The sequence below is a fragment of a genome, unplaced genomic scaffold (genome assembly GCF_019419815.1).
Source record: "Pyrus x bretschneideri cultivar Hongxiangsu unplaced genomic scaffold, Pyrus_bretschneideri_v1 Contig37, whole genome shotgun sequence".
Classification (NCBI taxonomy): domain Eukaryota; kingdom Viridiplantae; phylum Streptophyta; class Magnoliopsida; order Rosales; family Rosaceae; genus Pyrus; species Pyrus x bretschneideri.
Genome location: NW_025999690.1, coordinates 3353088 through 3477768, shown reverse-complemented (window position 1 = coordinate 3477768; position 124681 = coordinate 3353088). Strand labels below are relative to the sequence as shown.

The window sequence follows — 124681 nt, the reverse complement described above, 5'->3', positions numbered from 1 at the left end:
TGCTACAAGGTGATGCCCTTTGGTCTAAAGAACGCTGGAGCTACGTATCAACGTGCAATGCAGAAAATCTTCAATGACATGCTACACAAAAACGTAGAATGTTACGTAGATGATGTGGTGGTTAAGACGAAGAAAAGATCAGACCACTTGAAGGATCTGCGAATAGTGTTCGAAAGGTTGCGAAAATACAACCTCAAGATGAACCCGTTAAAATGTGCGTTTGGCGTCACCTCTGGAAAATTCCTCGGCTTCATCGTCAAGCACCGTGGTATTGAAGTTGACCAATCAAAGATCAAGGCCATTCAAAGCATGCCCGAGCCAAGAAACCTGCACGAGCTGAAAAGTCTACAAGGACGGCTAGCCTTCATCAGACGCTTCATCTCCAACCTCGCAGGGCGTTGTCAACCGTTTAGTCACCTTATGAAGAAAGATGTTCCATTCGTATGGGACAAAGCATGCCATAATGCTTTTGAAAGCATAAAGAAATATTTGTCAAGTCCACCTGTCCTGGGGGCACCTGTGCCCGGGAAACCACTCATATTGTATATTGCTGCTCAGGAAAGTTCAATCGGAGCACTCTTGGCGCAAAAGAATGAATCCCAAAAAGAAGGAGCACTTTACTACCTCAGTCGAACTCTCACCGGCGCTGAGTTGAACTATTCCCCAATAGAAAAGATGTGCCTCGCTTTGGTGTTTGCCATTCAGAAACTCAGACATTACATGCATGCTTACACCATCCACTTGGTTGCTAAAGCCGACCCTGTCAAATACGTTATGACTAAGCCAGTCTTGACAGGGCGACTCGCTAAATGGGCTTTGCTTCTGAATCAATATGAGATCATCTACGTCCCAGCTAAAGCCGTCAAGGGACAAGCGCTAGCAGACTTCCTTGCCGATCATCCAATCCCGGCTGATTGGAAAATCTCAGACGACTTGCCTGACGAGGAGGTGTTCTACATCGACATCTTCCCAACATGGACGATGTTCTTCGACGGATCCGCACGAGCAGACGGAGCGGGGGCAGGAGTAGTATTCATGTCGCCACAAAGGCAAATACTACCTTACTCCTTCCAACTGAATGAGCTATGCTCCAACAATGTTGCTGAGTACCAAGCATTGATCATCGGGCTCCAAATGGCGATCAACATGGAAATCACAGCTCTTGAGGTATATGGCGATTCCAAGCTCATAATCAATCAACTCTTAACTGAATATGAGGTGAGGAAAGATGATCTCGTCCCATACTTCCGGCTAGCGACCCAACTGCTACAAAAGTTCGAAGCTGTGACACTGGAACATGTGCCAAGAAAGGAAAATCAAATGGCAGACGCTCTCGCCAATCTAGCCTCGAGTATGACACTAGGAAAAGATGAAGTTGCAGACGTGCCAGTTTGCCAAAGATGGGTGATTCCGCTCGTTAATGAAATGTCACTAGATGATACAAATGTCATCTCAGTACTTCCAGTTGATGCTGAAGAGTGGAGACAGCCGCTGATCGACTACTTAGAGCACGGAAAGCTTCCTGATGATCTCAGACACCGTTCCGAAATACGTCGACGAGCACCTCGCTTCCTTTACTACAAAGGAACACTCTATCGACGCTCTTTTGAAGGAGTGCTCCTGAGATGCCTAGGTGAGGAAGAAGTTAATCTAGCCATGGAAGAAGCACATTCAGGTGTGTGTGGGGCACATCAGTCTGGACCAAAGCTACATTTCCGGCTTAAAAGAATGGGTTACTACTGGCCGAGCATGGTGAAGGACTGCCTGGAACACGCCAAAAGGTGCCAAGCCTGCCAATTCCACGCCAACTTCATACATCAACCGCCTGAACCATTACACCCTACAGTTGCTTCATGGCCGTTCGACGCATGGGGATTGGACGTTGTAGGACCAATTACGCCAAAGTCATCTGCAGGGGAAGCTTACATCCTAGCTGCAACAGATTACTTCTCCAAGTGGGCTGAAGCCATCCCTTTAAGGGAAGTAAAAAAGGAAACTGTTGTTCGTTTCATCAAGGAGCATATCATCCACCGATATGGGGTGCCTCGCTACATTATCACTGACAACGGAAAGCAGTTCTCCAACCGACTCGTGGACGAGCTTTGCGACAAATACAAGTTCAAGCAGCACAAGTCTTCCATGTATCATGCTCCGGCCAACAGCCTCGCGGAAGCATTCAACAAGACGCTGTGCAACCTCCTGAAAAAGGTAATCGGCCGAACAAAGAGAGATTGGCATGAAAGAATAAGTGAAGCACTTTGGGCATATAGGACTACACATAGGACTCCTACCCAAGCTACACCTTATTCTCTCGTATATGGCGTAGAAGCTGTTCTACCGCTCGAAAGTCAAATTCCCTCACTAAGGATGGCTATACAAGAAGGCTTGACTGATGAAGAAAATGCAAAGTTGCGCCTTCAGGAGTTGGAAGCGCTGGATGAGAGAAGGCTCGAAGCTCAACAACACTTGGAATGCTACCAAGCAAGGTTATCCAAGGCATTCAACAAGAAAGTCCGTCCAAGGTCTTTCCAAGCCGGAGATCTCGTGCTGGCATTGCGTATGCCTATCATTACAACTCATAAGACAAAAAGCAAGTTCACATCAAAGTGGGATGGACCCTACGTAATACAAGAGATCTACACCAATGGCGCCTACTTAATCATGGCAGAAGACGGGTTGAAGATCGGCCCCATCAACGGCAGATTTTTGAAGCGCTACTACCCCTAAAGCAAACGGCACCAAACGCTCCTGGCCCACAAGAGCATAAACTGTGTACGGCAAAATCATCAAAAAAAAAAAAAAAAAAAAAAAAAACCATCACTCATTTGAACTACGTCATGACTTGATCCCTCCTAACCAAGGGTACGTAGGCAACTTGAAACTTCAAAACTTCAAGTACAGTCACATCATCAAAATAAAAAATAAAAATAAAAAAGGAAAAAAAAACACATCTTGGTGATGTATATGTTTTATCTGTATTTAGCACAATACACTGAATAAAATAAAGCATGTACATTGATCTCCGAGAAATTACAAGTGTGTACAAAAAAAAAAAAAAAAAAAAAAAAAGAAAAAAAAAAAGATGAAGCTTTCACAAAGGATGTGTACGTGAAGCCCCACTACATGGCAATACTCTGGGAGCAGGAGGCATCGGAGCAGAAGGCATCGGAGCAAGAGGCATTGAAGATAGAGCATTCGAGGCCTCAATACTTGGCGAAACGCTGGATGACCCAGGAAAAAGGTGCCTCTGGAAGAAAGACGCAAGCCTTTGACGGTCACTTTGCATTCGACCTTGAGATTCTTGCATCTCATCAAGCTTCCTCTTCATGCCCGACGAATAGTTATTTGCAAGCACATGCAAACTTCTATTCTCGTACTTAAGCTGTTTAATCTCCTGCTTAAGATCTTCCACCTCTGCCATCAATGATTCCACTTGACGAGACCGAGCAAGCAGGCGTTGGCCCATGTTGGACACAGAGCTCGCACACTGAACACTGAGAGCGAGGGACTCTTGAACGGCCAACTCATCGGACCGTCCTGAAAGTAGCCTACTATCTGTTGGTGTGAGGAGGTTCCTAGCAACTATTGTAGCTGTTGTTGCATTCTGCATCACTGAGTCTTCACCTGTAAGAGGACCGTTAGAAGATAAGAAAGACGGGCACCATACATTACCTTGACACGGCGCAACCGGATCACTGCTGAGACTCAATTCTAAGCTAAGGTTCGATGGGTTAGCCATTTTTCAAAGGTGTTAAAAGAGATGGGTGGATAGAGTTAAAACTCAAAAGGCCAGAGATGATTTTCAGGAATGAGCAACCTTCAAAGTGTGCATGTTAGAGGTGATCAATACCTCTATAAAAAGGAAGAGGCGTTGGTTCAGAAATCGAAGGGCCGCTTATTCAAAAGTGAAGAGACATCGTTCTGCAAATCTCAAAAGCTGGGTTTTCCGGCGTAAGTTGGCGACGCTTTCTCAGCTTTTCAGAACACGGGTGCCACTTTGTCAAAAGATCACGTGGAGGTCATCATCGCAGCTACACATCTTTAGCCGACAAGCACAAAGTTCGGTGGCGCTTTCTCTGCTTTTCAGAAAACGCGTGCAGCTTTGTCAAAAGAGGCGCTCGTTCAGAAATCGAAGAGGCGTCGTTCAGAAATCAAAGAGGCGTATTCAAAGATCGAAGAGTCGTCACTATTTCAAAAAGCCGGATTTGCGGGATCAAAAACGTTTGTCGACAAGGGCAAAAGAACAGTACCACCACTTGCTATTGGGAAATCCCTATATATGTCGACCTTCATCTTTTATGGCAAGGCAGACCTGCAAACAAAAAAAAAATGCCCAACTCTTCCTCACCTCCGAGAGTACACTCCTAGCAAAGCATCTCAAAATGCTCAGTTTTCTTCCTCTCCGGGAATGCCCTTGCAAACAAATGACACCAAGGCAAAAGTATCTCATATCATCAAGGGCGAAAACAAAGGTATCTCATATCATGCTTTTCCCCTATCTTTTCCTTTGCCCTTGTTCTCACCTGCCAAGACAAGGACAGAGAAAGCAATATGTCGGAACCTCCACTCAAACTTGCGCTGCCACCAAGAAGTGATGGTCCATTCAAATGCAAGGTTTGCATTCAACTCCTGCATCAGGAACAAATACTACAAGAGAAGATGCTAAACCTGCATAAGGAAATACCACTTCTGCAAAGGGGAGCAAGTAAGGCAAGTGAAAATGATACATTGAAGCATGTGGAGACAAGCTGCAACTGCATATGCTGAGCTATCCTCTAACCCTCTTCAATACGAATTGGAGAGATTGAACAAAGAAACAGAAAAAAAGGAGTAAGCTCAGACCTTCGGAGGAGACCAAAAGAATCCTGCTGCCCAGTTTAAGAGTAGCACAAAGGAAAATCAACGAGTGGAGGAGACCAAAATAATCCTGCACCCAGTTCAAGAGAAAGCCTGCGAAAAATCAACGATTGGAGGAAACCAGAAAATCTTCCAGTCGAACTCAAGATCAAGCCTCAATGGCCCTTGAAGAAATTTCCAGCCCAATTCAAGATCAAGCCTCGACGGCCCTTGGGTTGACATCTACATTAAGGGACTTCAAAACGCATCTTCTACACGTGTCAAGCACATGTCTACGACGCGCCTTGAAGTGGGGGCATTTGTAGACATCGAAATTTCAGTAAAACAAATGTTCACCAATGCATTAAAGTTTTGACGTGTCAAGGCATACATGGCATACGCCACGTGTTGTACAAATTATACACGTGGCGTGTGACTCAACAAAATAGGGAGAAATACCCTTGAAGGATTAAACAAGTTTTTCTTCTCATTTTGGGCAATGACAAGGCAAGTACATTTCAATCCATTGAGGATCAAAACAAGTTTTTCTTCTCATGTTGGGCAATGACAAGGCAAGCATACTTCAATCCATTACGGATCAAAGCAAGTTTTTCTCATTTGGGCAATGACAAAGCATACACATTTCAAGTTTAAAATGGTGTTAAGTGGGAAATTAAGCCATAAGTTACACCACTTCAAGTTTAAAATGGTATTAAGTGGGAAATTAGGCCATAAGTTACACCACTTCAAGTTTAAAATGGTATTAAGTGGGAAATTAGGCCATAAATTACACCACTTCAAGTTTTAAATGGTATTAAGTGGGAAATTAGGCAATAAGTTACACCACTTCAATTTCAATATTGCATTAAGTGGGAAAATTAGGCAATGGTGCTTGGAAAAGAAAAAAATATTTTGTGGTGGTGATTCATTCTCAAAGCCTATAAATAGGCTTCTCCATCAAGGTATCAAGCATCAACCAATTCACAAATACATTTCTCCACACACCAAAACCTTGAAACCTTAGAGTTCTAAAGCTCTCAAGAAAATCCCGAAGGATCAAGAAAGCACTCTTTGTTCTTCATCAAATCCTCCTTCAAGATCAAGCCCCAACGACCCTTGAAGAACTTCCACCAACTCAAGATCAAGCCCCGACGGCCCTTGAAGAAAGTGTTCATCCGTTCATCCCAAGATCAAGCCCCAACGGCCCTTGAAGAACTTCCACCAACTCAAGATCAAGCCTCGACGGCCCTTGAAGAAAGTGTTCATCCGTTCATCCTAAGCTCAAGCCCCAACGGCCCTTTGGATCAACAACCTCAACAAATTCACACATCCAACCATTCTTCAAGATTAAGCCCAAAAGCCCTTGAAGATCCACTCATCCATCAACCTTCAAGATCAAGCCCAAAAGCCCTTGAAGAAATCCACACAACCATTATTCAAGATCAAGCCCCGACGGCCCTTGAAGAAAGTGTTCATCCGTTCATCAACTGTTCATCCTTAGATCAAGCCCCGACGGCCCTTTGGATCAACCACTCATCCACAAACCTACACCCTACGAAGATAGAATCAGAGGACCAAATTTGAGAGAGATCGTAATCCCAAAATCATCAAAATATTATTTTGTACACGTTATTCTTGTTTCTTGTTTCAAGGAACTTTCGTGTTCACAATGAGACTGGTGTTTTGTGATAGCAAAAATTAATTGATTTTACACCATTTACTCTACCTACCACTAATTTGGATTTCTTATGCAATTTGACTTGTAAAAAAAACTAACAACACAGATGAGCCCCAAGTATAAGACGGTTTATATATAATCACTTTTGGCTTTTAATAACTTGAAAACGATATTAAACAAATTTATGTGGAAATGCGGAGATGTTTAAATCCATGCACTAACTTATGACCCAAATTAGAGTAGCAAGTTTCGTGACTAATTAATTTATCAGGTATCGATGGGAAAAGTTTAATTTATAAACAAGCTCAATATCCTTTTTAAAAGAGTGGTACTATCCACACACTTATTTTTACCTTTCATATACTGTCTGTTAATTTCTGTCATTTTATCTTCAATTCATTCAATCTGACGGTCGAAAATTGAGACGAGTGTTTGCAAGGTAAAAAAAGGTGTCAACGAATTTATGTTAGAGTAGATGATGATCTGTCATAACACAAGTGAATTGTAACAACACATAGTGTTCTAGTCGTGTGATGGTTACACTGAAAACTTCTTGAATGAATTAGTTTCTTGGTTTTCTTACATGTATGTAGACCTAGTGATAGTTTCGTGTTTACTTTGTTCGTGTCATTTTCATGACATGCACGATATCTTAATGGAGTGTTGTGTCAAATCTATTAAAATAAACGTGTAATATGACTTGACCCGAACTTGATCCATTAAAGAAAATATTTTTCACTTCAATAAATTATCAAATGAAAAACATCATACTACATTAGTATCTACATACCACGTTGTCACTAAATTAATACCTACACTACCAAAACCCTAAAAATTCAAACGACGATGTAACCAAAGTCAAAGCAAGGAGGATGCAATCACGACTGTTGACATATTTTTTTTTTTTACATTTTTCACACTTGTAAATTAATTATTATGAATTGTTACAAATTTTCAACTCCACCTAAAAACATTGTTCACGAGGGTTGAGAGGGTTTTAAGAATCCAAATGACAGTGTACCCATCATCAAAGTGTAGAGGATGCGATCACGATGAATTTTTTAGGGTAAATTACATTTTATCCCCTCAGGTTTGGGGTCAATTTCAATTCTTTCCAATATCTTTTAAACATTTCAATTTCATATATCCGTTAGAAAATATGTTAAGTGATGACGTGGCAAATAAGGGGTCTCCATTTGTACTGATGTGGTTGCCACGCGACTAAATACTTAATAAAAAAATTTAAAATAATTAAAAAAAAGCAAAAAATAAAAAATAAAAAATTAAAAAAAAAATCCAAAACCCAGTTCGTCTTCCCCACCCGAGCACACCCCTAACCTAGAATCCCATTCCCCCACCCCTTCTCCCCACTCGAGTACACCCTCATCCAAGTTTTTCGGCTGTGCTGGCCTCATGTCCTTCATCTCCGCCGTCCCCGATTCCTAACGTCCTAGTTCATCTCTGCCAAGTTGCCGTTGAGACCGTCCTCTGCGATGGTACGCTCTGGCCGATTCCCAAGCTCTTCGGCGGAGCGTTCACTCACGACGAGGCCTCCGAGGCCAATGTCGACGGCGTCACTATATCTACGAATATGTGGGGGCCTCGAGATCCAAGTCACAACTCTGGTTCCTCATCCGGCTCGCCAGGGCTTCCTTGCCGAAACGCAAGCGATCTGCCGCGGCTAACGAGTCCTCCACCAAGTTACTTCAGCTCCAGCAACACGCGGATCTAGATCTTCGGTTGACCCCGACCTTGTCTTTCAAACCCAAGCCCAAACCGAAGACTCGACAACCGGGAACCCCATCCATGAACTCAGATGAGTCCGGCGTCACCATGTGCTTCGAGAGTGGGTTCGAAGATCAACACCCGTACTCTTACGTCGTTGGACTAGAGAGAAAGCTACTTAACTTGTTCCCCTGAGGAATTTTCCCTTTCGCCAATTTTTTGTTGATGAATCTGACGCGGTTATATGAAATTGAAATATGGGGTGTGCTCGGATGGGGAAGACGAACTGGGTTTTTTAGATGGGAGGGGAGGTGAAGATAGTGGAGGAGGGTGATGGAACGGGATTCTGGGTTGGGGGTGTGCTTAGGGGGGGAGAAGGGGTGGTGAAGACGAATTGGGTTTTGGCTTTTTTTTATTAATTAATTAATTTTTTATTTAAAATTTTTATTAAGAGTTTAGCCACGTGGCACAAATGTGACAACCATGTTAGCACAAAAGGGGACCCCTTATTTGCCACGTCATCGCTTAACGGTTGACTTAACATATTTTCTAACGGATGTATGAAATTGAAATAAAATGATAGTAAATGTATGAAATTAAAATGTTTTAAAGATATTGTAAGGAATTGAAATCGAACCCAAGCCTGAGAGGGTAAAATGTAATTTACCCAATTTTTTAATGTAATTTGATTTTCCCACAAAATACCAAAGCACATCAAAAATTTCATAATAACTAACTTTGCAAGTGTGAAAAGTGTGAAAAAATGTGCAAATGCTCGTGATCGCATGTTCTATGCTTTGACAATGGGTATGTTGTCATTTGAGTTTTTAAACCTCCAAACTCTCATGAACAATATTTTTAGAAAAGTTTAAAATAAATAAAAATACATGATAATTAATGTACAAGTGCGAAAGTAATAAAAATTCATACTAATTAATATACAAGTGTGAAAAATGTAAAATGTAAAAATTAAAAAATAATAATAATACAAACTTTCGTAACGACAAGCTCTACAACTTTCATGAAGGAGTTAACTCTTCACCATAATCCATAAATTATAGATTTATATTTAACCATCAATTGTTGTTTATGTTTATGCTTTATTCTTCTCACCAAATTTCCTTTTTTTTTCTTTTTTTTCCAGATTTTCATTTTTAGATACATGACCTTTTAACGGTTATCAAAAGATGAATGGTTCAGATCGTTAATATCATCTTTAGATTTTTACAAGTAACGCCCTCCGATCCAACCATTTAGCACATTCAGCAGATTGTGTCACTCTTGGCGCGAATAACCTAGATGCCCGAACTTCGAAGTATCCAAAACAACAAGATCAAAGAAACGGGTAACGCCATCCGATCCAACCATTTTTATCGTCGAATTTCTGGCCAGTAAACAAAGAAGAACATCGAAGAAAATCGAAGAGGGAGTTGGGAGTGTGATTATTTGGGAAGTGTAAAAACTAAAAATAAAATAATATCTTTGGAGTGTGATTATTTGGGAAGTGTAAAAACTAAAAATAAAATAATATCACAACCCAGAGTGAAAAGGCATGGCATATTGGCATTTACTGAAGATCAAGTAATAGGGGTGTGTAGAATATCAGAAAAGTATTAAAAAACTAAAAGGGTGTGTGGATAGTAATTTTGGCTGTGTGAATATCACTTCTTTAAAAATTATCAAACTAATTTTTTTTAACAAGTTAAAACAGGTTACTGGTGGGTATCTGTTAAGAACATGTTATTAACGGATAACCTGATTAGTTAACGTTTTGATCCAAAACTCATTATTTTCGTGTTGATTAACGGATTGTGTAAGAAATTGATAGGTGCACTCGTATGATCAACTTCCCTTGTAGGGTTTGACACTTTCATGACAGTAAAATGGCCTTTATATGGGGGCAGATCAATTCTGGCTGCAAGTTTCAGGATGAAAATTTCTGGGAGTAGGATCTCTTCCCTCCTAATCTCTCTACCCTTTCATCCCCTCCTATTCAAACGATTGCGATTACGCCATGTCTACATCTTGTTTTGAACTTTTTTTTTATATAAAGAATAAAATAAAAAGAAGAGTGTGAGAAGAAGAGATGGTAATAAGAGGAAGAGAATCCAACTTCCGATTTTTAAGCTTGGCCAGATAACTTTAACCCTTGAAAAACTGTGATAGTAGCACACCACAGATGCTTAACACAAAGTACTGATTAATATTAAATAAGGTTTTAATAAATTATAAATGATATACGTAATTTTTTTCTTTTTATAGTACGTACTACTAAGTATATTAAAAGATTAACGGTTAAATTTTGTATATTTGTATCTAATAAATTCTTGCAATGTTACATCTCACATCCTTCAAGGAAGTAGATCCCGTAAACCTTATATGCACATTCCCACCTCCAATTAGTACAAGGCCTTTTGGAAGCTCACTGGCTTCGGAATTTATCGAAACTCCGAAGTTAAGCGAGTTTGCACGAGAGTATTTCCAGGATGGATGACCTATTGGGAAGTTCTCGTGTGAGTTTCTAGAAACAAAACCGTGAGGGCGTAGTCAGGGCCCAAAGTGGACAATATCGTGCAATAATAGAGTAGAGCCGGAGATGTGATGGGAATCCGGATCAGGATGTGACATGCATCGATTAAATTATGCATATTGAGTGGTGCATAACATTATAGTCGGACTCTGTATGAGCTTAATCAAATAAAAACCACATATTTTAAGATAAATGTTGACCTGACATAGGGGACACACTGCCCTCACATGTTTGTCTAATTAAGAAGAAAAAGTTGTGGAACATCATAGGAGGGTTCACTGGTTCAGTGTTTGATTTTGAAGCACGTTTATGTGGGAGCACATGTTGTCTTTTTCACTCGGTAGTTCTGTAACCATGGATGAGGATCCTCTTCCAATTTTTTTTGTGAGGATTTTGATGATCATTTTATCGTGTCTATTTATCGTATATTGTATGATCATTTTTCGTCAGGTACTGTTTGTGTTTAAATTTAAATAAAAATATTCAAAATAATTTATTATCACACGATATACGATAAACGTATGCAATAAAGGAATCCCCGAGATCCTCACAAAAAAGAATTGAATAAAATCCTATTCCCTGTAACCATATCCTTATGTGGTCCTGTCTTGGGATCATTTCAAGAGTTCGGAGGTTCCATTTGATACATAAAATGATTTTCACATTGTTAAATCTTTGCTCCCTGGCACTCATTAAAAATAAAACATTAAACTATTGCGTAAAAATAAATTTGAATCATTAGTGTAAGCAAATAATCTTTTATATTAACCATAATTTTTAGTTCCCTTGAAAATGATCCACCAATGTATATATCATGCTTACTCCTTCCATTATCTGATATGAAAATATTAGTACTTTATGTTTATTTTATAATTAGGTTATTTTGATAATTTACATAACAAAAAATTTCTTACGTTTAGATCTCTATAAATATAGCTTGTAATTCAAAATGTAATTCTCAATTTGTGGTTGTCTCGACAATCTTATTTGTTTGTTTTTTTCATTGATAAAATAATATCCGTGAATTTCATAATTTGATTATTCTTTACACTCTGATTTCTAATTGAGGTAGATAGAGAGAGAGAAGAATCCGTACATCCTGCAACCAGAAAGAAGTGGGGATCGACAAACTCAAAACCTACTATGAAAGACTTATAACATCGTGTTAGAGCATTAGCCCAAAATTAAGCAGTTAAAGACAAAGCCAACAATGCTTTACCAAGCTTACACTAAAAACTGATTATTTCTAAAGAAAAAGAGGGCAAGTTCCTTAAAATGAAATCTTCAACTAAATCCTAAAAAAAAATCAATGTAGATGCTAGATTGATATGATATCACATTACAAAGGTTCAATATTTGACGGTAAGCCCTTGTGACATTTTGTGGTCCACCCCATATTAACTCAGCTAATTGGTAGTTGGTCCATTCAGTGGTATGACCACCATGATTGCTGCATAATTCAGATGTTTCTGCTTCAATTTCTCCTCCACCACAACCAGATCCTCTATATCCTCCACTGCCACAACAAGCAGATCTGCCATCCTTGAAACCTCACAATCCAATAGCCAAAAGTAAATTTAAAACCATGAAAGAAATCATAAAATTGTAAAAGGAATAAGCAAATATTGTAAGTAATAGTGATGTTTCTTGCCAGATTTATGTTATCAGACTATGAATCTTTGAACTACACATTTCAAAAAGGAGTTAAAACTAGTCCGTCATAGATATTCAGCCTTGGGGGGTGGGGAGGGGGGGGGGGTGGGTTGGTTTACATTTCTGTTTAATATAATGGTAAGAGCGTACCATATTTGGAAGGGTTATAGTCAAATATTAATTACTTTGACTCCTGGTAATTTGGTCTCTAAATTCTTTTGAGTAATAGACAGAGTTCTATTGTGTAGTCTGGCAAGTGTTGATTGTTCTTCAGCACGGTCACTACCCAGTTGGGCCAGTTCAGGATTTCCTGTTTTGATTTTAGGCTTGCAGCCCAAGGGTCCCACATTCCGAAATGCAATTTCCTTCCTCATAATTATATATTTCATATACAATAAAGTTCAGTTTATTTAGTTCAAACCAAAATATTAAATATGAACAATCAAAATCCAATTTATATTAGCCAAGTTTCTGATCACAGTTGCTACATTGCCTTTTGTGGGTCGGAGAAGCACCCAAATTATTGGGTGTTCTTGAGTACCCGGTATAATGGGTATTTTAACAGCTAGATCTTGATTGTTAAATTTAAACAAAAATCTAACGGTTAAAATACCTCAAATACTCGGTACTCCAGAGTATCCAAGAAAGTCCCTTAAGAAGCATTTGGGGTTTTAGGAAGAGAAGGTAAAGTATTCATTACTTACAATGTGAACAGGTAAACAGCTTTTAACAGCAACTTCTTGGATTTTTTCCTCACCCAGTTTATGAATGAGTGACTTCTCTACAGCCTTAGTATTGGTTTGGTACTAAGGTGTTTTATAAAAAGTTGGTATAAAAAAAAACTGAGTTCAAAAAGGCGTTTGGTAAACACTTAAAAATAGCTTATTTTCACAGTTTTGGATGAAAAAAGCTGAAAATGTGAAGCAACAAAAATAAGTTTATTCTCACAGCATAGCAGAAGTAGTGTTTTTTCAAAGCACAACAATACCAAACTTGGCTAAATTGAGTTGGAAGACTTATCAGGAAAATCAAAGCACCTTCAGCTAGGTATTAAAAAAAAAACCATATTGCACATAATTTGTAGTTGATTTCCTAATTGGACTAACTAGATGTTAGATCTCTAAGAGACGGTCTAGCGACTCACTACTAATCAATATCGATATAGTCCTCAACTTAATTGATTAACTTCAAAGCTCAGCAAGTGTAGAGTTTATCATAAAAGGATTAGGGAACACATAATAGAACCCTTCATAATACATTGTTTTTTATTTTGTCAATCTTCTGATATGACACACTAAAATATAAGCAAGATGTCTATTTTGACATGCCATATAGTTGAACGAAAAAAAGGGAGGGTGAAACAAAATAAAAAAGAAAATATTTCAATCACAAGGAACATTTTTTATGTGCACCAGGTTGCAGGTATGGTGGTGTTAAAGCAATTTTCACTCATTTTGGTGAATTTAGATCTAGGATTTGACTTATGAAAATAGTTGTGAATAGTAACTGACATTACACTTACTATTCATAATAATTCATTTTATTTTTATTTTTAATGCATAATTTAATAATTTAATATTAATACGTACCGCACCAAATTAACCAATATATTCTTTATGAATTTTTTTCCACATATTACCACACATCATCTCATTTTTTTTTTTTTATAATTGCACAATGCGTAAGGACAACCCAATGATCACAAAAGAAAACATCTTCGGCGGTCGACCATGCGATTCTGGCTTCGACTGGAGATACCATTTTTGTATGCCCACACAAAATAGGAATGCAGACAATGTAATAAGAATGTAGAAAATAGAAGATTGTGTGAAGTTTGGTGTGGAAAAAGAAACAAAATGATTTAGTATTCATAGAAAAATTATATGCAAATGTTGAAACAGAATATGTGGCGCCGCTCTCCTAGTTGGGTGCGTGTGGCGCATGGGCTGTCGCAAATTTTTTTGGTTTTGTTAAAGGAATGAGGTGACGTCAGCCCCAAGAATTTTGGGCTTGGACTCAGAATCAACATAGTGCCATCCATAGCTAACGAGCCTTGTCGACCCAAATACGTGTGGAGGTGTGTGTTTGGGTTGAATTTAAGATCTAGCCATGTCAATTTAATATAAGTAAAAGTGCTCTTAAAGGCAGCTAAGCAAACTGAAGCCTTTCTATCCACTGGCAGCTAAGGCCTGATTTAGTACTGAGGTGATTTTGAAAAAAGCTGATATCAAAAAAAGTTGAGAACTGTTTTTGTGTTTTGTAAACATTCAGATTCAGCTTTTTTTTATAGTTTTGGGTGAAAAAAAGCCAAAAACAAGAAGCTGCAAAACCCAGCTTTGAAAAACTGACCTTTTTTTTCACATATGTTTTATAGAAAAGTTTACTAAACACTATAATACTGTTTTTTTTTTTTTTTTTTTTTTTTTTTTTTTTCAAAAGCACTTTTACAAAAAAGTTTACCAAACACTCTGCTGTTTTATTTCACAGCTGCTTATTCTCACAGCACAACACAAGCAGCTTTTTTCAAAGTACAGCAATACCAAACCAACCCTAAGAAACATAACTAAAAAAAAATACAAATAGAAAATTTCTTGCACACATGTGAAACTGTCATCCAGAGGAAAATAGGAATGACTTCCACAATAGAACGAGCCAAGTAATACCCAATTATTTGTCATTTTACTTTTTCTCTAAGAAATGTAACGGTTGTTTGGAGGAGTTAACTCAAGGAACAGATGGAAACCAATTAGGCTTGTGACATGGTTTGGCACAGAAAATTGGGAATAGCATATCCGAACTCCTTATAATCAAATCAATAATCTTATTCTCTGCTCGAATTATTTTCGTAAGATTGAAATTATTATTAGAAAAACTAATGAAAATGACTTGAAAACTTTGAGTTTTAACGATAAAGACAAAATAAAGGATAAAGTGAATCGTACCAGGATTGACTTTTTAGTATAAAAATGTGGTTTTTCGTTAAAGTGAACAATACCAGGAGCTTTTCGTTAAAGTTTTCATTATTATTTCAAACTAATACAAAGCATTTGTCCGGATTAATGAAGATCTAGTCTGATCATTCAAATTCAGACAAACATTGTTACAACACGTGCTTATTTAGATTTATATATAAAGCTTATACTGTGCTTAATACTTAATTAGTTTCAAATAGAGTATTCAGTTTGTAACCCGCAGTGGAATTCGGAGTCCCAATCCAGAGTTGCTTGACAAGGTGCTCATATGTCCTTTCAGTTGGATGAAAAGGATCAAAGAAATATTCACTAACATGTTGACATGAAGAGTAACCTCCCTTCACTGTTCACTCCACAGCTCAAATGTCCTCGATATGGACCACGGCCGCAGCATGCTGCCTTTCCTTACACAAAACCTTTGCCAAGTACAATACCACAATTAATTAATTACTAATATGAAATTATGAATGAAATATCAGAGTAAACCGTGCATATATACACAAAATAGCACTTTGAAAAAGTCGTCATGCACTTCTTAAGAGCAATTTCTCCATGTGTATTATAAGGTAGCAGTGCACGATCGCCTTTCAAAGTTGCAATAACAACTTTGGCAAAAGATTATGAACATTGTCATATATACCATATTTGGAAGGGTGATCTATTCTTCGTTTCAGAAACTCATAAGCTTCAATGAGTGAGTATCGAAATCCCTTGAGTTCATTCTCTAGCTTTTGCAGGGTTTTGAGAAGTGCTTTATCGTGGAGTACCACATATGGTGTAATTTCCTCAAAGCAAGCACCATTTTTATTTTCAAGTGCTCTTCCGTATGGAATACAAGCAGCAGGCCACATGCCAAGAAACCCAAAATTTCTTCCTCCATTCCTGTATATTTCCTAACACATCAAAATTCTAAATTATTAATACTTTATAGGAAAAATATATCTTGTCAAATTAACTATATTTATTTATTTTTTCGGTATTAAAATTTACTTTGATCGCTGAAGTTATGTTGCCTATCACCAGTCCTACATATTTCTCAGGGGAGTAGGAACGTAGCACACTGGAATTTTCTCAAAAGGGACAATGTAATCGTTGCTTCCGAAGGCAAACAAGTAAACAGCTCTTGATAGCAGAGTTGTGGCTTCATCATGCCCTAGTTCCTGTCTCAATGACTTTCTAACGCTTTCTAAATTTGACAGTTGAGAAGGAAGGTCTATCACCTGAAAGGAGGTTACAGAACAATGAATTCCATCGTGAAGAGAAATATTTGATGTATGATATATGTAAAATAAATGTAATAATTCTCATGACCTATGGGATTTTATTTTTATGAATTGTGGTGCTTTAAGAATAATAAGCTATAAAGTAAATATTTTTAAGAGGGTTATCAGTGGGAGAAGGAATGTCGCATCGTCTAGTAAATTTTAATGTAAAGTTGTTGCAGCTGTATACAATGACTAAAATGGATGGGTTGTTCAAAATTTGATGTACTGGACATTTTAGCAAAAAAGAAGAGTTGCATTTATGGTGGTGGGTGGTGACGACGATGGTGGTTAGGAGTTGCGGTAATGGAAATAGTGGTGGAGGGTCAGTGGGGGGATGGTAGGGGTATTGGTGCGGGTGACGGTGGTGCTGGCGGCAGTGGTAGGCTGGTGGAGGTGTATAGGTAGCAATGGTGGTGGGAATGTTGGCTGTGGCGACTAAGTTCAAGCACTGGCAGAGGTGGTGAATGTGGTGGTGGCGGTGAGGGTTTTGTTGGCGCATTGGTGGTGGGAGTGGTGGCGGCAGTGGTGGGCTGGTGGAGGTTTATAGGTAGCAATGGTGGCGGGTATGTTGGCTGTGGCAACTAAGTTAAGGCACTGGCAGAGGTGGTGAAAATGGTGGTGGCGTTGGTGGTGGGAGTGGTGGCGGCGATGGTGGTCTGGGGTTGTTGGCAGTGGCGGCTAATCTAGGTGGGGGATGGTCGCGTTGCTCCCCAAGGGATAGTGTGGCAAAACGCGAAAGAAAGACAAGCAACTAGTACAAAAATTGAAATGATTCATTAAGGAACAGTGTTCAAGATACCAATGTGATTTTTGAAATATCTATGAAGGAAAGGGCATTAAGAAGAAAGCGCGGGGCTTCATTCTTGTAAACTCGAAGAAGGAAAAATTGGAACTTCAAGAAGAAGAAGATAGGAAGCAAGAGGGCTCAAAGTGGCATCGTCAGAACACAAAGAACAAGAAAAATAGAGAAGATATCTCTCTAATATCAATAAAAAAAGAAAAAGAAAAAGGAACTAATAGAGACCACCAATAGTTTACTTCAACCTGCCCGCTGACTACATCGGGGGCATCGATGCTTATGGAAGCAAGATCAGCAGTAATGTTTAGGGTACGGTGCTGTTTCTTGCCAAAGTCAGCCATAGACTTGGCCCTCAGCACATCATCCACTGTGCTCAGCCGTATGGGAATCGTTCCTCTCGGACATCTCGTCCTGTTTCCATGCCACATTTGCTGCAGTGCAACATTAATCACATTCATCTTCTTCGTTGCTACTGCTCTTGGCCATTCCGGTGCCTTCCTCTGCAGTTATATACGTACATAAATGTGATTAACTCAACAAATTAATACTAATATATCAGCACCAAACCCTAGCTAGGTCATGATTAACACAACATTTCAATTCTATGATACCATTTAACTTACTGATAGGAGCATATTTAGGCGACTTACTTAGCTTGTTTTCGTGCATCTATGTTGGTAATTCATAGTTATTTTAGTCCTTTATACTTCTTTTGTGTGTTTTCAGGTGCTAAGGGCTTAGGGAGCAAGAAAGTGCATTTTGAGGCTATTTGGGGCACTTTTGGGCATGGATTGGATAGCTTAATCATGGAGCAAAGAGGATGGACGAAATTGAAGCCTTGTATGCTCTTTGGGGACATCAAACAAAGGGCCTAGCCCAATCAAACAAATCCTTTGAGCCATGGAAAACCTCTAGCCCAATCAAACATATTATGCCATGCAAACCAACATATTTTAGGCCCATTCTATGTACTTAAACCCTAGCCCTTTAAACTAGTCCATTTATCACTTATCACTTCCATTCACTTATCACTCACCACATATCATTCATTTATCACCACATATCATTCATTTATCACTTATCAAACCTTTCACTTATCACTTATCATTTCCATTCACTTATCACTCACTACATATCATTCATTTATCACTTATCATACTCATAATCATCTACACATTTCAAACATATGCATTTCATCTCACATGCACACCCACCTCTTTCCAAACTAATTCACATGCATACCTATTCTTTAAATCAACACATGCATTCACACACATGCACATCATTCACTCACATTTCCACCATTCATTCTTTATTCCACAAACATCTCACATGCATTTCCACCTTCCTACTTCATCATTTCACCACATTCTCCCTCTTTAACTCATTTCATTATTCATTCACTTTGCATTCATTCAATTCCACCCCACATGCACCCTTTATTCTTCATCATTGCAACCATGGCACATTTACACCAACAAAACAACTCCCATGCCATGGCCTACTCATATTCCCATTTCCTTTCCAACATCTCACATGCATTTCCACCTTCCTACTTCATCATTTCACCACATTTTCCCTTTTATTTCCACATGCAATTCTTCATCATTGCAACCACAAACACCTTAAACAAATAGTCATATACATCTCCACTCCTCCTATAAATACCCTTGCATTCATTCATTCAAAAATCATCTCATTCACAACACAACAACACACCACAAACACATTCCTTTCTCCCTTAGAATCCAAAAACCATCTTCCATTTCCACCAATCCTCATCCATTTCCATAATTCCCCAACACTTCCATCCCCCCAACCAACCTATCCTTAAACCTTGTGCTACAACAACGAGGAAGAAAAGAGTGCCTAAACGTTCATACAATTCAAGTTTTGAGTTGTTGGAATGTTTAGGTGTTTCTTTGATTTCAAAGTTTCATTTTAATTCTCTTTGTTTTGTACGTATGAGAAATGGAAGAAAAGAGTGCTTAAACGTTCATACAATTCAAAGTTTTGAGTTGTTGGAATGTTTAGGTGTTTCTTTGATTTCAAAGTTATGAGGAACTAAACCCCCTTTAGCTAGGGGGTAATTCGAAACTATGTTTATGTTTGTAATATGATTTGATTACTTTTAATTACGTTTCATAAGTTGTGAATTCAATTTGTTTAACTGTTTGATTGATAACCTATTTATGTATGTTTATTAAGAATGAACGCTTAATTTTCATGCATGAATTTGACGCTAGAATATAAGTGAGTTTCACGTAATAGTTATGAACTTATATTCACAAGTAGTGGAGGTTGCTTATAAACAATCGTGTTAAACATATTCTTGGCATAAGTTTCATGCAATCATAGTAACGAATGTCTCGTCAACACTTATAGTTTTCATGATGCTTAATGATTCTTGCTTGTATCTCTATTATGCAATTCATGTAGGGAACTTGTGAGGAATGCTTTGGATTGTCGTATGCAATCATCCAATTCATTAACTTAAGGAAAATTTGACGGTTAATTTAAGCGGAACTAATTAACCCGGGGCGTTGAGAATTCATGGTTTATTGAAAAGCAATTAGACATCGTTTTGTATGCAAGTATAACATATGTGGAGATGAACCCCTTAGCTAGGTTCCCATCCATTCATTTCCGTCAAATCCATATTTACAATTTGTTTTGTTTCCAAGTTTCCATTTTTAGTTTAAAGTCGTCCAAATCCAATCCCCCTTTACTTTATTGTTCAATTTAGTTAGAAATCAATTTAGTTTGTGTTTTTAAAGCATTTTGAGTCTTTTGGTTTGTCTAAGTGTTTTAACATTTAGTTTCACATTCTTTGAGTCTAGTTTAGTGTTTTATCTTGTTTTTACGTTTTTGAGTCAGTTTCCAAGGTTTTAGCAATCCCTCCTATTCCCCGGTCCAGAACGATCCCTACTTATACTTATACTACAATTGTCAAAAAGAGGGTTTAATTTGTGTGCGTATAAATCTCGCATCACTTACATAACAAACTGTTTTTCTTTTGATACAAGCGATTTTTACACAAATTCATCTAAACTACAAGGAATGCAGATTTGTTTTACACTAAATCCACTAAATTACAGAAGAACAATTCGAACTTGAGTACAAAACGAAATCATAACTACTCTAGCTAATTACTTTTACCTCAATACATAAATTAAAAGTTCCTTAACGAACTTGATGCTAAAGTAAAATGAACTTACATCACATCTTGTAATGGTGTCGAGGGGAAAAACTGGGGATAATGGATAAATAGAAAATGGCGTATCGAAGAAAGCAAGGAAAGTTGAAAGCCAATGCACAGTTACAAATAAGTTTTCCTTGAGAACAAAAAACAAACACCTGGTGTGCAAGTTTGAAAGTTGAAAACCAAGCTCTGATGCTTCACTTGATGATTAAACCTTGATGGTGGTGAGCGCAGATATTAGAGAGGCGCACTGCGTTACCTGTTTCTCTTATAAGTAGAATCGAAGAAAGCAAGACAGTAATTCATTAAAAATCATCTTACTAGTTGCAACATAGTGATGATTTGCAGACAAATATGGGAGGACTTGCCTGCCATTGGACAATTATAACTAAACCGAACCTATCATAATGAAATTGTCTATCCCTCCTAAACACTAAACCCTCTATGCTAACAAACAAATAGACTTCAAATGCAGAATCTCTACATTCCATTTTGAGCACTCAAAATCATGACCCATACGACTCCACCTTATCACCTCCGTAAGCATAAACACCGTAGCCATACCCGCATCAGGACCAGCATCATACCGCTTCCCAAATGGATCCAACGTTAGGAGAATCTTGACATTACGATACCATGATGGGAAATTGTGCCCCTCTAGGCAATGTTTGTCGAGTATTTTCGCGAATGTGCTTCCAACCATATTTAAATACATAAACAATAAAATAAATTAGTTTGATTGTTGATTAAGTCACACGATTCGGGTCTTTAAACCGAATGACACCACCCACCATTTTTGGCAAATTCCATATCCCTCAAGATGGAATCCGGGAGATTTCAAAGAAAGCTCCTAGCAGGTTATAGGAGGCTCACTATTACCAAGCCCACCTCACGATGATACGATGTTGGCTAGCAACAATAATAATGAGAGGGTACAATTACCCATTTACAACTTTTGTAATTACCCATCTAGTTTGGCCTCTAGAGAATGTGGCCTCACGATGATACGATATCGGCACCATTGCACTTAGTTAAGTTATTCCCACCATGCTTAGTTCATGTAGGGGTTCAAGAATAACCTCACGATGATACGATGTTGGCTATCCTCGTTGCCTACACTTACCTCATCATATGTTCATGGACTCCTCCTGAGTGTAAGCATGCACTTTGTACTCCCCCATGATAGGGTGAAGCCGGTGTACAAGTCACAAACTATTGGAGCCCACCACGGTGGAAGGCCTACGAAGAAATGTTCAAAAACATCTCTCGTTTATCAACTTAATATTCGTTTGTTGAGGGATTTTAAGGTCTCATCAATTTTATTTATTTAAACATATTCAAATAAATTGTCCTATTACAACTACTAGTCCAAAGTTAATGAAATTAGTAGCATATGATATCCCCACTATTCGTTTTCATAAAACAAATCAATATCAAAACATTTTTCAAAATATTGGAGATATATATAACTACTAATTGAAATCATTATAGTTTAGTAGCGTATGATACTCCCACTATTTGTTTTGAGAAAAACAAATCAATATCAAAAACGAATTTTTCAAATATTGGAAGTAACTACTACTACTACGGGTTTTGCAATCCTTTGAAATTGGACTTTATAGTTATCTTAGGCTCTTGGATGACCATGGACTTATTGGGTTATTGCAACAACGAGCCAACATTGTTGAATAAGATCTCGGGGAGGTTGTGTCATTTTAATTACGTGCTTTTCAATCCAATTAAAACATTTTCATTGAGCCATTAGAAATGAAAGACAATCATTCATTGCTTATTAGGGCGTTGGACCCATTTAATCTTGAATCTCATGTCAAAACCCTCTTTTAGTTATGTCTCCTTACCAATAGTTAAAGAAACTCTAGTCTAGCACTAGAGGGAATCAACTAACTAAAAGAGATTAAGAAGTAATAAGAATTACAAACCGATTTGTACAAATTCCTACAAATTACATATACTAAGAGGGAGAGATAGATTAATGTCGAAACGTGACAAGGTCCAATTGAAACAGTAATTAAAACACATTCCCAAGGTTCAAACAATTTGATTTTAGCGCCTTATCTCATAGCTCAATTATCGTTTAAGGCATAAGTCCATAGTCACCCATTTTCTAACTACTTAATCATATTAAATAATCAAATGGAATGCAACATATAATCAATTAGATTTAGTGCATATGGGCATAATTCAATGATGAGTTTAAACATTAAACAAAATTAAAATCAAACATTTCAATTTTTAAATAGTAGGGGTCTAAATGCAAATATGAAAAAGTTAGGGGTCAAACCATAAATACTAAAAGTAATACCAAACTTTTCTATAAATTACAAAAACCCCACAAGTGGGAAATCCACTAGGGATGGCCGGCCAAATTAAGGGGAAGTGGGTAGGTCTCACCCATCTTGCATTATTTCAACATAAAGAAGAAAAATATATCTTGTTTGCCACTTAGTTTTGTTTTAAGGACTTTAAGAAAAAGAATGATTGAAATATATATCTAGACAATTCTAGGTATTAATTTAAATTTTGGTGTAGGCTATGGATGGTATGTACATCATCCATAACCACAAAACAATGCATGTAAAACCATTTTCACCAAAAACAAACCATGAACACCAAGAACAAAACCATGAACATATTTTCAAGATTTGTATGTTCTTGGTGATTTTTCAAACCCAAAAAAACAAAAGTGACAAGATCACTACTTTCTAGCTTCAAAGTGTGTGTGTGAGGTTCAAAACAAAACACAAACACTAACAAAAAATCCCCATTTAGCCGAACCCCCTTTGAAGAACAAAACCCCAAAATTTTTGTTTCTAAACCCTCTTTTCATTCATGCATCCAAAACATTTTTGCATACATATCTTTCTCAACTATTGATACACCTTTTCAACATTTGATAAGACAAAAGATAAACATATTTTGAATGAAAAACAATTTAAACTCAAACTTCATTCATGCATCAAAAACACTTTTCTTGCATATCCTTTTTCAACTTTTGATTTACAATTTTTCAACACTTTGAAAAAGCAAAAGATAAACATATTTTGAATGAAGCAATAATATGACATACATAAAATTAAAACCCATATGCATAAAATCTAAAAGGACACATCATACATAAACCTTTGGCTCTGATACCACTTGAAGGGAAAATATGAGATTTATGTGGGATTTCTAGTGACTAGCATGGATATACAATTCAAAATTTATATACGAAAGCAACGGAAGCATGTCATACATTTTATCAAAGCTATAGTCATGCAAATCCCCTTCAAGATGCATAGGTTTATATAAGATGCATCAAAAACAATTTATTGAAGAACAAAGTTTAGGAGTAGTTTTATACCTCTTGATCTAGATCTAAGACCAAGGATTGACCACCTCCAAGCTCTTTGCTCCTTGAACTCCTTGAGCCTAGCCTCCCTCCTTGCCTCCTCCACTTTGTTGAGAATGAGTGCTCCTAGGTCCTCTTCAAGTTTCCAAAGATATTCCTTTTATTACATAAAGAAACAAGTCAACAATTGACTTTCTCTCTCCCTTCTCATTTGGCCGGCCTTTGGTGTTTGGTTTGGGCTTTGGGCTTTTAATTATTTCAAGTCATCCAATGCTTGAATAAAAGCCCAATGGGTTTTGGCCCAATGGGCCCAATTAAACCCGAACGTTTCTTTAAGCCCAAAACGATCTTTATCGCTTTTATGATTTCTTTAGACTTTCTAAATTAATCAAAACACTTAATTAATCCAATTAATTATTTCCTTCATCCATTAGTTACTCACTACAAGAGTGTATCGGTGAACAATCTTTTAGGTTCTAATTAGCAAGGCAGTGAGGTGATTGGCACCAATCCAATTGATTATCCAATCACTTAGTGAATTAAAACTTACTTTTAATTCACCTTCCTTTTAATGACTACATTTAATCATCTAGAAGAACTCACAAGCCATGAGTGACATCTAACCATATATCATGGCTACCCAAGCTAATGTAGAAGTTATTCGGAGAACCTATTCAATTGGAATTACAATGTAATTCGATCCTTCTCTAAAACAATACTCTCAATCACATTACTAGGGTATGGATTTATAATGTCAAACCCCTAATGTGATTATTCCTTCTTATACGATTCATTTGAGACGTATAGGAACGCTTTCCTTTATTACGCTCGATACTTCGGCCGAAGATTCCCGAATCATATCTTAGAGTATTCATCCTCTCTTATCGAGGATTAGAGATTCCTTGTTGCGCATTCACTTGCCTTCATGGCTAAGTGGCTTAACCCCAACGATGCCTTGGACACTCTCGAATGGAATGACTTTAACATAATCAAAGATTAAGTACTTAACCACAAGACAACGAGATGCCTCAGGTCAAAGGATTACTTACATTATTCCAACCATTAGAGTTACTTGCTTGACATGTGAGTAGACCTCCATGCAAGTACTCTCGTTCGATTGTGTTCAGTGAACTCATTCCCTTAATGAGCACCTACATGCTTGTCTTAGTGTCGCTACACGAATGGGATGAGACTTTCCATCCTTCCAATTGAAGCGGACATAGTATGTACCAGTCTATGGATTGTCAGTATCCCTCCGACAATCCTTATGACCAGGAACCTTTTTGGACATGATGGTTATGAGAAGAAGGTCTCTGTAACCTAACATCATTAGGTTACTTCTTCCATCGATCCATTGTCCATGGATTCACTATTTAGGACATATTTCGTTCATTGAGATAGTCCCAATTAGTATCTTTGCCTTCCGATGTATAAGAGTCATATATACATCAATTCATTGTCCTGAAAGGTTTCTTCCAAAGATTGACTTTCAGGGCATATTTCCAACAATCTCCCACTTGCACTAAAGTCAATCACTAGTGTATCTTATACATCTAACAATCTCCCTCTCTTATGCTCGTAGGTTAACTTGGTTATGTATTTAATCACCTTTTAATTTAAAAGGGATTTACTTATCAAATGTTTCTAAAACATTTTGATGATGTCTCTTTCTTGTGTTCGAATACTTTGATGAGACCTTGATTCCATGGCTTGAGCTATCGCCCCATTACGTCGTAGTATCCTACTAACGACCTTATGGTTTGGATTCAATCATTGGTTCTAAAAGAACCCCTTCCATTCAAAACACCTTTTGAAGCAATTTCTAAAACAATATATCGATATATATATTTCGTTTGTATACTTTATACAAACTTTGCTCCAACCTTGAGACCATTGTAGTACGATACTAACAATACATTCATATGATTAGTACTTCATCCATTATGAAGTTCCATTTGTTAAAATGGGTTATTTTCACTTTGGTTCGTAACCTAAGTGAATGCACGCTTCCAAAGTCCCACTTTGATGTTCCTTTCTTAAAGGCAATAATACTCTATCAGTTGCTTTGGTTCTGATCCTGGGATATAGTAATATCTTAAAGTGATAACCCATGGTCTTTCACTTTTGGATATCTACTCACAAGTCCATACATGTGTCCCTTTTGTGATTTTATGACACATATGAAAAAGATTTTCTATCATATAAGGAAATTTTATGATTTGAACCATGAGGTGACGAATTTGAATTGTCTTGTTGTTAAACTATATGTTGTGACTCATTTTGAAACTATTCCCTTTTGTTTCATCAACTTGTCCATATGCTTTGTTATTAGCTTGTTCTCGTAAAAGAGAATGATGGACAACTTCCAACATATAACCATTTTATGCTAGGTTGACGAAACCAACATTCAAAGACTATTCTTTAGAATGTTACACAACATAGATTTTTAACGTTTTGAAGAGCTTGAGTCTTTTAACAATTAAAATTTCAAACTCTTAATAATAGTCAAATACTATTATTATTTAGACAACTATAAACCAATCATATTCAAGTTTATATCCATTTTAACACCTCCCACTATTTCTTATGACTTTAATGAGAAATGATTTCATACATTCAAAAATGTATAAACGTGGAATGTACGAGTAGAGGACATTGTGTAGTAGCTTTAAAACCTTTCAAGCTCATCTGTTTCAACCTTCATTAAGTTGATGCCTTGTTATTAAGTGATTAAAATCTTTAAACCTTTTATAGATTTAGACACTTCTTTCTTGGTTTTAATCACTAACACACTTAACATTTTAAAACAATTTTAAGAATGCCCAATTAGTTGTTCAAAACTACTAATTGAATCAAGAGTGACTTTGATTATTGTGTTTTAAGTGATAACCCTAGAAAACGTTTTTCTTATTACTTATATCATTATAATGTGATATAAATCTTGTATCTCAACTAGGATACAACAAGACAATATTCAATTCATAACACTACTTTAAGGAAATAATATATTAGAAGGCATTCATCACATTACATTAATATGATAACACAAACATTCACAATGTTTAACTTAAAAGGAATTAGCTCTAAACATTTAGAGACTTATTTAAGTACCTTCAAACATTTAGGCATTAATAGTGGTCTTCCATCATATGAAGCCACATAATAAGTTCTTAACATAATAAGAAAGTTTAAAGACAATCTTTAAATGCCTAAACAAACTTCCCAAGTAGTAAGCAAAATCATGGTGACCGAACCCTTCTTCACTCTTTTATTTGCTTGTTCCTCTTCTACTTAGTTCCTCCACCTATATACAATTATACAAGTGATTAGCTCTTTATATCAAATATAAATATTTAGAAGATCTAACAATTAGAATTGAAGATGAGAACATAAACCATACCTTGTGGCTTGTCCTTAAGAGTTGCAAGGTAAAACCTGCAATTCCTCCTCCAATGCCCTTCCTTTCCACAGTGGTGGCAAGTCCCCTTGGGCTCCATTTCCTTTTTCTTTTTCTTCACTCCTCCTTTTGGCTTAGGAGTGGGAGACTTTATCTCCTTCCCCTTTCCTTTGCCATACGGCTTAGGATTGGAAGAGGATGGCTTGTTGTAGGCTACTGCAACAGTCCCTACAACGTTCTCTTTCATAGTCTTCTCAGCAGTTACTAACATGTTTAGTAACTCAGAGAGAGTACTATCTATTTTATTCATATTGTAGTTCATTACGAACTGTGAGAATGAATCAGAAAGAGAAGCCAATATAAAGTCCTGGGCCAATTCCCCGTCAAGTGGAGTACCTAGGTTCTCCAGTTGTTCAATGAATCCTATCATCTTCAGTGCATGTAGATGCACAGGAGCCCCTTTGACCATCTTGGTCTTCACAAGTTCACAAACAGTGTTAAAGTGACGGTTGCGCGTCCCTTCACCATATAACTCCGTAAGATGGAGTATTATGGAAAATGCACTGTCCATGCCCTCGTGCTGTCTCTGTAGCTCCTCATTCATGGAGGCCAACAGATAGCACTTGGCTTGTGTATCATCCTCAACGTGCTTGTCATACTTAGCACGTTCATCCTCTGTGGCCTCAGGGCCAAGAGGTATGTCAGGAAGAGGCTTATCAAGTACGTAAATAATCTTCTCCAACGTTAGGAGAATCTTGACATTACGATACCATGATGGGAAATTGTGCCCCTCTAGGCAATGTTTGTCGAGTATTTTCGCGAATGTGCTTCCAACCATATCTAAATACATAAACAATAAAATAAATTAGTTTGATTGTTGATTAAGTCACACGATTCGGGTCTTTACACCGAATGACACCACCCACCATATTTGGCAAATTCCATATCCCTCAAGATGGAATCCGGGAGATTTCAAAGAAAGCTCCTAGCAGGTTATAGGAGGCTCACTATTACCAAGCCCACCTCACGATGATACGATGTTGGCTAGCAACAATAATAATGAGAGGGTACAATTACCCATTTACAACTTTTGTAATTACCCATCTAGTTTGGCCTCTAGAGAATGTGGCCTCACGATGATACGATATCGGCACCATTGCACTTAGTTAAGTTATTCCCACCATGCTTAGTTCATGTAGGGGTTCAAGAATAACCTCACGATGATACGATGTTGGCTATCCTCGTTGCCTACACTTACCTCATCATATGTTCATGGACTCCTCCTGAGTGTAAGCATGCACTTTGTACTCCCCCATGATAAGGTGAAGCCGGTGTACAAGTCACAAACTATTGGAGCCCACCACGGTGGAAGGCCTACGAAGAAATGTTCAAAAACATCTCTCGTTTATCAACTTAATATTCGTTTGTTGAGGGATTTTAAGGTCTCATCAATTTTATTTATTTAAACATATTCAAATAAATTGTCCTATTACAACTACTAGTCCAAAGTTAATGAAATTAGTAGCATATGATATCCCCACTATTCGTTTTCATAAAACAAATCAATATCAAAACATTTTTCAAAATATTGGAGATATATATAACTACTAATTGAAATCATTATAGTTTAGTAGCGTATGATACTCCCACTATTTGTTTTGAGAAAAACAAATCAATATCAAAAACGAATTTTTCAAATATTGGAAGTAACTACTACTACTACGGGTTTTGCAATCCTTTGAAATTGGACTTTATAGTTATCTTAGGCTCTTGGATGACCATGGACTTATTGGGTTATTGCAACAACGAGCCAACATTGTTGAATAAGATCTCGGGGAGGTTGTGTCATTTTAATTACGTGCTTTTCAATCCAATTAAAACATTTTCATTGAGCCATTAGAAATGAAAGACAATCATTCATTGCTTATTAGGGCGTTGGACCCATTTAATCTTGAATCTCATGTCAAAACCCTCTTTTAGTTATGTCTCCTTACCAATAGTTAAAGAAACTCTAGTCTAGCACTAGAGGGAATCAACTAACTAAAAGAGATTAAGAAGTAATAAGAATTACAAACCGATTTGTACAAATTCCTACAAATTACATATACTAAGAGGGAGAGATAGATTAATGTCGAAACGTGACAAGGTCCAATTGAAACAGTAATTAAAACACATTCCCAAGGTTCAAACAATTTGATTTTAGCGCCTTATCTCATAGCTCAATTATCGTTTAAGGCATAAGTCCATAGTCACCCATTTTCTAACTACTTAATCATATTAAATAATCAAATGGAATGCAACATATAATCAATTAGATTTAGTGCATATGGGCATAATTCAATGATGAGTTTAAACATTAAACAAAATTAAAATCAAACATTTCAATTTTTAAATAGTAGGGGTCTAAATGCAAATATGAAAAAGTTAGGGGTCAAACCATAAATACTAAAAGTAATACCAAACTTTTCTATAAATTACAAAAACCCCACAAGTGGGAAATCCACTAGGGATGGCCGGCCAAATTAAGGGGAAGTGGGTAGGTCTCACCCATCTTGCATTATTTCAACATAAAGAAGAAAAATATATCTTGTTTGCCACTTAGTTTTGTTTTAAGGACTTTAAGAAAAAGAATGATTGAAATATATATCTAGACAATTCTAGGTATTAATTTAAATTTTGGTGTAGGCTATGGATGGTATGTACATCATCCATAACCACAAAACAATGCATGTAAAACCATTTTCACCAAAAACAAACCATGAACACCAAGAACAAAACCATGAACATATTTTCAAGATTTGTATGTTCTTGGTGATTTTTCAAACCCAAAAAAACAAAAGTGACAAGATCACTACTTTCTAGCTTCAAAGTGTGTGTGTGAGGTTCAAAACAAAACACAAACACTAACAAAAAATCCCCATTTAGCCGAACCCCCTTTGAAGAACAAAACCCCAAAATTTTTGTTTCTAAACCCTCTTTTCATTCATGCATCCAAAACATTTTTGCATACATATCTTTCTCAACTATTGATACACCTTTTCAACATTTGATAAGACAAAAGATAAACATATTTTGAATGAAAAACAATTTAAACTCAAACTTCATTCATGCATCAAAAACACTTTTCTTGCATATCCTTTTTCAACTTTTGATTTACAATTTTTCAACACTTTGAAAAAGCAAAAGATAAACATATTTTGAATGAAGCAATAATATGACATACATAAAATTAAAACCCATATGCATAAAATCTAAAAGGACACATCATACATAAACCTTTGGCTCTGATACCACTTGAAGGGAAAATATGAGATTTATGTGGGATTTCTAGTGACTAGCATGGATATACAATTCAAAATTTATATACGAAAGCAACGGAAGCATGTCATACATTTTATCAAAGCTATAGTCATGCAAATCCCCTTCAAGATGCATAGGTTTATATAAGATGCATCAAAAACAATTTATTGAAGAACAAAGTTTAGGAGTAGTTTTATACCTCTTGATCTAGATCTAAGACCAAGGATTGACCACCTCCAAGCTCTTTGCTCCTTGAACTCCTTGAGCCTAGCCTCCCTCCTTGCCTCCTCCACTTTGTTGAGAATGAGTGCTCCTAGGTCCTCTTCAAGTTTCCAAAGATATTCCTTTTATTACATAAAGAAACAAGTCAACAATTGACTTTCTCTCTCCCTTCTCATTTGGCCGGCCTTTGGTGTTTGGTTTGGGCTTTGGGCTTTTAATTATTTCAAGTCATCCAATGCTTGAATAAAAGCCCAATGGGTTTTGGCCCAATGGGCCCAATTAAACCCGAACGTTTCTTTAAGCCCAAAACGATCTTTATCGCTTTTATGATTTCTTTAGACTTTCTAAATTAATCAAAACACTTAATTAATCCAATTAATTATTTCCTTCATCCATTAGTTACTCACTACAAGAGTGTATCGGTGAACAATCTTTTAGGTTCTAATTAGCAAGGCAGTGAGGTGATTGGCACCAATCCAATTGATTATCCAATCACTTAGTGAATTAAAACTTACTTTTAATTCACCTTCCTTTTAATGACTACATTTAATCATCTAGAAGAACTCACAAGCCATGAGTGACATCTAACCATATATCATGGCTACCCAAGCTAATGTAGAAGTTATTCGGAGAACCTATTCAATTGGAATTACAATGTAATTCGATCCTTCTCTAAAACAATACTCTCAATCACATTACTAGGGTATGGATTTATAATGTCAAACCCCTAATGTGATTATTCCTTCTTATACGATTCATTTGAGACGTATAGGAACACTTTCCTTTATTACGCTCGATACTTCGGCCGAAGATTCCCGAATCATATCTTAGAGTATTCATCCTCTCTTATCGAGGATTAGAGATTCCTTGTTGCGCATTCACTTGCCTTCATGGCTAAGTGGCTTAACCCCAACGATGCCTTGGACACTCTCGAATGGAATGACTTTAACATAATCAAAGATTAAGTACTTAACCACAAGACAACGAGATGCCTCAGGTCAAAGGATTACTTACATTATTCCAACCATTAGAGTTACTTGCTTGACATGTGAGTAGACCTCCATGCAAGTACTCTCGTTCGATTGTGTTCAGTGAACTCATTCCCTTAATGAGCACCTACATGCTTGTCTTAGTGTCGCTACACGAATGGGATGAGACTTTCCATCCTTCCAATTGAAGCGGACATAGTATGTACCAGTCTATGGATTGTCAGTATCCCTCCGACAATCCTTATGACCAGGAACCTTTTTGGACATGATGGTTATGAGAAGAAGGTCTCTGTAACCTAACATCATTAGGTTACTTCTTCCATCGATCCATTGTCCATGGATTCACTATTTAGGACATATTTCGTTCATTGAGATAGTCCCAATTAGTATCTTTGCCTTCCGATGTATAAGAGTCATATATACATCAATTCATTGTCCTGAAAGGTTTCTTCCAAAGATTGACTTTCAGGGCATATTTCCAACAAAGGGTTGGATGGAGGAAAATCTCGACGGGCCGAAGATGATTTTTGGGAAGTCTTCAAAGTGTGCAGATAGAGGAGATCGATCACCTCTATTAAAGGATAGGCGACACAATCACCAATTCAACATTGAAGAGACACCACTCTTCAAAAACCGGATTTTCTGGCGTAAAGATCGCCAGCTCTTCAGACTCAATCCAAGCTTTTCAGAAAGCGTGTGCAAATTTGTCAAAAGCTCCCAGCTTTTCAGAAGACGCGTGGAAGGCGAGAAATCAGCTGCACACTTTAGCCGACAAACGTGGGTGACAAAGCTGAAAGCTCCCGGCTTTCCAGAAAGCGAGTGCAACTTTGTCAAAAGCTCCCGGCTTTTCAGAAGACGCGTGCCACTTTGTCAAAAGCTCCCAGCTTTTCAGAAGACGCGTGGAGGACATTGCCGCATCCGCACTGCCATTTGCCATTACAATTCCTATATACATCAACCTTCATGGCAAGGCATACACCCACAAATGCATAATTTTCCTTCTCAGCCGAAAATGTAAGCTGCAACCAACCCTCTCAAACATGCTCAGATTTCTCCTTTTCTTGAGATCACACTTTCAAACATGGATGTATCCCCCAAAGAAGATACCAAATGCCTGCAGTACGAATGAGGAAGAGGAAACGGTGGATCGAAACATGTGGATTCATTCGCTGCCTCTTCGAAAGCAAAGGTATCTCATATCATCAAGGGCGAAAGCAAAGGTATCTCATATCATGCTCTTTCCCTGTCTTTTCCTTTGTCCTTGATATTACTTGCATGGCAAAGTGAAAGAAGCAATCAGCCGACACTTGGAGTCTATCTGGACTCTATTCCCTGGTTGCTTACCTAGCTTTGCTGAGCTATCCTCTAACCCTCTTCAATACGAATTGGAGAGATTGAACAAAGAAACAGATAAGAGGAGGAAGCTCAGACCTTCGGGGGAGACCAAAGGAAGCCTGCTGCCCAGTTCAAAAGTAGCACAAAGGAAAATCAACGATGGGAGCAGCGCAGTTCAAGAGTAAGCCTGTGGAATCACAAAGATCCAAGCCTCACTGCAATCACCAAGGAGAAGATGGAACGAAAACTCCATAACCAGATTTGCATCTCTAAACTCTTCTCTTTGTTAGATACATTCTGCCATTTTTAGTATGTTTAATTGCTGTTTATATGTTTGTTTGTGTTTAGTGTGGTTTTTAACATTGAGGACAATGTTTGTTTTAAGTGTGGGGGAGTTACTAAAGTGTTTTGATGCAAATTCGTAGGGTTTTATCCACCATAACTTCAAATGTTGTTTCTTGCTGTTTTTAAGTGTGTTTAGTGTGTTTTGACTTAAAAATTCGAAAATCACATAAAAATTTGAAAAACATGTTTTGAAAAGCCTAAAAAGAGTGTTTTGAGTCGTTTTTGTGTCGTAGGTCACCTTCCAACACAATGATAAGGATTTGGTTTCTAATTGCATGACTGTTAAAAAGAGTTATAAACATGGAGAAAAGTTTGATTTACTCTTGGTATATGTTTGGTTATGGTTATAATGTATGACTTCACATGCAATTATAAAAAAAAAAAAAAAAAAAAATTAGTTATGTAACATGCTTGAAGGAAGGAACTCAAACAAACGCTACAACCCTGAGAGACTTGAGCCTATAACGTTCTTTGGAGAGTATAATCTGTGATTTCTTGTTTTCTAAAGTCGTTGCATGATCTCATTATTCTTTGCTTGGTTACTACTTAGAAGGTGTTTCATCATATAGTTCCAAATGCTAGAACTCATGCCCATTTCATTCAAAGCATGTTATTGATTTGCATAACATATATCAAGATGAAGTTGTGTAGTTGCCACCATAGCCAAATAGCCTCACTTCCCATATTTCGTATATGTTGTAAGTTTTACCCCCGTTGAGCCATGTTAGCCCATGTTCTTTGTTAACCCACTTTATCTTCACCTAACCTAGAATATGACCGTCCTTACCCTTGTTCTTAAAAGATAGTGAGCATGACTTAAATGAATTCCTTTTGAGTTACATTATGCAAGAAAATGAGTGTGGGGGAAGGAATGCTTGTTCTTAAGTATGTTTTGAGTTTCAAAAGAAAAAAAAAAAAAAAAAAAATGAGTGATTGAAGAAAGGGCTCAAAACACCAATTCTGGCCCAAAATTGTCTAAATTCTCCCTTCTGTTCCAAAGTTGAGTTTTCATTCAAAAGTGAATTCTAAGTTGATTCAATTGCCTTGCTCACTATTTCTTTAAGAACCTTTGTTTTCCATATCCCTTCTTTGTTATCCACACGCCCCAAGCCCCATTACAACCCGTGACTTCAATCTTGAGTGTTATGTATTTCAATTGTGGAGTTTGAATTTGGTATGAGCATATGGTGTCACTGGTTCTCGCGTCTAAGTAGTAGCATTCCATTCATGAGATCATATCTAAACATGCTTATTAACTCCAGAAATTGCGTTCTTTGTGATACATATATGTGAGTGTTCGTTTTCATGTTTACATCAATCTTCTCACATATGACTAGATTAGGGTGTGTAGTTAGAAATTCTGAGTGAAAATCGAGTGCATATCTTGTAAGGAATTGAGCAAATTCTCTAAGGCATGTTACTACATTCAAAACATGGTTTTAAATGCTTAAATGTGAACTAGTATATGGTGACTATGATTAAGAATGTACTTAAGTGTGAAGATGACTAAAATCTGTGAGAATGATGATTTCTAACATGTCATGTGCATTGGAAATCCCTAAGACGGGTGTTGGAAGGTTTAGGTTGTGTTTTAAGTGTTTAGTGTCGTTTTGTTTATTTGTTTTTATTCTGTTTTGCTCGAGGACTAGCAAAAGTTAAGTGTGGGGGAGTTTGATAGGAGCATATTTAGGCGACTTACTTAGCTTGTTTTCGTGCATCTATGTTGGTAATTCATAGTTATTTTAGTCCTTTATGCTTCTTTTGTGTGTTTTCAGGTGCTAAGGGCTTAGGGAGCAAGAAAGTGCATTTTGAGGCTATTTGGGGCACTTTTGGGCATGGATTGGATAGCTTAATCATGGAGCAAAGAGGATGGACGAAATTGAAGCCTTGTATGCTCTTTGGGGACATCAAACAAAGGGCCTAGCCCAATCAAACAAATCCTTTGAGCCATGGAAAACCTCTAGCCCAATCAAACATATTATGCCATGCAAACCAACATATTTTAGGCCCATTCTATGTACTTAAACCCTAGCCCTTTAAACTAGTCCATTTATCACTTATCACTTCCATTCACTTATCACTCACCACATATCATTCATTTATCACCACATATCATTCATTTATCACTTATCAAACCTTTCACTTATCACTTATCATTTCCATTCACTTATCACTCACTACATATCATTCATTTATCACTTATCATACTCATAATCATCTACACATTTCAAACATATGCATTTCATCTCACATGCACACCCACCTCTTTCCAAACTAATTCACATGCATACCTATTCTTTAAATCAACACATGCATTCACACACATGCACATCATTCACTCACATTTCCACCATTCATTCTTTATTCCACAAACATCTCACATGCATTTCCACCTTCCTACTTCATCATTTCACCACATTCTCCCTCTTTAACTCATTTCATTATTCATTCACTTTGCATTCATTCAATTCCACCCCACATGCACCCTTTATTCTTCATCATTGCAACCATGGCACATTTACACCAACAAAACAACTCCCATGCCATGGCCTACTCATATTCCCATTTCCTTTCCAACATCTCACATGCATTTCCACCTTCCTACTTCATCATTTCACCACATTTTCCCTTTTATTTCCACATGCAATTCTTCATCATTGCAACCACAAACACCTTAAACAAATAGTCATATACATCTCCACTCCTCCTATAAATACCCTTGCATTCATTCATTCAAAAATCATCTCATTCACAACACAACAACACACCACAAACACATTCCTTTCTCCCTTAGAATCCAAAAACCATCTTCCATTTCCACCAATCCTCATCCATTTCCATAATTCCCCAACACTTCCATCCCCCCAACCAACCTATCCTTAAACCTTGTGCTACAACAACGAGGAAGAAAAGAGTGCCTAAACGTTCATACAATTCAAGTTTTGAGTTGTTGGAATGTTTAGGTGTTTCTTTGATTTCAAAGTTTCATTTTAATTCTCTTTGTTTTGTACGTATGAGAAATGGAAGAAAAGAGTGCTTAAACGTTCATACAATTCAAAGTTTTGAGTTGTTGGAATGTTTAGGTGTTTCTTTGATTTCAAAGTTATGAGGAACTAAACCCCCTTTAGCTAGGGGGTAATTCGAAACTATGTTTATGTTTGTAATATGATTTGATTACTTTTAATTACGTTTCATAAGTTGTGAATTCAATTTGTTTAACTGTTTGATTGATAACCTATTTATGTATGTTTATTAAGAATGAACGCTTAATTTTCATGCATGAATTTGACGCTAGAATATAAGTGAGTTTCACGTAATAGTTATGAACTTATATTCACAAGTAGTGGAGGTTGCTTATAAACAATCGTGTTAAACATATTCTTGGCATAAGTTTCATGCAATCATAGTAACGAATGTCTCGTCAACACTTATAGTTTTCATGATGCTTAATGATTCTTGCTTGTATCTCTATTATGCAATTCATGTAGGGAACTTGTGAGGAATGCTTTGGATTGTCGTATGCAATCATCCAATTCATTAACTTAAGGAAAATTTGACGGTTAATTTAAGCGGAACTAATTAACCCGGGGCGTTGAGAATTCATGGTTTATTGAAAAGCAATTAGACATCGTTTTGTATGCAAGTATAACATATGTGGAGATGAACCCCTTAGCTAGGTTCCCATCCATTCATTTCCGTCAAATCCATATTTACAATTTGTTTTGTTTCCAAGTTTCCATTTTTAGTTTAAAGTCGTCCAAATCCAATCCCCCTTTACTTTATTGTTCAATTTAGTTAGAAATCAATTTAGTTTGTGTTTTTAAAGCATTTTGAGTCTTTTGGTTTGTCTAAGTGTTTTAACATTTAGTTTCACATTCTTTGAGTCTAGTTTAGTGTTTTATCTTGTTTTTACGTTTTTGAGTCAGTTTCCAAGGTTTTAGCAATCCCTCCTATTCCCCGGTCCAGAACGATCCCTACTTATACTTATACTACAATTGTCAAAAAGAGGGTTTAATTTGTGTGCGTATAAATCTCGCATCACTTACATAACAAACTGTTTTTCTTTTGATACAAGCGATTTTTACACAAATTCATCTAAACTACAAGGAATGCAGATTTGTTTTACACTAAATCCACTAAATTATAGAAGAACAATTCGAACTTGAGTACAAAACGAAATCATAACTACTCTAGCTAATTACTTTACCTCAATACATAAATTAAAAGTTCCATAACGAACTTGATGCTAAAGTAAAATGAACTTACATCACATCTTGTAATGGTGTTGAGGGGAAAAACTGGGGATAATGGATAAATAGAAAATGGCGAATCAAAGAAAGCAAGGAAAGTTGAAAACCAATGCACGGTTACAAATTATTTTTCCTTGAGAACAAAAAACAAACACCTGGTGTGCAAGTATGAAAGTTGAAAACCAAGCTCTGGTGCTTCACTTGATGATTAAACCTTGATGGTGGTGAGCGCAGATATTAGAGAGGCGCACTGCGTTACCTGTTTCTCTTATAAGTAGAATCGAAGAAAGCAAGACAGTAATTCATTAAAAATCATCTTACTAGTTGTGACATAGTGATGATTTGCAGACAAATATGGGAGGACTTGCCTGCCATTGGACAATTATAACTAAACCGAACCTATCATAATGAAATTGTCTATCCCTCCTAAACACTAAACCCTCTATGCTAACAAACAAATAGACTTCAAATGCAGAATCTCTACATTCCATTTTGAGCACTCAAAATCATGACCCATACGACTCCACCTTATCACCTCCGTAAGCATAAACACCGTAGCCATACCCGCATCAGGACCAGCATCATACCGCTTCCCAAATGGATCCGAGCCCAAATTGGATCGGCTTCGGTTGTATCCCCCATACCCATCATCTAAATAGGAGCCGTCGGAGCCACCGCCGTGATCGAATTTCAGAGAATTCTCATATACAGAACACATACATGAGCATATTGGAACAAGCTTTGCGATTTTTACCTTACAGAAGAAGCCGTGAACTTGGGTGCACAGTTGATAGAAGGGAGGATGAGTTCGTGAGGAACTCGCTGGGTTTGCAATTGGAGATGGTTTTGTTTCTGATTCTGAAAAGGTTGAATTGGACTCGGCTATGCAAAGGTGGAAGTGTTTGGAAATTTTTGAAGAGGAATAGAGAAGCTGCAAGAGAGAAATGAAAATGAGGAGGGAGAGCTAACATGCTCTCTTTGAAAATAGGGAGTTAGAGATTTTGGGTGCCATGCCAAATTTTTGGCCGCCCTCCAAATTTTTAATCTCCCGCCTCCTCCAAATGTTTTCAATTATGAAGATAAAAACTTTCACCACGGACCAAAGGCGTGGTGAATTCACAAAAGACGATGTGGTTGTTTGAAGTAACCACTATGAGCATATCTTGTGGTAATTATGATATTTCATCACGGATATAAATGTCCATTGTAGATTATTCATTTTTAACAACGGGCCAAAATTTGACCGTGGTGGATTAATGTTATCTACCACGAGTTAAACTTGGCCGTGGTAATTGAATAGTTTTTACCATGAGCTATATATGCCCGTGATAGAATTGACGTGGTAGATAAACTGTTTTGTTCTAGTGTTCCCTTGGCTCTACGTGGTTGTCGATGTGTGGATCTCTCACATGTGACCCACTAATTTGATCCCATGTGAGGGGCGTGTTGAAATATCCCACATCGACTGTATCTCTGTGAAAATAAGAGTTTAAATATGGTTAATGCCATTCCAACTAATACTGAGGCCTTTTGTGATAAAACTCCACACCTGACAGATTTTGATGGTGGTAATTACCAAGTTGAGGACAGTATCTGTGTTGTTGAAAGTGGCTATTTGACCCGTCTCTTTGATAATTCTACAGCTTCTAGTCACGCCTAACATTTTTCTCTTTACTTTTTATTTTTATTTTTGATTTTATGAACAAACGATATTATCTAGACTTAGGGGGTGGGGGAGTGGTTCAAATTTGCTAGCAAACGATATTATCCTCACAATGGGCTATGAATAATGTGGTTCAAATCTGCATTTGACAAGAATCGAACTTAATACCTCTCACTTACAAGTAAAGAGAAATATTATTTTTTTTGTAATATTAAGTGACATTTTCCTCTTCACTCCTTTTTGACTAGGGCTAGGCATGGGCCGGACTGGGCCCAATTTTGAAGAGACCGGACCAGACCCATATTTAAAAGAATGGGCTGAGCCGACCTAGGTACAACAAATTCTAATTCAAGAACCGGACCTAATCCGGCCCGTTTGAAACAGGCCGGTTCGGGCAGGGTCCATGGGTCTTCTTTTTTTTTTTTTTCTTCTCTCTTCTTCGTTTGCTCTCTCGAATCTCGATCTTTCCAGGAGATGTCAGTGATGTCCCTTCCGCTCTCGCCTTCAAGCTTAGATCCTCTGTGTCGCCAATGAGATCGAGACCTGCTAAAGATTTTTAAGATTTGTTGGGGTTTTTTCAAAATTCCCAGTACAACCAATTCACCGAAAATCTCAAAATTCAATATAACCCAGTTGATATCCTTAGGAAAAACCTTCAAAGCAACAAACTTTAATAAAAAATTGAATTTTAGACAACCCACCCAGATGACTAATTTCCTAAGATTGCATTACAATATAACCCAATTGATTAAAATCCAAAATTTAACAATATACCACAGTTTAGCTCCAAAGCAGTGATTGCATGCATCAGAAAAAATAACAAATTCCTTCTCTGGAATTCTTTTTTTTACTTAGAATCCCCGCAAACAACTTAAAATCAAGAAACAAACTAGAGAGATAGCACCAATGGAAGACCTCAATAACTGGGTAAGCTTCGAACTTTTTCTCCTAGTCGGCGAAGAAGTCGATCTCTTCTCCGTGAGGCCGTCGAGGGAGGTGGTGCTGTCGTCATCCTTCTTGATCATCTTTGCCAAAGCCCTGCTGGCGTCCTTGCAGCTAATATCGCGTCTGCACTGACGAAGAAGCCGAAGTCATGACGATGAATGGTGGTAGTTGGAGTCCGCATAGAGACCTTCAGATTGATGCTTGAATGGGGGATTCGAGATTGAGAGAAGAGTCCACTGACTTAGGAAATATCGATGATTCGATAGTGGGGAGAGAGACCGAGAGTAAGATTTGTTTTAAATCAATGGTGGAGATTTAATCTCCATATAATGGACGGTACCAACGGTCTTGGTCGATGGTCCTTTTTTTTTTTCAGAAATTTGAAATCAGCCTGTCTCGCCAATTACATGGACTCGCCTCAGCTCGCCCCGTTTTGAGTTTACAAAATCTGTACCAGCCCCGAACTGACTGAACCCGGCCCACCCCGCAGGTCCTAGGCCCGTTTGTCTAGCCCTACTCTTGATGGCCCTAAAAATTAATAAATTTATTTAATTCTGATTATGTCCTTGAATGAAAAGACAATAAAGGATAAATATTCCCACCCAATCACTCATACCAAAACCAAACCCTAAAAACATGTAAATTAAAACCTCTTCCCACCTAGCACTCACGCCAAAAGCCTCAAAAAACCCAACTCCATCATCTTCCAAGTTTTTTTGATGCATTGATACATATATTTGAAGAATGAACAACGAAGACGTGGCAATCTAGAAGAGGCATGGAACCATTTTTTAAAAGATTTAATCGTGCTCTATAATTTGAGATTTTTTGGTATCGTGAAATGTTCGGCAGATCGGGACCAACCGAACACAGAACTAAAGTTGTTTTCTTTAATTTATATTCGGCAAGAATTTTACCGAATATTACTTGATAAGTTTGGTGCTGTGTACCCAAAATTTCTTGTGAGTTTGGTTAGATAGTTATGAACACTGGGTTTTCTCTTTCAGGAACAAACTACTCTCGAAGAAATTTGTATTAGGTGATAAGTTAAATACATGCTTAATGTACAAGTATGGTGAGAAAATATGGTCTAATTGCTATATTAATTACATAGGACGGATATGTGGCACTACTTTTTTTTTGTACACAACTTTTGACACACATTTGTGTGGGCCCCATTCCGTAATGTTTTTAATAATTCAAATCGTCTCTCTTTTAGGACATCATTCATAGGTCATTATTGAAAAAAATTAGACAAATCCAATATTATTAAGACATTCATTCGCAGTAACAAAAGTAAACGAATACGGTTCTACAAAGAAAACCTGAAACTCTTAATCCAACAGTCATATGGTTTCAAAATTGAGTGATTTTTGGTAGATATGATCTTTGAGAGAAAATCTAAAAAATAGACAGTTCGGATCGTTGAAATACATTACGAAGCGCTCCAAAGAAACATGTGTAAAAAATTATGTAAAAAAATTAGTACCATGGATCTGTCCCCCTAATTACACATAAGAGTTACAAAATAAATAATAATATTTTGTAGACAAATAGTTTCAAAATCATAATCAATGCACTGCTAATGCACATGAGAAATTGGGAAAGAAAATCTCGAAAAATAAGCTCAAGTCAAGAATTTGGTTCTTTTTCCAGTTTTATGCTTCCTTATAGTGCTCATGATTTATTGGTACTCGTCTCCAAAAATACAATTATCACCTCTTTACAATAGTAGCACTCTAAATTATAAGATTCCAGCGAACTACAATTATGTTGAACTCGCTCATACTCACTTAATCTCTAAGTATGGAATGATCTCATATAGTGGCGGATCCAGAATTTTAAACTAAAGAGATCCTAATAATAAAGGTAAAAAAATTTATAAATAAAAATAACATTGAAAAGTTAAATTATAATACATTTCCTTCATGAATCATACGCAAACAACATTATAAGCTATAAAATTCTAATTCAAGCATCTACGATGATGTTTCATAGTCTGAAAATGTTCCATTTGCAAATATGCTGTTTGCTTGAAAAACATTTCCATGTTTCTTATCTCTACACTACACATTAGAATACCAAAAATTCTTATTTGACTCTTGAACCAAATGGTGGTGGTGTGGATATTTGAAACAAATTGAGATTTGATATTCGAGTAAAATTAAAATATGAGTTTGGGTGGGATTTTTGGATTTTAGGGTTTTGAGAATTGGGAAATTGAGGATTGGATATGCGAAAATTGGGGGTTTTAGGTTTTGGATGGGGACAGGGATGAGTAAGGTATGGGGATTTGCGAAGAGTGACGGGGGTCTTCGGGACTTAAAACAAAAAGGAAGCAAGCGACAGCGTTTTGCCGTTGTCTAATGTTTTTTTTAATTTTTTAAAAAAGGTTTTAATTAGTTGGCTAAAATGTGCGTCTCGGGCCAAGGCTTAAAAGGGTAAAATTTTATTTCTTCCTCCGCGCGTTCGTCTTCCCCATGAGGATGCCATTGCTGCAGCTGCACAACCTTCGTTCGAGTAAGAGGGTCCCTGAAAAATTTCAAGCAACGATTCAAGGGTCTTCGAGGGGTCTTGGGACCTCCCAGGTCCCTCTGTGGATCCACCATTGATCTCATATGAACTTGTATGACTCAACTAATTAATTGATTAATGACTCAATGCAATCGAGCCTTTATATAGATGTGGAAATGATATTTCTTCATAATAGTTGTTGATAAGACCCAATTCTCAGAAACCCTATTTAACCTGCAAGTAGCACAAGAATGACTACGGAAGAAGAGGGAAGGAAGAGAGGAGGCAAAGCTCCAATATCTTTTTGTATTGATTTGTATTGTGTAAAACTGATTTGCCTTCATTTCTAGGAGCTACGCTCCTTTTATACAAAGTCACCATCCTTTTAAATGCCAGCTGGCATATTAATTAATTCCTAGCATAAAACCTAAATTATATTTTTTCTCTTCAATTTAAAAGGAAAGATTGTTCTCTGTCTCCTTAATTGAACAGTCACAACCATATTTCTGAATGATCACAACCCATCAAATACTATTTCCACTCAAATAAAATAATTCAATTCAGTTTGAAACCTTTACAAACCCATCAAATACTATCAAATACTACTAACTAAAGATTGATCAAGATTATGCAATAGTAGTTGTTATAATGAGGATGTATTTATTTTTGAATTATTCAATGCAAATGGGATGTATTTATTTTGAATCAGAAGTGGTGTCTGCAACAAAATGCAGAATTGCTTACGAAACTAATAAACCCACATTTGGTCTAAGGATCAAATAGCTCCGTCAAATGAATGCTAGTCCCAGTCACATACGGAGTTCCACTCCACCATAGCTTGGACAGTATCTGATAAACCCTTTCTGTTGGGTGTCCAGAGTCAAAGAAAACATATTCAGTAACATTTTCACATAATTGAAATTCTGCGGAGCCTGCCTTCCCACCACAGTTCGAAATTCCTCTGTATGGACCAGAGCCACAGCACGCCGCCTTTCCTTCCTTGAAACCTTTACAGCATAATAATAACAAAATGAATATTAAAAACAATCTGAGAAGCTAAATCAAAACGGAGAATGCATCACGGCTAATACTTTACCGTATTTTAATGGATTGCCAATAATCTCATTTACTTGATCATAGAAATTTGCGTTTGAATATCTGAATCCTTGGAGCTTGGTCTTTAGCTTAAGAAGGTCTTTAGCAAGTACTCTACTGTGTAGTTTCACTAATGCTGTAACTTCTTCCACGCAGCTACCTAAGCTTTCTGGTTTAAGTATTCTCATGCTAGGTGCACAACCGAGAGGAAAGCCGTTTGCAAAACCAAATTTCCTTCCTCCCTTCTTGTATATTTCCTGACAAATGTATGTGAAGTAGATTAACTCATCCGAACTTTCAAAAGAAGAAAACTAGTATCACATTGTATCATGTGTATTATATATTTTTGAGAAAGTAAACAGAATGCATTTACTTCGATCACATTGGTGAGATTTCCAATCACCATGCCAACATATTCTTCATGTGAGTGGGATTCAAACAAAGTTGAATTTGTTCCGAATGGGATGAAGTAATCATTGCTTCCAATGCTAATCAAGTAAACAGCGTTTGATAGAAATGTGTAAGCTTCTGCATCGCCTAGTTTGTGCCTCAACTGCTTCTCGACGTTCTTGAAATAACTTAGTTGAGTTTTAAGGTCTATCACCTGTATACAAGAATGACAAGGTCATGCTAATGAAGAGAGGACACAATATATATTGGCAAAATGAGTAGTCTTAACAAATGATGGAACATATTCGATAGATGGAAGTTAAATTTAACATGGCATTGCGCGGTAAAAATAAAAATTAATGATTTTTATATAGAATCTAAGTGCTGTAAAAATAATAACACATAAGAAGGCATATATATATAAGCAAGACCACATACAAATCCTTGATAGGTTTCTGCAAGAGCACCCGCTCCACCAGATGCAAAGTTCACCCCATAAATATAATTGTCGAACCCGGGTTGTAAATACGGCGTTATAAATGGCAATTTTGCATACTCAGCTGCACCATTAATAGAAATTTTAAAATCATTTGTACATAAATTATTCACTAGTATTAGATATATAACAATTCATTATTTACAGCATCTCACCGATGAAATCCGGAATTAGACGACCATCAGAAGCTCTACCGGTGGCGTAATTGAAGAAGGTTTCCCCATATGGCCAAATATTTGACTGAAAGCTACTGGAAGTATTGATGTAGTTATTATTTCCGACATCAAATAGTGAATCACCAAAGATGAACAAGGCTGCATGCTTTTTCTCGCCATGGCTGTAGCTGCTTGGAATAAGAAGGCTTGCACAGAAAGCCAGAATACATATTTGGAGCCTTAATGTTGCCATTTTTGTTCTGGTTTTGTATGTGTTATATCTTCGATCCCTTGGTTCATATATATAGGTGTCTGATTTTCTTGCGCAAAAAGTAAATGACTAATTTGTTTAGTCCAATATAGGTGCTCATAACATAATTTAATGTATACGAAGTTACGAATTTCAAACAATACTAATATTATAATAACAAATTTGGACTTGGAATTTTGGTGTGGCTTGGCTAATCGCATACGTAAACGAATTTCAACCAGTACCGTTCACAGGGAGTCTGCCAAATTAGAAGGTTCATTGATCTATATGTCTTGTACTTTAATAATTGTATTGTACCATGAGATGAATGTTGATAATAAATCTCATGTTAATGAGAGGATGGATGTTCATGGATTTATAAGTAGGGCCACGCCCCCATAGTGCCTATTTGTTTTATGGTGGAGTCTCAATTTTCTTCAATGAAAAATAAAAACCACTTAATACTCCTCTTTCTTTGTTACTTATGTGGCTAACAAATTCTATGTCAAATTATTATGGCCGGTCTATTATGTTAACCAAAAAAGAAAATAAAATAGTTTCAGATAGTGCTTTGAGATTGCAAGGATTTAACAAAGAAGACTTTGTATGGCCAGAGTCAAAGAATATTCAGTAACATTGTGACATAAACAATAATGTATGACACCTCTCTTCCCTTCACAGCTCAAAGTTCTTCGATATGGACCATTGCCACTTGATAGAAGCATATTCATGTGACTTAAATGGCTTGTTCTCGTGCATTTACATTATGTTTCTTTAGTTATTTTAGTACTTTATGCTTCTTTTGTGTGTTTTCAGGTTCTAAGGGCAAAGTATGCAAAAGGATGCATTTTGGAGCCTTTTGGAGCAAATTAGAGATTGGAATGAATATCATATGCTTAAAGCCAAGTAGATGGACGAAATTGAAGACCAAAGGAGGCTAGGAATAAATAAAGAGATGAAGAAATGAAAATGAAGAACAAAGAGTTCACATTCACCACCAATTCAACACATGCAGCCATTCACCCCTTCTCTCCAACCTTGCCGTGCACATCATCATAAACAATCAGCCATTCCACATGCATTTCCACCCACATGCACTTTAATCATTCAATCACACCATTCTATCCATTCATTCAGCCACAAGCAACACCACACACCAATTCTATCCCTTGTGCCGTGCATCCTCTCACCAAGAAATCATTCATTACACATGCATTCATCAACATATCTAGCTGTCACTCACATGCATTTCCTTCATCATTTCCAACCCACATGCACCCAGAAATCATCCTTGCCGTGCACATTCACTCACCACAAACAAGTCACATGCATTTCCACCCCACATGTCCCTTTAATCATTCAAACATGCACCCTTTATTCTTTCATTAATTAAACCATTCAGCCACATTTTCACCAACAACAAGCATCATTGCCGTGCCTTTCCAGATTTCCAGCATCCCATAATCATTCACACCCCTTTAATCCACATGCAGCCACATATTCATTCCACATGCACATTCACCCCTTTCTCCACACCAAAACCGTGCACATACATTTCCCTTGTGCAATTCCAGCTTTCCACAACATATCTAGCTGTCATTGCACATACTTTCACATTCATTTCCAGCACCAAACATCCCATGCCGTGCATTCCCTTTCATTTCAGCCAAGTCACATGCATTCCCTTCATAAATCAGCCACATGCATTCCCCTTTGATTTTCCAGCTTTCCACCAAGTTCCTAGCTGTCATATTCCCTCTTTTTCACCTATAAATAAGCATCCATTGCAGCCACAATGGATGGACTCTTCCATTTTTCAGAAAATCATCCACAAACACCAACCATTTCCTTGTTGCCGTGTACTCCCTATTAATCCAAACACCACCAGAAATCATTCCTTGTGCCGTGGCTTTCCCCTTCCATTTTCACCACTCCCCAAACCATTCACACCATCAAACTATCCTTAGACCTTGTGCTACAACAAAGAGGAAGAGAAGCGGGCCTAAACGTTCATACAATTCAAGTTTGAGTTGTTGGAATGTTTAGGTGTTTCTTTTCCTTTGAATTCAATGTTTAATTTCAATTCTCTTTGTTTTGTACGTATGAGGAACTAAACCCCCCTTGGCTAGGGGGGAATTCGAAAATATATGTTTATGCTTGCACTATGATTTGATTACTTCTAATTGCGTTTCATAAGTTGTGAATTCAATTTGTTTAACTGTTTGATTGATAACTTATTTATGTATGTTTATTGAGAGTGCACGCTTAATTTTCATGCATGAATATGACGCTAGAATATAAGTGAGTTTCACCTAATAGTTATGAACTTATATTCACAAGTAGTGGAGGTTGCTTATAAACAATCGCGTTAAATGAATTCTTGGCAAGAGTATCATGCATTCATAGTTACAATTGCCTCGTCAACACTTATAATTTTCATAGAACATAATGATCTCTCATTGTATCTCTTCTATGCATTCATGTTGAGAACCATTGGAGAATGATTTGAATTGTCGCATGCATCATCCAATTCAATAACATAAGGAAAATTTGAGAGTTAATTAGTGCATCACGGTTAACTTGGGGTGTTGAGAATTCATGGTTTATTGAAAAGCAATTAGAAATCATTTTGTATGCAAGTATAACATGTGTGGAGATGAACCCCTTAGTTAGCTTCCCATCCATTCATTTCCGTCAAATTCGTATTTACAATTTGTTTTCTTTACAATTTGTGCATTTTAGTTTAAATTCGTCCAAACTAAATTCCCCCCCCCCCAATACTTTGTTTAGTCTTAGTCTTAATCTATCTTATTTTGAGTTTTGCATTCTTTGAAGTCTAGTATAGTGTTTGAAACTTGTTTTTACGTTTTTGAGTCAGTTTCCAAGTGATTTGCAATCCCTCCTAATCCCCGGTTAAGAACGATCCCTACTTACATACTTACTACAATTGATAAAAAAGAGGTTAATTTGTGTGCGTATAATTCTCGCATCACCACTCCCTCCCTCAATGTTGGTATTTAGTTTACAAACTAATACCAAATAATGTGATAAGTTTACAAACTATATTCCACCTCTCTAATTTCACTCTTAAAAAAATTAAAGAAAGAAACAAGAATATTTGATAAAAAGAAAATAGACCCTGATTTATTTGAATGAAGAGTTACAATTCTTATTGGCTGAATCAAGTCAGCTAATCGATTAGAATTTCTTCCCTTCTGTTGGTGTAGAGAATTAGAATACAGAAAAGACCAAATGTTCACCATAACTTGGACACTTTCCGGTGAACCTTTCCGATAAACCTTTTCGGTTGGATGGAAAGAGTCGAAAAAACACACATTCAGTAGCATTGTGACATAACAGATATTCAGTCACACCTCTCTTTCCTCTACAAGTATAAATTGCTCCTTATGGACCAGATCCACATCATGCAGTCTTTCCTTCTCTCAAACCTTTAAAACATAATAATAACAAAATTAAAAAAGAATCATGACTTATTAACTTATGAAAAAAACCAAACAAGAGAAACTAAAACTAAAAGCAGAAGGTGTTAAAGTTTGTATCTTTCTCTCTGTGTGTGTGTGAGAGGTAATTTTAGAACAAGGAAATGAAGAACAAATCAAGAGGCTTTCAGAGAAGAGTGCTCAAGCTAGTCATGGCAACTCAGCAAGCCTTTCATTGAAGGGTAGTGCTATCCACCCACTCATTTTACTTCTCATAGATCTGTCTTAATTTTCGGCTCGGTCGGATCAAATGAATTAAAGAAGATCAATGATAAAAAATTAACAAGATGTATGAAAAGTAAAAATGAGTGTGTGAATAACATTATCTTTCACTAAATCAACATCGGATTCTTCATACATTCTTATCCCTTGTTCTTCCCTACAAAACAGAGACAGCTACTTCGAGAGCAACCTAAGCCCTTCAAATTAAGAACCTACTCTGGTGCATACACCTGTAGACTAAGTCAACACCTAATCCACCAACAACAAAATAAAAGCTAGCCGTTACATAGAGACTAGCCGTCGGAATTCAAACAGAAACACAAACAGATGTCATGTGTTCCAAGTTGTCCTATTTAGTTCCAACAGAAGGCACAATAGGTAGCTATATATTGGCTTATTATATTAACACTCTACGAATTATTGAATAAACTTTACATACTTAATACACTATATATTTGTTTTTTCAATTAAAAATTATCTTAATACACCTCACATACTTCCTCATAATACCCTCACACCCTACTTTCTTAATATAGACCTTACATTTTCTACATGCACCCCATATTTTCTATACACCTCACATTTCTCAAATCTTATAAAACTTTTAATTTGGACAAAAAATGCCGACTGAAATTTTGACAAAAGATGCCGCCTGAGATTTAAAGCATATGTGGGCTGTTTTTAATTCCACCATTAAAACCCATGTCATCTTTTTTTAATATTTGGTGGTTATTTTAGGTGTTTAATTCTTCATGTAATCCCTGTGATCCCTAAAAGATGAATACGAACATAGAAGCTAGAATAACGCATCAAAAGCAAGATTTAATAATTATCGATGTCGTCAAAATTCCTATAACAATAAAAAAAATTAAAGTCTTATCTCATGTGAAGCTTCCGATATCGATTTCGTGTTTCATTCGTTAAAAATAATTTTTCTCAATCAAGATGTTTGTACTTTCATTGGTTATAATTTTGTTCAACAATGAAGGATCGGATGAGTTTTGATAGTTGAAGAAGATAAATAATACGTTAAAAGTGATTTTGGGTGTATATAGAATTTTTTATTGTTTATTTTTTTTAACCTTATAAGATCAAAATTGCCATTGTATAATAGAGTAAATAAGTTATTTAATATTAAATTTTAATGTGGGGTGCATTCAACATTTTAAGGGATGCTAATATAAAAAGCCCTATATATTCCATATTTTGGTGGGGTGATTAATTATTTCTTTTAGGTTAGTGTAGAGATCAATCTTTGAGTATTCGAATCCTTGGAGCTCTCTCCACAGCTTTAGTCGGAGTTTAGCAAGTACATTATTGTGAAGTTCACTAGTGGTGTAACTTCTTCCGTAGAGGGGCCTGTATCTCCTGGTTTATGTACTCTTGGGCTCGGTAGATTAGCGAGAGGCGGCAAGGTTGAAAATCGAAATTTCCTTCATCCTTTCTTGTATATTTCCTGACAAAATGCATACGAAGTAACTCATCCCAAATATTCATAAAAAAATTCATGTGTTATGTATGTGAGGTTGCCAATAACCAAGCCAACATATTCTTCATTGCTAAAATTGGATGCTAGTGGAGACAAATAGTGATTGCCTCCAATGCTAATTATGTAAACAGTTTTGGACAGCAATGTGTAGGCTTCTGCATCATCTGGTTTGTGCCTCAACTGCTTCTCCACCTTCCTGAATCGACTTATTTGAGTTTTTAAGGTCTGTCACCTGAGAAAGAAAAAAATCGAAACAATCAAATCATGCCAATTGCAAACCCCTGAAGTTTTTGGGATCATCACGGCTTGCATGGAAGAATTATAGCCTTCTTTTCATTTTTATGTTTAAAAATTAAATATTAATTTGATCTTTTCCTATTTACTTATAATTTTTTTTATTGTTAGATATGTTTTTTATTGTTAGATAATTAATTAAAGGGGTAAAGTTTTCCTTGAAGGGATTATGTGAAAGTGAATTAAAATTTAGGGATGTTAGTGTAATTTTTAAACCTGAAGGATTTTTGTGAAAACTCAAAAAACTTCAAGAGGTGTTTGGATTATTAACCCGGAATAAAATTTGCTTTTGAAGTAAGGTTGAAGTAGTTATTATTTCCAGCATCAAAGATGGAATCCCCAAAAATAAAAAGGGGTACATGTTTTCTTGGCGTGCCATGACTTTGGGTTGTGATAAGGCTAGCAAAGAAGGTAAAGGCAAAGACTTGGATCCTTATAGTCTCATTTGATATGTATAGTTATACACACAAGGGCATCAGGAAGCAGTCCTTACTTCTTATTGTGTTAAAAAATCTAATAACAAGTAACCATATTTTTTTTACTAACGTGGCATTAAGATGCCCTAAAACAAAGTAACCATGTGTTTTACCTTTGTGGTTTCCCCCAAAAAAGAAATAAAGTAACTGTGGAGCAAAAAATAATCAAGAAAATTGTAGAAGTGACACGTGAACTTTTAGGTGAAAATGACAAAATTACCTTCAAGGCACACCGAGATTCCCACACGCATGCAACGGACAATTACTGCTTAATCAAGGAAGAGTCAAAGGTGATCAAAATGATATTTATTCAAATCCCTCTCATCACACCTCATCAAATCTTCACTCAAAAGGTAACTCCCAATTATCCTATTTAAATTAGATTGATTACCAAGTTAATTGCAAGATATTATTGTAGACATCGAAATTTCGGTGAAATAATCGACATCTACATTAAGGGACTTCAAAACGCATCTTCTACACGTGACAAATACATGTATATGACGCGCCTTGAAGTGGGGGCATTTGTAGACATCAAAATTTCGGTGAAATAAGTGTTGACCAATAATTAAAATTTCAACGTTCACGTATCACATAAATTTTACACATATCATGTAACTCAACAAAAATCGAACAAAATCTGAAAAGTCATCAAATAGGACATGTGTCAACACTTGGCAGAAATGATTTATTTCATCTGAATATTATATTCAAAATTAGGCCTTGAAAAAGTCTATAAATAGAAGCCAATTTCATTCATTTCATTTCACCAATTGACATCACACCAAAATCTTAAGCTTTGAAATTCTAAAACTCTCAAGCAAATCCCAAAGGATCAAGAAAGCCCTCTTCGTTCTTCGTCAAATCCTCCTTCAAGATCAAGCCCCGATGGCCCTTGAAGAAACTTCCCTTAACTTTCAAGATCAAGGCCCAACGACCCTTGAAGAAAGTGTTCATCGTTCATCATCCGTTCATTCTAAGATCAAGCCCCAACGACCATTTGGATCAACAACATCAACAAATTCACACACCCGTTCTTCAAGATCAAGCCCAAAAGCCCTTGAAGATCCGTTCATCCTAAGATCAAGCCCTGACGGCCCCTTGGATCAACAACATCAACAAATCCACACAACTGTTCATCCCTAGATCAAGCCCCTACGACCCTTTGGATCAACAACTTATTCACAAATCTACACCTTACGAAGATAGAATCAGAGGATCAAATTGTAAAAGAGATTGTAACCCTAAAATCAATACAAAATATTATTTTGTACACGTGTTCTTGTTTCAGGAAAATTCGTGTTTACAATTATTTCACATAATATCTTGCAATTAAACTCATAATTCTACCAATAATGGCCAGTCCCTATTTCTCCAAAGAGGGCCGGCCACACCCCTATACATAACCTCATTCTCCCACTAAAATGCTAATTCATTCTTTCCCCAAAAATTCCTAAACACTTTCTCTCTCGAGTTCTAACTTTGACATTTGAGATTCTTCAGCCAAAGCCCCCCCTCACCCCCAAAAAAAATTCATTGTGGGCGCATGAGGTTTTAGGCCTTAATTTTATGTGTTATTATTCTGTAGGTGCATTTTCGTCAAAGGAGAAGACGGCGGAAATTTGCATCCACAAATTGGTGCTTTCATTGAGAGTCTTGATTCACATGCTCGAAGAAGACTCTGGCATTCAAAGTTTCTCATTTCTTGTTCATTTGTAGATTTTTTGTACGTTCTTATTCCTAGAATTTTTTTATAAAGTTCTTTGAATAAATGTAAAAGAAAAGTACAATGACTAGAGATTCAGAAAACACAACGAATGGAATTTCCTAAGTTCATGAATTTGGACCAAGGGGTGGAGATCGTGATGTAGCCCTACCACGATGATCCACGAGGCTCAATGTGACGGCTAGTGGAGTCGCACCACCCTGGTAGCCACCACGGTAGCAACCACCGTAGCAACCCTTGGCGAGCCCACGACCCACGGTGAGTAGTGAGTAGCTAGGCAGCCACAAGCCCACACCATTGTGTAGCAGCAACCCCATATGCCAAAGGCGGCCCAAGCTACTACCCCAGTAATGTAGGCCCAAGCACTGCACTTCTTTACTCAACCCACTACCCAAGCTGTTTAAGCCTATCGCTCCCGAGCTGAGCCCAGGCCTAGCGCCCATGCACATCGCATGTGGAGCAGCCCACACAAGTAGCCCAGCCTACGCTAGCGGTCCGACCTGCTCCGGTAACTCGACCTGCTCCTGCGGCCCAATCCGAGATCCAGCCCACTCCCGAGGCTTTCTAAGTGTTCCAAACCTGTTTAAGATTGGTTTAACCGTCCCGGCTTCAAATTTCTAGACTGACTATTGAACCAGGGGTATTTTCACCTTAATTTTTAGTAGATTTTACATATCCTAACTTAAATCTCGCGCTCGGAGTCCATTACACTTCCATTGCTCAAGGAGACGCACACCGTCCAAGCTTTTCTATTTGGGTGAATCACACTTGTCATGACAAGTCATAGAGTTGACGAGCACCCTTGCGCAGCAGATGATCTTGGTGAATCAGCTTTTGTAGCACACTAAGATGCAGCGTGCCCCAACTGAGGTGTCCCGAAGTAGGACAAGGGCAGACGACGAACCTCTCTAGTAGCATCCCGAAAAGCAGCCATTCGACTAGTCACAAATCGAGCGTTGTGGTAGTGTACACTCTCGACTAGGCCCCCTAGATAGCGTATACTCTTGTCTTAGCGCGCAGAGGAGCGTGCACTCTCGGTTAGGCCCATGAATGAGCATACATTCACGGTTAGGGCCACACTCCGATAATCAACATGAGCAGCCTTCTAGGCGAAATGTTCATTTGCGGTTAAGCCCGCAAGGAGCATCCTCCACCTTACATCAGAGTAGGCAGCATGATGGACAGAGAGAAGCAGTTACTCAATCTTGCTTAAGTTCAATTGGTAACCTGTGAGAAATTCGTTCGCCTACTAGAAACGTACCACATTCACCGTAGCCGCGACATAGATGAACCAAACACATGGAAGAGTAGCCTGGACCAGTAGGTCACGATCGGGGGTAGCGGAGAGCTCCACTACCCTAACGAAGGTAAATTCAGGAAGAAGTAGAGAGGCTCATGACCAAACGATTGCGCGATTTCCTACTGAATTCTCTTGCTAGTGTCTGCATTGTCATTTGCATGGTATTGGGTCAATTTCCATTCATGTGGGGATTGTTGGAAAATCTAATAATAATATTATTATATTAAATTTATTAATTGAATAGAAATTAGAAGTGGAGCCTTTTGGTAGAAAGATATGTCTACTCAAATGAAGAGTTGCAGCTTTTGACTCTTCATGAATAGTCACATACTTTCCAAAGAGGTATCTCACATTCTATAAATAAGGAAGCCTCCTATAATCACAAAAGAACTTTCATTGTTTTACATAATCATACATATAGTGTACTAAATATTAGAGTCTCATTGAGTCTATACGAGAGGGTTTTCAACACAATTGTGGTTCATGGAGCCTTGTGATTTGAAGTGCTACTATTACAAGGACGTGGTCGTTGTATCTTGGGAGACATGCGCCGATCAACCATGAGCACCATAGTGGGGCATAAACTTGTCTTAAGGACAAAGTGTCCAACACTTGCCTCGACCGTATTTTCAAGGTTTTTCTAATCCATTATGTCATGTTCATTTAGCATTGGTTACTCATGTGCATGCATTAATTTTAATATATAATTGCATGAGTTATTTCTGAAATTTTTATGTGATTTAATATAGCAATTTGACCCTAATTTTTCCAACAAAGACATACATACATTAATTTATTGAAACCTAATGTTAGGGAGACTAAATTTTTAATCAAATTTTGTAAACCATATGATTACGTTATTACTTAAGTGTTAATTAACGTACTTATTTTATATTGGTGACACATCATATAGTTTGCAACTTTAGTCTAACAATTTGGTTTATCTAGCATTACTCTTTGTTGAGGGTACTTGAAATGGACATAGGTGTTAACTACTAATTATAATCAAACAAGAGGGAAAAAAAAGGGCTTTTATAACAAATGGTCATTGAAATTGACCCACCCCATTAAGATGGTCCTTGAAATTGAAAATCGATCAATGTAGTCCTTAAAAATTGACGTCGCAAATTAATGTAGTCATTCCATCATAATTTTGTTAAAATTTCTATTATATGCTGACGTGCCACATAACTGGGTCCTACAAGTCTAATTAATATTATCATTAAATTATTTAAATAAAAGTTTTGATTTTTATAAAATAAAATAAAATAAAAAGAAAAAGATAATTATGTTATTCCCCACCCTACTTAACCACCCTAGGCGCCATCACCATCCCAACCCTACCCAACCAGCCAAACGCCCATTCGTTAGAAATTAGAATCAGTGCGACGAAGGATGGTTGATCGGATGCGCGAAATGGTACGAGGAAAGCCCACCATCTTCTTCTTCTTGCAGATCTGGGAGTAGGTCTCGGTGAGGGGAGTCGGCGACTCAGGTTGTCAACAAGGCCATTATTGGTGTGTGACAAAGCACCAAAGCTTAAGAAAATTGGATGTCCTTGAAGCGGATCAGGTTGGGGACTAAAGATTGCGTTGCAGGGAAAAGTGAGGACGAGGATGGGGCCTGGGATATTGCATTTTGTGGTGATGTAGGAGGGGAAGAAGTGGTTGCTTGGGTGCATGTATGACAAGGTGAGGTGGGGCGGGGCGGGGCTAGTTGCTCGGTGGAGGGGAAGAAGATGATCGGTTTTTATTTTTTATTTTTTATTTATATAAAACAAAATAAAAAATATATTTTATCATTAAATATTTTTAAATGGTAATATTTAATTATTGTGGGACCCAGTTATATGCCTCAGCAGCACATAACAGAAATGTTAACAGAATTATAACGGAATGACCACATTGATTTGCGACACCAATTTTCAAGGACTACATTGATCGATTTTCAATTTCAGGGACCATTTTGATGGAGTGGTCAATTTCATAGACTATTTGTGATAAAAACCCTACAAAAAATTAACGACCAAACAACAATTTGTTAAAAAAGGAAAAAAAAAAAACATAGCATTTTGAACCATAACTTCCTCATTAATTTTAAATAGTGGAAACCACCAATTTTGGTTAAGCTTCTAGATCAGATAACCAAATTTTATAAATTTATACTCTTGTGGAAAGAAATTCATAGAAATTGAAAAATAAAAAAAAACACACATAGGTTTTCAAACCGACAACATCCTCCTTAATTTGAAGAAGAAACCCCCAATTCTTATTAAACTTCTCGACCATTTAATCAAATTTTAAAAATTTATACTTTTCTAAAAACATATATGAATATGCCAAACTAATATTTTTGGTGTCCCCATTTTTTTAAGGCCCCAAACGATTGCCTTGCCCGCATGAGCTAGGGCCGGCCCTTGGGGTTGGTACTTGGTACAATAGATCTTGTCTTGGATTACATGTGATTTGGTTATCTGTGAAATTGGATTAGGTGATAAGCTAAGTATATGCTTAATATCAAGTCTTTTGTCTAAAGGGATCAGGTAAAAATGAGGACTAGTTGTAGGGTCCACTCTGTTGGTTATTTTAATATTTTAGTTATATTTTATTTTAAAGATTCAAAACTTATTATTATTTTATTTATTTCTAATATTTAAGAGAGGTGTTTTATTTGAAGAGTCATAATCCTTTCCTAAAGGGGTATGAGAAGTGCTTTAAATAAGAAACCTCGTACATAAAATATAATATGTTAAAAACTATTCTGTTTCCCTCACTTCTCACATCTCTGTCAGTCAATTTACATTCCTACAATTCTTGTTTTATAATTCTTGCGCAATTGATCACTACTTGGCAATCCTGTCTGCCGTTGGTGTGCATAACGGATCAGACATCCTGTGAGGCTTTGAGTTGTAGGCATCGCCATAACCTGCACGTAGGGAGGCATATATGGCTTTAGGGCAGTGACATCATGCCTTTCTTCGGTTCACAGGCCATATATTCTTATTCCTTTTTCCTAACTTAATTTTCATAAGTTTGATAGTGATTATACATTTAATTTGTTATATTTGATCATATAAATAGTTGGTAAATTCCTGCAATATATTTAACAATCTAAAGCCATAGAAGTGTCATAATATAATTGCAAATTTTTATAATTTGTTTTCACAGTGCTTTGAGAGCCCCAATAATCATAGTTTTCCTGTCGTTGAATTTTCTAGGAAAGGCTAACCCTGCCCTTCGTTGATTGCATCTAAATAGTAGTTGAACCAATTTACTCATGCTGTTAATATTTGGTTCTTAAATTACTAATATAGTTGCAAAAATGTGTGTTTATAATACTGCCTTCATTGCATCTTTGGTTCTCTACATATTTTTTTTTTTATTCGGTACCAAAGCACTTTAATACTGCTTATCTGTCATTTATTTTCTGGGGTTGATAATCCCTGTATAGTTAATTGCAATTAATTCTTAAATATTAAACTGTCATCAATTTGAAGTACAATTGAATTGCTTTAATTATAAACTCTTGGAACAAACGTGATTTCACTAAAATTGCATACTGATATATATTAATTGTTTTATGCTTTAATTAAATCTGTGCGTACTTATCATTATTACATGATCTGTGGTTATTATGCAGTGGTATAGTTTATCCTTATACTTGTTAAAACTTTTGAGTGACAATCTGTTTTAATTTCTACAGTATTTTAGCAATCTTATTTGTCTCTCTCACTTATTATTAGTCAATATTACATAACAAATGACATGTCTAGAAGAAGCCAATAGTGTTAAGCCTGAAAAAAATAGTGGCTATAATTCTGTAGGTGGTAAAAACAAGTGAAATATTGGTTAACTGTCTTAGGACTTGTATCCGCACTTGAAGAAACTCAATTAAACAAAGATTACTCTTCTAAAGAGTCATCTTTCTAAACTAACCTCTGAACTAATAGAATACATTGTCACAACAAAATCTTAAGTGTCCTTTTTGATCACCTCTATGATATGTATGATTCTACTACATCCACCGCCAAAGAACTTTGGGAAACTTTAGAAGCGGAATATGGAATTGTAGATGCTGGGAGGGATAGGTTCATGGTCTCAATCTTTAATGATTATAAGATGGTTGATAACAAGTCGGTTGGGGAACAAATACATGAGTATTAGGAGCTATTAAGAAGAGTTGAAAAGAAAGGAATAAAGTTCAGTGAGGACTTTAAAGTCTTCTACCTTATTGATAAATTGCCTCAATCTTAGAATGACTTTGCTAAAACCCTAAGGCATAAACAAGGAGAACTTACTTTGGTTCAAGCCATGAATTCAATAAAGGTTGAAGAGAAACATAAGTCAAGCCAAATGAAGGAAACCGAAAAGAAAACAATGGTGAACTTAGTTGAGAATAGTACCAACAAAAATGGTGAAAGCAAAAACAAGTTCACTAGAAATAATAAGAATAATTTCAAACCCAGAAGAACAAATTTTAAGTTCAAATCATCCAACCAAAATAAGAACTTCCAGAAGACTAACACTATGTTTGGATAGAGAATTTCTAAATTATCACATAATTTTAAATGACGGGAATTACAATTGACAGTAATTAAATTCCCGTTAATTGAAATTTCATCGTTTGGATGTTGGATACATAGAAATTACAAAATGACGGGAATTCCAAATTTCATTGTTTGGATATTCTCTAGAATTTTTATTATATAGAGGAATACAAATTTGAATAAAATGTTAAACTGGTTATAAATCATCAAGGTTAAAGTCATCAAACAAAAATGAGACATTAGTTATAAAATCATCAGTTTGCGTCAAAATGATACATCATCAAGATATTAGTTAAAATTAGAGTAAATTTTCCAACAATTAATAGCTGCAATAATGTGATGAGTCTGCAATAATATGATAAAGTTGATTGAAGTAGAAAAATCCCAGTAAAGCACACTTGCAAATGTCAATGAACTTTCATGACATGCAAAGCTTTTATTTTAACTAATATCTTACTGAAAAACACTAAAATGGGAAATATAATGAAAACAATCCTATGCGCCTCGTGAAGTAAACAATAATACCATTTTATTTTTCTTCTCAACTGGGAGTGTCTTCAACATGAGAAATTGCTTGTCATTTTTGATCAACCAAGCACATGCTTTGATTTGTTCTTCTCACTGAGATCTGGTATTGCATTTACTTCATCATATACCTCTGTTCGATCAAGCTTCTTTGTGTCTACACAAATATAGTCTTGAAAGGATGAAGCCATCTTGGCAAGTGAATTTGCAATCATATCTTTAGGGGTGGTTGGTTTTTTCTTTGTATGAGGCACATCAACAAAATTTGTTGGCTTTCTCTTGCTATGAGCCTTTTGACCAATGGTTGAAGTAGGTGAAATATCATTAATAATTTCAATATCTTCTAAACCTTGCGTATCACTATCCAAATCAATATGATTAGTTTCATTATGCGGAGGAGTCATAATCTCAATAGCTTCCACACCTATTTCAGCACCCTCACCCGTGGCTCTATCTTTACCACACAAATCCACTATATCATCCTAATTTGGAATGACCTTCCAACAAAAACTTTTAGCACCACTATGTGACTACCAATCAAAACATAAAAATAAAAAACAAACCATAAGTATAAGAAGAGTTAAAAGAATATCACACAAACAAAAGGAAAAGAATGAATTTGTCATACCTTCACGTACTCTTGCCAGACATGATCTTCATCTACACTTATCATCTTTTTGGTTGCATCCCAACTAAATCCACTTTAATTTAGTATATCACTCACTATTGCATAGAGCTTTTTCCAACACTTCACATGATTTCGAATGTTATCGGCAGTTACATGAATATCAAATTGAGTAGATAATATAAATGCAGTAAAATTATAAGCAGCTGTATTCCAACCACCATCTCCTTTGTTACCCAATCTTCGTTCTTTGCGAAATATGTTAGCCAAAAGCACGTTCCATGTCTACATTCCATCTAAAATAATTATTTTCATCTCCTTCATTTTCAATTTTTGGTTCTCTTTCTTTTTCCCTGGTTTTTGTTTGCATACTGGTTTTCTATCGAATCCTTCCATTGCTCCTAACATTAAAAAAATATTAATTGAAATTTTAAGTCATTCGTAGACACATGCATATCAAGAATCAGAATATCATTATTCACTAAGACAACACAATCAAAATAAAATCTGAAAACCAGGGCATTCCATAAACTAATGCATTTCATAGCATGCCTATCAAAAATCGGAGTATTAGCATTCACTAAGACAATATAATCAAAACTAAAATCTGAAAACCAGGGCATTCCATAAAATATAAAAACTAATGCATTTCATAGCATGCACTTCAAGAATCAGAGTATTAGCAATCACTAAGATAATATAATCAAACTAAAATCTGAAAACTAGGGCATTACATAAAATTTAAAAACTAATGTGTTTCATAGCAATAATGTCATTGACAAAATTATTAATTGAGACGTTAAAGATAACATGCTAAGAAAAACAACTAATTTCTGATTAAGAAGTATTAATAGCTCTCTAACCTTGGTAATCATGGAACATCTGCAATGCCAATGTATCACGAAACGTTGTCCATTTGGCAGTACCTTGAACAGATGTAATCCCATCAGAGTTATTTTCATTTTCCTCTCTTGTTGAATGATTTAACAACTCTAAATCCACATATGTTGAAAATTGTAAATCTTGAGCTTCTAAAACTGGATCAGCTGCTTGCTCAATTCTAATAAAATTATGTAAGATACAACATGCATTTATAATCCTAACTTGCATTTTAATATCAAAAAATGATGGTGTGCGTAATATGCTCCATCGTTTTTTTAACAATCCAAATGCCCTCTCAATAACATTCATTGCCCTTGAATGACACAAATTATATAATTCTTTGTAGTTTTCAGGTTGACGGTTTCCAACCCCCTCTTTCAAGTGATATCTAGTTCCACGGTAATGTGCTAAAAACCCTGGTCCATTAGTATAGCCAGCGTCCACAAGATAATACTTATCTACAATAAAAATTTAGAGAACAAATTTAGATATATTTTAAAGTTTTGTTTTTTTTTTTAACATAGAACTAATTGGTATCACACATTACCATTTGGAACATGAAACTGGTTACTCCTATGTAAAGCATCATGTAAAACACGAGCATCAGATGCAGAGCCTTCCCATCCAGGTAACACATAAAAAAATCTTAAATCTGGACCACAAACTCCTAACATATTAGTGGATATATCACCCTTTCTATCTCGATATCTTGGTCTTTCCTCAGCCGTTATTGTTATTGGAATGAGAGTTCCATCAAGTGCTCCAAGACAATTCTAAATAAAAATGTCATACAATGAAGAAAAGATTAAAGTCTAAAAAGTTAGTGAAGATATCAAACAAATACATAATTTTTTGGTTTAGGTGCTGATTGATTACCTTAAACCACCGCCACTTCTCTCTTTTAGAATTACCAATAACGCATGGTTGATATTTCACATATTCTTGACTTATTTTCATCATTGCATGCAAGACATTGTGAAATTGCCGACTAATTGTTTCCTTGGAATGCTAATAGTGTAAACCGATGACTCTAAACTTTAAGTTGTGGACAAGTATATTAAAAAAAATTGCAATAGATTCTTCAATGGACACATGTTTAGTGCTAACTAATCCACCAATCCCTTGTAAAATTTCACATAACCGCTTAAATGCACTCTTGCTAACTCGTAATTGTTCAATGCAAGTTGAATCTTTTCCATTAAACAATCGGCTGAGGAAAGATTGTCTTTCTTGATCCCAATCATTTGAAGGTCCTTTGAGAAGAACACTCTTACTATACCAATGAATGACAATGACAATAACATAAATAATTGTACTGACAATAATTTTCCTTTTTTACCTATTTTCCGCTTCAATTATAGCACGCTTTCTCTTTATCGTTAGCATGTCTACAACATCAGTATTTTCCATACTTGTTTGAATATATGAACAAAGATTTATTGTGACATGCAACAACAGTTATGGGATATGCAACTTTCTGTTTTAACCAAAAGTTGTAGATATAGCAATATACATGTAGTAGACGCATAAGGTTTTTGAGGCAAGACATTAAGAGTGACGCTACGCAACCAAAAAACAAATGAGGCAAAAGTGAACAGAAAAAAAAAAGAAAAAAGAAAAAGAAAAAAAGAGTGACCATACAAGTCACATTCAAATCAATAGTTGGTTTGTCAAGATAGAACAATCTAGCATTAGTATCATGAGAGTATTTCCTTCTTTCAATTACTGCTTCGGTGGCTTAACAAAATCATCATTTTCAATCTTGGCTGCTGTTAACCTTCAAAAGAACATCTTTAAAAATGAACTTTGTAAACTAACACCAAGGGCCATCAAAAACTAAAAATGGAGGACTGCTAGTCTATGTTTTCTTTTCTTCCAGTGAAGGAAACAATTCAAGGGAAGAGCCAATAGTATGTATCCCCTCTACCCACCACCATCAAAAACCTTTCCTTTTTCCCAGACAAGGTTACAGACCTAAAAAGAGTGTTACGAGCTACCTGCTGATTGTTCCTTTGATTACTTACTTTAAAGAAATTAGCGTTTTTTCTTTTTGCTGCTTCTATTTTTCATACATCATAATTAAAGAACTTTGGTATGCTAATCAGATTTTCTCGATTAGTTAGATGTTAACCGTCAAGACGATTATATGATGCCCATTGTGAGTTGATTCCTTATCTCTTGTAATTTGATATCACAATTCAATCGGATAAATTTGATTGAATTAGCGTTCACTAATTAACAAGGCGATTATACTTTGATTCTTGATTTGAGTTGTTTCCCAGATACGGTTACAGACCCAGTACACAATTCAATCGGATTAAAAAATTAATAAGCACACCAAGCATATGACTATCAGCAAAATTCACAATTGCTATAAAGAGTATACCCAAAAAGCTTAAAATAATTCAAGAAAGAAGAGAGAAGAAGCTGACCTAGAATGAAAGAAGAAGATAAAGCATGAGCGAGACTCCCTTCGAAGATTGGAGAGCTAACAGAGTGAAGCCCTTTTTATTGTGAACTTTGGCGCTAATCATCCCAGTTTGGCGCCCTAATCATGAAATTTGGCGCGTGCAAGATTTCCAGCCAATGGATTTGGGATTCTCCTTGTTGTTGGAATTGTGAATTCCACCTATTTAGACGGAAATTAAACTCGGTAATCTTCATCCCAAATTTCCCCTTTTTTTTTGTAGAAATTGGCTATTCTCACACTACAAGTTCCCAAACAAGGGAAAACTGCTTTCCCATTCCAAATTTTGTATTTTAAATGAAAATCTGTTTTATTTTACTGTATCCAAATAGAGTGTAAGGATCAAGGGAGAGAGAAGGGGCTTTGCTTTGTTTGCGGGAAAACCAATCATATGGCTAAGGATTGCTTGTACAATAAGACTGAGGAGAACAAGTGTAAGTCAAATCATAGTGGTCCAAAAGCCCAAGTGAATATACTGATGGAGCAACATTCTTCTCAAACACATTTTAAGTATGATTCTTTTGTCAATTTTACTTATGAAAATAAGGATTGGTGGGTAGATTCTGGAGCTAATGTACATGTTTGTTTTGACCGTGAATGTTTCAAACCTACTAAGAATTAGGTGGAGGACGTGTAACTCTAGGTAATGATTCAATGTCTCAAGTGCTTGGAATTAGAGTCATAGAATTGAAGATGACATTTGGAAAGGTCTTAATTTGAAGGATGTGAGACATGTACCTGATATTAGAAGAAATTTAATTAGTGGATCATGTTTAGTAAAACAAGGCTATAAAGCTGTAATGGAACCAAATAAGGTTGTAATAACCAAGAATAATGTATTTATTGGAAAAGGTTTTATTAGTGAAAGATTATTTAAGTTAAATGTTTCTTCCGAGTGCAATACTCTTCCAAAAGTTCTCAATGTTGAATCTAGTAATGTTTGGCATGCACTTAGACCTGGTCCCCAAGTCAAACATGAATTGGAAGCATAAGTGTGAAATTTGTGTACAAGCAAAACAACCTAGAGAACCTTCTAAGTCCATTGAAAGGAATACCCAAATTTTAGAGCTTATACATAGTGATATTTGTGACTCAAATAAATCACCTACTAAAGCTGATAATAAGTATTTTTTCACATTTATAGATGATTGTTCGAAGTATAGTTATATTTATTTGATAAAGACTAAGGATGAAGTATTTGGTAAATTTAAGATTTACAAGACAAAAGTGAAAAGTCAATTATAGAAATGGATAAAGAGACTTAGTGCTGATAAAGGTGGTGACCACACTCTTACTGATCTTAGATTTTTCTATGCAGAGCATGGTAGTATACATGAAGTAACAGCACCCTATTCTCCTCAATCTAATGGAATTGTAGAAAGGAAGAATAGAACCTTATTGGACATGGTGAACGCAATGCTTTTGAGTTCTAGATTATTTCAGAATTTGTAGGCAGAAGCAATTTTGCCTTCATGCCTTATATTAAATAGAGTAATCATTAAAGGCAACACTACTACTCATATGAAATTTGGAAAAAGAGAATTCCAAATCTTCAAGTCTTGAAAGTGTGGAGGTGTTTGGCTAAAGTTGTGATCCTAGAACCTAAGAGAAAGAAGATAGAACCTAAAACTGTGGATACTGTTTTCTTAGGTTATGCTCATAATAGCAGTGCCAATAGATTTCTAGTCATCAACTTTGAAATAAATGAAATTTCAAATAACACTATAATGGAGTCAAGGGATACAACATATTTTGAAGACATATTTCCTTTCAAGACTAGAATGCAAAAGCAAGTGGCAAATATATCATGCACCAGTACTGACAAAGCCTTCATAAGTATTAGTCATCAAAATGAAGAAGAGACTCCAGCAGAACTTAGAAGGAGTAAGAGACCTAGAGTGGAGAAGAACTTTGATGATGATTTATATACCTTTTTAACTGAAGGTGATCCAACAACCTATAAAGAAGCGATGATCTCTATGGATGCTCCATTTTGGAAAGAAGCTATACATAGTGAAGTTGAGTCTATTTTACAAAACAACACTATTTAGGAAGAAACTGAAGCTTGATGGAAGTATAGACAAGTACAAAGCTAGGCTAGTTGCCAAGGGATTCACTCAAAAGAAGGAATTGATTATTTTGACACTTACTTTCCTGTGTCTAGGATTACTACAATTAGGATCCTTATAGCGTTAGCTTCTATACACAATTTAGTAGTTCATCAAATGGAAGTTAAAACAACAATTTTGAATGGAGATCTTAGATATGAAGAAGTTTACATGGAGCAACCCAAAGGATTTATAGTGAAAGGCCAAGAACATGAAGTGTGTAAGTTGGTTAAGTGGTTTTATGGACTCAAGCAAGCTCCAAAGCAATGGTATGAGAAGTTTGATAAAGTCATTTTAGAATATGATTTTGAAATCAATGATCATGAAAAGTGTCTGCTATAAGGAATGCAATGGACAATGTGTTATTTATGTCTTTACGTTCACGATATATTATTATTTGGAACAAGTCTAGAAATTGTGAAAGATGTTCAGTCTTATCTATCAAGGAGGTTTGATATGAAAGATCTAGGAGAAGCCAATATTATATTGGGAATGAAAGTAGAAAGAACACAAGTAGGTTTTATTATAAACCAAGCTAGTTCAATTGAGAAAATGCTTAACAAGTTCAATTTTTTTCAATTGCAATCGTGTCTCGACACCATATGAACCAAGTGTGTACTTAATTAAAAATAGTGGTGAACCCGTGTGTCAACTCCAGTATTCTCAGATGATTGGGTCTTTGATGTATATATCAAATAAAACTAGACTTGATATAGCTTATGCGGTTGGAAGGCTAAGTAGATACAGTCATAAATCCAAGTAAAGAACACTAGAATGCTTTAAGGCGAGTGTTTAAGTATTTAAGAGGAACTTTGCATTATTCTATAAACTATAAAGGATTTCCTTACGTAGTAGAAGGGTACAATGATGCAAATTGGATCATAGATAGATCTGAAGTGAAATCTACTTTAGGATATGTATTTTTATTGGGAAGAGCAACTATATCTTGGGGATCTAAGAAACAAACAATAATTTCCAGAAGTACAATGGAATATGAACTCATAGCTCTTGATACTGCATGTATAGAGGCTGAATGGATTAAGAATTTTTTTTCTTGATATCCCATTGGTGAGCAAGCCTATACCTACCATCTCCATACATTGTGATAGTAAGGCCGTGATAAATTTAGTGAGGCAGACACATAAAAATAAGAAAGTAAATAGACATATCAATGTTAGATACAAATATGTGAGAAGCTTGTTAATAGAAGTTATTTCTTTGGACTAGGTGAAATCGGAAAAGAATATTGATGATCAATTGACCAAAGGTCTATGTAGGAATGGAGTCCTAGATTCGTCGAGGGGGATGGGCTTAAATCCATAAGGAAATCACCTAGGGAGGAAAGCCAACCTTTGTGATTAGAGATCCCATAAAGAAGGTTCAATGGGTAGAAACAATCCATATTGCATGACTTATATTCCAGCACTCTAAATAGGAGATTTGAAATAAAATCCCTTGCTCATCCCTATGACATTTGTGCTGATGATATGTGATGTTAAGGAAGGACATTGTCTTGAATGAGTTCCAAGGCGAGCAATCTTCCCCAGAGTACAGGTCACATGTACTTTCGGAGGACTTACCTAAGTGAGAGTAGTCATGAGGCCATGACTGTGAGAATTGGGTTGTTCTCTAAAAACACTCATGGCAATCAAGATTAAATGCATGGCCATAAATAGCGCTAACCCGCTTCAAGTTTTTGATCAATACTATGTGTGTCAAATGTTGTAATTTGAATTAGAGGAATCTAGTTCAACACTTAGTTCACTCTAATTCCTTTAGATGAAAACTATGAACACTAAGTGTAGGTTCAACTCCAAAAAACACCTACACCCATTGCATGGTATACAAATTGCCCAAACTTTCATTTCTTCATTGTGTCTATTTTATTCCTCATTGAGTTTTAAATCTTGTGGGGGATTGTTGGTTAATTTAATTAATTAAATTATATTTTATTTTAAAGATTCAAAACTTATTTTTATTTTATTTATTTTTAATATTTAAGAGAGGTGTTTTATTTGAAGAGTCATAATCCTTTTCTAAAGGGGTATGAGAAGTTTTTAAATAAGAAACCTCAAACAGAAAATAGAATATGTTAGAAACTATTTTGTGTCCTTCACTTCTCACATTTCTGTTAGTCAATTTACATTCCTACAATTCTTAATTTATAATTCTTGGGCAATTGATCACTACCTGGCAATCCCGTCTGCCGTTGGCATGCATAACGGATCATGCATCCAGTGACGCTTTGGGTTGTATCTTGGAGTTGTAGGCACCACCATAACCTGCATGTGGGGAGGCATCTACAAATTTAGGGCAGCGACCTCGCGCCTCTCTTTGGTTCACAAGCCAGATATTCTTATTCCTTTTTCCTATTTTAACTTTCATAAGTGTGATAGTGATTATACATTTAATTTATTATATTCGATTACATAAATAGTTGGTATATTTCTACAATATATTTCACACACTCCACGTTGAACTTTAACAATCTGAACTTTGTAAGCCTCAGTTCATAGATCATCCTTACAAAAATTCAATATAATTCAAAACAATTTGCCTATTTAATTATTACGATGAAATTTCAATATTTCTTAAAGAACAAAGTATTCGTCAATTTCTTTGTACTCAATTAGATGCTTAAAATATTTCTAATTTGGCTAATAGTTTGTAAGGATGATCTATGAGGTGCAACTTGAAAAATAGACAGTTCGAATCGCTAAAGTTCGATATGATATGTGCCCCACAGCTAATCCCCTATATTTTTATAACAAAAAATGAGGACCCCTTCCTTTAAATGCTTCATGCTTAATATACATATATGTTAGGAAAATATAAGGAAAAATTAGTATCCAGTCCCTAGTTACTAATGTTTATTGGCTGAGACCTTATTAGTTTTCAAATTTTGATTGGAATCCTTAGCATTAATGTGATAATGAATTTACATGTTTATTACATATTTTTTAAAATAAAAATTAGTAATTGATTTAGAATTTTAATACTCACACCCTTATTAAACTCCAAAGTAATTTTCAATTCAAACATTTAACATTTCCAAATAAAAAAAAATTAAAAAAAAATAAGAATAAGTTTGTACCCATTAGTTTTTTTATAAAAAGATTCTCAAATTTTTAATCATAAAAGCACCCATTCATATAATTTTCAATTTTTGTAATCTTAAATGTACCCATTATTAAATATACCAATTTGTTATATGTAAAATTTACCATTTTTTTAATATAAAATGTACAAATTATTTATATAAAAAGTACCCAATTTTTTAATATAAAACCCATTAAAAATAATTTAATCCATTTTTAAACTCATATGGGTACATTATTTTTTCATTGATTTGAGAATGTATCTATGTCAACTTTAATCAAAGAAATTTACTAACGTTTTATTAAGCCTAATATCTTCTTGTTTTTATGTGTTTTGAAGAATATATCCATGTTTTGGTACAATATTTTTTTTTTTTTTGGTTAATTTTGATGAATGTTCCCATATTTACACACACACACACCCAAAATATATTAGGGAGTATAATTTATATTTTATTATTTTTAATCCCACAAACTATGGGTTATATTTAAAATCTCATTAATATAAACAAATACAAATTTCAATTTTTATTTTTTAATTTTAAAAATATAGTAACTTACACTATTACATTAATATCAAAGACTTCGATCAAAAACTAAAAACAAACAAGGTTTCAATCAAAGAATATTGATAACTAGAGACCGCATCCAAAGTGTTTCAAAATATAATCTAATTGCTATATTAATAACATGGAGAAGTTATAAAATAAAGTGAAAATATGACTTTAGCCTTTCAAACTCAATTTTCTTCATATAAAACCCTACATAACTTTTTTACTCAAAGAAAATCCAATGACTAGGATCCACATAAGCAAATTCATTAACTTCATATTAATTCACACAATTTACATTTTTCACATGCCTAAAATACCCCTATTACATACTTGATGTAGACAATTAATTGTAAGGAAATAGTAAATGATTTTGCAACAAGAAAAAAAAAAGACATGAATGTTAAAAATTTATTGCATATTAATTTTTTAGAAAGGTTTTGAATTTTCAGAAAACTATTCGATTCAGTCTTTTCACCCTACTCTTGAATACTTTTGAATTTATCCTTTTTTATTAATATATTAGAACATTGTATTTCATTATCTACATGCACATTAATTTACCTACAACAATTATACCATGGGTGTAATATAATATCTCTTTTTTACAATGATGCAAAATAATGTTTATACCAACAACAAAACGTGCCTAACATATGTACTAATTACATGGAAAATAATTTACCTATATTAAGAAGAAATGTAGTTCGATGCATAGTATTAAAAATACTATGTTACACCCATGTTTATACAACAATAAAACGTGCCTAACATGTTATATCCCAACCCGAGTGGGACCATTTCCCGAGCCCGACTCCATCGTAGCATGATATTGTCCGCTTTGGGCCCCCAGCACACCCTCACGGTTTTGTTTCTAGAAACTCACACGAGAACTTCCCAGTTGGTCACCCATCCTGGGAGTGCTATCGCGCGCTACTTGCTTAACTTCGGAGTTCCCATGGAACCCGAAGCTAGTGAGCTCCCAAAAGGCCTTGTGCTAGGTAGGGATGTGAATATACATATAAGGATCACTCCCCTGGGCGATGTGGGATATCACATAACATATCTAACAATACATGGAAAATAATTTACCTACAAGTTAGAGAAATGTTATTTGGTTGGGTGTAGTATAAATTTTTTTAATAATTGGAAAAATTAAATATAACTAGGTGTAGTGTAATTTTTTTTTATATAATTAGAACAAATTAATTTACCTACAACAATTATACGATGGGTGTAATGTAATATCTTTCTTTACAATGATACAAAATATTGTATGTACCAACAACAAAATTTGCCTAACATAAGTACTTGTACATGGAAAATAATTTACCTATAACAAAAGAAATGCAGTTTGATGTATAAAATCAACAATATTATGTTCCACTCATGTTTATACAACAACAAAACGTGTCTAACATATATAACAATACATAGAAAATAATTTACCTACAAGTTAGAGGAATGTTATTTGATTCAAAATATATAACATAGGTGTAGTATTTTTTTTTAAATAATTGGAACAAACTAATTACCTACCAATTAATATGGATAAAACTGATACAAAATATATCACGAAAAAAAAAAAACTACTTTTCTAGTTTGACATAGATACGGTTAATGCAAACATTTTTTTCATTTTATTTCACTTTTTCTATTACTTTTAATTTGGCATAAATTTAGGAATTTGAAAAAGGGACCATAAAGTGACACACCCCGACCGAGATCAGGGCATGCTGGCTGTCACGTGGAAGTGATGTAACCATGTGCACAGTGCGGAAGTTAATAAAATAATAATAAAAGTATGAATAAATAAAAACCAGCTTTACACAAAGTAAGAACATACATGTGCAAGCGTAAGTGTGAAAACAAAGTTCAGAGCACGAAGACCTAATGCAGTCCGGGAGAAAATACACTACATAAACACACCCGAAGGTGGTTCTACATTGGTGATAATCTGTCAGATATGCCGGGGAAATCCTCTGGGAAGCCACCAAGAGTGCTAGCCAACTAGAACCTGGAGGGGCGCAAAACAAAAAGTGTAAGTGGGCAAAAACAAAGCTTTTCAAAAACCATTTCAAAAACAAGATTCCAACCCCTAGCCGTAAAACCTGTATACTTCCCAGAAAATATAATATACATATATATAAATCATGCTCGGAAATGTGCAATGCCAAAAGCCTCGAAATAAAATGCAAGTACTCAAGTAATGTCAAAATCAATGCCATGAAATCTGTCAGCCAGAGTCACCTAATGTGACCTGTACGACTGAATCTAGAGCTCAAATCTCCATCTCACTAACTATACCTGCACAGGAGTCGGAACCACCTAAAGTGGTCTGTACGACATGACTGGGTGTATAATAAGTATGCTCAAGTGCTACGATCACGTGAAGGCTGGGCAACTAATCGTGGGTCACCTACGAGTCGGAACGACCTAAAGTGGTCTGTACGACAGGACTGTGCACCTAACTTGGATTGCGGGAGGTGAACATCACGTGAAGGACTGTGCCCAACTCTGGGCGGGAGCACTAACATCGAGGGTGCAGGTTATGAGCTCTCTATGCATCTCAAACCACTACTGAATATAAGCATAAACCATACTCACCTGGCACTTACCTATGCGCCCGCAGCACCAACATATATATATATATATATATATATATATATATATATATATATATAGGCTACTAATAATGCATAAACAAACAGCAAACAATAATGCATGGCATATAAACATATAAACATTTCCATTCACTTTCTGGGAAAAACGTAAGTATATAGGTATATATGGAAAACCAAAAGCCCATTCACTGGTATGTAGAAGGGTCGTAACCCCCTTGCCTCGAGTGACCGCGCTCGTCCTCGGGATAGGTCTCACCTATATGCGAAACAACTATAAAAACGTTAATTTTAAAGCACATAACCAACCTTATGAAATAACTTCTCATACAATGCTCAAATGGGGTGTATGAATACACCAACGTGATTTACTCAACCTCAGGAACATCCCCATATTTTTAGAAAAATTTTCCATCGCCGCACGCGCCCCCACGCGCTGGCCAAGGCACGGCCACAGGCGCCGCCCACGGGCAGGCACGTGCCTGGCACATTGACGGCGTCAGTTAACGCCATCAGGAATATTCTGTTAACGCCGTTAGGAATATTCTGTCCAAACTGACAGAATATTCCGTCATCTTCTTCGGCGAAGCTCCGGCGCCGAAAAATCGGAAAAACTTTAAAACCTTGTATCTCACTCGTTTTTCAACCAAATTTCACAAAATTGGTACCAAAATGAATCTTACAACAAGAGGAACAAATCCATACCACTTTCAAGCACTAAAATCCACGGAATCTCGTCAGAAAAACACCACCAACTCCGGCCAACCTTATAACTCACGATCCTGACGTCCAAAACCTTCAAACGAACCATCTTGAGCCTTCTAAGGACCTCACCAAGCTTCTTACAAGCTTGAAATTCCAAAAAACACAAGAATTAACGTGTGCATGAACAGTGACCAAATCGGGGTATCTCGAGTTCAACGTGAAAAAAAAGGTATCCTTACCTGAAATGGGTATGGTTGAACTCTTACAGACCTCACGAGCATGAATATGTAATTTGTTTCCTCGATCTGTGAAGGTTTGGATGATTTTGGTTGTCGTCCGTATAAGAAGAATAGAAATGGGAGAGAGAGAGGGCTTGGGACAGGGCAAGGAGAGAGGGTGAGTGAGTGTGGTGTGTGTGTGGTCCAAAACCAGCCAAGTAACACCCAAAAACAACCACATAACAAAAGAACCATAATAGGGGCAAAATCGTCATTTCACCCCTACAGTTTGAAAATCCGGAATGGGCTGTCACAACCAACCCACCTTATTAGAATTTCATCCCGAAATTCAAAATAACCACACAAAGAAAACCCCTAGCGATCAAAGAACAACCGAGGATACAAATCCCTCATTCGATCTTCAGTTTCCCAAGTAGCTTCCTCCACGAAATGATTCCTCCACAAAACTTTCACCAAATTCACTGTCTTGTTCCTCAGAACCTTTTCTTTCCAATCTAGAATCGTCACTGGTTCCTTATCATAAGTGAAATCCGGATTGATTTCCAAGGGTTGAGGAGGTATCACATGAAACGGATCAGCAACATAATGTCGAAGCATGGACACGTGAAAAACGTTATGTACTTTAGCTAACTCAGGAGGCAACTTCAGCCTGTAAGCTACCTTGCCAACTCGCTCGGTGATTATGTACGATCCGATATACCTGGGACTCAGCTTACTTTTCTTTCCAAACTGTACAACGCCTCTCCACGGAGATAGTTTCAGAAACACCCAATCGCCAACCTCATACACTTTGCATGTCGATTTGCTAAACTCTTTTGCCTATCCTGGGCCACCTTCAGGTTAGACTTGATTACCTGAACATTTTGAGTAGTCTCCTCAACAATCTTTCTGCCCCCCAAAACTCTTTCTTCGACCTCTGACCAACACAAGGGTGTGCGACAAGATCTACCATATAACGCCTCAAATGGTGCCATACCGATACTCAAATGAAAGCTGTTGTTGTAGGCAAACTCCATTAAATCCAACCGCTTGTGCCAAACATCACCAAACTGTAACACCAAAGCTTGCACCATATCCTCCAACATCTGAATGGTTCTCTCTGACTGTCCGTCCATCTGAGGATGATACGCCGTACTATAAAGTAGTCTCGTACCTAAAGCTTCCTGAAAAGCTACCCAAAACTTAGATGTAAATCTCGGATCACGATCCAAGACAATACTCACAGGGACACCATGGTACTTCACGATCTTCGAGATGAACAACTCAGCTAATCGGCCCAAAGAATACTTCTCCCTTACTGGAATGAAATGTGCTGACTTAGTAAGCCAATCAACAATCACCCAAATGCCGTCGAATCTATTATGTGTATGCGGAAGCTTGTACGCAAAATCCATAGTAATGTTTTCCCATTTTCACTCTGGAACGGGAAGGGGCTGCAACAACCCAAACGGTTTTTTCCTTTCCGCCTTAACTTGCTGACAAACAACACACCTACTCACATACTCAGCTATCTCCCTCTTCATACCCGGCCAATAATAAAATGGTCGAATGGTATGATACATTTTAGTAGCTCCTGGATGCATAGCATAAGCCGAGATATGTGCTTCATCGAGAATTGCTTTTTTTAAATCCAAATTATTAGGTACGAACATCCTACCCTCCTGCATCAGCATACCATCCGAATCACGAACTCTGAGGTCTTTCCTCCTCCCTCGATCTCGAGCTTGGATCAATTCTTGAGTTTCCCTATCAGCTACCTGAGCTTCAAGCACCCGATCGACTAAAATTGGCCTAACTTGAAAATTAGCAAGTAAAGCCACCTCTCGAACTTCTGCCTCTAACCTCACTCCCGTAGATCTTAAGTCTGCTAGAAGAGGAATGCGACTAGCGTACAACGCGTTGATACGACCCTGAGACTTCCTGCTAAATGCATCAGCCACTACATTTGCACAACCAGGGTGATAATCAATCGTGTAATCATAATCACTGAGCAGTTCTATCCACCTCCGCTGACGAAGATTAAGATCCTTTTGCGTAAAAAGATACTGAAGACTCTTATGATCTGTAAAGATCTTACATTTCTCTCCATAAAGGTAATGTCTCCACAAATTCAACACAAAAATAATGGCAGTTAACTCCAAATCATGTGTAAGGTAATTTAACTCATGAGGTTTCAGTTGTCGTGAAGCATAAGCAATTACCCTACCATGCTGCATCAATACATAACCCAGACCATTCAAAGAAGCATCACTATAGACCTCAAAATCACCACTATCGTTCGGGAGCGCCAAAACAGGTGCATGAGTGAGACAATGCTTCAACTGCTGGAAACTTTGCTCACACTTATCATCCCACTCAAATTTAACATCTTTCCTCGTTAATCTCGTCAGTGGTAAAGCAACCATAGAAAAATCCTTAACAAACCGTCGATAATACCCTGCTAACCCAAGGAAACTCCTCACCTTAGTGCCGGTTCGCGGTTGCTCCCATTTCTCCACAGCTGCCATCTTTTGAGGATCCACCAAAATACCATGAGCTGAAATGACTTGCCCCAAAAATGCAACTTGGTCTAACCAAAACTGGCACTTGCTAAACTTAGCATACAATTGGTGTTCCCTCAACCTTTTCAACACCAAGGTAAGATGTCGTCGATGAAAACAATAACAAATCTATCCAAACATGGCTGAAACACCCAGTTCATCAAATCCATAAAAGTAGCTGGTGCATTCGTCAATCCAAATGGCATAACCAGAAACTCGTAATGACCATAACGAGTCCTGAACGCCGTCTTAGGAACATCATCCCTACTAATCTTCAGCTGATAATATCCAAACCTCAAGTCAATCTTGGAGAATACATAAGCATATCGAAGCTGATCAAATAAATCATCAATACACGGCAACAGATAACGGTTTTTAATCATTACCCGATTCAATTGCCGATAATCAATACATAGCCTCAAAGTTTCGTCTTTCTTTCTCACAAACAACACTGGAGCTCCCCAATGTGAAGTACTAGGCTAAATAAAACCCTTATCCACTAATTCCTGCAACTGAAATTTCAATTCCCTTAACTCAGTAGGAGCGATACGATAAGGAGTCAAGGAAATAGGATTAGTACTTGGAAGCAACTCAATGGTGAACTCCATGTCTCGATTTGGCGGTAAGCCAGGTAAATCCTCAGGGAAAACATCAGGCAAATGTTTGACTACCCTTACATCCTCCACATTACTAGGAGCAACCTCATCCAACACCACATGAGCTAACTACCCCTGGCAACCTTTATATAACAACCTTTTCGCTCGTACGGCCGAAATAACGCCATGTCTCACCACACTCTGCTCGCCCACAAAAGTAACTACAGGTAATCTAGGACGATGGAACGTAACTATTTTCCTGTAACAATCAATATTGGCACGATTGAAATGCAACCAATTGATGCGAAATATATTAAGCACACAAATTAAACCCTCTTCTGACAATTGTAGCAAAGTATGTAAGTAGGGATCGTTCAAAACCGGGGATTAGGAGGGATTGCTAAACTCTTGAAAACTGACCTAAGAACTCCAAAACAAAGTTAAAAACACTAATTTGGACTCAAAGAATGAAAAACTAAAGTTAAAACACTAAAACAAAACAAAAACTCAAAACAGCAACTAGAAGACTCAAAACTGCCTAAAAACCACTTTCTGGGCAGTTTTGAGCACCTACACTAATTTGGACGAAATTGGTTGAAAACTTGACTCAAAACACTTAAAAACATGAACCAAAACAATTTCTAACTAAATTGAGACTTCAAAGTAAAGGGGGATTTGATTTGGACGAAATTAAAGTTGAGAAAACAAATTGCAAATTAAAACTGATTTTGAAACGTTTTTGGGGTTTTTAATGGATGATAGACTAGTTAGGGGTTCTTTCTCCACACATGACAAGTATGCAAATGACTCGATTTCCAGTTATTCCTTCATAGAATTATGAATGACAATGCCCCAAATTAACCGTGACATCACTAGTTAATTCTCAAGTTTTCCTTGTGTTATTAAATTGGATGACATCATACGACAACCCAAAGCATTCTTCAAAAGTTCCTTACATGACATCATAATAAAGATACAATCAAAGATCATTACGTTCAATGAAAACTATAAGCATTGACAAAGCACTTGTGACTATGACATCATGACACTTATGCTAGGAATTGAACTTAACGCGATTGTGACTAGCAACCTTCACTACTTGTGAATATAAGTGTGTGACAATTATGTGAAACAAACTTATATTCTAGCATCATATTCATGCAAGCCAATTAAGTGTCGACCCCTAATTAACAAACACAAATACGTTATTACTCGCACAGTTAAGCCAATTGCATTCACGATTCAAGAATTCATAACTGGAATTTATCAAATCAACTTGCACACATAGTTATGGCTTCGAAATCACCCCTAACCAATAGGGTTTTAGCCACTCATGTTCATAGCAAAATGAAAGGAAAATAAATTAAACATTGAAATCATAAAACGAATTACACCTAGAATGCACCAACGACGAAGCTTGAGCATCCAAGAGTCCTTCCTTCTTTCTCCTTGCTACGGCACAAAGGTGGATGGGGTGGTTGGGATGTGTTTTAGGATCAGGGATTATGGAATTGGATGGAGGATAGGCACGGCAAGGTGTAGTGTTTGGTGGAATTGTGTTTCTAGGATTTTAGGATGTGTAGAATGGTGTGGCTAGATGAATGGACGAAAATTGGGTGAATGAGTCCTCCCCTTAGTGCCTTGCTACAAAGCCTTATTTATAGGGCTAGGAAAGGCTTAGAACTTAGTTGAAACCAAAAGGTTTTGTACTAGAAATTCTATACATGAAACACTTAAAGGATATATGTGTGTAGCTTGGACAAGGTAGGACGGCTTGGACAAGGTAGGAGACAAGATAGGACGGCTAGGAGACAAGCTAGGACGGCTAGGAGACAAGCTAGGACGGCTAGTGACAAGCTAGGACGGCTAGTGACAAGCTAGGACGGCTAGGAGACAAGGTAGGACGGCTAGTGACAAGCTAGGACGGCTTGTTCTTCCAATACAGAAATTAGGCACCATTTGTGAATAGATAAAGCCTTCTAGAAATAAGGTTTTTAGGCCCCCTTGCAGCTCCCTAACTGAATTCAAGCCTTCAAATTCGTCCATCCTCATGCCTCCATGCTTGCACTATCCAATCTTGGCCCAAAAATGCTCTAGAATGCTCCAAATTGCTTCTTTTTGCATACTTTGACACTAAAACCTGAAATTACACGAAAATGACTTTAAACACTAAACTAACTAAGGAAAAACGACATAAATGCATGAGAACAAGCCAATTAAGTCGCATAAAAATGCTCCTATCAAATTCCCCCACACTTAGCTTTTGCTAGTCCTCGAGCAAAACAAAGAAATAAAACAAGACAAAACAAACAAACATAATCTAAACCTTCCAACGTTTGCCTCAGGGATTTCCAATGCACATGACATGTTAAAGATTATCATTCCCACAGTTTTGAGTCAATTTAACACTTAAGCACATGCTTAATCATAGTCACTACTTACTAGTTCACAATTAACCAATTAAAACAATGTTTTGAATGTAGTAACATGCCTTAGAGAATTCCCTCAATCCTTAATAGATTTGCACTCTATTTTCACTCAGATTTTCTAACTACACACCCTATAATAGTTATATGTGAGATAATTGATGTAGATATAAAAACGAATGCTCACATATATGTATCACAAAGAACGCAATTTCCGGAGTTAATAGGCATGTTTAGATATGATCTCATGAATGAAATGCTACTACTTAGATGCGAGAACCAGTGACATCATATGCTCATACCAAATTCAAACTCAACAAATTGAAACACATAACACTCAAGATAGAAGTTTAAGGGTTGCAACGGGGCTTGGGGTATTGGTTAACAAAGAAAGGATAGGGAAAACAAACGTTCTTCAAGCATTAGTAAGCAAAGTAATGAAATTAAGCTTCGAATTCACTTAGTTTGCAGAAATTAACTTAAAAACACAAGGGGAAGACTTTAAACAACTTCTTGGGGCCGAATTCAACTTTTTGGACCCTTTCTTCAACAAACAACACCTTGGAACTCTTTTTCTCATGTTGTTCAACTCTTTTCATACTTTTTTTTTTTTTCATTTTTTTTCTTTTTTTTTTTTTTCACGAATTTTTCTTTTCTTTTCTTTCTACCCGTGCTTATGGCACATAATTCTCAAATTAAAAACTTCCCCCACACTTGGTTTCTGCCATAAAGGAATTCCATTTGAATCATGCTTACTATACTTTAAGAACGAGGGTATGGATAGTCCTAATCTAGGCTAGGTGAGGGTAATGTGGGTTAACAAAGAAAAGGCTAAACAAGGCTCAATGGGGTTAACACCTAAACATATAATGGAGTAGGGCACACGGCTTTTTGGCTAAAGTGGTGGTCACTACACAACTTCATCTTGAATATGTGTTATGCTAATCAATACCATGCTTTGAATGAAATGGGCATGACTTCTAGTGTTTGGAACTAAATGATGAAATGCCTTCTAAGTAGCAACCAAGCAAAGAATAATGAGATCATGCAACGATTTTAGAAAACAAAGAATGCACAGATTTTAACTCTCCAAATAAACGTTTAGGCTCAAGTCTCACAAGGTTGTAGCGTTAATTTGAGTTCTTTCCTTCAAGCATGTTACAAAAACTGATTTTTTTCTTTTATGATTGCATGTGAATTCATAAGTTATAACCACAACCAATCATAAACATAGAGTAAATCAAACTTTCATCCATGTTAATCACTGTCTTTAATAGCCATGTATTTAAAAACCAAATCCTCATCATTGTGTTGGAAGGTACCCTAAGACACAAACAAACACACAAAAACAACTCTTTTTTGGGTTTTTTTTTAAAACAAATTTTTCAAATTTTTCTTTGATTTTCGGATTTTTACTTCAAAACATACTAAAACACACCAAAACTGCTTAAAAACACTTAAAAACAGCAAGGAACAAGTTTTGAAATAATGGGTGATAAAATCCCACGAATTTGCATGAAAAACACTTAGTTACCCCCCCACACTTAAATCAAACATTGTCCTCAATGTTTTCAGCATAGAATCACACAAAGAAACACACAAACAGCAAGTAAAACAACTAAATAGGCAGATTAGAAAGAATCAACAAAGAGAAGGGTTTAGGAACGCAAATCTGGAATTGGAGTGCTTTCTAGGTCTTCCTTTGTTGAATGGCATGGGTTGCCTCCCAAGTAGCGCTTTCTTTAACGTCTTGCAGCCGGACGAAGAACACGTTTAGGCACCATTGGTGCCCACGGCATGGAGTGAGATCTCCTCCACAACCTGCCCCACGGCATTCTCATAGTATGGCTTCAATCTATGTCCGTTGACCTTGAATTCCACCCCATTCCTTAAGCTTTGGACTTGAACTGCACCATGTGGAAAAACATTAGTAACAACAAAAGGTCCAATCCATTTAGAACGTAACTTTCCGGGAAATAAACGTAAACGAGAATTAAAAAGTAAAACTTTCTGCCCAATTGTGAAGGTTTTGCCCCTAATCATCTTGTCATGAAACGCCTTCGTCTTTTCCTTGTAAATGCGGGCATTCTCGTAGGCTTCATTCCTTAGTTCCTCAAGCTCATTCAATTGGAGCTTCCGATGCATTCCAGCAGCATCTAAGTCCAAATTGAACGTTTTGATGGCCCAATGTGCCTTATGCTCTAGCTCCACGGGTAAGTGACAAGGTTTTCCATAAACTAGCCGAAATGGAGACATCCCTAGGGGTGTTTTGTAGGCAGTGCGATATGCCCATAGTGCATCGTCTAAACGCATGCTCCAATCCTTCCGGTTAGGCGCCACGGTCTTCTCCAAGATTTGCTTGACCTCTCTATTTGATACTTCGGCTTGGCCACTTGTTTGTGGGTGATAAGGTGTTGAAATCTTATGCTTGACATTGTACTTCTTGAAGAGTGCCTCAATGGTCCTATTGCAGAAATGTGAACCTCCATCGCTTATAAATACCCGCGGCATCCCAAATCTAGAGAAAATGTTAGTCTTGATGAAATCTGAAACCACTCTAGAATCGTTAGTACGGGTAGCTTTTGCTTCTACCCATTTAGAAACATAATCAACCGCAAGCAAAATATAAGTGAAACCAAATGAAGAAGGAAAAGGACCCATGAAATCAATACCCCAAACATCAAAGATTTCAACATTGAAGATGGGTGTTTGTGGCATTTGGTCTTTTGCACCAATAGAACCTGTTCTTTGACATCTATCACATGTTAAGCAAAACATTCTAGCATCTTTGAACAATGTAGGCCAATAAAAACCAGATTCTAACACTTTATGAGCTGTCCTTTGGGTACCAAAATGGCCTCCACATGCATAAGAATGACAAAATGCTAGAATTGAGTTAAAATCAGAAGTTGGCACACATCTTCTAATAATCTGATCTGGGAAATATTTCCATAGATATGGATCATCCCACACATAAAATCTTGCATCATGTATCAATTTATCACGTTGGACCTTGCTTAGGGTGTTAGGAACTTGCTTAGTCACCAAGAAATTGACCAAATCGGCATACCAAGGGGTACTTACCTCAATGGACAGAAGTTGTTCATTCGGAAACGTCTCAGAAATGGGGAGGGACTCTTCTTCACGCACCAATCTACTCAAGTGGTCAGCCACCACGTTTTCACAACCTTTCTTGTCCCTAATTTCAATATCGAACTCTTGAAGTAGGAGCATCCAACGAATGAGCCTTGGTTTGGCCTCCTTTTTGGTGAAAAGATACTTCAAGGCTGCATGGTCAGTGAAAACAATTACTTTAGTGCCAATAAGATATGATCTAAACTTATCTAAAGCAAATACAACCGCCAAGAGTTCTTTTTCGGTTGTAGAATAATTCAATTGAGCATCATTTAAAGTGCGGGAAGCATAATAAATAACATGTGACTGTTTATTTTTCCTTTGACCCAAAACAGCCCCAAGTGCATAATCCGAGGCATCACACATTAATTCAAATGGAATGGACCAATCCGGGGGAGTTATGATGGGTGCCGTGGTTAGGAGCTCTTTGAGATGCTTGAATGACTTATCGCATGCCTCGTTGAACTCAAAAGACACATCTTTTTGGAGGAGGCGGCATAGGGGTTGTGCAATCTTGGAAAAGTCCTTGATAAATCGTCTATAGAATCCTGCATGACCAAGAAAAGAACGAACCTCTCTAACCGAAGTAGGAGAGGGTAAGTAGCGTACAAGATCTACTTTAGACTTATCAACTTCAATTCCTTTTTCAGAGATTATATGACCCAAAACAATACCTTGTTTAACCATAAAATGGCATTTTTCCCAATTTAAAACAAGGTTTGTTTCAACACAACGTTTCAAGATTAAAGTGAGATTATCCAAGCATTTATCAAAAGAATCACCAAAAACACTAAAGTCATCCATGAATATCTCAATAATCCTTTCAACATAATCAGAAAAAATGCTTACCATACACCTTTGAAACGTGGCAGGGGCATTGCACAAACCAAATGGCATGCGTCGATATGCAAATGTTCCAAAGGGACAAGTAAAAGTGGTCTTTTCTTGATCATCCGGGGCAATGACAATTTGATTATAACCTGAATATCCATCAAGAAAGCAATAAAAAGAATGACCCGCTAACCTTTCCAACATTTGATCTAGGAACGGCAATGGGAAGTGGTCCTTCCTTGTGGTGGCATTTATCTTCCTATAATCGATGCATACACGCCAACCGGTTTGGATTCTCATGGGTACAAGCTCATTCTCGGCATTCTCCACAACCGTCACTCCGGATTTCTTAGGCACACATTGGATAGGTGAAACCCAACGACTATCGGAGATAGGATAAATGACTCCACAATCAAGAAGTTTGATTATCTCCTTTTTCACAACTTCCATCATTGGAGGGTTAAGACGGCGTTGAGCCTCTCTAGTTGGTTTGGTCCCCTCCTCAAGAAATATGTGATGCATACAAGTTGTGGGGCTTATACCTTTGATATCGGCCAATGTCCATCCTAGGGCAGATTTGTACTCCTTCAACACATGCATGAGTTTTTCCTCCTCTTGTGCCGTGAGGGATGATGATATGATGGCAGGCAGTGTCTCATTTTCTCCCAAGAAAATGTACTTCAAATGGCTTGGCAAAGGTTTGAGTTCAAGGATAGGTGCCTGAATTATGGATGGAAGCAACTTGTTAGTCAAAATGGGAATGGACTTTTTGTTAGGAAACTTACCATCATGTATTGGTGATGACTTAAGGGCAGCAACTACTTCAAGAAAATCCTCACTAGGATGCACGGCATAGGATAGTGTATTTGTGCCGTGGGGTTGCATGGATGTTGCTCCCTTGGTTTTGACTTCTACACCACTTGTAATGACTTTTTCAAGCATATCATCATTCAAATCTTCAAGGTATCCCTGCGCCAAAGAGTCAACAGTATCAATAGAGAAACATGAATGATCTTCACTAGGATACTTAATAGAATCGGAAAGATTGAAATTAACAACTTCCCCATCAAATTCCATGGACAAAGTTCCATTAAACACGTCAATCTTAGTCCGGGCCGTTTTCATGAATGGCCTTCCAAGTAGAATGGGCAGCGAGGGTGCATGATCCGATTCATCCATCTCAAGGATATAGAAATCCGCCGGAAAGATCAAATGATTAACCTGCACCAAAACATCTTCCAAAACTCCCTTTGGATAGGCATTAGATCTATCAGCCAATTGTATGATAACACCATCCTTTTTCAATGCTCCTAGGTTCATAGATGCATATATGGAATATGGCATAACATTTATAGAGGCACCTAAGTCAAGCATGGCAGATTCAAATCTAGTGTTACCTATGACACAAGGAATGGTGAAACTACCCGGATCTTTGCATTTGGGAGGTAGTTTGCGTTGCAAGATGGCGGACACATTCTCACCTACTTTTACCACTTCCTTGGTCGACATCCTCTTCCTAGTGGTGCACAACTCCTTCAAAAACTTGGCGTATCTAGGGACTTGCTTGATTGCATCCAACAAGGGTATGTTCACTTGAACTTTCCTAAATGTCTCAAGGATGTCCTTTTCAGCTTCTTCCTTCCTTGTTTGCATAAACCTACTAGGAAAAGGAGCATTCGAAGGAAAAACATTAGTAGAAACCGAATTTGACACATTCTTACCCTTTTTGGCCGAATTAGACAGTTTTGGGGCACTAGGAACTTGTGGCAAAGACTCTCCCACCTTTGCCGTGGGTTTGCTTGATTCTTCCTCTTCAATTTGCAAGTTTTCATCACCTTTGGGACCTGATTGTGATGGTGTAGGATCTGCCCCAATCTCTTTTCCAATTCTCAAGGTTATGGCCTTTGCACTTTCGAAACCTCCCTTTGGATTTGGAACGGTGGAACTAGGGAGCTTTCCTTGTTCACGAAACTGCCCCATAAACTCGGCAATTTGCCCCATTTGTTTCTCCAATTGATCCACCCTTTTGTCTTGGTTTTGCATAGCCTTAGCTTGATCGTCCTGCCCATTAGACAACTTAGTTAGTATCTTAAGAAGTGCATCATTGTCAAGAGACGTACCTGAGGCACTTGGGCCGGATTGGGCTTGATTTTGGGGTGGGCCGTAGGTTTTGGGAAAGAACCCAGGGGGTTGTTGCCTAAAGCCTCCTTGGTTTTGAGATTGTTGGGGCTCCCTCCATTTGAAATTTGGGTGGTCTCTCCAACCGGGATTATATGTGTTGGAATAAGGATCGTTCCTTGGTTGGTTTTGGCCTTGAAACCCAATTGCATTGGCGCTTTCCCATCCACCATTTTCAATCAACTGTGGACATTTTTCAGAGGCATGTCCATGCATAGAACATACGCCACATACAATTGGTCCTTGCATCTTCATGCCTTCGGCCAACTGAGACACAATAGAAGTAAGATTAGCCAATTGTGAATTAATGTCGGAAGTAGAACTTACCTCGTGAACATGTTGCCGTGGGGGTCCTCTTTGGCCTACTCCTTCGTATTGTTGAGCGTTCAACGCTCGATTAGAAATCAAGGTGTTGGCAGCCATAGGTGTTTTGTCCACTAATGCTCCACCTGCCGAGGCATCGAGCATTTGACGTTCTAATGGTAGGAGGCCCTCGTAGAAGTATTGCAAAAGTAGCTCCTCCTTCATCTGATGCTGTGGACAAGAAGCAACAAGTGATTTAAAACGTTCATAGTATGCAGGAAAAGACTCACCTTCATCTTGTTGAATTCCACTTATTTTTTTACGAAGAAGAATGATGCGAGAAGTTGGGAAAAACTTCTCCAAAAACGCTCTTTTAATACTCTCCCATGAAGTGACAGTGCCAGGAGCCAACACGTATAACCAATCCTTAGCTTTATCCATTAAAGAGAATGGAAAAGCTTTCATCTTCAAAATACTTCCGTCAACATTGACGGGAGTCATGCTTGAACAAACTACTTCAAACTCTTTAAGATGCTTGTTTGGATCTTCCATGGAAAACCCATGGTATTTAGGAATGTGGTGCAACAAGCTTGACTTCAACTCGAATTCATCGGTCTTGCCTTGGGCAGCCGCGGGGTATTGAATGCATAATGGTGCGGCATTGGCCAATCCTGAGGCCGAAAGCTCTTTAATGGTCCGATTGTCCGCTGCCATAACTTCTTCTTCCACTTCTTCAAACTCAGATTCGGCCTCTGAACTTGAACTAGGTTCACTACGTTCGGGATGCCTCCTCTTTCTTCTCAAATCACGTTCAAAATCGTCGTTAAAGTCTAAGATATGTGCATGCACAGTTTGAGAACTCCGCGTCATGCATTAGTACCTAAAAAACAAGAAACAAAAATAGGTCAGAAACTAAAACAAAATCAGAAACAAAGTGAAATAAATGAAACAAAAACAATACAAGGGATTAGCAAAGTTGCTAATCCCCGGCAACGGCGCCAAAAATTTGATGCGAAATATATTAAGCACACAAATTAAACCCTCTTCTGACAATTGTAGCAAAGTATGTAAGTAGGGATCGTTCAAAACCGGGGATTAGGAGGGATTGCTAAACTCTTGAAAACTGACCTAAGAACTCCAAAACAAAGTTAAAAACACTAATTTGGACTCAAAGAATGAAAAACTAAAGTTAAAACACTAAAACAAAACAAAAACTCAAAACAGCAACTAGAAGACTCAAAACTGCCTAAAAACCACTTTCTGGGCAGTTTTGAGCACCTACACTAATTTGGACGAAATTGGTTGAAAACTTGACTCAAAACACTTAAAAACATGAACCAAAACAATTTCTAACTAAATTGAGACTTCAAAGTAAAGGGGGATTTGATTTGGACGAAATTAAAGTTGAGAAAACAAATTGCAAATTAAAACTGATTTTGAAACGTTTTTGGGGTTTTTAATGGATGATGGACTAGTTAGGGGTTCTTTCTCCACACATGACAAGTATGCAAATGACTCGATTTCCAGTTATTCCTTCATAGAATTATGAATGACAATGCCCCAAATTAACCGTGACATCACTAGTTAATTCTCAAGTTTTCCTTGTGTTATTGAATTGGATGACATCATACGACAACCCAAAGCATTCTTCAAAAGTTCCTTACATGACATCATAATAAAGATACAATCAAAGATCATTACGTTCAATGAAAACTATAAGCATTGACAAAGCACTTGTGACTATGACATCATGACACTTATGCTAGGAATTGAACTTAACGCGATTGTGACTAGCAACCTTCACTACTTGTGAATATAAGTGTGTGACAATTATGTGAAACAAACTTATATTCTAGCATCATATTCATGCAAGCCAATTAAGTGTCGACCCCTAATTAACAAACACAAATACGTTATTACTCGCACAGTTAAGCCAATTGCATTCACGATTCAAGAATTCATAACTGGAATTTATCAAATCAACTTGCACACATAGTTATGGCTTCGAAATCACCCCTAACCAATAGGGTTTTAGCCACTCATGTTCATAGCAAAATGAAAGGAAAATAAATTAAACATTGAAATCATAAAACGAATTACACCTAGAATGCACCAACGACGAAGCTTGAGCATCCAAGAGTCCTTCCTTCTTTCTCCTTGCTACGGCACAAAGGTGGATGGGGTGGTTGGGATGTGTTTTAGGATCAGGGATTATGGAATTGGATGGAGGATAGGCACGGCAAGGTGTAGTGTTTGGTGGAATTGTGTTTCTAGGATTTTAGGATGTGTAGAATGGTGTGGCTAGATGAATGGACGAAAATTGGGTGAATGAGTCCTCCCCTTAGTGCCTTGCTACAAAGCCTTATTTATAGGGCTAGGAAAGGCTTAGAACTTAGTTGAAACCAAAAGGTTTTGTACTAGAAATTCTATACATGAAACACTTAAAGGATATATGTGTGTAGCTTGGACAAGGTAGGACGGCTTGGACAAGGTAGGAGACAAGATAGGACGGCTAGGAGACAAGCTAGGACGGCTAGGAGACAAGCTAGGACGGCTAGTGACAAGCTAGGACGGCTAGGAGACAAGGTAGGACGGCTAGTGACAAGCTAGGACGGCTTGTTCTTCCAATACAGAAATTAGGCACCATTTGTGAATAGATAAAGCCTTCTAGAAATAAGGTTTTTAGGCCCCCTTGCAGCTCCCTAACTGAATTCAAGCCTTCAAATTCGTCCATCCTCATGCCTCCATGCTTGCACTATCCAATCTTGGCCCAAAAATGCTCTAGAATGCTCCAAATTGCTTCTTTTTGCATACTTTGACACTAAAACCTGAAATTACACGAAAATGACTTTAAACACTAAACTAACTAAGGAAAAACGACATAAATGCATGAGAACAAGCCAATTAAGTCGCATAAAAATGCTCCTATCACCAATCTGTGCCCAGAATCACATCAAAGTCAACAATATCCAATGGGATAAGATCAGCTGGCATAACAATATCCTCCACTATCACTGGAGATCCTGGGTACACACGATCTACAATACAACTCTCCCTTTTAGGCATAGCAAACTCTAAATCATACCCTAGAGGTGTGGGGCGAAGTTGCGTCACTTGAGCATATGTATGAGAAATCACAGAATGTGTAGCACCGCAATCAATTAATACTCTAGCAAAATAACCAAGGATATTTAACGTCCCCATGATCAAATCTGGATTGTTTTAAGCGTCCTGCAGAGAAATATTATGAATACGCCCTTGGGTCTGCTGCCGTCCACCTCGACCTCTGCTCGTTTGGCCACCACGACTCTGAGTGCCACGCCCCTGACTAGGCTGACCAGACTGCCTCGAAGACCCCGCACTACTCGAAGCAATCTCCCCCATGCTGAGTCTGTCCTCCCTGAAACCACTGAGACCCGCCTGCTGGAACTGGAGGATACGGCATATAGCCACCAGAATACTGGGGATAACCACCCTGAGAATATGGATCTTGGGGGTATTAATACTGTCCCGGGGCATAAGGAACAGCATCACCCTGATAGTAATAGGCACCACCACAACCTGTCTGCCTTCAACTACCAGGACCAGGAATCTGCTGGATCGATGCCGGTGGTGGCAAGAAAGTCTGCTGAGGCTTCTGCTGACTCTGGAGACAATTTGCAGCTCGATGTCCCATCTGCCCACAAGTAAAGCAACCACTGCTGCCTTGCCTACACTCGCCAAAATGTCGATTATTACACCTGCGGCAAACTGGGGCCCTACCTTTACCAGTATCACCCTGTCTCTGGCCTCTGGTACCACCAGCAAACCTACCACCACGACCCTGACCAGTGGTGTTAAAGCCACCGCTAGAAGAGCTAGAACTATTACTACCCCTCTTGAAGTTCGGGGTCCTACGAGGTCCGAGCGACGCCTGACCCTTACCTTTATCATCTTTCCTCTGATTATCATCTTTCTCTTCCTCCTCACTCTCGCTCGGCATGTTCTCTGAATCCTCAATTCTCAACAGAATCTCATAAAACTCCTGGTAGGTGTCACATGGGGTAGTGGCCGGCATCGAACGCCACTTCTTCTTAGTGCCTAAACGGAAACGATGAAGCATCTCCGCCAGATTGCCAGCAACATCTGGATGATAGCGAGACAAATCAGTAAACCTTTGGTAGTACTCGTTTGCTGTCAGCTTCCCCTGTCTCAACTCAGTGAATTCCTGCTTTTTGCAGTTAATATACTCAGGAGGCACAAACCTTCTCCTGAACAACTCTCTGAATATATCCTGATCAGTCTTCTTCGCTGGAGATAAACGACGAAGTTCTTGCTCCCACCAGGATGCAGAATCCTTACCCAAAAACCACGATGTCATCTTTACCCACTTCTCAACAGGGAGATTCCCCTAATTATGCAAAACACGAAAGGTTTTCTCAATATATTCTAGCCACCACTCCGCACCCTCAAAACCCTCGTTGCCTTCGAACTTATCCAACTTCAGATTATACATAGTCTCCAGAGGAGTCTTCTGGGGAGGGCGGAGCGCCGAATGAATAACTGTAGCGATAGCTTTCACCAGTTGAGCTACATCGGGGAAACTAGGCTCAGCAAAGCGACGTGGTTCCCGACGAGGCGGCATAATTCTGACAGAAGACGCCAAAACCATTAGAATACTCACAAAAGTACAGGACTGCGAAACCTAGGCTCTGATACCAAATTGACACACCCCGACCAAGATCAGGGCATGCTGGCCGTCACGTGGAAGTGACGTAACCATGTGCACAGTGCGGAAGCTAATAATAATAAAAGTACGAATAAATAAAAACCAGCTTTACACAAAGTAAGAACATATATGTGCAAGCGTAAGTGTGAAAACAAAGTTCAGAGCACGAATACCAAATGCAGTCCGGGAGAAACAACACTACATAAACACACTCGAAGGTGGTTCTACACTGGTGATAATCTGTCAGATATGCCAGGGAAATCCTCTGGGAAGCCACCAAGAGTGCTAGCCAACTAGAACCTGGAGGGGCGCAAAACAAAAAGTGTGAGTGGGCAAAAAACAAAGCTTTTCAAAAACCATTTCAAAAACAAGATTCTAACCTCTCGCTGTAAAACCTGTATACTTCCCAGAAAATATAATATACATATATATAAATCATGCTCGGAAATATGCCATGCCAAAAGCCTCGAAATAAAATGCAAGTGCTCAGGTAATGTCAAAATCAATGCCATGAAATCTGTCAGCCGGAGTCACCTAACGTGACCTGTATGGCTGAATCTAAAGCTCAAATCTCCATTTCACTAACTATACCTGCACAGGAGTCGGAACCACCTAAAGTGGTCTGTACGACAGGACTGGGTGTATAATAAGTACGCTCAAGTGCTACGATCACGTGAAGGCTGGGCGACTAATCGTGGGTCACCTACGAGTCGGAACCACCTAAAGTGGTCTGTATGATAGGACTGTGCACCTAACTTGGATCCACGATGAGCGTATGGTGCGGGAGGTGAACATCACGTGAAGGACTGTGCCCAACTTTGGGCGGGAGCACTAACACCGGAGGTGCAGGTTATGAGCTCTTTATGCATCTCAAACCACTACTGAATATACGCATAAACCATACTCACCTGGCACTTACCTGTGCTCCCGCAACACCAACATACATACATATATATATATATATATATATATATATATATAGGCTACTAATAATGCATAAACAAACGACAAACAATAATGCATGGCATATAAACGTATAAACATTTCCATTCACTTTTTGGGAAAAACGTAAGTATATAGGTATATACGGAAAACCAAAAGCCCACTCACTGGTATGTAAAAGGGTCGTAACCCCCTTGCCTCGAGTGACCGCGCTCGTCCTCAGGATAGGTCTTACCTATATGCGAAACAATTATAAAAACGTTAATTTTAAAGCACATAACCAACCTTATGAAATAAATTCTCATACAATGCTCAAATGGGGTGTATGAATACACCAACGTGATCTACTCAACCTCAGGAACATCCCCATATTTTTAGAAAAGTTTTCCACCACCGCACGCGCCGGCCAAGGCACGGCCACACGCGTCGCCCACGCGCAGGCACGTGCCTGGCACACTAACGGCGTCAGTTAACGTCGTTAGGAATATTCCGTTAACTCTAATGGATTCCATTAACGTTGTTAGGAATATTCCGTCATCTTCCTCAGCGAAGCTCCGGCGCCGGAAAATCGGAAAAACTTTAAAACCTTGTATCTCACTCGTTTTTCAACCAAATTTCACAAAATTGGTACCAAAATGAAGCTTACAACAAGAGGAACAAATCCATACCACTTTCAAGCACTAAAATCCATGGAATCTCGTCGGAAAAACACCACCAACTTCAGCCAACCTTGTAACTCACGATCCTGATGTCCAAAATCTTCAAACGAACCACCCCGAGCCTTCTAAGGACCTCACCAAGCTTCCTACAAGCTTGAAATTCCAAAAAACACAAGAATTAACGTGTGCATGAACAGTGACCAAATCGGGGTATCCCGAGTTCGACGTGAAAACGAAGGTATCCTTACCTGAAATGGGTATGGTTGAACTCCTACGGACCTCACGAACATGAATATGTAATTTGTTTCCTCGATCTGTGAAGGTTTGGATGGTTTTGGTTGTCGTCCGTACAAGAAGAATAGAAATGGGAGAGAGAGAAGGCTCGGGACAGGGCAAGGAGAGAGGGTGAGTGAGTGTGGTATGTGTGTGGTCCAAAACCAGCCAAGTAACACCCAAAAACAACCACACAACGAAACAACCATAATAGGGGCAAAATCGTCATTTCACCCTTACGGTTCGAAAATCTGGAACGGGCAGTCACATGAGTGGCATGAGTGTAAATAAATTGCATTAATAGGTCAATAGTGTTCCTATAGGTTTGCAAATTTTAAATTTAGGCTTAAACAGGATCTTTAAAAATAGATGGGTTTTTATCTAGAAATAATGAATTGTAACGGCCAAAATCTAAAGGAAAATTTTATTTGAACCTATCTAACCTCTTTCTATATCCAACATATTCCCTGCACCCATATTATTTTTAATTAAAAATTAATCTTTTTAAACCTAAGTTTATTACTGCATTAATAGGTCAATAGTGTTCCTATATGTTTGCAAATTTTAAATTTGGGCTTAAACTGGATCTTTGAAAATAGATGGGTTTTTATCTAGAAATAATGAATTGTAAGGCCAAAATCGAAAGGAAAATTTTATTTGAACCTATCTAACCTCTTTCTATATCCAACATATTCCCTGCACCCATATTATTTTTAATTAAAAATTAATCTTTTTCAACCTAAGTTTATTACTTAAACTACCCTCCCAAATCTTTTTTTTTTGGTCAAACGATAGATTTTTGTTAGATTAGATGTTAGATTAGCCATTTACGGGGTTTGAACTTACGCCGTCATGCAAGAACTCAACTCTTTTTCACAATTGTGGTAACGGGCGACTTGCTCCTTCCAAATCCAATTCAAATTGTAAAGTTATCCTTACACCCATTAATAAAATAAAATCTCTAATTAAATAGTGTTTTTTTTTTCAAAGAGACTCGAAAGTCAAAAAGCATTCTGGATCATTTGTCATACCTCCCACCGTGCACTCTTCATCTAACTGATCACAGTTCCAATCCATTTCCAAATTCTTCAATTGTTTTCATGGCAAAGTGATAGGAGCATATTCATGCTACTTAAATGGCTAGTTCTCGTGCATTTACGTTATGTTTCTTTAGTTATTTTAGTCCTTTATGCTTCTTTTGTGTGTTTTCAGGTTCTAAGGGCAAAGTATGCAAAAGGATGCCTTTTGGAGCCTTTTGGAGCAAATTAGAGATTGGAATGGATTGCATATGCTTAAAGCCAAGTAGATGGACGAAATTGAAGACCAAACCATTCACTTATCACTTATCAAACCATTCACTTATCACTTATCATAACCATAACCATACCTTCCCCTTTTAATCCACATGCACTCCCATCCATTTCATCATTGCAACCATTGCAGAAAAACACCATCAAAGCCGTGCATTTCTCCACAATCCCATTCATCAACACATGCATTCCCTTCACATTCACCCACATGCACATTCAATCATTCACTCATGCAACCTTGTTGCCGTGCTTCCCCCTTTGTTCCCACCAATCACATGCATCATCATCATTCAACCAACCTAGCCACATGCAACTCTTCATCATTCACACACCATCACACAATCCAAACCGTGGTTTTCACATTCATTTCCACCAGAAAACCAAGCCTAACCCGTGCATAATTAAAGGACACCATTCAACACACACATGCACCCAAAACACATCCATACCGTGGCCTACCTTCCAAATCCAGCACCTTCACATGCAATTCCAGCTCATACAACAATTCCATGTCGTGCATCCCTTTGCTTTCCAGCTTTCACATGCAATTCCAGCACCATTCTCCCTTGTGCCGTGCATTTCATGCCATTTCCAGCTCTCACTTTTCATCATTGCAGCCACCTACATGCATTATTCATTAACCTTTCATCATGTAGCCAGAAAATCAGCAAGAAAACACCCTTGCCGTGCCTTCACACACCATTCCAGCACATACACACACCTTGCCACATGCAATTCCAGCTTTCACATGCTTTCCTAGCTGTTTTTCCATCATTAACTAGCCACATGCATCCTAAACAAACAGCCATATACACCTCCATTCCTCCTATAAAAACCCTTGCATTCCCATTCATTTGGCATTCAATTCATTCCACACCTCCCTTCATACACAACACAACACAAAACACAATCTCCCTTCTCTTTGCCGTGGGTTTTCTTTGCATTTCCAGCATCATTCTCTTCATTTCCACCACTCCCCATCCATCCAAAACACTTCCTAACCATTCCTCCATACAAACACCAAACCAACAACATCCCTTAGACCTTATGCTACAACGAAGAGGAGGAGAAGAGTGCCTAAACGTTCATACAATTCAAGTTTGAGTTGTTGGAATTTTTAGGTGTTGCTTTTCCTCGATTCCAATGTTTAATTTCAATTCTCTTTGTCTTGTACGTATGAGGAACTAAACCCCCCTTGGCTAGGGGGGGATTCGAAATACATGTTTATGCTTGCAATATGATTTGATTACTTCTAATTGCATTTCATAAGTTGTGAATTCAATTTGTTTAACTATTTGATTGATAACCTATTTATGTATGTTTATTGAGAGTGCACGCTTAATTTTCATGCATGAATATGACGCTAGAATGTAAGTGAGTTTCACCTAATAGTTATGAACTTATATTCACAAGTAGTGGAGGTTGCTTATAAACAATCGCGTTAAATAAATTATTGGCATAAGTTTCATGCAATCATAGTAACGAATGCCTCGTCAACACTTATAGTTTTCAAAGAACTTAATGTTTCTTGCTTGTATCTCTATTATGCAATTCATGTAGGGAACTTGAGGGGAATGCTTTGGGTTGTCGTATGCAATCATCCAATTCATTAACTTAAGGAAAACTTGACGGTTAATTTAAGCGGACTTAATTAACCCGGGGTGTTGAGAATTCATGGTTTATTGATAAGCAATTAGAAATTGTTTTGTATGCAAGTATAACATGTGTGGAGATGAACCCCTTAGCTAGCTTCCCATCCATTCATTTCCGTCATATTCGTATTTACAATTTGTTTTCTTTGCAATCTATCCATTTTAGTTTAATCTCGTCCAAACCTAAATCCCCCCCCCATATTTTGTTTAAGTCTTAGTCTTAATCTTTCTTATTTTTAGTTTTGCATTCTTCGCATCAAATTGTGTTTTAAACTTGTTTTTACGTTTTTGAAGTCAAATCCAAGTGATTAACAATCCCTCCTAATCCCTGGTCCAGAACGATCCCTACTTACATACTTACTACAATTGACAAAAATAGGGTTTAATTTGTGTGCGTATAATTCTCGCATCACAAAGAGACTCAAATAAGCTTGTAGGTCGCACTCCACAATCCTGTTCTTCCTGCAAAAAGGCAACCAGTGGCTTGCAAACTTGGCAGCCTTCAAAGCAAAGATAGTCAGAGCCGAGCCCCTGGTCATCTGAAACGTACGCCGATACCTTCTCTGTCAGCTAATCATTAGCCATGACCGACAAGGCGGTGTTGACCATGTTCATTGGTGGCTCCTTGTACGGATCAGCAATGCATATGAACATGTCCAATGCAGGAACATTGTTAGACAAAGTAGGAAATCAATAAGAATTATAATTGTAAATGTATTCCTAACTCCTAGGAAGAGTACAAGGAATGTAGTTGTATATATATTATTTGCACGTATCAATGAAATTCAACATTCAATCATATATTATTTGCACATATATATTATTAGAATCTCTTGCTGCAATGGTGGTTCGTGGCCCTAATCGAAGTTCCTCCGATCGTCCTCATCTCCACTGCACTTACTGCGACTACGACTTCCACACGCGTGAAACTTGTCACAAACTTCATGGTTGTCCTATTGGCCATCATCTCCATGGTCAGCTGTCGAGACCTCGCCTCCCCCCCCTTCGGTCACCGTCCTCCGCTGGTTCTACACGTAGCAACCTTGCTGCTTCTTCCTCTCGCAGTATAGCTGCTTCTTGGTCCTTCAGCAATCAGCGTGCTTCATCTGGCAGCAACTCTTTCAGCACTCTTCTCCCTCTGCCCACACCGTGCAAGGGTCTTCCACCCTCCAAGATCTTCAAGTCGCCATGCCGAACCTTTCCGCTGACCAATACTCTCGCCTTCTCGCTGCTCTAGATGACACCACCGCATCCTCTTCATTTGCTTAGGCCCATGCTGTTTCTAGCGATGACTTTGCCAAAAGTTTGTTATCCATCGCTTCTTGTCATGGTCAATGGATCATTGATAGCGGTGCTACAGATTATTATCACTTTTTCCTCATCATGTTTGGTTGATACTTATGCTCCTCAATTGCCGGCTGTCTCCTTGCCAAGGAGAGCCACGACTCCAATTACATTAATTGGGACTCTGCGTTTGAATTCTTCACTTGATTTGAAAGATATTTTGTGTGTTCCTAATTTCAAAGTAGTTCTTTTATCGGTTGGTAAGCTTACAGAGGGATTATCATGTTCCGTGACTTTTTTCCTTCTTGGTGTGTTTTGCAAGACTTGGTTTCGAAGGCAATGATTGGTGTGGGTAAGCAACGTGGCAACCTTTACTACCTCGTGGCCCTTGACTCTTCCATCCCCACCCGTCAACCTCTATGCAACATCATCACCATACCATCCTCCCTTTGGCATAGGCGCCTTGGCCATCCTTCTTCCGGCCGTTTGCAAGTTTTAGCCTCCAATTTTCTTAATTGTTCTTTTGATTCTAGCCATGTTTGTGCTGTTGTCCCTTGGCGAAACAAACCCGCCAACCTTTTGGTTGAAGTTCAATTTCAATAACTTTTCTTTTTTCTTTAATTCATTGTGATATTTGGGGTCCCAATCGGCAATCTTCCCTTACTGGAGCTCATTACATTTGACTACTATGTATGATGTTTCCCAATTTACATGGGTTTCCTTAATGCGGCATAAATCTGACACCCAATAAATTATTAAACAAATTTTCGCATATATTAATACCTAGTTTCATACTAAAATCCAAAGCATTCGTTTTGATAATTGGGGTGATTTTTATTCTCTTCGTGAATTTTTCTCTGACAATGGGGTTCTTTTTCAAACTTCATGTGTTTACACGCCCCAACAACATGATGTTGTTGAATGCAAACATTGACACCTTCTCGAAACCACACTAGCCCTTCGGTTTCAATCCCACCTTCCACCAAAATTTTAGGATGAATGTGTTCTCATAGCCGTTTATAAGATTAATCGAGTTCCCTCCCGCCTTCTCCATCAAAAGTCCCCCCTTGAGGTCCTCAATAATAAACCACCATCTTATGATCAATTTCCATGTTTTTGGTTGTTTATCTTATGCCACATTCGTTATTCTCACCTAGAGCTCATCGTTGTAGTTTTATTGGTTACCCTCATGGTCAAAAAGCATATAAACTTTATGACTTTGACACACATTGCACATTCACTAGTCCGGATGTCATTTTTCACAAAAATTCCTTCCCTTTCTCTTCCATTCCTCATCCACCTGCTGCCTCTTCACTCGGTCAAAACCCCGAGCCACCTCTCCCAATTACTTCTTCCCTAGACGTCCATCCTTATTTCCCCCAGGCCCCCACCATGTCCCTGCCACCTCTTAACCACCGCCCCATCCTACCTTGCCTATTGTCCCTGACACACTTTCCACTGTGCCTCTTACACACCTTCCAATAACACACATGCCCTGCTACACGGACCTGATTTCTCTGCCCTCGCATTTTCTATACACTGTTATCTTCTTTTATGTGTTTGGTCACGATCAAATTACGTCAACATTTTATTTTACTATTACTTTTTATCTTATTATCTATGTAAAAAAATCAATATAAAATGATAACGTGATTTACCCGTGATCGCACAAAATAAAAGAAGATGAGAATGTATGAAAAATGGGCAGAGAAGCCGCATCCCTCAAGTTCTTCGGTCATGGCATGGCATGGAGCCAAGTACGATCACTAGCAGCTTCTAGAAAAGAAGGTGGCTCCACATTCTGACTAACAAAGTAGATATAAGAAAGATGATTGTGTGATAAACGGCGGTAAGAAATATAATCACAAATAGGATACCGTGTACCTTTGGCGGAACTCGGCTGCAAAGTCGATGAGGCGTGTAGTGGCAATATCACCTACGGGCAAACATATCTTTTAAATATGACGGAGGGGCATGGGTACAGGAATACTTACGTGTGGGCTGTACTGAGGCATCGGGAGCCGTGGGGGAATAGGTAGGGGGTCAATAATGGTTGGCGGTATGTGGGAGTCGGTGGAGGTGGGAAATATGGCAAAGGTGGGTTGTGGTAGCAAGGCTCAGCTTCTCTGCTCTTCTATTTTTCATACACTCTCAATCCTTTTTATTTTGTGCGATCACGATTAAGCCATGTCAATATTTTATATTAATTTTTTTACACAAATAATAAGACAAAAAACAATAGTAATATAAAATGTTGACGTAACTTAACTGTGACCGCACAAATAGGAAGGGATAAGAATGTATAGGAAGTGGGAGGGCAGAGAAACCAAGTCCGAACTTAAGGCCTTACATGCTAATCGTACTTGTACTTTGACTACACTTTCCCTAGTAAAATCCCTATTGCTTGCAAGTGGGTGTACAAAATTTAACATAATTATGATGGTTCGATCGAATGCTACAAAACCGTCTGGTTGCTCAGGGTTTTACACAGACAAAATGTATTGATTATCATAACACTTTTTCACCCATTGCGAAGATGATCACTGTGCGTTGTTTACTTGCACTTGTCGCTAGTCAGTGTTGGTATCTCCATCAACTTGATGTCAATAATGCATTCTTACATGGTGATTTAATTGAGGAAGTTTATATGACTCATCCTCCTAGTCTTCAGTGATAGGGGGACAACCTTGTGTGTCGCCTCCACAAATCTCTTTATGGTCTCAAGCAGGCTTCTCGTCAATGGTTTGCCAAGTTTTCCGATGCCATTCTTTCTGCTGGTTTCAAACAATCTAAAGCCAACTATTCATTGTTTACGAAAAAGTCAGTACTTGTTTCACAACCTTTCTTATTTACGTGGATGATATTGTGATCACAGGCAATGATAGTGTTGCAATTGATTCTCTCAAATCTTTTCTTCATACTCACTTCCGAATTAAAGATCTTGGTGATTTAAAGTATTTTTTGGGTATTGAGGTCTCTCAATCCAAAAGTGGCATTTATATTTCTCAATGTAAATATGCATTGGAGATTCTCAAAGTAAATCTTTTCCTATGGAGGATACGAAATTGTCTGACAAAGGAGAGCTTCTCAAGGATCTAGAAAAATATAGGCGTCTAGTGGGACGATTGATTTATCTAACAATAACCCGGCCGTGTATTACTTATCCTGTACATGTTCTAAGTCGTTTCATGCACAAACCACGAATCCCTCATATGGATGCCGCTCTTCGAGTTGTTCGTTATTTGAAATCTACTCCAAGCCAGGGCTTATTATTCTATTCTGATAATCAAATAAAGTTAACAACATTTTGTGTGTTCTTGGGAGATTCTTTGATTTCATGGCGAGCGAAGCGTTATAAAACTATCTCCCTTTCTTCCGCTGAAGCGGAATATAGAGCTATGGCTAGCACTTGTTGTGAGGTGGTTTGGTTGCAGTTTCTATTGGAGGATTTGGGTATTACTTCAACTGGTCCATCTTTTTTATTTTGTGATAATCAAGCCGGCATTACATATAGCCGGCAATCTCGTCTTCCATGAGCGCACACAGCATATTGAGATGGATTGTCACTTTATACATGATAAGATTGTTGATGGTACAATAGTGACTAAGCATGTTGGTACAATAGAGCAGTTGGCAGATTTGTTTACGAAGCCTCTTGGTAAGGATAAGTTTTCAAGCTTGTTACGCAAGTTGGGAGTTCTTGACATCCACTCTTCAACTTAAGGGGGAGTGTTAGACAAAGTAGGAAATCAATTAGAATTATAACTGTAAATGTATTCCTAACTTGTAGGAAGAGTTCTTGTTATACAAGGAATGTAGTTGTGTGTGTGTATATATATATATTATTTGCACGTATCAATGAAATTCAACATTCAATCATATATTCTTTTTTCTACAAACATCCAATTCTTGTACAACTATTTTAATGTTTTCGGGGAATTCGTCATAGTAATTTGGTCGCATTCGTAAAGCTTGTGTCGTGGTGAACATGAAAGCAAGAATAGAGTTGTAGACAAGGAAGGTGAGGGTGATGGTAGGATTTAATTATAGTGTGTGGAGGAATGTAGTTGTGTGTGTGTGTGTGTGTGTGTAATATATATTATTTGCACGTATCAATGAAATTCAACATTCAATTATATATTCCTTTTTGGGGAAACTTGATATAAGTCCAATTTTTTGAGCCAATAGTAAGAATAGTCCAGTTTATTAAAATAAGTCCAATTTGTTATATTTAATTATTTAATTATCAATAGTTATCTGTTCAATGATAAGATTTATTATAAAAATCAAATTTCTTCCCAATTATCTCTTTGCTTATTTCTTTTTATTTATCTTTTTGTTATTTCTCATTCTTCCTCCTGTTTTAAACCCCATTTATAAATTTTATTTTTAATTTTTATAATCAACCTATATCACTGGTTAATTATATTTATCTATATTTATCTATCTATGTGACATATTCTTTTTTTATAATCAACCTATCATAGATTAATGTGTCTTGCTTGTAGGTATGTTATGTTTTTTCTACCTTTTAATTAGGTTTCGTATCTCACATATAGGTATTATATACATTCATATATTTGTTACTTGAGTTAGGGTAGAATGCGTTGCAGATAAATTTATGTTAGTATATTAGTTTTTTTTTTGTTTTAAGATATTAAATATTTTTTTTTTGGAGTTGGAAAATGCATAATATTAGAAGATTTTAATTGATTTTTAATATTTTTAGAAAATGTAGAATGAGTATAAAAGAAATAAAAACATATTATTAGATAACTGTACTCACTTCTAAAAACACTTTACGTTTTTGGACCTGGATCTAAAAGCCCCATTCTTTTTTCTACAAACATCCAATTCTTGTACAACTATTTTAAGGTTTTCGGGGAATTCGTCATGGTAAATTGGTCGCATTTGAAAAGATTGTGCCGTGGTGAACATGAAAGCAAGAATAGAGTTGTAGACAAGGAGGGTGAGGGTGATGGTAGGATTTAATTATAGTGTGTGGGTTTGTTAATAAATTTTTATTATTAATTTCATTTTGTACTTTATAGAAGTTATGCAATAGGGCAAAAAAGATAATTAATATTTAAAATTTAAGTTAGGTGTAGAAAGATGTTACATAAATTTAAATAAAATTTCTCAATAAATGATAGCATTATAAGTAGACAAATAGATTCATAATCATAATTGAATGCAATGCTAATGCATGAGAATTGCGTTAGAAGATTTAGAAAACTAAGAATTGGGATATAAAATTTAGAAAGTCAAGAACTTGGTTCTTTCTCCTTAAGATAATTTTACGCCTCATTACAGTACTCATGGTTGATCGTTGTTTATCTCCAAGGATATAACTACCACATCCTGACAATAATAACACTCCAAATCGTAAGGCTCCATCGAACTACAGTTATGTTGGACTCTTTCATAATCACTTAATCTCTAAGTATGTATGACTCATACGAACTTGTATGACTCAATTAGTTAATTGACTAATGAGCCTTTGTATAGATGTGGAAGTGACTCTTCATAATACTTGTGTCTTTCCTTTAAGAGTTAATAGTTGTATCTCTTTTGTTTAAAGGCAAAGACTGCTCTCTTTCTCCTTAATTGAATAATCACTACCCTATTTATGAATGATCACAACCCATCAAATACTATCTCCATTCAAATAAAATAAATCAATTCATTTTGAAACCTTTACAAACCCATCAAATACTATTAAATACTATTAACTAAAGATTGATCAATAGTAGTTTATATTGACGATGTTTTTATTTTGAATAATTGAATACAAATGGGATGTATTAATTTTGAATCAGAGGTGTATCTGCAACAAAATTCAGAATTGCTTATGAAAATTATAGACCCACACGGTCTAAAGACCAAATAGCTCCTTCAGATTAATGCTAGTCCCAGTCATATTCGGAGTTCCACTCCACCATAGCTTGGACGGTTTCTGATAAACCCTTTCTGTTGGGTGTCCAGAGTCAAAGACAACATATTCGGTTACATTTTCACATAATTGGAACTCTGCGGAACCATTCCTGCCACCACAGCTCGAAATTCCTCTGTATGGACCAGAACCACAGCACGCCGCCTTTCCTTCCTTGAAACCTTTACAGCATAACAATAACGAAAGGAATATTAAAAACAAGACGAGATGCTAAATCAAAACGGAGAAGGCTTCAGGGCTATATACTTTAGCGTATTTTAATGCCAATAATCTCATTTACTTGAATATAGAAATTTGCATACGAATATCTAAATCCTTGGAGCTTGGTGTTTAGCTTAAGGTCTTTAGCAAGTACTCTACAGTGTAGTTTCACTAATGCTGTAACTTCTTCCACGCAGGCACCTATGCTTTCTGGTTTAAGTATTCTCATGCTAGGTATACAACCGAGAGGAAATCCGGTTGCAAAACCAAATTTCCTTCCTCCTTTCTTGTATATTTCCTGACAAATGTATATGAAGTAGAGTAACTCGTCCGAAGTTTCAAAAGAAGAAACTAGTATCAAAATGTATCATATGTATTTCATATTTTTGAGAAAGTCAACAGAATGTATTTACTTCGATCACGTTTGTGAGATTTCCAATCACCATGCCAACATATTCTTCATGTGAGTGGGGTTCAAAAAACTTGAATTTGAATGGAATGGGGTAAATAATCATTGCTTCCAATGCTAATCAAGTAAACAGCGTTTGATATAAATGTGTACGCGTCTGCATCACCTAGTTTGTGCCTCAACTGCTTCTCGACTTTCTTGAAATACCTTAGTTGAGTTTTAAGGTCTGTCACCTGTATACAAGAATAACAAGGTCATGCTAATGAAGAGAAGACGTAATATAGATTGGCAAAATGAGTAGTCTCGACAAATGGTGGAACATATTCGATATATATAAGCAAGACCACATACAAATCCTTGATGAATTTCTGCAAGAGCACCAGCCCCACTAGATGCAAAGTTCACCCCATAAATATAATTGTCGAACCCGGGTTGTAAATATGGCGGTATAAATCGCAGTTTTGCATACTCGACTGCATCATTAATAGAAATTTTAAAATCGGTTGTACGTAAATTATTCACTAGTATTGAAGACCATACATAACAATTCATTATTTACAGCATCTTACCGATGAAATCCGGAATTAGACGACCATCAGAAGCTCTACCGGTGGCGTGATTGAAGAAGGTTTCCCCATATGGCCAATTATGTGCCTGAAAGAAACTGGAAGTATTGATGTAGTTATTATTTCCGACATCAAATATTGAATCACCAAAGATGAACAAGGCAGCTTACTTTTTCTTGGAATAAGAAGACTTGCACAGAATGCCAGAATACATATTTGAAACCTTAAAGTTGCCATTTTTGTTCTGGTTTTGTATGTGTTATATCTTCTCCTTTGGTTCATATCAATATATGGGTGTCTGATTTTCATGGGAAAAAAAGTAAATGACTACAATTTGTTAAGTCCAATATAGGTGCTCATCGCACAATTTGAAATGTATACAAAGTTTCTGAGCTAATCACATACGAAAACGAATTTCAAACAGTACTAAAATTATAAATAACAAATTTGGAGTAAGAGTTTTTTGTGTGGCTTGGCTAATCACATACGTAAACGAATTTCAAACAGCATCATTAGATAAAGGTCTAGGTTTAGGTTTAATCGTTGTAAATTATTCTTCTCTCTTGGAGGAATATATATAGTTGTACGAGGGTTCTTCTGGTTTTGTATGTGTTATATCTTCTCCTTTTATTCGTATATATATATAGGTGTGATTTTCTTGGGGAAAAAAGTAAATGACTACAATTTGTTTTGTCCAATATAGGTGCTCATCACACAATTTGAATGTATTCAAAGTTGCTTTAACTAATCACATACGGAAACGAATTTCAAACAGTACTAAAATTGTAAATAACAAATTTGGACTAGGAATTTTTTGTGTGGCTTGGCTAATCACATACGTAAACGAATTTCAAACAGCATCATTAGATCAAGGTCTAGGTTTAGGGTTTAATTGGTGTAAACTATTCTTCTCTTGGAGGAATAATATAGTTGTACGAGGGTTCTTCTATATTAGGAAACAGGAATCCTATTTATACAATTACATTCCCAAAATATATGGTTGACTCACGCCAACACTCCCTCTCAAGTTGGTTGTAGATATTTCTCAAGCCCAACTTGTCAAATGAGTCTTGAAACACCCTTGCTGACATTGCATAAGTTAATACATATGCTAATTGATCTTCAGGCCTCACATATTAAATATCCACCAATTTGACGTCTAACTCTTTGATGAAATGTCTATCCACTTCCACATGCTTTGTGCGATTATGCTAAATTGGATTATTAGTTATCTCTCTCGCTGTGTGATTATCACAGTATAACAACATAGCTTCCTTAGGCTTGAATCCTATCTTTGTAACAAGAATCATATCCCTGTCACAAATCCAATGTGTCATACCTTAGTATCACTACAAGAAAAATGGGCTAAGAACACAATTGATTTGTGCCCTTCTCATTTTCATTGAGCAAAAATATATATTTGTGTTTTTTAAATTCCATTGAGCACCAAAATACCTCAAATGTGCCCTCTAACATAAAAGCACATTTGTTTGTGTCGTGCATTTGTGCCTACTAAAATTTGAACACCAAATTTTGTGTCCAACCTGCATGTTAGAGGTGGAATTTTTTTTTTATTAATTTACACAGACACAATAAAGGCTTTTGTGCCCTCTAGTTTAATATATTTTAAAAAAAATTATGTTTTTGTGTCCTTTACATTTACTTTTTCCTATTCCCAACTATTTTGTCCCTATTCTCACAATTTGTGAAAATATCAAGTTGCAATCAACTTGAATTATTAGTGGGGCATTTGGATTGAGATGTCTCATTTTACTCTTTCTTTTATTAAACATTTGTTTGTTTTAAACCTTTGATCAAACTACCTCCTTAAAATGTGCCACCATTTAGACTATCAGAAGCCCCTTTTTTCTTTATAAAATTACGTTAGATGTCATTGCATTTAAATAAATGGACCACAATTCTTGAAAAACAGTGATTGATATTTCTATGTTTCTAGAAATTAATTGTTGAAGTCATCGATATTTTCAATGTAACATCTCACATCGCTCAGGGGAGTGATCCTTGTATGTATATTCTCATCCTTACCTAGCACGAGGCATTTTGGGAGCTCACTAGCTTCGGGTTCCGTAGGAACTTTGAAGTTAAGCGAGAAGGGGGCTAGAGCAATCCCATGATGGGTGACCCACTGGGAAGTTGCTCGTGAGTTCCCAAAAACAAAACCGTGAGGGAATGGTAAGCCCAAAGCGGACAATATCGTGCTACGGTGGTGGAGCGGGCCTAGGAAGTGGTCCCCCCTCGGGTGGGGATGTGACAATTTGGTATCAGAGCCTAACCCTGGCTGCGTGTGTGCCGACGAGGACGTTGGGCCCCTAAAGGGGGTGGATTGTAACATCCCACATCGCCAAGGGGAGTGATCCTTATATGTATATTCCCATCCTTACCTAGCACGAAGCCTTTTGGGAGCTCACTAGCTTTGGGTTCCGTAGGAACTCCGAAGTTAAGCGAGAAGGGGGCTAGAGCAATCCCATGATGGGTGACCCACAGGGAAGTTGCTTGTGAGTTCCCAAAAACAAAATCGTGAGGGAATGGTAAGCCCAAAGCGGACAATATCGTGCTACGGTGGTGGAGCGGGCCCGGGAAGTGATCCGCCCCGGGCTGAGATGTGACAATCAAACATCGTGTTTGGTTTTGTACATACATGTTAATAGTTGTCACATATTGTTCATACAATTTTTTCTCTCTTTTTTTTTTTTTTTTTCAATTTTATTGTGACAACCCGTTCCAATTTTACGTTTTTATTTTATTTTAAAAGCGTGAATTTACAAAATTGCCCTAGAGGCAAGGACTTTGACTTCCGTTGACCATCGACTCGAGAGATGTGGGCCTTATTCTTTTAGCATATCCTCGTAGTACTTATTGGTACGAACGTATCGGCGAAAGCTGTTTGCGAGTCCGGATTATAACGGTATAGTTACGGACGTTCGAAATTGGTTATTCAAGGTTTAACGTTTATTTAAATTAAACTCCCCCTTGTGGGGAAAGGCCCAATCAGAATTGGAAGAAAGAAAAGGGAAAAAGAAAAAAAAAAAAAAAAAAAAAAAAATGGGTTTCGTCCACCCGCACCACCGCGGGTGCCCATTTTCCGAGGCCGATTCCGGCCAACTCCGGTGGAGTTTTTCGATGCCACCACCACCATCTTGAAGCTCTCATTCCCCTCTACAAAACCCACCCAAGAACCATCTTGATTAACCATGGTATGAGGCGGTTTGAGGCCACGAAAGTTGACGAAAATCAATGGTGCTCCGGCCACCCTTTTCGATTTTCCGGCAAATCGGCAAAGCAATGGCGGATGCCACCACTTGGGCTTTGTAGCCCATCATCCCAGGAGCAAAACCCAACCAACCTTGACCCCGTTGGACCACCGTGGACGACGAATCGACGTCGGGAAGTTTTAGGCACCCGCCGGCTTCGTGGGCAAAATTGACCATCTTCCGTCCATTTTTGGACTTCGTGGCAGGTATGAAAGTTGCTCCACTCACTGAGATCTTCATTTCTGTGAAGTTTGAGAATTTTTGGAAATAGTTGGATTTTCTGGCGAGTCGGGGCGGCCGACCGCCACCCGCGGCGGCGCGTGCGGCGGCGCGTGGCCAGTGGGCCGCCAATGTTATTTTTAGGCTATGTCAAATGTTTTGAATTCAGTTTTGTCATTTGAATGACGTAGGTTGATAGTTGGAACCTAAATTCGTTACGATACGTTATTTGATAAAAATGTGAATCGATGATCCGACCGTTGGATCGTCACCAAAATTGGATACATTATAATACGTAATATTTAAAGATCATAGGAATTTACGGATTGGGAATCCGACTTACGGATCTTCCTGAATTGGATTTGTAAGTTAGTAAAATAAATGTTCACGGCCACTTGTTTTAGGCAATTGGCGGAGATCTGACCGTTGGATCGTAATGAAATTTTAATATGTTATTCTAGAAATATATTGTGGATCGTTGGGAGTTACGGATTGGAAATCTGATATGCGGATCTTCCGGGTCAAGTTATACAGGGATGTAAACCCTACCGTCGATCTTTAATCGACGGTTGACTTGTGGTCAATAGGTCTCAACCTATTTTAGAATGTCGTTGATGTTGTGTTTTATGTGAATTGCATATTCTTCAGATAAGAGTTCTGAGATGTGAGTTGATAATTGGTCACAGGGACCGATCATTCAGGACGCCTCGATGCGCGTGCTAGAGTAGTATAGCGTGGACTCCAGGTGAGTAGATCTTTTCCTTTTTATCGTACATATTGTTGAGAATTCTATCGACACTTTTAAATTGATTAGGTATATTACCTTCGTATAATTATTGCGAATGCTTAAAGTACCTATATGAACTACGAATGGCTTGATCCCTGTCTAGGGTACGTAGGCAGTCTAACGAGACGTTAGATGCAGCCATAAAATATTTGAGACAAAAGCATTGCTTGGGAAATTGAGTAATGCGAAGGAAATTGGTAAAGACAAGTTTTAGTTTTATGAATTAGTTGGTTAAATTAGTGTTAATTCCTCTGAAAATAAGTAGTTTGGGAGTAGGGCGTTACTGATTGTACACTTCACACCATATTGTTTATAATTGAAAATGCTACGACATGGTTCAGTATTAGATTGCATCATGTTATATCAATATGTATATTACTTGCATATAATTATTGAGAATGCTTTCAAGTGCAAGGTGAACGCAGGATTGACGAGATATGGATAAGTCGTACAGGTCACTATAGGTGACTCCGACTTACATGCTAGCCAGGATTGACGAGATATGGATAAGTCGTACAGGTCACTATAGGTGACTCCGACTTACATGCTAGCCAGGATTGACGAGATGTGGATAAGTCGTACAGGTCACTATAGGTGACTCCGACTTACATGCTAGCCAGGATTGACGAGATGTGGATAAGTCGTACAGGTCACTATAGGTGACTCCGACTTACATGCTATCCAGGATTGACGAGATGTGGATAAGTCGTACAGGTCACTATAGGTGACTCCGACTTACATGCTATCCAGGATTGACGAGATGTGGATAAGTCGTACAGGTCACTATAGGTGACTCCGACTTACATGCTATCCAGGATTGACGAGATGTGGATAAGTCGTACAGGTCACTATAGGTGACTCTGACTTACATGCTAGCCAGGATTGACGAGATATGGATAAGTCGTACAGGTCACTATAGGTGACTCCGACTTATATGCTAGCCAGGATTGACGAGATGTGGATAAGTCGTACAGGTCACTATAGGTGACTCCGACTTATATACTAGCCATGATTGACGAGATACGGTTAAGTTGTACATGTCATTTTAGATGACTCTGACTGATATATCACTTTGTATTGATTTAGTTCATTTGGCCTACTTATTAATGTATGGTGGATTTGATGGCAAACCGTGGTTTTGGTCATTTCCGAGTATGGTTTGGATATATGTATATATGTTATACTGTCTTATGGAAAACGATACGGGTTTTACATTTAGGGGCATTACTTTTAGAGAGGTAGTAACTTTGGGAAGCTTGGTTTTATTGCTTACTCACACCTTTTGTTTGGTGCCCTCCAGGTTTTAGCTATCGAGTTTGTATCGACAAGAATCTGTGACGAATCTTAGTATTGATGGATATTTTTGAGGGTATGATTCTTACTCACATTACTGTACCTTACTTATGCTCTGACATCGCGCGTGAAATGGGTTCGCTCCCACTCGTAGCGCACTCTGGTATTTAGACACTTTTGGAATCAAATTCATTCACTTTTTATACACTATCACATTTTATGGCTTCGTCACCTTCCAGGTGTCGGCCAGCACAGCTCGATTCAGGGTCCAAGTGGACTTTCTGGGTCGGGGTGTGTCATTTATTCTCAATTCTTACACATATAAATCAATGTACAAATGTCAACAAAATTATGAAAATGTACCCATAGTACTTGTAAAACAAATGTACACAATTTATTTGTAATACCCTATGTATTTTTAGATGTATGATTTGGTTATTCATTTTTGTATGATTCTGTGGAACTCGTTGGAAAACAAATAAGATGGTGGGTAATTTCGTCTTTTGTGGGACCTTCGAGTTCAAGACACTTAGTGATAAATAATATATTTTATTTAAATAATACTTATCATAATGAACGAGTGGTCATAAACGGATGTGAATTCGGAGTTAGAACAAGTTACGAATTTTTAAAGTTAGAAGGCAAAATGGTAATTTTGGGAGGGAGCATTCTAGAAGCCAAAGGCTTCTCCCATTTTACTTTCCCAGTAGGCAGATGCAGCAGGGACCTACCCACGTGGGTCTTCACCCTTCCCACCTAGTTATGTATATATAATTCTTTGTTGAGTATTAAATCATTATTTTATTAATTTTCTGATGGGTTTTTGTGCTTCTCCTTTTTTTTTTTTTCTTTCGCGGCAGGGAGATGCATCAGTTGCCCACCCACGTGGGTCTTCACCCTTCCCACCTGGTTATGTATATATAAGAGTAGTTCCATCATGGGCTATTGCCCGATGGACTAGCTCTCAAATGGATCCAGAGAGCCCGAGTGGGGAGGTCCAGTGTGTGTTGGCGATGGAGCCCGAGCAGGCCCGAGGGAGAGCCCCAACAGGAGTTGCCAGCCTGAGAGCCCGAAGGCCACATGACGCAAGGCTGACATCTGGGCAACGTCGGCCACGCTTTATATATTTTTTGCGTTAGGCGCGTGTGCTTCAAGAGCACGTCATCCGACACAAATTTAGAGCTGGGGCCCACGACGCTTTTCTGAGATGTTACCGTTGGGGAGGCCACATGGCTTCCCCACGTCCGTTGAATTTCAACGGCTATATTTTATGGACCATTGGATTTCCAACAGTAAAAAAAAAAAATTAAAAACCTTATTTAATTTCAGTCGTTGGATCTGAGATCAACAGACCACGTTATTTGGCTTTATAAATCCAATTTAAAATTCTGAAACGTTACAGTTGTGCCACGTGGCACAATCTGGAGTGTTGGAATTCAAAATTTTTTTTTAATCCAACGGTAGAGATTTATTATAAAAATTAAAAAAAAATTGAAAAATTTAAAAAAAAAATTGATTTTACTTTTTATAAATACCTTCTCATTATCTTCTACCTTACACCACAATTTCATATTTTTTCAACTACTTTCAACCACATTCCTATCTTTCTCTCAAAGTTTCAATCTAATTTTTTTCCAACAAAATGACTAATGGTGCAGGTACGAATTGGATGCTTTTTGAAGATGTTGCGTTGTGTAGTAGCTGGGTTGAAGTTACTCATGATTCGATTACGAATAATGAGATGCAGTTGCGAGAAATGTGGAGTCTTACTCATGCCAATTATCTTGAGAAAATTGGTGGGAAAAGAACCAAAGAATCGATGTCCAGTCATTGGAAATTACTTAGCCAATCGTTTAGTACATGGAGAGACTCCTTAGAAGTGGGGAAAATTTAGCAGATCAGGTAACAATATATTATTTATTTGTTTGTACTATACCCAAATTTACATTCCTTTTGATTGGTTAAACAATTCTTCCTCTTGCTAATCGATTTTCCACATCATCCTTGAAGAAGAAGACATTGTAAGAAAGAAGCATAAACTATGAATAATGATACAGATTTTGATTTTGGTGAAGAAGGAAGCAAAAACTATGAATAATGATAGAGATCTTGGGAAAATTGGTGTGAGATTTCTGAGGATGGATGGTGGATTATATGGAGGATTTAGAAAGGATTAGGTTGTAGATAATGCCACGTGGCATGCCATCATTCGTTAAACATCTAATTGAAATCTATCCTCAAAGATTGCAAACAGATTGTGACATGTAGTGTGACTTGATTGGTTAAAAATATTATCGGAAATCTATCCTCAATGATTTTGAAAAGGTAACGACATGTGGCACGACGACATTGGATAAAAATCTTATCAAAATCAATCACCAATATTTGTCTTTTCAGATAAAATGACACGTGGCGCAACGATAACGATTAAAAATCTTATCCGAAATTACAAATTAAATTATTTTGTATTATTTTATAAATAAAAAAAATACTAATATTTTATTGCCTATTGCTAGAGCTATTCAATGTAGGGGTGGAAATGCAAAAGACAGTTACTGTTCATTGAAGGCAGTTACTGTTCACTGAGTAGATTAAATAGTGAATAGACCAAGGGGGTCTTTGCAACGGTGGAGTTGCTCTAATTATTTGTTGAGTATTAATCCAACAGTCTTTCGTTTCCCTCATGGTTATGTATATAATTATTTTATTAATTTTCTGATGGGTTTTTGTGTCTCATGGGACCCACCCACGTGGGTCTTCACCCTTCCCCGTGCTTCGACTCCTCTCTGCACTCCATCACTCTTCTGTCTCCCTCCTTCACGCAATCCTCTGTCTCACTAACTTTCTCTCTTTACTTCTTCACAGTTTTCTCTGTCATCTCCCTCACCATCTCTGTGTTGACTGCACAGAAAGTAGCATCCATCTCCATTTAACTAGCCATTCCAGTGAACCTTGCCACCACCCAAACACTACACTGCCACCCTTGCTCTCTCATAATATTTCTCTCTCTCTCTCTCTCTCTTGTCTTTTTCCTTGACATAGAGAAGCATATAAGCAATGATGGTGGCGGAGCTGGCAATCTCTGGTGAGGCAACCACCAGCTTCACCTTCCTCTCCTCACTGCAGACTCCCCATTACCTTTTGCTTTCTCGAAATCAAAATCGATGCAACGAAATGACAAGCTCCTTCATGGCTTGACTCCCCGACGAGATTTTTCGTAAAATCCAGTATGGGTTAGTCTCGAAAACACCTTAGTTAGGTTCTTTAAGTTGTATAGAGACGTTTTCGTGTACTGCATGCATGCTTGATTTGGTTAAGTTTGGATGCAGTTTCAACTCAGGGGATAAATTTGCCAGATTTCCAGCGAGGGCTGTGATTTTTAGGCTGATTTTAGGCTATCATCAGCCACCCAATGACCCTGAAGAAGGTAAATTTTGAATTATTACCTTTGTAGCTTTGTTTTAGCTTTTGAATTGTTGAATATGATTGTGTTTTGGACCAAAACGGACTCTAAAACCCCTGGCGTGGCTGCAGGTCGCATTGTCATTGTGTGTGGTACTGTTGTGGATGGTGCATGGAGCACAAGCACCTCTACCGGAAGGATGACTGCTTGAAAGGATTAATATACGCTTTCAAATGTTTGTTTCAGATGTTAGGGTCTTTCGAATTTTTTATTTTTATTTTTATTTTAATTTAATTGATAGGGCACAATTACAAAAATTTTGCTAACATGAATCTAAAATGGCATCTGACACAGGTATCAGAACAGTGCACATTATGCTCAACTCTTTGAACACACATGACCCTTTAATCAAAGGTAAAACCCATAGAGGGCACATTATAAATAAGTGCCTATTTCTACTTAAAAAAAAACACATATAATTATATTGGTATACATAAATTCCAAATAAAATGACATATAAATTATAAAGTATTAGAATATATTGATAACATGGGAAACAAGCACATAACGGGCGTTCATCTAGGTATTCAACAAGCCTCTTACATTTTATAAATTAAAATGCAAAATGAAAGTTATTGATTTTCTATATAAGTAAGAGTCATGGCCTAGGCAAGTTTAGGCGTGTTAGAACTAAAAATTAAGGTTAGCTTTATACAAGAATTACATGCTATTTAGAACAAGATCAATATATGTGTGTGTGTGTGTGTGTGTGTGTGTGTGTGTCGGTAAACCACATACCATTGCATCATTGTATGTGTGTGTATATATATAAGGTTAATGTTATACAATTAGGTCAAGCTCTTGAGAATACTTGAGGATGACATTGAGTTGGATGAACAAGAGGAACCCTAATCTGCAAGTAATCGTCCAAGGAAAGTCTTCTACTCACTTGAAGCCTTTATGTTCTTATGGTGATAGAATCCTTTTCTTAGAACATTTCTTCAGTGAGCAGGGAATTCCTATATTTATAGTGGTAATGGCAGTCAACTTCCATATATTGTGGAAGTATGGTTATTGTCCCATTGCACCAAATCCCAGTTTATATAGATGGATTAATGGTAATTTACCTTAAGTAGTTATATCACAACATGTTAAGTCCAAATAGGATTCTTACACGACGGGCTAGACGGGCGCCTAGGCGGGCAAGTGGACGCCAAAGCGGTTCTATGAGCACTTTCTTAATTTTCAAACACTTAAGGACTAATCGGGGCAGTGGCCACCTACTTAGCGCTTAGGCGGGAATTTTTAGAACAGTAGGAAAGATTGATGAATTTAACTATATTCTGCGATTAGGAAGGAAAAGATGAAAAATTCTAAGTGCTTTACTCTAACAGACTGAATGACTTTAGTAAAATAAACTTAGCATCCTAAGGGATCTAAGTCCTTCGAGGAATGTATAAGTTCATTTTGCCTTGCATCCAGCTTTTTAGCTATGCATCTAGAACTCCAACTAGGGGTTTGTGATATTATCCGAAACTTCGAAAGATCAAAATCTTTGAGAGAAAAACACGTAGGACTAGCTGGACTTGGCTAACTTAGAATCAGGCAAACTTTTCAAGGGTCATTCCAGAAAAATTATTCTGGGATGATTCACTCTTGGTTTGTTGGTAACTATCTATTTTTGAAGCAGTGCCCAATCTTAAAAGCATAGTTGAGGAAAATTGTGGGACCATATTTTCCTAAGCCCATGACATATAGCACTTTGGTTGGCAAGAAAGACTAGAATACCCGTGGTCCATGGAGTATAGTCTGATGATCCTAGTTTGTAGGCTAGGGTTAGGCCCTCCCAAGTAAGGAAACCTAATTTAAGTCAAATTAGGATATCTTGGTGGTTAGGCAACATAATCGTTATCCTAAAGAGATTAGGTATCTTATCCTAAATTTCCTCCAAGATAGTCACCCGATTTATAGGGATTACTTCCACTACAAGGACTCTCAAAATACTCTAACCTAGGTATTTATCAGGAAAAATTATTACTCTCTTCATCTTCTCCAAGACACACCTATTCTCTCTACCTCTAACAAAGGCATGTGCGCTAACGTCTACGTGTAGACACGTCCATGGAGAACTCATATCTTTAACATCTCTCCATAGGCTATTCGTCAAGGATGATCCAGATGTATTCCACATCACACCATTCTCTCTTAGAACTACATAATAGTTTGGTTTAGTTTTCCTTCCCAAAGATATGTAGGCAATCATATTTGGATTTAACCACACCCCTTAATTAACCTCATTCTTCCTATGCCAAAGATCATAGGCAATTGAGGCTGGTTCCCGCCTCAGTTCGCTAAAGTGCTCGAATTTGGTTCCACCAGTACCCTTATAGCCTTTCATGCTCACTTATCTAATCAAGATAGTACTCCACTTTTTTATCCTTCGGAATTTTGTCACTTATTAGGTTATCTGCAGTATCTCACTTTAACTCATCTGGACATTGCCTATGTGGTCAATTATATCTCTTAATTCATGTCTAGCTACCAAATAGACTTCTCATGAACGTCTACTAAACTGAGATCAAAATGAATAATAGTGGGCTTAAGAACTAGACTGAATGTCTTCTCATAATTGAACCCATGTTGTTGATGAAAACCTTTAGCAACTAAACAGGCTTTGTAGTGCTGAATAGAACTATCTACATTACGCTGAATCCAAAAAACCCATCTGCATCTAACTAAATTTTGAAAGGGATGAGATGAAGTTAGAGACCATATACCATTTTTAAGTAAAGCATTAAATTCCTCAGTCATCGTTGTACACCATACGAGATACCTACGTAAAACATTAGGCTTAACATGATCAAAGTTAGAAATAGTGAGTGCATGTGGAAATGGATAACGTATAGTTTCATTGGTGAATTGCTTGGGTTTAAAATGACTGGTATGGAATCGGGTCTTCATGAGATGGCTCAATGAGGCACGACTTGCGTAGAAAAGTGTTGTTGGGCTATGAGTGGGTTACTACAGAGGAGTAACAGGGACATTAAAAGTGGTACTCACTGGCACGCACACTGGGTTGAGGTATAAGAGCTGACTAGCACACGCACTGGGCTGAGGCACATGAGCAACAATAGGTTGAGCTTAAAGTTTAGCGTTTAGGCCTAGGAAGGAAGGTGGTGAAGGTGAGCCAGCAATTAGGTTATAGGCTGCATTATACATAAGAGAGGACAAGTTGGGCAATAAGGGTTGGGCTTTAACAGGCAGGGACTAAAGTAGTGAAGAAGATAGAATACGGTTGGGCTCCAAAAGGACAGGCACGAAAGTGCACTGGGTTACAAAGGCAACAGGGTGAGCAATTGGAAATGTCATTTTGTCGAAGTGACATGGTGAGAGATGAAAACTTGATTGGTATCCAGATTATGGCATCAGTATCATTTAAATTACAAGTTGTAACCTACAAACATTGTATGGAATGAGATTCCAATTTTTTTGAAGTATAAACTCCTAGGTGTGAGTGATATGCACAAGTAAACATACGAAGAAAGGATAAATTGGGTGACGACAAAGAAGACTGAAAATAGAGACTAGACGAACCAACGACCGAGCATAGGAGAAGGTTAATAAGTGAAGGTGGCTATGAGAGCTACTTTGACCCAACTGTAGGATTGGGTATCGACAATGTTTAGAAGAAGATAGGTGACTGTGGATAAGTCACAATATTTGCGTTCATCAAGACCATTTTGTTCAGAGGTATAGTTGTACGAGACACGATGAACAATTTTAGTTTTATGACAAAAAGTTTTAAATGAATGGTTTATATATTCCATACCATCATTGGTTTGAAGAAATTTAATGGAAGAGTTAAATATACTTGTCACCATATTATAAAGTGATTCGAAATGCATGAATACTTCAGTTTTGGCACGCATAGGAAAAATCCAAGAATAACGGCTATAGTCAACTAAAAATAATACATAATAGCTGAAAACTGGAGAGAGAGAGACGGAGTAAAAGAGGTCCAAAGATCTGAGTAAATTAAATAATGTGAAAATGAAGTAATTTTATTGGAATTAAAGGTACTATGTGCGACTTAGAAAGTGCATAGGGTTTACAAAATGCCTTATTTAATATAGAAATAAAACCTAAAGACAACTTAGATAAAACTTCGGAGGACGGATGATCAAGACAAGAGTACCACAAAGAAGAGGAGAAAACATGGAAGGTAGATGGACGAGATGATGACACAAGATAGAGGTGATCCTCACAGCAACCCTTAAAAAACGGAGAACCAATGTAAAAGCCATAAATAACTTGACCAATTGGATAACAGTAACAACCACGAAATTATCTTGAGTAAATTGAGAAGCAAAGAGAAGGAACATGTAAGACATTGTTTAATTTGAAATAATAAACCTAAGATAAGAGGAATAGAGTTAATGTGAGTAATAAGAAGAGAAACCTCGTACCGATGAGAACAGAATCGTTACCAATATAGGGAGATGGATCCTGGAGGGTAGCCCCATCATTAGTCATGTAGTGAGTGGCTCCCGTATCAAAGTACCAGGTAGGACACCAGGTGAAAAAGCATGATAGGCCGTAAAGGGAAATGGAGGATGATGAAGACAAGCAGAGATATGATGTTCAGGAGAGTTGGAAAAATTACACCAAAAGTTAGCAAGAGTACCAAGGATACCTTGTTGATGATTGAAATGAGGTACCCAATTCTTGGATGACCAGTTGCAAAGACCACCACAATCATTGTTAAGACCCAAAAATGTCACATGTAAGCCCAATCCAATTTCAAGGCCCAACCGTCATACATGAGTCAAGCCTAATCACATGCAAAGGTGCATAATCAAGGAATAAAAATATTCACAATCATGCCATGCTATGAGAAATAAACCGGTCATTTGTATAAATCAATCCATGCATATACATCACACCAAGCTCGATGACGCTAACTACAATTCATGCTAAAATAAGCCCAAGTCACATGCTTGGAGCTTCCCAAGTGAATTGTGGTCTAAATGGTTACGAAAGTTTATCAGGCCTACACGAAGTCAAGATTGTAGAAGACTTTAGGCTGCTTGGGAGCTTAAAGATCCAAGCCCACAATTTTTGAAGCCTACGTAGGTGAGTTTGGGAGAGAACATGCATACTTTCTCCTTTTCTCTGTCAAACCAACCAATCCAATTAGAAAGAAATCGGATCCCAAGCCTTAAGTTCACGTGAAAGCCCAACAAAGCATGCATTTAGGTACTTGAAGAGGTCGTACGGCCACCAATTGCCCTGAAATTCAGTGGTGGTGTTTATGTAGTTATTATTTCCAGGATCATAATGGCATCTCCAACCAACCCGGTCAAAGGGCCATAGGGCTAAAACTAGCTCGGAATGACACAAAAACCGTCTCAAACCGAGGGCTAGGCCAAAGGACTTGTGAGCTCCACCAGACCAAAACCTCCAAATCAAGCCAGTGGGCTGGCCATTTCCAGCCAGCCAGCCAACACTCCAACATCAAAATGTCAAGCATAACTTTGTGGCACGGGCAAGAATACCACGCTTTCTTCGTTATTATGGCAAGTGGCACTCAAAATGTCTGAAAGTGTTATTTTAATAAGGTAGTTTAATTTAATTAACCACAATGATTTGTGGCACTCTTATTCAAAGATTAGATTTACCTATTTGCATTTTTTTTCAGGATGGAGTTGATCAATTTCAAGAATCATTTGTGATAAAACTCATCTGAAAATGAAACCCATACAATACATTATCATTTTCCATAAGTAGATTTGCCAATCAATTACTGACCACTTCTTAGGGAAAAAATGATTTACTGACACTTGTGGCGTAGAGGATCTAATTTATTTTAATGTAACCAAAGAATTAAAATATTAAAGTTTCAAAAGCACATGTTTAAATCAAATTGATGTCCAATTTGGGATGTGTGTTACATTTGATGCAAAAGACTTACAAGTCTCGGAACAGACTCTTGAGATTGTGTAGACCTTTTGTGGCCTTGGAGTTCCATGGCTGGCCACTCCACATTTCATTAGCAAATTGCTTGTAGACCTTTTCAGTGAGATGCAATGAGTCCCAAAACACATATTCATTTGGATTCTCACACAAATCGAACTCATTCACTATTCTTTTCCCTCCACAGCTAAACACTCCTCTAAATTCACCTGTCCCGCAGCATGCTGTTTTCCCTTCTTTAAAACCTTAATTTCATCACACACAGTTACACCATTCAATATCCACTTGTAACTTGTAATGTGTTACACATTTATAAGCAAATGAATTTGCATAAAAGATAACGAGTATGATTATGTTTTTGTGCTTATAGGTCAAGTCTAGATTTGGGCTGTCACTATTTATTTATTTTAGTTACATAGGCAGTTTTAAACCCTTGCCATAACCTACTCTTACCTATCACCCTGCCTACCCTCATCATAAAGCGATAATTATACATTCCACCTCTAGTAGTGTAGAGAAAATGTTGTTTAAAGACATTTGTAGGATCGATCTTAAGACCTAGACTTCTGTAGGTTCAGCCCTCTTTAGCAACAGAAAAAAAAAAATGCACATAATAGAAAATGGTACTCATCAAGTTATAGGGTGCATTTAGTAACCCCATAAAAGAAGTTTCCAACGTGTTGTGCTGAACTTATTAATTGGTCCGATTTGGCAATAATGTTTACCTGATCAACTGAATTAAGACAACTAATTTGCTTTTGTGCATTTACGTACGTACCGTATTTAGAGGGATGTCTGATTCTCTGTCTAAGATTGCTGTTCAAGTCGTAGAGTGAATATTTGAAACCCTCCAACTGGTTTCCAAGTTGAATGAGAAGTTTTGAGAGTGCTTGGTTATGTAATTTGGCAAGTGATGAAACCTCTTTTAAGCAGCTACCATTATTTTCAGGCTTGATTATTCTGAACCCCGGAAGACAACCTGAGTCCAGCAAGTTGATGAACCCAAATTTCCTACCCCCTCCTGCATAAATTTCCTGCTAATTTTACACCCAATCAAACCACATAAAAAACATGGAAAGCGTTCTCCTGACATGTTATGTTGTCATACTACGAGTCAACCACATTGATTAGTTATAGAGTCAGGTCAAATTTAAAATGTGTGGTTTTGACTAGCAATTTCAGAACATAACATTTCAGACTGTATATGTAATGTGCTTAATGCATACTTGGATAACGCTTGTCAAGTTGCCGATGACCATTCCAACGTATTGTGAGCGAGGGTAGGACTTTAACATGGGAGAATTGGTTAGGAAAGGGCTTATGTAATCGTTGGTTCCAATGCTGAACAAGTAGACGGCTCTTGAAAGTTTCACTTTGGCTTCAACATCGCCTAACTTGTGTCTGAACCAGGTCTCTACCTTTTTATGGTACTTCAGTTGTGTCTTAAGATCAATGACCTGAAATAAGAGGGAATATAACACTTCTATATCTATTTAGGTGCACTTTGTGAGTGTAAAATATTCCGTATTTAGAAAATTTTTAAATGCAATGGTTATCTCATACGTGCGGTAAAATAAATTAATAATATTTTTTTTTTCAAATCATTTCGGTCTATTGTTTATTAAATTGAGAGTATTTTTGTCATTTGGTCCTTATTTAACATAATTTTTCAAGGAATGACCAAAATGATTGATGGAGGACAAACTCAAAGACCACTTTTATTGATTTCAAATCTTAAGAACCAAAATGATGAGTTATACAAATTTTGGCTATAAAGGCATAAATTATTGATAAAATGATATGTAGACATTGTTTCTGGAGCGCTCTACATCATTTAGATTCAAAAAATTAAAGGCCACACGGACTTAAATGATATGGGCATGTAGCCAACCAACAATTAAGAATTACGTGTCATTTTACTATTGACTTCTTACACTATTTATAAGGCGATACAACCATTATACCTAAAATTTTCTATTTTCTTACTTTTAACATTGTAATACAAGCTAAACATATGTTTCATTTCCTCTCCCTAATTAAGTGGCACATTAACAATATCCATACCAAATTGTACAAATAGCTGGCCATATCATAATATCACTTAGTAAAATGTAAAGAATACCTACCTCGCCTTGAAAAGTCTCAACAAGAGCACCAGCTCCGGCGGATGCGAAATTCGCGCCACCATAATATTGACGAAATCCCGGTTGAAGAAAGGGTGGAACAAATGGCAGGTGAGCGTACTCAGCTGCCAAGTACATATGATAATATACAAAATTAGATCAGATCATGCTTAAGTATAAGCAGACAAAACTATCTTGCGTTAGGTTAACTAGCTAGTTAACAAAAGTGGACATGTACAAACAAGGACCACATCATAAAAGATTTACAAATCTTACCAATGAAGTCTGACATCAAACGTCCGTCGGAGAATCTTCCCGTTGGGAACTTGAAGTAGGTTTCTCCATACGGCAAGAAATTTGCTTGGTCGAGAGTTGTAGTGTTGATGTAGTTGTTGTTGCCAGAATCTAAGTAAGAGTCTCCAAAGATGAACAAGGCAACTTGCCTTTTTGAAAGCCAAGATTTGCTTCCAAAACAAGTTGAGATTAGTAGTGCTGCATGAAGAAAGAAAACGAGGGAGATAGAGCTTTGCTTCGCCATTTCTGCAAAGTTATTGAATATATCACCAGTACATATATATAGTTATATACATATCGTCAAACAAATACGGAAACTTTGTTTCTATTTAGTTTGAAATTAAATGACTCTGTATATATATAAACCATGAGAATTAATACATACGGGAGACATGAATAAGAAAAACCTCTCCAAAGTCAAAATAATTTTGAGAACTTGAAAATATTTTTGTCCAAAGACAAAACAAATACTTGGCTCAGAACTAATACTAGGCGTTGAACTTTGAGCAGATTTTTTTTAAAATATATATATATATATATTGGAGGCGAAGCAAAATTCTCAGCTAGCAATGTCCAAATAATAAAAAGTTACAATGGTCTGAACGTGTGGAGATGTACTTTTTGTTTCATAGAGATTCAAGAAGTCAATTGCTCTTTTTGTTCCATGGTAACGGGTTTTGCCAATGTTAGATTGCTACAATCTTTGAGAGTTTAAGGGCGTATTTGAAAATGTATTTAAAATAATTGAAAATATTTTTTTGAAATATTTTTTGAACCAATTCTCAACAAAAATATAAGTAAATTTTGAAGAAAAAAAAATACTTGTGCTTACTGCAAACATATAAGTAGTGTTTCTAACACAAAAGCACTTAGTGCTTCCTTGTAACCCAAAAAATATTTTTTTTTCTAAGTTCTAAGTTGTTCAGAAATAAGCTAACAATTTGTATTCTGGTCCAAAAATCTTTACCAAATAACGTTAGAGCGAAAAATATTAATGTTAAGTAGATCGAAAGGCCTTATATTGATTCGTTCCGAATTGAACGGTTGATAAAAACTTGAAAGTTAGGTAAAGGAGAAATCGGAACCTACAGTTGCAAGTAAAAATGGGACCACTTGGTTCAATAAAAAAAAAGTGTTTGCTACTCTCTCTCTCTCTCTCTCTCTCTCTCTCTCTCTCTCGGTCTTTCCTCTTCTCCTTCTTTGTCCTCTCTTAAAGTTAAAATTCTAATATAAATAATTGATAATGTCGAAGGTAATTCAATTAATTACAAGCACATGTTTTTCAAATGCGAGATTCATACTCAACACGCTCTCTTACCTGTAATGAATTTTCAAGTCTAGTATGTGGACAAGATAAATCGGATGACGTAGAGCACATGTTGCCATTAGACTTTACACATGGAACTACTAAGTTTTGATACCATAAAGAAAGTTGAGATTCTATTATAAAACTAATTGACAATATAAGGAATAGTCTAATTACTTTTAAGCACACACAATGCCTCTCCTTTTCCTGAAATAATATTCTCAACTGAGTAGTGGTAGGGCTGCAGGAATGGAGAAGAATGAAGAGTGTTGAGACCCATTTTAATTGGTTATCTTTTACCATTTATGTTTAACCTGCAATTTTAATCGAAAAAAAAACGAAGAGATTATAGTATCCAATATTACATAGTACTAAGGAAAAACTCAAGTTAGACAATGAGCTAACAATTATACCAAACTTTCATCAATTTATCTTAGTATGTATCACTTAATAGTTGGAACTTCTTGTTGAAGATGCTGAGTGTCATTGAGTACGTATCAATGAGCTTGTTGTTGAAGATGCTAAGTATATGTTGCAACTGGTCGTTGAAGCTTCTGCTTCACACATAAACCACCAAGGAATCTCTATAGCTCATTGGCTTGCCCGTTTTGCCCTTCATTCTTGAGGTGATTGTACTTGGTTAGGTGAACCCCTTACTCTAATTTGTGATCTACTTGAGAAGAATAACTTGTTTTTTTCTGTACTGAGTAGCCAATTTCTTTAAATGAAATCTGTGTTGTCTTTTATAGAAAAAAAAATATATATACATATATATATATATGTGGTTTTCATGTCATGAGAGAAGTTAGGCGATATTAGATTAGTGACCATGACATAAATTTGTACATTCTTTAGCAAAGGCGAAGTGTTAAACGCGACCCCTGTTACATATTTTGAGATGTACTGTAATGAGAGTCTTGCATGTCATCATTAAGATTTGAATGAACGCCATGTACTTAAACTGCCTAATTTTTCTACTTTACATCATTTCATGTGAGTTGGGAGGGAAAGAAACTAGAAGTCCGTAGTACATATTATTAACCAATGACACTTGTCAGTTGTCAATTGGTAAAATGTAAAGGCTTGTTATCATTCATTTAGAAATACAAAGACTTCAGAAAATTCTTCATTTCTAAGGCATTCATTATTCTCTATTCATTTCTTCAAGGCCTGATATCTGTGGAAATTATGGAAGAGAATGCTTTTTCTCATTATGTTTCTCTACAAGATTACAAGGATATATATACATGATACAAGTGTGTAGGTAGGACAAGGTAGGACGGCTGTAGGACGGCTTGACGGCTGTAGGACGGCTTATTCTTCCAATACTCCTCCTCAAGCTGGATCAAGGAGGTTAATTGATCCAAGCTTAGAGAGCAGACTTTGAAACTGAGGAGAAGCAAGAGACTTCGTGAAAATATCAGCAAGTTGATCTTGGCTTCGAGTGAATGTGGTTTGAATTACCTTGGACTGGACTTGTTCCCGAACATAGTGACAGTCAACTTCAATGTGTTTGGTGCGTTCATGGAACACCGGATTGGAGGCAATATGCATAGCTGGTTGATTGTCACAAAAAAGAGACATAGGTGTGTTGATTGAGAACCCCAAGTCCGAGAGAAGGCCCTTGAGCCAAATGAGTTCACATGCAGTGGAAGCCATGGCTCTATACTCAGCTTCGGCACGAGGTTTGCTCTTCCATGTCACGAGGTTTCCTCCAACCAACGTGCAGTAGCCAGTAGTGGATTTTCTATCAATAGCATTCCCTGCCCAGTCAGCATCGGTGTAGGCAATGATTTGAGTATGACCATTGTTTTTCATGACGATTCCCCAACCAATGAAGCCTTTAAGGTATCTGAGAATTCTTTTAACAACATTTAAATGAGCTTCAGTGGGTGCATGCATGAATTGGCTTACAAGACTGACGGCGTAAGTTATATCCGGTCTGGTGATGGTGAGATATATAAGCTTACCCAGCAATCGTTGGTAGTAACTGATATCACTGAGAGGTTCTCCTGTCAAGTCCAACTTCAATTTGCTATCAAGAGGAGAACGAGTTGGTTTGCAATCCATCATCTTCACTTCTTGAAGTAAGTCAATCACATATTTCCTTTGACTCAAAAAAAGTCCCTTGGGGGAAGTGGCCAGTTCAATCCCAAGGAAGTATTTTAAAACTCCTAAGTCTTTAATGGCAAATTGTTGATGAAGAGAATGTTTAAGAGTGTGAATCTCATCAATGTTATCACCTGTGATGATGATATCATCAACATAGATTAGTACAACTAATTTGCCAACTGATCCTATTCGAACAAACAGGGAGGAATCAGCATGACTTCTCTTGAACCCAAAATTTTCAAGTACCGAGCTCAGTTTGGCATACCAGGCACGAGGAGATTGTTTCAAGCCATAGATTGACTTATGAAGCTTGCAAGCCATACCTGAATTCTGTGCTGGTGGATGACCCGGGGGTAGTTGCATGTAGACTTCCTCTTCGAGGTCTCCATGTAAAAAAGCATTTTTTACATCCATTTGGTACAATGGCCATTCATGGTTCACTGCAACAGATAACAAAACCCTTATTGTGCTCATCTTAGCCACGGGAGCAAATGTCTCCTTATAGTCCACTCCAAAAGTTTGAGTAAAACCGGGAGCCACCAATCTTGCCTTGTGTCGTTCAATTGAGCCATCAGAATTAAACTTGATTTATAGACCCACCGACTGCCTACCACATTCTTGCCTTTGGGAAGTTGAACTACACTCCAGGTTTTATTTTCATTCAAGACTTTGAGTTCTTCTTCCATGGCTAGCCTCCACACAACTTGACGATTGGCTTCTTGAAAGTTCCTTGGTTCACTTTCATAGGACAGTTTACTGAGGAAGACTGCATGAGAGTGAGAGACTTTGGAGTAATTTACAAACTTGTGAATAGGGTACCTTGCATGGTAAGTTTCATAGTCTTGCAGCCTTGATGGTGGATGTCGATCTCGAGTCGGATTCCTGCGGGGTTAAGCTGGGATCACAATAGGTTCAGCTCCACTCTCTTGTATAGATGTTGTGTTATGGTCATGGGGAACTACTTGTGCTTCTGTGGCTTCAGTGTCGTCTCCAATAAGCAGGTTGTCATTAAGAGTTGCATAAGAGTCCCGGTTGTGAGGTAGTGAATGGACACAGTCACTTGGTTCGACTAGATTTGGCAATGGGAAGAGATCTAGGAAATGCTCCCCCTGACGATTTTGATCTGATGATTTGTTGAAATATGGTTGGTTTTCATCAAACCGTACATCTCTTGAGACAAACATCTTCCTGGAGCACGGAT

At 37.3% G+C, this 124681-nt stretch overlaps 3 protein-coding genes, 1 long non-coding RNA gene and 4 pseudogenes across 6 annotated transcripts; 1 reads left to right on the top strand and 7 right to left on the bottom strand.

Moving 5' to 3' along the window:
* The first annotated feature begins 7523 nt into the window (after positions 1-7523).
* On the top strand, positions 7524-8434 carry LOC103948621 (annotated as a pseudogene).
* Positions 8435-15450: 7016 nt separating this feature from the next.
* LOC103948629 lies at positions 15451-38655 on the bottom strand (annotated as a pseudogene).
* Positions 38656-43547: 4892 nt separating this feature from the next.
* On the bottom strand, positions 43548-45371 carry LOC103948605 (GDSL esterase/lipase 1). Of its 2 annotated transcripts, none has more exons than XM_048563986.1 (5): positions 45109-45371; positions 44896-45017; positions 44441-44671; positions 44103-44324; positions 43548-43979 (listed from the first exon to the last, which is right to left on the bottom strand). In XM_048563986.1, exons 1-5 carry the CDS (start codon positions 45359-45361, stop codon positions 43782-43784), a joined length of 1026 nt encoding a protein of 341 aa, XP_048419943.1. In that variant the 5' UTR covers positions 45362-45371; the 3' UTR covers positions 43548-43781. The 2 variants fall into 2 exon arrangements, with proteins under 2 accessions (XP_048419943.1, XP_009357929.2); XM_009359654.2 differs by having other exon boundaries at positions 43579-43979; positions 44069-44324.
* A 3006-nt stretch (positions 45372-48377) lies between these two features.
* On the bottom strand, positions 48378-53999 carry LOC125480904 (annotated as a pseudogene).
* Positions 54000-59181: 5182 nt separating this feature from the next.
* On the bottom strand, positions 59182-63769 carry LOC125480922. The gene is made up of 3 exons (XR_007261160.1): positions 63376-63769; positions 60925-60987; positions 59182-60462 (listed from the first exon to the last, which is right to left on the bottom strand). It is a non-coding gene; the product is annotated as an uncharacterized LOC125480922 (long non-coding RNA).
* Positions 63770-88312: 24543 nt separating this feature from the next.
* Positions 88313-89101, bottom strand: LOC125480903. Its single transcript, XM_048592142.1, has one exon. The coding sequence runs from the start codon at positions 89099-89101 to the stop codon at positions 88313-88315; it is 789 nt and encodes a 262-aa protein (XP_048448099.1).
* A 12283-nt stretch (positions 89102-101384) lies between these two features.
* LOC103948582 lies at positions 101385-102935 on the bottom strand (annotated as a pseudogene).
* Positions 102936-117563: 14628 nt separating this feature from the next.
* On the bottom strand, positions 117564-120573 carry LOC103948606 (GDSL esterase/lipase 5). Of its 2 annotated transcripts, none has more exons than XM_048592120.1 (5): positions 120045-120573; positions 119772-119893; positions 118872-119102; positions 118424-118682; positions 117564-117890 (listed from the first exon to the last, which is right to left on the bottom strand). In XM_048592120.1, the coding sequence occupies exons 1-5, from the start codon at positions 120304-120306 to the stop codon at positions 117640-117642; spliced, it is 1125 nt and encodes a 374-aa protein (XP_048448077.1). In that variant the 5' UTR covers positions 120307-120573; the 3' UTR covers positions 117564-117639. The 2 variants fall into 2 exon arrangements, with proteins under 2 accessions (XP_048448077.1, XP_009357930.2); XM_009359655.3 differs by having other exon boundaries at positions 118424-118679; positions 120045-120571.
* Positions 120574-124681: the final 4108 nt, after the last annotated feature.

Excerpts from the sequence above, each read along its gene's own strand:
- LOC103948605 (XM_009359654.2), bottom strand. The coding sequence starts at position 45,361 with ATGGCAACATTAAGGCTCCAAATATGTATTCTGGCTTTCTGTGCAAGC. Across the intron at positions 45,018-45,108 it reads TCTAATTCCGGATTTCATCG|CTGAGTATGCAAAATTGCCA; the intron begins GTGAGATGCTGT and ends TTAATGGTGCAG. Across the intron at positions 44,672-44,895 it reads CAGAAACCTATCAAGGATTT|GTGATAGACCTTAAAACTCA; the intron begins GTATGTGGTCTT and ends TCTTGTATACAG.
- LOC125480903 (XM_048592142.1), bottom strand. The coding sequence starts at position 89,101 with ATGACATCGTGGTTTTTGGGTAAGGATTCTGCATCCTGGTGGGAGCAA.
- LOC103948606 (XM_048592120.1), bottom strand. The coding sequence starts at position 120,306 with ATGGCGAAGCAAAGCTCTATCTCCCTCGTTTTCTTTCTTCATGCAGCA. Across the intron at positions 119,103-119,771 it reads TTGAGACTTTTCAAGGCGAG|GTCATTGATCTTAAGACACA; the intron begins GTAGGTATTCTT and ends CTCTTATTTCAG. Across the intron at positions 118,683-118,871 it reads ACTTGACAAGCGTTATCCAA|CAGGAAATTTATGCAGGAGG; the intron begins GTATGCATTAAG and ends GTGTAAAATTAG.